Below are 108,888 nucleotides of genomic sequence, written 5' to 3'. Positions count from 1 at the left end.
TATGGCCTTGAATCGGTACATTAGCCTCGTTTGCTCTCACACTACATGCATTCGATTAATTTTGTATCCTTATCTGTATGTTCGTCTCTAACTTATGAGTTGGAATAACATCAATTTTGAAGGTTCTGAAGAAATTACCGACGGGTTTGCTAAATATTTTCAAACCGTGTATCATGACACTGAGTCACATTCGGATTTTACTTCTAATTATGACGAGATTACGGATGTAACAAGCTGAAGTCCAATTTTTCTTCAGGACCAGATTTTATTCCAAACTACGTTCTGAAAGGATGCGAGGCTGGTATTTTGAACCCTCTTTGGTTTAAATTTAATTTAATTTAAGATCCTCTTGTTTTCTAGAGTTGTCGAAAAGGTCCCTCCGATTCATAAAAAGAGTGAAGTCTCGCATTGATAATTACAGGCCAGTAGCAATTTTTTAACTTTGTTAACTGATTTATAAGTGGACGTTATATACACATATTTTGAAAAAGCGTTCGATAAAGTTAATCACGATTTACTTGTGAAAAAAATATATCTAATTTCGGGTTTTCTAAAGGTCTCATAAATCTATTCTCAAATTACTTGACAAATAGATATCAGTTCGTTAAGCATGAAAACTCATTTTCAGAACGATGTAAGACCTCTACTGGAGTACTGCAAATATACAACTTAGGTCCATTACTGTTTATATTGTTTATTAATGACAGAAATAACAATAAATCGATCAATTTTTTATTATATTCGGATGAATTGAAAATTTTCAAGAGAGTGCAGTCGATTTCGGATTCCCTCGACTTGCAGGATGATCTCAATTCTTTGAGGAAGTTAGCTTGCTATAACCGATTGCCTTTCCGTGTAAAGAAATGTCACACAATTTTATTTTTAAGGTCCTCGATGCTAGCGGAATATTTCTACCATCTCGGGGGATATATAGGTCTTCCTTTCCTAATGATCTAGGCGCGACTTTTGAAAAACACTGGAAATTCAGCTTGCATATTGCAGAGACTCATAGCAGATCTATAAAGATGCTCAGTTTTGTCTCATAAAATGCGCGCTACTTCAGGAATACTTCAGTATTGTGAACTCTTTATGATGCCCTAATCCGCAACATACTAGAAGTTGGCTCTATGATATAGATTTCAGGCGCAATGAGTCAATGTAAAGTATTGCGGCTAGAAAAAATACAATGTAAATTCCTTCAGTATTTATACTTACAGGAATATGGGTACTATCCGTTTCTGTTTTCCAGTGCTTTCATTTTGGGAGCGCTGGGGATACGTTTCGTTGTCGTTGTCAGGAGCGTGCGGGCACTCGCTCTTATCTTTCTCACTCTTATCACTTAACATGAGAGCGAGCGAAAGGAAAAAGATCTTACTGCACGCGCTTGACATGAATATGCATTCTTACGTATATATTACAAAAAAATCTGATCCCCGAGTACACGCTCCCTATCTACCGTGTTATCGGAAGACTACTGCACGTTGAATTTACGTTTCATGATTCTTGCTGAACTAAATGATTAACTATCTTTACTATTGTATTACCATATTTCAGCCTCTTTATAAAAAGCACAAAAATATCAAAAGTTCCAGGTTTTTTCTATTTTTTCAGTCCTGTTCAAAATTCTAAATTTTGTCCATCACTATTCATGATCCCTCTGTGATAAATAACACTGAATAATAATAAAAAAGCTTATTAATTAGTCTTTCAGATACATAACTAACAAACAAATAACAATACATATTTTGCAACTATGATTAGATATGTTTCCTTAATTCGTAAGTCAGCAACATACAGTGCCAGATCATCCATAGAACAATAAAATAAAAATAAGTTAATCATATTTATGCACTAATAGAAAAGTATTGAAAAAAACATTACATTTTACATATAATTTACATTAATGAGATAAATGAAAGCGTTGTTATTTGTTAATATTTTTTTACGCTATAGATAAATATAATAATTAGCAGAAAAAGCCTCTATTAAATCCAGTGGTGGATACTCGCCGCGTTATGACGAGTGACGAGCGAATCACGAAGGCGAATATGTAAACGGTCATTCGCGTTGTGGGGACGAATGTGTGAATGCCAGTTGCGAATATCGGCGTGTGACGAGGCGAAGTACGAGCGCGAATGAGTAAGTGCGTTATTATGTTGACGGCAATTGACGTCCTTAGTATTGAAAGGGTTAAAATCAGGATGCAAGTCGAGGGTTAAAATGAAAAAATTAAATGTAAGTTTTTATCAGTGATCTGAGAGCGATATTTTGATTTGTTATAATTCAATACAGAAAACATATTTTGCGTTGATATGTGAAACACATATTTGTTAAAAAGCTCTAAGCCATGACAGCTAAAAAAGGTCAACCCAGATTTTTTTGTTCTTCTAGGAATGCTACGGGAGCTAAAAAATAAAAAATGTATCTTGGAAATCCTCGCAATGGCCAGAACCAATGTGTGAAACCGGGACCAATGTGAGAAACCGGGACCAATGTGTAAAACTGGGACCAATGTGTGAAACCGGGACCAACGTGTAAAACTGGGACCGATTGTGTGAAATCGGGAACAATGTGCGAAACCGGGACCAAAGTGTAAAACTGGGACCGATTGTGTGAAACCGGGACGTATGGTACGCCTATTCATATGGAAACACTTTTTTCGTTTAACTAAGGTGACCAGGATTTGAAAATATCAAAATAAGACACAAAAAAAAGTCATCTCGGAAATGGGAGCTAATAAAATAATTATTTTCGTGTTTTTTCATATTTAGGGATATAAGAGCAACAAAACAGTAATTTCAGAATATTTTTTTCATTTAGGGATACTAAAAAATCCGCTCTATGAGCAATACATAGTATTGTCTATATCAATAAACGATTTGTAATGGGATACGCAGGTCCGAAATATTTTGTGATAGTGTTTCGTAGTAGTTTGAACTGATTGGTTGTATTTATGTTTCTGTTCTCGGGCCGTAGTACCCAAAGTCCAATATCGTGACGGAAGCGCTGCATGGCAGCAGCATTGGTAGAAAATTTGTACACTTGCGAGGGTAGTATGAATAGTGACATTTATATTTCAATATTGGAATCCACTTTAATGGATTTCTACTGGAAAATATTTGTAAGCCCAGACCACGCTACCATCTGGTTCCAGCAAGAAAACGCTCCATGTTATACTTTGCTAGAAAGCAGGGGTTAGTTTGCGTCAAAGACTTATTGAGAAATTTCATAAAAAAATTATGGGCAAAATAAAAAGATTCAGATAACACAATTGTAAACCCAAAATAAGACAGAGAAAAATTGCAGATGAAATAAAATACGCCTTCTATCGGTAGATTCAGTTAAAAAAAAGTGTAATTGAACGACATGAGAACGTTTATTTGCATAAACTGCAAAAGTCAGCGATAGAATTATTCGTGAAAATTTTTGCCCTCAAAGATCTTCCTACATTTTTTAGGGTAATAAAATTACACGTGTATCGTGTTTTATTTGTAATAGAGCTGTGTGTCAAATGCATAGTTAAGATTTTTTAAATTTATTAATTTTGTATGTTATTAGATGTTGAAAAAATGTAAAAATATATATTGTGTTTTATTAGCCGCAAGATTACTATTGAGAAGCCGCGCGTGCTTGACGTATTGTATTCTCAATTAAAAATCTTTCGGTTTCTCGACACTTAATAAGTGAAACACAGAATTCGCGAACGTGTGTAGGGGGCGAAGAGGGGACTGACGGCGTCCGCTTCGGTGCGCGTCGGGAGTGCGTTCGCGAACGCGCGTTGTTGTTCGCGGGCGTTCGTTCGGCGTTGGCGGTTGTGGGCGGTCGGCGAGCGTCGGGCGGCGGACGGTCGGGCGGGTCGCCCGCGGCATGTACGCCAAGGGCAAGGGCTCCGCCGTGCCGTCGGACGCGCAGGCGCGCGAGAAGCTCGCGCTCTACGTGTACGAATACCTGCTGCACGTGGGCGCGCAGAAGGCGGCGCAGACCTTCCTCTCGGAGATCCGCTGGGAGAAGAATATCACGTTGGGCGAGCCCCCCGGCTTTCTGCACTCGTGGTGGTGCGTGTTCTGGGACCTGTACTGCGCGGCGCCCGAGCGGCGAGACACGTGCGAGCACTCCTCCGAGGCCAAGGCCTTCCACGATTACGGCTTCGTCAACTCTGGCTATGGCGTCAACGGCATCGGTCACGCGGCTGGCCCCGCGCAGCCTAATGACGCGGGCATGGGCGGCGGCGGCATGCCCCCAGGCTTCTTCCCCAACTCGCCGCTGCGGCCGTCGCCTCCGGCGCACGGACCCGCTCCCGGCCAGCCCAGTCCGCAGCTGCTCGGCGGCCCCCAGCCCTTCATGGGCCCCTGGTACCCGCCGGGGCCCGGTCCGCGCCCTTCCGTGCGCATGCCGATGCCCAATGACTTCAACGGCCCTCCGGGTGAGTTTCCGCATCCTCGTCCCCGTCCTCGTATCCACCTCGAAACTACTCTACTAACGTAAACTCTAATGTCGCAGGCCAACCGATGATGGGCAATAGCATGGAGCGCGGTGGACCCCCGGGCATGATGAACCCGCGCATGAATCCTCCCAGGGGACCCGGAATGGGACCCATGAGCCCCGGAGGATACGGCCCCGCCATGAGAGGTCCTCCTCCGCAGGGACCGGGTGAGTTACCCCATTATTTTTATAACTTTAATTGTAACAACTCTCAAAAAACACCCACTTATATTTTTAGAATATCTAGAATAAAATAATAATTTATAAACTAATTTTTGCAAGTGTCAAATGTTAGTTTGCAACGACACATTTATGAAACGGATTGCTTAACTACCGCTCAACATGTTAAAATTGTTCTAATGCTCTACAGAAATATAGTGAAAAAAATTCAATAGCCAGTGCATTATTGTGGCAATCGTTCAGCTGAGAATATTGCTGCCGTAAGTAAAAATGTGGCTAAAGACCCGGAATTATCGATTAGTCGGCGTTCGCAGGCGCATTTTGAAATTTACGCAGATTGGGTGTTAGAGCAGCAGCAAGTTTTGTTTTCAAACAAATTTTCAATGAAAATCTTCTCTAATGAAGCACATATCTGCCTCTCTGGGTGTGTTAACCCTTTGCACGCGAATTTTATCCACCTAATAATTTAATAATTAAGTCTAATAATTTAAATATTTGTAGGTATTTGGAAAAATGTTGCTCAAATTTGTTTTCTTGAACATGTTTCACAAAACCAGACAATTTCTCTTTTTCAAAGTTGTTACAAATAGCACAATCCTTTGAAGAACCTTCCAGCTTCGCTATGAAGTGTGGTCTCCTATCAAGGCCTTCCTCTTTTTCTAAATTGACGACCATCTGTTGCATTTCTAACTAAATCTAAGATTAACTGTTTTTTTTTTTAAGTTTTTGTGTTTTATTCAAATATGTAAAATTAACACAAAAAGCAAAATCACACATTCATTCTATGTCATTAAATCATCTCTAAAAACAATTTGATATCATTTTTTAAATCATACATCGGTTTTAACATTTTACGGTGACTTAACCATCGAACTTCGGTATTTAAAATAACCACCATATTAACTTTGCATATCTATTTAAAATTCTATACATTGATGTTGATTTGCAACAAATTAAATGGTCAATTAAAATCAACTGGATCAGAATTTTATTAACAGTCAGTTTGAGAGCTTATTATTCATAATTGAGAAAGATGGTAAGTATAGGTTTCCTCTCCTACTATTATCTGTAAAGCACACAATATGGATATACGTTCTATATACTTAAAAAATATCTCGCTCGCACCAAAACTGTTTACAGGTTAGGTGCGAGCATAGGTCAGAACGTTGAACACCTCATGAATAACTCAACGAATCTATTTTATGTATGTAGGACGCGAAGGTATTCAGAGCAACGAACAAAGCGAGAATAACGACAGATCGGCAATGTTGCGAGCCCAACCAAACAGTTTAGCCCTATTGTTATTTATTTTCAAGTTAGTGCGCAAAAACATCATTTAATACATAATCATAATGTGCTCCTAAATTTCTGCCTTGTGCTTGGTTGTTCTCAGCGAACGCTCAATCACAGGGCAGAAATTTAAGAGCACATTATGATAATGCATTAAACGATGTTATTGCGCATTGACTCTTGAAAATAAATAGATAATAATAATGAACTGGCAACATACGAATGACAGATCGATCAGTTGTACCAATCTTCAGCGTTACAGCAATAACAATACTATACGATAACACTATTACCAACTGAAAAAAATTATGATGAATCTGACCATCTCAAAATAATTCTTACCATTTAATATAAACTCCGACCTTTTACTAAAATTTCTGACCACAACCGTGTTAAAATTTTGACCTAAAAAATACGAGTATAAAAATTGACAATTTTGATTATCAGTGTGACAACATTTGATGTTTCTAATATTTTTGCATACAAATTTTCCTGATGTAAAATGCTATGAGAAACAATGATTTCTCATACTGAAGCCTGCAACATATCCTTGGTTAAAAGTCCTGACACTCCAAATTTCATACTAGATATGGTTTTTGCTTTGCTGTTGATATACTCACAATCTTTTCTTTTGGGATATTAAATCGGCACAAAACAGTTTTTAATTCTTCATAAATATCTACTCCGGTTGTTTTTCTTTTCACTGGAACCAAAGATGCTAGTTATTCGATTAAATTATAAATGGAATCCTTTCCTCTCAAAAAAATCATTGCGTTGTGTCATTAATGTCAGGACTTTTATTCAAAGTTAGAGATATCCACTCCAGTTTCGAGAATCGCTCCTTCAAATTTAATTCTATTTCATTTGAGAGATCGTCAATTGTTCTTGCAATTGTAAACTGGGATTTTTGAGTTTGTTTATTTTTTGTCTGGGAAAACAACATCTGTTACGGATTCTAAACATTCTTTTTTTAATTCTCCGTCAGAAAATGGTTTCATTATCTTTGCTAAAATTTGACTTTCACAAACTGTCATATCAAGCGATGATGAGGCCACCTTAATAATATTTCGTTGTTGCTTCAGACTTTTTTACAATTCATTTAATGTCTTTCTGCAATTGTATTTCTTTAAATAATAAAGAATCTTTAGTTTTGTATGGACGCTAACATATCAAACAAACAGAATTGTTTTTTATATACATACAAAAAATAGTTGTATGTCCATATTACGAGGATTAAACGATATGAATAGTAAATAACTATAAATAAATGTAAGACGTACGAACTGCGTGAAAGTAATGCATAATGGCTAATTTTTATACTGAACACGTTATGGTATGCCAGCGATTTTGATGTTTATTGTTATTTATACTTTTAAAAAGTCTCAGTTGGCCGCCCGGTTTGCTCATCACTGACCTAGTACATTGCAAATATTTTTAGATGCAGTAGTAGCTATCTTTTTGACTCGAATTGTGAGAATAATTGTTACAACTGCTTGACATTTTTTTTTATTAACGATGGTTGCCAAAATCTGATATATTGGCTTTTGCTACTTTGACGAGAATTGCCAAATCTGATGTCATCTATGAAGAAAAAAATCAGATACATTTTAATGGTCCGTATTTGCTTCAGGGGTAAATAACATTTATGTAGTACATGGGTCAGCAACATTTTTAGTCATGGCCCATAATTAGTTTTTTGTTTTATTTACTGGGGCCGCACATAATAGGGATTTTAACCAGTTGATCACGATCAACTAGTAAATCGCAAGATACAATCTGATCAATTCCATTGGATGATTATTACCATATAAAATGTGGACAAATAAAAATCAGGGCATCGAACAATTATTTTTTTCGTTCCAGTTCAATTAAAAATATATATATCGGTGTGGAATAAATATCGGTATTTGGTTCAGCTCCGAGTGATTATTTTTCAAATGTTTTTATTTGTATTAAAAATTAATTTTCTACCATATTTTAAAACATTTTATTACTGATACAATATTATTAATATAAATAATGAATTAAAGGTATAATAATTAGAACCATAAGTAAATTCGTATATTCATGTATAAAGTATGTAAGATTTTTAGGTATATTTATTTATAATTTACTAATAAGAGTAGAAATTTTTAGGAGTTTCTCATTAAAATCCACTGATTTTGCTCAAGAAAATTAATCACAAAAAAAAATCTTTGATAACAATTAATTTTGTACAAGAAAATTTTAAGGATTTTCCCTTTGAAAAGAGATAATTTTGCTTAATAGCCACTAGCAGTGGAACATCGTTAGATTGTTCTATTTGGGAGTTTTTAGTAAGGCAAACGGGAGAGAATTAAAAGTATAGATTGCAATAGAACTATATATATTTTATTAATTTGACACTAATTATGTTTTTCATGTAGGCATGCCTCCAGGAATGGGTATGGCGCCCAGAGCTGCGTGGCAAGGAGGAGCCGGCGGATCCATCAACTACTCGTCAAGCTCGCCCGGTACCTACGGCGGCCCTCCAGGCTCGAACGGACCGCCCGGACCCGGCACGCCCATCATGCCCAGCCCCCAAGATTCGAGTAATTCCGGTATTTATACTTCTTAGCATCAGCCCGATCGCGCCGCGCGCCCGCTTTGGCACTAGAGAGGCACCGATGCTCGCCCTCCGTCGGGCGAGTCTCGTCCGCGTCCGACTCGCAATCCCACCGAAAGGTTTTTCTCTCTCGCTCCGAAGTCCGCGTCGAAATCACCCTCGTTAGTTTCATAGCGTGTGTACGTACGAATCGCTACGACGCATAATAAACCGACGAAACCTTTTGGTCAGGTGGCGAAGGGATGTACACTCTGATGAAGCCGGTGGGCGGAGCAGGGGGTCTCGGGGCCGAATTTCCGCTGGGAGGGGCCGATCACGCGCCTCCGCCGCCCTCGCAAGAAGGTCAGCAAGATGTTAATGTAAAATATGAATAAAGTGATTTTTTTTACGCTTTTTTTCTATTATTTTTGCAAAAGTGACGTTTTTATATTTTTATTTGCCGTTATCTTTTTTTTTTAATCTATCGGTGTTTCTCGACTGCCCGTGTGTTTGTTTCGATTTTCATTTTCGTTTTGCGACGAATCCGAACGGATGGTTTGTCTTTAAAACACTGAAATGCGGCATAAAAGTTTGTGGACCACGCCTTTAATTCCTAATTTGCCTCTCCTACCTTTTTGCTTTAATATAACCCTTTTACTACCATACTTTTTGCATGTGATGTGTGAAAAAACAGTCGTTTTTGCGAACTACTGCTCCTTATTACCACCTCTAGAAGCTAGTGATGATTACACATTCATAAACAACATATATGATGCATATTTTATTTTTAAAATATATCTAATTTATTTTGCTGCAAGTTTTTTTTATGTATGGTTTAGCTGAAATTCTACTCTTATACCAATGATTGTTTTACAACTAATTATTTAATTATTTTAACCCTTAAATGCATTTTATCTATGCAAAGATAGCTTTATCTAATAAAATTTGCATGATGTGAATTTTTGCTTAGCTTACAATATAGTCGATTGATAATATACCATATGAATCATTATTTCATTCGTTAGCGATGAAAAATTGTGTTTCAATTGCAAAACTAATAATATATTAGTTGAAAGCGTTATATAGACATTTAAAAACAAACCTTTATTTTCATAATAATTTTTAAATACATATTTGATAATTCATGCATTTAAGTGAGTGAGACACAAATATTGTTAAATAATAAAATGTAAATATCGCTTACTGTGGAAAGTTCTAACACATAAATTAATACAATTAATTTAATTTGACTATTTAACACAAGAGTTTGAATTTAGCAACAAATTAAATGGTCAGAATTTAAATCAACTTTGAGTCAGAATAAAAATCAAATTTCGGTCAGAATTTTATTAAAAGCCTGATCATAGTTATATTATTCAGGGTCAGAATAAATGTCAAGTGGTAAATATAAAAATAGCATACAGTCAAAATAAACATTCATGTGAATTAAAAAAAAACTAACATTTATAAAAAATATAAATGAGCAATAAATTATTAATTTTAGAAATATTTTATAAAATATCTCGCTTGCACCAAAACTGTTGGACAGGTTATGTGCGTTGGTTAGAACATTGAACACCCCATGAATAACTCAATGAATCTATTTAATTGTATGTAGGACGTGAAGGTATTGAGAGCGATGAACGAAGCAGGAATAACGACAGCAGCGGCGGAGAGCACTCTTAGCTTGTTGTATTGGCATCTGACAATGTTGCGAGCCCAACCAAACAAGTTGGCCATACTAACAACACAATGATAACACTATTGCCAACTGAAAAAAAATGATTCTGACCATCTGTCAAAATAAGTCTTATCATTTAATATAAATTCTGACCATCTAATATTTATTCTGGTTGATGGATATTTATTCTGACCACAACTGTGTTAAAATTCTGACCCGAAAAATTCAAGCCTTTGAATTTGCTACTGTATGAGTTTCAACTAACAAAACACTCAAATCCGGACTAATATAATCTGTTTAAAAAACATTTTTTGAAACATTGCATCATTCTTAAATTTTATAGCCTCTTGCTTTTATTTATAGGGTTATTGTAAGTAACATGCGTGCTTTCAAATTTAAGCTATACCGCTATCGAAGTAATACAATAGTAATCAATGATATTTTAGTAAGATGCAGTGATTGTTTAATTAACGCTAGATTTACGATACCCATCAGATTGATGGGTGTCTGATTTTATTTATATCAGACAGTATTTTTCTGGATGTTTTATGACTATTTGATCAATGCAAATATATTAACACTATTTTTATTTTTGAAAATCTGGTCACTATATACCCATTTTTTATAACACCCGTCAAATTAACAGGTTTAGTGTTAATAAAACCCATTAAGCAAGTGATATTTATATTCATTTTAGTAGCAACATTTGCTCATTGAGTCATGACATTTTTCTCATTTTTTTTTGAGATATTCTTGATCCTAATTGTTGGCCACCGAATTATTGGTTTCTTAGTCTGCAAACTTTTGTGTCGGATTTTTTATGCTCCGCGACAGTGCTTTTCAATTGGTTCTCGTTTCCAGGTCTGGGAGGAGTGGACGGGATGAAGTCTTCTCCCGGCGGAGTCGGTGGCGGGGGCGGCGTAGGAGGCGGTCCTTCGACGCCTCGAGAAGATTCCGCTTCCGGCATGGCAGATTACAATCTTGGTAATTTCTTGTTATAATCTGATTAATGTAATTATTTTTTTTTACTTTCTTATTGTTTATATACAAGTTATGGAGTCGGCCACGACGGCCGGCCGACGTACAGGCGGGAAGGTTGAATGTGTTGTTGGCGATTTTCTTTTTTAGGCGGCTTCGGGGGACCGAGCGGAGATCAGAACGATCAGACTGAGTCGGCTGCGATTTTGAAAATAAAAGAGAGCATGCAGGAAGAGGCGAAACGCTTCGAGAAAGATTCGGATCACCCCGATTACTTTATGCAGTAGCTCTTCGTCGTCGGCTCGAATCGACGGGGAACATCTCCATTTATATCCGACGTTATCTCTTGACAAAATTTAATTCCGAAACTGGTATCGTAACGTTCTTTATATACCGGACGTGAGGTGTTTTTATATATATCGATATGACGATTGCTTAGTTGACTACTTTTTAGATCGGTAGTAATGAAATTTTTTTTTATTTAAAAAAAAATATTTTTTTAATCTGTTTCAAATAAAATTGTGTTTTATTTATTCCGATACTAATTTATATAAATTATTAATACAGACTTATTTTATTTACACTGATGCAAATTACCGATACATAAGTCCAATCAGTGATTTAATTGTTTATCGTATTTTATTCGGACACCTTAGTCTTATAATTTGAATAATTTGTGTATACTAGATCTCATGGGAATATTGTTATTTAAATGGTTTATAATTTGACAGATCTGAACGTTATCGTTGTGAGTTTTTGTATATGTGGCAAATCAATGCTTAGTTCCTCTCGTTTTTAGATTATCGACTAATTTGTATTTATCGCAGCGGCTCGATCGTTTCGCTCGAATGTACGCATGCGTTTTAACGACGTAGCCCCCGAATCGACGCACCGTTGTATTTTTTCTCTTGTGTAAATTTATCTTATATATTATATTTATTGCGATGTTGCGAATTTTGTGTATCGGTGATTGGCCTGCACTTAAAATATGGGGAATTTTTAATTATTATTATTGTGTCAAATATAATATAATGTTTATTATATACATATGCATATATGATAAATATTTAATAGAGGTATTATTATTAGTTTTTAAACGTAATCTTTGTGTTAGTGATTTATTTCCTACGATACGTTTAGATTATGAAGTATTCTTTTATGTTGTAAATTTTTTGTATAATTGGATTTATTTATGTATACAAAAGTGAGTATACAGAGAGACTTAGTTAATTCTGATTGTTGACCAACTTATTTCAGCGCATTTCTAATACGCATTATTTTTTCGAGTTAACTTTTCTGTATATATATTTATATATTATCGTGTGTACTAGTGTACGTGTGCTAGCGGACGAACGATAGCGAAAATGTAATGTAATCTGTATTTCGAATTCTGTGATTTACTTATTTTCAGTATATATTTTTTTCTTTCTATCGATTGAAAAACAAATTGACTCTAAATTGTTACAAAAAAATAGATAACATTCCTCGTTTTTATGTCGCTAATGTTACATATTACATTTGATTTTGAGCATGAAACTTTCGATTCAAAACCAACGAGCCGATAATACATTTTTTTTGTATAGTGAAAATATATGTAATTATTCTTTCTTTTATTACTTAAGGCTGTTTTAACTTATCGGTGACTGAGTAATATCATTTATTGTTATACTTTTATTATTTATAAGTTTCAATATCAACACTTAGAAACAATGATGATCAAAAAAAATTAATTACTTTTTTATTTATCCAAAATTAAATCGTGCTTTTGTATGTTTTTTTTATTTAAAAAATATTATAACCGTATCTTGCCTGATCAAGAATAATGTTATAGTTAATATATCAATTTTTATAGAAAATTTTGTGAGTGGGAGTTCTAGAATGCCATATTGAATCTTTAATAGATTGTTTGCGAAAGCAAGGTGAGACTATGCAACTGATAAATTTATAATAAAAAAGCAGGAAAATAATTATTATACTTGGATGTTTATTTTATTATTATTATTTTTTTGTAATTTATTAGAGTATGTTTCTGAAATTTAAATCGGATTGTATGTGTAATCAACAATAATAAAATTGTATGTGAGATTTTAAAATCGTTGCAAAGTGCTAAAAAGATTGTCCGTTTTTTTGATTAAATTGTATAAACACTTCTATCTTACTTTTTTATTTTACCCACATAAAAGATTTTGGACATTTTACCCTTATACGTTGCAAGAAACTAATACTGTGTCGTTGCATACCATTGAGCAACAGAATGATGTGAAACTTTTGCCATAAGAATGACGTAAATAGGTAAGTAAATTCATCTGAAAGTTACGTTAAAACTTCTATTTAAATTGTTTGCTTTATTTAAGTGTTGACGCTAAAAGAGCTGTTAAGTTAACAGTTGATTGTACAAAATATATACAGAAAAATGCAGGTGTCGTAGCGCCTCACAGCTGTGAAGATCGGTCTTTGATTTCTCGTCTGGCTGCTGAGTCGAATTGGCGTCTAGTCTACCAGATCAAAGGTCTTTGTCAAACGAGTTCAGTAGTAATCGGTGATTCCTGATGTGTAAGTATTACATCCTCTACGTCGGGCCTTTGAACAAGCTGGACAAAAGGGAATGATGTAGATTTAAAGCCAATCGCATTAGTTTTTCTATCCTTTAGTGAAAATTTCAAGATAGCTGTCTGGTGTGAGGCCATTATTGTTAACCGATTATTTGATGTGAGGCCATTATTGTTTTTTATAGACGTGCTTATGAAGAAAAGGGATTAAAGCGTAATGATAATTGAAGACCTTCGGAGATGTTTTGCTATTGAGGGTTACTGTAAATGGCTAGTAACATTCTTGGAAAAAATCATAGATAACAAATAACGGTCTAAATGCTGCTATTGCAGTTCATTCGTGGATATTTAGAATTGCATATTATTTTTCTGCGCAGTTATTTCTAAATGATATAATTTGATTCTAATAGGGTCACTAGTTATTTAAGACATTTGTGAGGATATGAAGAGGAACATTAATATGAAACGTGTTTCAAATAAAAATTAATTCTAATTAAAAATAATGGGTGTTATTGATTGAAATTAATTAGTAATGTAATCTTGAGTTAACAGAAAAAGGGAATTGATAAAATCAATGCGTCACAGAGGCAGATATTATCCAAGCAAAAGCAGTGGATGTTATTGCACAATGTCGCAAAAGTAGAATATAAAACAACCCGTTATCAAAAGTCAAAATTAATAAAAAGCGAGCTGCTAGAGTCATCGTAGCATAATCATTGAATTATGAATTCAACATAGCTTACCTTACAAATTATAATAATAGGAGTAAAAATGATGTAGTCAGGAAAACGTTTAAAACTTTAATTATTAACATAAAAAAGGGGAAGGCAAAATTTGAAATTCGGTTAATTGAAATTAGCCAACTTTTGTTTCTCTCAGAAAAAGCTGAAATGACGTACTTAATCAAAGAAAATCCAAAAAAACAGTGTATTCTAATATGTAGATATATATTTTTACCAGTGAAAATATAATTTATCTGGCAGGTACTAGTAAAATTATATGATTTAGACTTTTCTATACGTAGTCATAGCTCATAGGTATATATACATTTACATACTTGTCATTATTTATTTAAATGCAAAGTATAAATGTTATAGTGAATGTATATTTTACAGTAAAGTTATATTTCACTAGTGAAGTCTAAATATATTTTCGCTATTTGATTTGATTGCCGCAATGCTGATTGAGAAAATTATTTGAAAATACAATAATTTATTTTGAGCCAAATATTTGAAGTATGTATTATATTAATAAAGTCGATTTAAAAAGAACAATGAGAAGCCATATATTTTTTAGGCTGGCAGCACTGATTGTAATCTGTCAAATGCGCAGCCGCGCCCGTCGCCGGCGTTCTAGCCGTCGTTTGGTTTCCCATGTTTTTCTAAACTCCGCCAGTAAAAAATTGCGCATCGCATAACTTCAAATAGTTGAACCAAGGCTTTTTCCATAGCGTGTGACTATTTATGGTGTCGATCGCCGACTATATTCACTTCCTTCCTGCGCTAATAAAAGTCAATTAAAATGTCGGTGAGCGAGAAGGTGTCCTTAACGGACGCTCTCAGCAACGTCGACGTGCTAGACGAGCTCATGCTTCCAGGTAATTAAGTTAAATTTGTCACAGTAACAAACATCTCATGCTTCAATGACGTTACTGTACATTACCACAGATGAACAACCATGCATCGAAGCTCAGCCCATATCGATCTTGTATCAGGCTAATTTTGATACTAATTTTGAAGACCGCAACGGATTCGTGACGGGTATCGCTAAATACATTGAAGAGGCTACAGTTCATGCTAATTTGGTATGTTAGTTTATGATTCAACGATTGTTTTATGAGTAATATAATTTGATTCGGATTATTTTAGAATCAATTATTAGAGGAGGGTAACTCGATGGCTGTGATGCTCTACACTTGGCGTTGTTGCTCGCGTGCAATACCTCAACCGCGCAGCAACGAACAACCGAATCGCGTCGAAATCTACGAGCGGACCGTAGAAGTGTTAGCTCCGGAAGTTCGTAAACTGTTGGCGTTCATGTATTTTCAGGTGTGTGGTATATGTATAAATTATAATCAATATCAGAAACAAATGTTTCAATTCATTTTTCATTGATTTTTGTAGAGGAAAGCTATTGAACGTTTTTCGGCTGAAGTTCGCCGTCTTTGTCACGCCGAAAAAAGAAGAGATTTCGTATCGGAAGCGTATTTATTGACACTCGGACGCTTCGTTAACATGTTTGCGGTTTTAGATGAACTTAAAAATATGAAATCGTCTGTTAAGAATGACTATTCGACATATCGCAGGTTTGTATTATTAAAATTATAGAGGAGTGGGGGAAGAATTTAACCATGAATCACTTATGTACGACATATATCCCAAAACACATTCTATGATTCGCCACTGCTGTAGGTGAAAAAATACGCTAAAAATTCTTGAACTAAAAGGGTAACAGAAAAATATAATTGACCATGTGCTAAATTAATATATTATATAGATAAAATTTAAGAACCGTGCCATATTTCAAATGCATAGGGATCGAAGAGAATTTAATTCCTGTAATGCTCACTTGTTGGAACGCAATTGGAGTCTGATCGGAATGCAATAAGACGTGAAAAGAAAGGAGGATTATTTTTCAATTAAAATAAACTTTATGGTTCAGTGATTATTTCAGACAGGAAATTTCCTGACATAAAATTTACAGACAAGAAATTTCCGGACACGGAAATTATTCCAAATAACATTTTTGCGGACACTGATTATTCCAGACAATATTCCGGTCAAAAAATATTTTTAAAATTATATTAAAAAAATATGATGTCAATATTTAGATTGTATTCAATGTAAAAAAAATTTAAATTTTTTTTTTCACACTTTGTAAACTATTTTTGTTTTATCATTTTATTGTTTGAACAAATTTCATTTATCGAATTGTTTGTTAAAATCTTAAGTTTTAACCTTTTGCGGTCGGAAAATTTCGCCATACAGTCTGCAAACCAGTCGGAAGCAATTTTGCGCAATTTGAAAATCATTTTTAAAAAAACAAATTTTGTATTTTTTATGTTATTTTAGTCATTAATTTTGTAATATGTAGAACTATACGTAGTATACGTATAAATTCCACAAGGTTTAAAAACATTTTTTTGACAAAAAAATAGATAATAGATAAATAGAAAAAAATAAAACACAAAACATTATATTAAAAAAAAAAATATTTTATTCAACATTATTCACTTAACAATTATCAACAATTAAATGGTTTTATTTATAAAGATTTTTAAAGTTAAAAAAATAAAATTACACCTAACTATATTTTTACACAGTGAATACGTCCCACAAAAAACTGTGTAAAAAAATTCATAGAAAAATTAATAATAAAAAAACAAATAAATTTAAAAAATATTTTTATAAAAATATTATACATAGGTATTTTAATTAAGGAAAAATAATACAATAGTAAATTTTTTAAGCAAAACACTCGAAACCCAGTGTTCCAATTCAAATTAAAAATAAGCAAACCGAAAATGAATGAACCACAGTCATATTTATTATCAGAAAAGAATTGGCATCGTTAAAATAAACATCACTCATTGAAAGATAAACACATCCATTACCACAGTAATTATTAACTTTTTGTTATTGATTAATGCGTATATTATATTTTCTTATACACTATCACATATGAAATGCCGTTACATTTTACATCCGATCGCAAAGGGTTAAATTCCCCTTATGATAATGCAATGTAAAATAAGTGTACACAATATTTAAATAAACAATAACGTGAAACCATATCTTCTTGATAATAAAACGCGTAAAAACAGATTTGATAAATTTGTGAAAAAAACGATGAGTTACAAAGCAACACGTGTGTATAATTTGTATTAAAAATATTACATAATACGCGAAAATAATAATATATAGATAAAAGCAGATCATTTAAAGTTATTGCTAGTTTGAATCGATTATTTTGCTGTAAAGTTTTGGGAGCTCTAATTTTTTAAACATAAAACAGATTGTACTGTCCTTTTATTATCGTTTTTAATCCATAAGTCTGCAAACTATCGTTTTTATTTTTTATCGCAGCATCTGCCGTAGGGCATTATTTGAATAACATAACCCAAGAAGATTAAAATATAGGCGTCCACTCTTAACCTCTCTCTCATTCTATTTTTTAACTCGATAATAAAATGTCAATGTATATTATTTATAGAGCTGCTCAGTTCCTCAAAGTGATGTCAGATAGTCAAACGCTTCAAGAGTCGCAAAACTTGTCTATGTTCTTGGCGACTCAAAATAAAATCAGAGACACTGTGAAAGACGTTCTTGAGAAGATTCCAGGTATTTATTTTAAAATTTATATTAATATTAAGTTTTTATTCAATGTTGTTTTTTTGAAAAAGGATACGAGGAACTGATGTGCGACGTTGTCAATATTTGCGTTCAAATGTACGAGACCAAAATGTATTTGACACCTTCAGAAAAGCATATGTTGGTTAAAGTCATGGGTTTTGGCTTGTTCTTGATGGATTCGGATGGATGCAACATTAACAGACTCGATCAGAAGAAAAGGCTCAAGCTCGAAAAGATCGACAGGATCTTCAAGGTACGATTGAGATATTATATTATATTTATTATATTTGTTATAATCTCATTTGCATTATAGAATTTAGAAGTCGTACCTCTGTTCGGAGACATGCAAATCGCACCGTTTAATTATATCAAACGATCAAAGCACTACGATCCGAGCAAGTAAGTTTTAGTAAAAGTTTCTACAGTCATAAATAAAAATATAGATTTAATCTATCAAGAAATGTATGGATAATATTTTATTGTTATCAATAGGTGGCCTTTATCATCGTCCACGGTTCCGCCTAGCCCTCAAGCTGAATTAATGATTCATTTACCGAGAATACGAGAAGATCATCAGAAATACATTGCTGAATTAGCTCGGTACAGTAATGAAGTAAGTAATACTTGAAAAAATACTTAATTGAATTGTATTTTAATATATCTAAAGTTGGTTGATAAGTGATATTTTAATTCTCAAAACATTTTTTCTAGTAATTGTATGTTATTTCAAAGTTTTAGTATGCAAAATAAGTTATTTTATTTATATGTTCAAATTAAAAAATAAATATTTGTACTTCTATTGTGATTTTACAACACATTTTTATATTTAATAATAACACTGTATTTTAAAACAGGTTACAACGACGTATAAAGAATCTGGATCTGACGAGGAAAATGCAAACACGGCAGATTTGGCTCTCCGCGGATTGCAATTGCTCTCCGATTGGGCTTCTGTATTGACTGAGCATTGCTCTTGGAAGCTTTTACATCCAACTGATCACATTCGTAGTCCTGATTGTCCGGCTGAAGCCGAAGAATACGAAAGGGTGTGTTTCTAAAACGATACTTATTAAAATTATCTTTTAAAAATATGTGTATATTTGTGTTTAGGCAACACGTTACAATTATACATCCGAAGAGAAACTCGCTTTGGTGGAGATCATAGCAACGGTTAAAGGATTGCAAGCTCTATTGGCGAGGATGGAGAGCGTCTTCGCTGATGCGGCTCGTCGAAGTGTCTATGCTTCGTTGCAAAAATTTGTGCAGATAACACTACGAGAACCTTTACGGAAAGCAATCAAGAACAAGCGAGATTTGATCAGAAGGTAATTGTCGAATTATTTAATCGTGCATTTATTCCAATGATATGTAAATTCGATTGTATTGCAGTATATTGGTATCGGTGCGTGAAACGTGTGGAGATTGGGCTCGTGGCATCGACCCAGAAGCAGATCCGGCTCTTCGCGGCAAAAAAGACACTCCCGATCGGGAATACAGCGTAAAAATACCGAAGAGAAACGTGGGACCGTCTTCGACTCAATTGTATATGGTGCGAACTCAGCTGGAAGCACTCATTGCTGAAAAATCAGGCGGAAAGAGAACACTCCGCAGAGATTTGGATACCACTACGCTCGGACAGATTGATAACTTTCATAGATCAAGCTTCTTCTGGAACTATTTACTGTCGTTTTCGGAATCGCTGCAGAAGTGTTGCGATTTGTCTCAATTGTGGTACAGGGAATTCTATTTGGAGATGACTATGGGTCGCAGAATAAATGTATGACTTTTGTCTCTAATATCTTAAGATTTAATATTCTATTCTATATGTAAAGCTGATCATTGTATATATTTTTTAGAAATGCACTGTTCGACATCAACACAACGAAGAATGCAGCGATCTCATCACAATGGAGAAGCGAATCCAATTTCCGATTGAAATGTCCATGCCGTGGATCCTCACTGATCATATTCTAAAGACTAAAGAACCCAGCATGATGGAGTATATATAATATAATAAAATAATCATATCTATTATAATTTTTCTAATGTATTTTTTACGCACACAGATATGTACTGTATCCGCTGGATTTATACAACGACAGTGCGCAATATGCTCTAACTGTATTTAGAAAGCAATTCTTGTACGATGAAGTCGAAGCTGAGGTCAATCTGTGCTTCGATCAGTTCGTCTATAAGCTCTCTGAGCAGATTTACGCACATTATAAATTGTTGGCAGCGAGGTGAGACAACGAACAAGATGATCACTTTATGTTGTATTTTTCTATTATGTATGTACATATTTTAGCATTCTGCTGGATAAGAGATATCGCGCCGAATGCGTATCACGGGGAGCTTGGGCATTAGCTCAACCAGCGGCTTCGAGATATGGTGCATTATTGAGGCAGCGTCACGTCGCACTCCTCGGTCGATGTGTCGATTTAGCTCGGTTATTGGCTCAGCGATTGAACGTCGACATGCACCGCTCCGTAGGATACGCCATATCCAAATTCGAAGCAGGAGATATCACCGGTGTTGTTGTAAGATTTTTGATCTTATCCTCGATAGAAAATTCGATCCTTATCTATAATTTTTTTGTACATTTTACAGGAATTGGAAGGATTACTCGCCGTGAATCGATTGTGTCACAAATTGCTTTCGCGCTGGTTGACCCTGGATCCTTGGGACGCGATTTTGAGAGAAGCCGATCATAGTGTGCTGGCTCCGTATGGTCGTATAGCTCTTCACGTATTCTGGGAGTTGAACTACGATTTCTTGCCCAACTATTGTTACAACGCGGCGACGAACAGATTCGTCAAGTGCCGAGGAATACAGTTTGCGCAAGCCGTTCAGAGGGAACGTTTACAGCAGACGTCTTATGCCCATCTCTGGGGATCTAAGCAGTTGAATCTCGCTTATAACACACAATACGCCCAGTTTTCAGGTAAATATACAGCCAATTAACAATCGGAGCTTGTAAAACCTCTTCATTATTTAAATTTACTGTCTTAATTAAACGGAATGCAGTCTCAGATAACCAAAGTAAATTACTATTAGTTCCCTTATTTATCATAGGATTTGGCCCAAATAACTGGCTGTTCCTAAGTGGAATGACTGTACTTTGATTCGATCCAAATTTGAGTATGTTTTGATTTACTTGCTTGTACTTTTAGGTTTTGTTGGACCGCAACATTTGCATGCATTGGTGAGGCTCTTAGGCTATCAAGGAGTAGCAGTTGTACTTGAAGAATTATTGGGCATAGCACGTGGATTGTTGCAAGGCAGTTTGGCTCAATTCGCGAGAGCTCTTGCAGCAGCAATGCCGCCCATTTGTAAACTTCCACGATACGATTACGGATCTCCGGGTATGTATTCATTTTTATTTTTAATAAACAATCACTTAACACTCATTATGTTTATCTTATTAGGTGTTCTCGGATACTATCAAGCGCAATTGCAAGACATTGTCCAGTACGGAGAGGCAAGAACTGAATTGTTCCACGCTCTTCGCGAACTTGGCAACACAATACTGTTTTGCCTTTTGGTGGAACAAGCTCTCGGTTTGGAGGAAATCACCGATCTACTGCACGCCGCTCCATTCCAGAACATCTTGCCAAAGCTGCATTGCAAAGGTTAATATTTAGACATTGTTAATTACTGTGCTTATATTAAATCGACACGTTATCATGACAGAAGGCGAAAAACCGGAAGCTAAGCAGAAAGCGACCGAAGCAAAGTACGCGGCTCTTCAGATCGTACCGAATATAGAAAAGTTCGGAACTGCCAAAGTATGTTACATGCTTAGTTTTCTATAGATTATATAATCAATATTTTATAATGATTATTTTTTTTATAATATAGCAAGCTCGTATTGCTCGGGAGGGAGATCTATTAACTAAAGAGCGTTTGTGTTGTGGTCTTTCGTTGTTTTGCGTCGTTCTTCAACGATTAAAGGCGCTTCTCGTCGGACCTGTTTGGCAGCCACCGCCTCCTCATCATTATCCACCTAACTTCGATGAATGCACCGAATTTCATAGGTATTTATATAACAAAACATGCTATGTGACAAAGTTATGTAGATTGCATAACGTTATTTTCTTATATATATTATGGACTCGAACACTCTGGGTGTCATTGGCAATAAGTTAATCATTTGTCCATCCAAATAATATAAAAAAACAAATTATGAATCCTTAAAGGGAAAGTCAATTTTTGAGGCAAAAATTGACTTTCGGTACTATCTGTATTACAAAATGAAATACCGATAGTTACTGAAAATATTTTTTTTTTCTAAATTCGTACATTTTATTTGTTGAAATCTCAGTGGCTTTGAACTATGAAAACGACGATGTCCATATTGCTTGAATGCAGAAGCATAGAATAAAATGATGCTTATTGTAGGGGATTAACGAAATTAGTTTTATCGGGGTAGGATATCAAAGTAGAAGAATGTTATCCCTTTTACTCCCAGAAGGTTGAATTATCAGTCCACCCAACCTATGCGAAAAATTTCACCAACCGATATACCAGCGCATATTTAAAAAAATAATTTAACAGATTTGATATTTTTGTACAATATGCACGATGTGTCAACAAATGGAATACATTTGCTTTATCTCAGGGGAATTAACGGTGCTTAGCAGTTCCCAGTAATTCTATTATGTAACAGAGAAATAACTGCGCCGCATGCTCTTTTTTATGATAGGGATGGCTGGTGAAGTGAAAACAATGCAGGTATTACATACATATTCTTTCTACTTTTTGTACATTTTTACTTCCATTCAGACATATTTTTACTCAACTAGTAAGAGGTGCTAAATATTAGCAATAAGTTAGTCTCAATAATTGTATTAAAATAAAAAACGTATTTGAAAAATTTGCGTCATGTGTTTTAAAAAAACTCATTGGAAAATAATGCAATATTTTTGCATAGGTTGTACCAGACAATATAATTAAAATAAGTAATAATTAAAATGTGGGGTATTCGAATGCTTTGGTTTTTGCTAAGCAATAAATATGGTGAATCATGCGATGGTACTTGGATTATTGTTATGGTTAATTAATTAAAATAATAATAATCTTAGTATTGAAAATTCCGGTGCTATGCAATTCCTAACTGTAATATATTTTTTTCTAAAAATATTTAAAAAAAAAACAATAATAAAATAATTTATAAGCAATACATGATAAAATAATATAAATATATACCCGAGTATAATATAGTGAAAGCTAAAAACAAAAATAGACAAGCACTCTATAAAGTTCAAGGGACACAGTGACGTCATTGGAGAGGGGGGGGGGCAGATGGTGGCATTTGCACCCCCTTGAATTTGGCCAGAAAAATGCATGTCATTTAATGAAATCAAAATATTAAAAAAATGACGACTGACTGGCAACATTTTTGCTCCCCCCCTCCCTGGAAAAATCTGAAATGAAGTTCCTGATTCTAAACCAAATATTCTCGGGTTATCCTTTTAAGAAAATCTAAAAATCCCGAAAGTATTTTTAAAAATATGTCATTTCAGTGTAATCATATCGGAATACATTTTCACCGGTAGATATATATTTTTCTCACTTATTATTAGTCATAATATTGTTATAAAAAGTTTTAATATGAATGCTAGATAATCGAGCGTTCCCGCTGAGATGCAAGATTTTATTTCTTTTCACTTGGATTGAATTCTTTTGACTGATTGTACGACTGGCTATATATATTTTTCATCTCTTCATTTTTAATTTTCAGATTATGGTCGGCGTTGCAATTTTTGTATTGTATTCCAGTTGGTGATACACAATTTACAGTAGAGTGAGTATTCTTTAAGTATAAACAAATATTTATTCACGTAAAAAACAAATTCAAATCAGTGCTCTGGTTGTTTTAATAATGTATTACTAGTCTCTTAAATTGTGAGTGGTCAATTTACATTGTTGTGTAAAAAAATTATTTATCATCTATAGAGAACTGTTTGGCGAAGGTCTTCACTGGGCCGGATGTACAATTATCGCCTTGCTTGGACAACAGAGACGTTTTGAAGCCTTAGATTTCTGTTATCATATTCTGCGAGTACAGAGAGTCGACGGAAAAGACGAGACTGTGAAAGGGATTGTGAGATTTATTCCAACATTATCAATTATTTTTTTATAAATAAAAAAATTATTCACGCTTCATATGTTTCAGCATTTGAAAAGAATGGTTGACAGAATTCGCCGCTTCCAAGTGTTGAATTCTCAGATATTCGCCGCACTGAATAGACATTTGGAAGGTGCTGGAGGAAGTAACACGGGTGGATCGGTGGAGCATGTTCGATGCTTTCCGCCCCCGCAGCATCCGGCTGCGACGAGGCAATAAAAATACGTTCCTTATAAGATGCATTTAGATACTAGGATTATTCTATAGACTTTCATTATATTGTATGCTGTCACAGTTTTGACAGTTATTTGAATAAGTTTTGTTATGTAGCGACAAAATTGACAAAAAATAATACACGAGTATAATTATTAAGAAAGTATTTATTATTATATAGTCTTGTTTATATACATATATATGTATAAAAATAATAAACATTATGTTCTTTTTTAATATTGTCATATTTATATTTTTTATTGTATGATGCGTATCGATTTTTTACAATTGTATATGTAAAAAAATATGAATTAAATAGTAATATTGGATTTGATTGTTTTATTTATTCCATCACAGTCAGTGTTCTCTTAATTCATATAAAGAAAAAAAATAATGAGATTTTAATGGACAGGGGAGAGATCCTAGAAAATTAACTAATAATGGATTTGCATTTTTTCTGAAAGTAAGTGTACACAGATTAGTCACATGATCACTGAATTTTAAAGCAAATAAAATAAATTTATAAATTGATAAAATAAAAAAATACAAGGATGAAAGCACCGATTATACACTTATATGTATAATCATAGCAATAGTAATAACAAGATACACATAGCACCCCTCATGGTGAACGACTAATTACAGGGTAGAAATTTAAAAGCATGCGATTATCATGCTTAAAAAATTGTTTTTGTACACACCGTTAAAAATAAATGTATATGCATTTTCATACAAAATTTATCAACAGCATTAAAAATATTTAATGGCAAATATTGCCAATAGAAAAATTTAACGAATTTTATAACATATATTTTATTCTTAAAATACATTAATAAATCAGTGCTTTAAAAAATATTGCTTTGTATTGGCTTCATCTATCAGTAGAATAATCACAACATTTTAATATACAATGTTTCTTAACAAAATGTGTGAAAAACTTATTTCAAAAATTTGTATATAATTTTCTCACATTTTCCAATTGAATAAATTCAATCTATTTTCTTACAGACTAAAATGAAAAAGATTCCAATCAGAACGATACTAAATAATTTTAAAATATCAAAGAAAATTCAACTTATAATATTTTTTCCTACCAAAGAAGTCTTTATATGATTATAGGAAACAACAAGTTCACAAAACCAAGTCTAGTGGATCTTATAAGAACTTTTCAACGATAATATCAGTTAGCACGTTCTTGTCTATGATTTCATGTATTGCGGTATATAATCGTCTTTATTAGAACACGATTCATTTTTGTTCAGCAAATGAAATTAGGCTGCATTGACTGTGCTTCGGCAATATATAAAATAGTAAATTCATTGAGAGACATTTTCTGCTTCAGTTTCAGCTTCCGTCGCTTTTTTATTGCGATTCTTCTTTTCACGTTTCATCTTTAAGTGTATAATTTTAATGTGAGTTTGCATAGCCGACTTTTGAGTGAAGCTACGGTTGCATTTTTCGCATTTGAAAGGCTTTTCTCCAGTGTGTGTTCTAATATGATTTGTCACAAGTGCTTTCGTCTGAAACATTACAGCACAATTAACTATAAATAAAATCTTAATAAAACAATAATAACTAGTTATGATTGTGAAGGTTTACTGTATACATATTCAGATAAATTTAAAACAAATAATAACGTACGGAAAATCCTCGTCCACACGTTTCACATATGTGCGCCAACATCGGCTTAACACCTTCGTGTTTGCGCTTCCGATGGTTTCTCAAACCATTCGCTGAAACAAAGCGTGCGGGGCAAGTATCGCAAGCTATCCGAGCGTGCCTCAAATGAAAGTTGTCTACGTGGGCTTTGAGCTGAGATTCTTTTCCAAACTTCTTTTTACACAAGTCGCAAGGAAACCTTTGTGAAAAAATATTCAATGTCAATATTTTTGATTCGTCGTCGATTAGAAATATTTTCTTACTTTAATATGTTTGGATCGATGTGCTTTGAGTTCCTCTTTAAGTGAGCTAACATTATATCTCTAGTTTTAAAGCTAACGTCGCAAACTTCACAATAATAGTTCCTCGCGTTGCTGTGAACAGTTTTGTGGATTACCAACATAGCGTTCGTTTGAAAGTGTTTGCCACATTCTTCACAAGTAAAAGGCATATCACCAGTGTGCCTCCTATAAATATAAGTATCATAAATAAAAGACAGTCGCATAAAATACAGTACTCGATTTACCTCATATGCTTCTGATAAGCACGCTTGTTATTGATAACTTTCGAACAAATATCACATACGCTTGCTTCAGCACTTGCATGCGTTTTTATATGAAGATGGTAAGATTCTTTACCGCTGAAATGATATAAGAAAACGTTATGAATATATATTTATTTAAAATTTAAAGATTTAATATACGCACTCGGATTGATGGTCACAAATACGACACAAGTATATGTTATCGTGTTTCAACAAGTGATCGGCTAGATTGTTCTTGAAATGAAATTGACGGTTACACAAACGGCAAGTGTATCGATGCGTATGAGTTGCGAAATGATTTTTCAATATGCGCTTATCCGAGAACCTTTGATGACATATGGAGCATTCACATATTCCATAGCTCTGCAAGTTAAATATATTATGTGCATAGTTCTAGTGATCATGAAAAAAGTATTTGTTTAACTAAACTGAACAATCCACGGATATATCAGTATTGTAGTTACTTTCAGAAAAAAAAAAAGATAAATATATAATGGGCTGGGAAAAATCAAGACTGGACACTTGAAGATTAAGTCTTGAGTTTTAAAGTGAGTATTAATTCAGAATAAAAAAAAAGTTAAAAAAATAAACAATGACTATTTTATAAATCACCATCGGCTCTTAACCCTTTGAGTAGTGAGTTAATTCATACACATTTGTTGGTTACCTGGGAGTAAGGTTATTTTACGTATTTTTTCATAATTATTTATTATTATTTAATATTGCATTTATAGTATATTATAGAAAAAAATCATTGACTTTAACATTTTATTGCTTTGATTTATTTTACTTCTTTTTTATATTAGTATGTTTTAATAACACTTTTCTATTATTGAATTTCATTAATTTATTTGACATATTATTCGGCCTTTGTGAATTTTTTATATCAAATCAGAGGCTCTCAATATTTTTTATAAAATACATATGTTTATTTATTTCGTACTCTTAAATTTATTGGTATTATTTTCTATAAAAAAAATTATATTAAATCAAATTTAAAAAATATTGTATAAATATAATGTTTTTTATGTATTATTTTGTCATTTATATATGTAAATATATAACTATCTGGGGTACCACAAAACGGTGAAAGATCGACCACTGTATATGCACTTTTTATCTCAGTTACACAAACTGTTGTATTTCATTTATACATAATTGTATAATTTGGATTTAAATTATATTTTAGTTTTAAAATAATTATACCTTATCATGCCTTGCCATGTGATTTTGAAGACTTTCTTCATATGGAAATACTTTAACGCAGTGCTCGCATTTGTATTTTGCTTGACAAAAATCTTCAGCAGTTCTTTTGATGTCCAACTCTTTCAATTGATCTTTCGGTGGAATTTCTATTACTAAAACTTTACTCATGTCTATTGCACTAATGGATGATTTTTTCATCTTTTTCCTCATGTTCCTTTCATTTTCTTCATTTGCCATCCTTTTTCGTTTTTTATCATTAGCGTTAATTTTTTTTCTCTTTCCTTCATCTTTCATTACATTTTCATTAATTTTAACCATAGGATCGGATGCAATAAAATCAGACTCGTCGTTTTCAAAATATACTTCTACAAAACTAGGATTTTGATCAGGAACTTTATCATCATTATCAGAATTATTGTCACTGATATCTTCTATTTTAATATCTACACGAAAATTTGATATTTTAACACTCGGCGATATCGTGGCATCGTCGCAATCTGTGCATGCGTGTAAAACGGTGACACTATCCAACTGTGGAATAGGGTTAGCAGCTTTATATTTTTCCTCTATTATCTCATATTCTTCAATATTGATCTAAAATGATTAACTTGACATATAATGATATTAATATAAAATATATAAATATATATTTACCCTCAAATCTTCAGTGTGCGTGCGTAAAAGTGTATCAATTAACGACGCTCGTTTTTTAAAAGCTTGCATTTGATGAAACAGCATAGAGCATTTCATACATAACCAACTGGATAAAGTTTCGCTTTCGATTACCTATGTTGATTAATCAAATTTATTTAAACACTCGCAGAATCTTATGGAATGAAATTTCTAAATAAAATTACCTTTACATCTGTAAATTTTAAGAAATCGTCTTTTAGAGGCTTTTTATGCAGAGATTGCATCAATTTGTGTGATGTTAAACATCCTCTGCAAAATGGCTCCAATTGTCGTTGTTCAACTTCCATTTTGTTTAATTGATTTAGTTGCTTATATATATTTATAAATGTTAATTTTATTTTGTATAAATTGGATCTAAACTCGTTAGTTGAAAAATCGCCATTGAATTTTACTTGTCAAAATGGATGCGAATTTTGACATTTATATTGAATGTTGCCACATGCAAAAATATACGTTGACAAGATTTTATATGAGAAATAATTAAATGATTCGCCATTTTAAAACCCTTTATCCGCGGCTGGTATTTTGAACGCTATTTCGCATTTTGCAAATACGTTGGGAGCATCTATTTATGTCATAAGTTATTTAATAAATTAAAGTGTTTTCCTACATTAAATCGTACGAAAAAATATATTACAAGTTCAACACATTTAGCTGCCTAATGCATATTGGCGATTTTTTTGATGACTTCTATAGGTGTCATCCGCTGTCAAAGGGTTAAATTAGGCAGTGTAAAAATATTAAGCTCAATACGTGGTTAGGCGGCTTTCATAAATTGTGTCACATGACAGGGGGGAGGTGGCAGTGGAATTGTGACAGTGTGAAAAAAACATGAGTTTGGCGCAATAAAATTATGTGACATATGGGGGGGGGGGGGAATGACTAAAAACCTATGATATAAATTATGGAAGCTGTCTTAGCAAACAAACTAAATTTATCAGCAAGTAAACTAAGGATTGTCATCATATGTTCTCCTATTGTCCTTCTTTGTCCTCCTTGAATAAATAAAAAAATCAAAAACAGCTTTTTTTATTTTTGCGCTCCCGTAACAATTTCTTCTCCTAAAAAAAATCGGATAAAACCCATGAGAAAATTTTTCAAAATGATTTTTTTAGCTCCCGTGCAATCTGTCCTCTTTAATCATTCTCGAACAAAAATTTCTGAAATGCCCTTTATTTTTCATTTCCATTTACAATTTTACTGACCTGTGACATTATTTATGAAAGTCGCACTAAAGCCAAACAGCAAGATGCGCACAATAAAATAATGAAAAAATATATTTAAATTTACCACATTAAACATTGTTTAGTAACATTAAATGTACATAGAAAAGAGAGAGAAAAAATAATTCACCATTGAACTGTCTAATCTGCAGCACGTGTATTAAATTAAAAAATATATTTAACACTTTTTGGGATTAATATCATATTTAAATATCAATTTATTACATTAAATAATGTTATTTACTTCTGAACTAGATACATTTCTATGATGGCCTCAGATCAGATACTTTTCGCTAAGTAGCAAAAGTCGTTATATCCAATTTCAGCAACCATGAGTTAAACAAATGATTTAAATATTTAAATTATTTAATACTTGAATATATAAGCCTAATCTTTCCAATAGTAATGCACAAACAATTCGTTTTATGGAACAATTATTTTATATATTGCTCATTTAAATAGTCCTCAATTTAATCGTGTCATAAGAGTGCGCGCTGTCTAGTAACTTACATGAATAATTATTATAATATATATTAAATAAAAACAAATAATTGATAATATATCAGTTGTAACGCCTTGGGTTTACACATAATAAACTATGGCATTGAATTCACAATATATGTACAATAAATAAAAATATTATACGAAAAAACAGGTATAACCTTGAGAAACGTGTAAATTTGTTCATTATCGTACATTTGATTATTTGCATGTTTTGTAACGTAGGTGGATTATTCGGAATTCCGTGTATATTAATGTATTTTAATTTTTAGCACTTTTTTTAAGACGCAAAACCGACGTACGATGCGACTATTTTATTTGCACCTCTCTGTGTGTTTGACTTATGCAGTTTGTGCACTCAGATGTGTCAATGTTCATAAATTATGTTCAAGTAAGGTGTCTCGAGCGAATGACTAGAAGTGGTCTTTGGAATACAGCCAAGACATTGGCGCTCTGAGATATATTACTTTGAACAAATATAAAAATTGAATATTACCCCTTAACCGTTTCAAACAGATAAAAATAATAAATTTTTATTATTTATAATATGATTAATAACATTATATTTTGAAGCATGTGAATTATTAATTATATATTCAGATAAATTAACTACACAAAACATACATATATGTAAATAAATTATTAATTCATGGAAGATAATATTGATTTATATAAAATATTTTTATATGTTTAATTTAATTTGTCGAGACGAATAACTTCCCCACAATGGTCTTATGGGAGGCTAAACTCTCAAGGGAAGATCTGAAGACGTCGTTAACCAATCATTTGCAGGCGATCGTTAACCAGGTAGTTCCAATCCGATGCATGGTAGACGACAAATTTACTAATCATAAAAGTAGTGTTTATTATAAGATGCCCAACATAAAGGACAATTAAAAATATTGAATTTTCTATAACGCAAATAATATATAATATGTTTGTCTGTAACATATTATATTAATACTGTTTCAATATCACAAAAACTGACATAAACTTGATATAATGAGACATATTTATAAATTGAACGTTAGCAATTTTTTATATAAGGTCTTTAATTATTGTAATCAAATGATTTGGATTTCAGTAGAGACTTTATAATCATTTCATCAGTATTTAATTGATGTATCAGAATGTATATTTATGAACACATACATTCAATTTAATATATTTATTTACGTGTGATATTAGACGTTCGATATATAAAAATATAGCAAATTTACATTGTATTGAATTTCTTTGGGGGAAAGTAGCTGTTTTGGGTATTTAAAATCCCATTCTAAGTCACCATCTACTTGACTCAAGTAGAAAGCAAACATTCCTGGCTTTCATGTATTTGCGTAAGTATCGGGTTCTAGAGACGTTGTCAGCTTTGCCACGTTTGCATATCGTTTTCTGATTATATCTTTTTAATTTTATTTTTATAATGAAAATACAAATATTTTTATAGTAGACTTTAATATGCATATCTATACTATAATTCTAAAAATATATTGCCAATCTTTCGTTTTTATTTGCAAGACTAGAGTTTCTCCTTAGATTATTGTAAGTCTGAAACATATTTTTATTCTGAATAAATAAATTCATCACTCGTTACATCATCAGTATATGATTTATCTTAAGTATGGGTTTCAATTCAATACAATGATTATTTTTTTTGTTCGTACCATAAAAAGTATTGATCACGTAAAATGTATTCAATTTCCCAATATGTCAACTAGCATTTTTTAAATTTGAAAGCAAATTCAATAGAACAATAGAACTATCGTAATTCGCACACGACAACGTAATAGAAACAGAGCATTGAAGTGATAATGCATAATTGAATTGTTAAACGTTTTAATTTAAACCAATAATCATTGTATTTAGTTAGAAATATACAGGGCCGCCGAGAGTGAGCCCGGGCCCTGGGAAAACAATGATTCCGGACCCCATGACAAAAATGGCATTTTATATATTTTCTTGAATAAATAATAATAGGTACGATAGACATATTTTCTGAAATCATATTTTATGTGAAATATTTTAATTATGCATTAAAATTATTAAAAATATGTACTCATAATATTTACTTGATAATTTGTTGTGTTTTTTTTGCTGCTCAGTGTTGCCATATTCGCCAGATCAAAAGCAACAAAATCGTGTCATCGCGGTGAAAAAGCTCGAATATCAAACATTTATATTAAGACTTTTTATAATAATATTACGAGTGATAATCTAATAAAGTACATCTAAACCGAATTTTGCCCAATAGGAGAGCGCAAAAAACAATTATTATGACCAAAATTCGATTTGAATATACTTTGATTAGCCCTCTTATATTAGAAGTTCATAGTAATATCGGTAAGGATAGCTATCATATTCTTAAAACATAGTGTAATATCAAAATGCAGACAAAATATGGAGCAATATGTGAGATGCGATATTTGTACTTATTCTTCCGCATATTTTTCCCTGAGAGTTGAGTTGGTTTAGTTTGTCTTTTCGACTTGACATAATAAATAGTTTTAGAAATTTCATTAAATTAGGTTTTGCTTTGAATAGCAAATGAACGTATCGCAACTGTCAAATTGAGTTTCATAGATATTTTAAAATAGAGTAGCATATTAGCGTCTATCAGTTAAATTATATTTTAGTAACGGCGAATTCGATCATTGAATTTATATGCAGTATTATATTTTATATGAGTTGTGGTAAAGCAACAAAAAGTTTTAGTGCGAGTATTGTTGAAACGTACTATTTAATAGTAGTTTCAAAAAAGTTGATTTACGACATCTAAAGACACTACAAGTCTAGAGCTTCTACAAAAGTTAGACGATAGTAATTTAAAACAGCTTTTGATCATTCAAAAGAGCTATGAAGCTTGACAAGTGGGTACCGCACGAACTGAATGAAAACTAAAAAATGGCGTTTACGATTATTGTTCTACGCTTAATATACAGAAACTTGATAGTATTGAAACGTGCGACAAAACTATTTTATTTTATTTTTTAAATTTTAATCCATATCTGATTTTTTTTGGTCTGAAGTTTGCGAAAGCAAGCTATCAAATTTTGGTTTTGCGAAATGTTTTGGAGCTGTTTTTCCAATCATTGTGTAGAGTACGCTCGGGATAAGGATTCCGGTTTGTTATTGTGCGCGTGAACTGTGTGACTCAAAACGATTTCGCTCAGAATATTTTTTTTTTTTTATTTTAAAAGAAAATATATGTTTATTTAACATACATACATCTGAGCTAAGTTGGAAAAATCATTGGCGAAACGATAAGAATAATAACTTTTTTAAGCCTTACAGAGAATAGTGTAAAAAAAACCAACAACGTACGGATTAATGGAAAAATAATTAAAATATTTTAATCCACGGGTAAGAGAACGAATAACTTACAGTGTATATTTGATGCCTTGATATCAATTAACCCAGATATGCCCAAGAAATTTTGTTCTCTTAAAATTTCATTTATAAATAAAAAACAGTGGCACGAGTTTAGTGACCTACCCGTGGGACAGTGGGCATATCTGGGTTTTAAGCTAATATCAACACAAAATTATTTAAAATAAATCACTAGAGAATATCGAACTTCTGTGCCACACTGCAATTTAATGACGAATACCAGCGTTGACGAGTCAGCGACTGTCCTTAAAAGAGAAAGCGAGACAACGAAGTACACGCTACATCGCTTCTCCCTCTCATATACACGTACACGCACACAATAACAAACCGGCATCCTTATCCCGAGCGTACTCTAGATCGTTTTCTGTTGTAAAAAATACATTCTGTGTATTACTTACATTTCCTTATACCCTTACGAAACTATCGCATGATTGAACCTTTAAAAGTTGAATGGGTATGCGTATGGCTATAAAATCTCGTTACATTTACTATACTAACTAGACATCTCACCGACAGATTATTACAAAGCATTTGACAATTTCCTCAACAAAAAAACTTATGCGAAAAATGAATTTTAAGTTTTAATGACTTTGAAAAGCATATTTTATATTCTACTCAAAAACTTCTATCAATAAGCATAAATTATCGTTTGCCTTAAAACTTCAAGCACAAGCAACACCCGTTTCATTATTGATATTTCAACTTAGCAAATTACTAAGCATATATAATATTTAGCATATTCGGACATTCCTCGCCGTTTTTCTTACGATGGAATTTTTGAGAGTGAAATGCAGTGTGCACTTTGCATCCTCGAATTCCGGTCGTGTTCCCTGAGGCTTATGGGGATTAAGTCAGATAATGCATCAAGTGCTTATAAACTTATTCGGCTCTAAGTCCCTCGACCCTCGGCCCGTGTGTACAAAGGGCCTCCCCAGAGGGAGCGATAAAACTTTCGCCCCAACGAAGGGTGGCCCAAATCACACACAAGTCGAAAGGCGAAAACGAAACAATTAACCACAGATGTCCTTTCGATAGTAACAAGCATTATTTTATATTTATATAATACATTGATAAAGTTATACATCATAAATATGGGCCACCCAAATAGATGTTTGTTGATTCAACCGGTATGCATACATACCTCTAAAGGCAAATCTTTGAGCTGGTTTAAAGTGGCAAAAAGTATATTGGAACATAAACGTAAGCAAGATATAAAAAAATATAATATGAATATACAATAAATTAAATCGAACTTAGTTGTATGTAATAAATATTGTTTATAGAACCTGCTCAAAAAATTAAAGTTAGATCATACGATTAAGCTAATCTAAAAATACATATAAGGATTTAATTAAATTACTTTGGTTATAAAAGTAGTATTGTAATTAGGTTTTATGGATTTTAGATATTATATGTTTATTTGGTGTCTACTTTAATAAATTGTCAAGCTGTATTCTTTTCATTGTATGTTACAGTGAAATATAAATATAGTTTCACTAACTTAGCCAGTTAAAATGTATTTGTTCACGAACTTAGTTCGAGAAAATTACAATATTAAAAATAAAATTAACCAAGCCCAGACCTAACATAATAAAAGTTTAATAACTAAAGTTAGTTTTAGTCAAGTTAGGTTTGATTTATTCATTTAGGTTAGATTTGGGTTTCAAATGCAAATGGACGTTTCGTAACTGGCAAATTTAGTTTCATATACATTTACATAGAGCAGCACATAATTTTGCTAGTAAAAATATATATCTACTGGTGTAAATGTATTTGGATATGATCTCTGTGAAATGCCAGTGAAAATATAACTTCCCTGTTAATACATGATCAGTGTAAACATCGAACGGTCAGTATTTGTATTATATGCTTTATAATTATTTAAACATTTAGTTTTATTTTTAAAATTGGTTGGTACAAATGATATGGTTATTATTATTGGTTGGTATAATTGATATTGTCAAATGTCTAATAAAAAACGACCTAAAGAAAAAAAAAGTTGAAGTGTCAGTGAATATTTTTGGTCCTAACAACCATATATGTGGTCTGGTCGTAACATCGTAACACGATAATTGATATTGTCAAATGTCTAATAAAAAACGACCTAAAGAAAAATAAGTTATACATAACAACACTTATATATATGTACTATAAAACAGAAAATACACATCTGTCACAAGAACTCCCAAACACTGAACAATTGCGACGAGACATGTTATTCAGGCTGCCATTTTTAAGTCAACTGCGCTATGGTATAGTTTAGATCAAGCCTCGACAACATTTTTTGTCTGCGAGTCAAAATAATTAAAATGTGACTATTAAGAAGACTGCTCGGGTGAATATTTTTGGTCCTAACAACCATATATGTGGTCTGGTCGTAATCAAGTACATGTACATACTATATTAAAAAAATCAAAATGCTATTTACAGAACCCTGCTGATGTTTTAGTAAAAGATATTAAAATAATTGAAATAAGATTTAGTTTAAAAATATATTTTTTTACAATAACAATAATTACTATATATTTAAAATAAATTCTGATTTTTATTTATATTGACTACAAAATTTATTTATTATTAACGGTTAAATGTATCATAATATTTTGATTTCAATCACAGAAGAAAGAATACTTCGAAAAAATATTTCTTATGTGATTTACATATATGATTTTTTAAACAACACATTTCATATTTATTTTACTTGCACTGCTTATTTGTTATAGCAAGATGTATATGTGTTTTTTTTTTAATTTAAATTTAGCTATAACATATTAATTATATAACAATAGGTTGATTTACTTGTAATTAAAAGCAAAAAAAAAACAGTATTATAATTGAGTCGATGTCTGTGTTTTGATGACAGACACGTATGGTTTTATTTATGTTACAACTGATAACAAGATCTCAACGTAGCGAATTCGTCGCTTTGTCTTGTTCTAAAATTACACAGCGAATTGGTTACGATTCCAGTCTGAGCGTCTGTCCTATGCGTTCCGAGATCAAACAAGTTCTCTCGGCCCTCTCTCTCTCTCTCCTCAAGGAGCAAAAAATATAACAATTAAATGTGAAGACTCCAAGCGAATTTCGGGTGGCGTGATCAGGGCCGGTTCGTTGCAACGGTGACTAAATTACACGTGTCGGTTAACCGATACAGGGTGACCGCAATATTTAGTGGGTGATTGATGACTTGAATTATAATCGGAAGTATTCAAGATTTTTCTTAAGGCCTTTGCATAATGTTATTTTGATTTTTTAATAGCTTTTGCTCCAAATGCATATAATTCTGTAGCTCAAAGATACCTACACTATCAAATTGTTAGTCATTAAATATTTATCTTTGATATATATACATATATACAAAACATGCTCTCTTATTTTATAAACACAACAATATTCAAGCATTCATTAAATAATTTTTAATTATATTTTCCAATGGTGAAAAAAGCAGTAATCTTTCCTTTTATTTAAATGAAGGGTCAAAGCAAGTAAAGAACATTTTTTATGTTGTTATTAACTATTAATGGCATAGAAAAAATAAAAACAAAAAATATAGTTTAGACTTTGTACACTTTTTATATTCGCATAGATTGCATATTCCTTTTTTTAAATCTAAGAAGTGTTGTATTGATATAAATAAATAATAGTCGGAAGGAGCAAGGTCTGGAGAATAAGGTGGATGAGATAAAACATTTCAGGCAAGTTCTTTGATTTTTTCGAGAATCAATTGCGCCACATGAAAAAGCGCATTTTCGTATTGTATAACTATTGGATTTCTGTTGACAAGTGCAGGCTTAATTATTTACATCCTTTTGAAAACAATTCAACTGATCAAAATATAAATTTGGCCAGGTTTAAGAGTTTCGCAATGCACAGCAAAATATTTTCCAGGATGGGACAAAAGTTGGCCAGTCAGTGGTAATCTTTTTAATATTTCTATAGCATTAAAATGATTAGTGTTCAATTAAATTACATACATTTCTCTGGCTAAATTCAAGGGGTGATGGCAAATTTCTCCACACGCCCCCTCTTCAAATGACGTCCCTGCTTAGAATCCACGTCAAAAGCAATAAAATCGTGCCGTCGCCGTCGCAGTGGAAACGCTCGGTTATCTAGCGTACATATTAAGACTTTTATAACAATATTACATATAATTATTAAGCACATCTTAACCGAATTTTGACCAATAGAAAAGCGCAAAAAACCATTATCGACTCTCAGAAATTAAAAATTCACGTCAAAATTGAACTACAATTTGATTTATCTATTTACACATTTTCTTCCTTTTTGATGCTGTTATGAAATCTAAATATTGTGATAGTATTTCCAGTGAAATAATAACGTAATATATTATTGAAATTTGTTATTTATAGTGCGTCATTTATGTCATAAAACGGATCTAACTTATTACGCATATAAACATGAAAATATTTGTCTGCATTAAAATATGAATTAAATACATCAGCAAATTTTTCCTTAAAAGAGTAAATCTTTATTTTAAGGAGTAGTCTTTATTGCAATTTATTTATATAAAATCGCGTTGTTTTGCAAAATATTAATATTGATAACCCTTGTTGCTAACAGTTAACGTTTAATTTAATATGTTATCGAATCGTTAATTATGTTTTAGGTTATCATTGGAATTTTAAAGTTTTGATTATTCAATCAAATATTTATACTTTGCATGATTCATATGCTGTTATAACATATTATGTGGCAGATTAGTTCTCAAACGTTTTCTGTAGTGATTTATGTATTTTAATAAATAAAATTAATACTGCTATTATATATTGACTGGTAACACTGAAAACTTTTGTGAAACTATGCTCTCTTCTACTTCTGATTTCTCTAACTATCTTTATTGAAAAGCAATGTGACTACAATTGACTATTGAGTATTGATCATCAAGTCATTTTTTGCGAAGTGAAACCGGTATTCGAAGTCTATGACCCTTTTTATTCGATGACATAAAAAAAACTTTTGTTTGATTATCGGTTAGCGATTTTAGCACCTTTAAAATTGTACTTGATATGTTATATCTAATAATAATACATATATTTTAATATTCAATCTTTTACATAAAATAACACAATTTTATATAAACTCTTTTTATTTCAGTTTTTTACTAACCGGACTTTGATAGTTTCACTGTTTATAAGTTAAAGCACTTGAATTCTTACGTACGTAAGTATATTATGTTAATTTTAGATTTTTTATGTTTGATGTTCTTAGGTTTAGTCATATTTGAGTATCAGTTATCAGTATTATACACATTTAATACCGTATAAAAAATAGAAATACAAGTCCATTCTGTCATATATATGTACATAATTTGCAAAAATATTATTGATTTTCATTCGTGTCTTAATGAATAAATAAACCGATTGGTAATTATTTAGTTGACAACAGAAAGTATAAAATTAACTGGCATAAACATAATATTATAGAGATATTTAAGCATTTGCATATTTAACTGTTGCAGTTAATTAATTGATATCTTAAAAGAAACAATTATATATGTTTTAGAATTAGAACAATATTTTTTTATCGCATTTCAAAACTACAACTGACTCATTTTGTAATGTACTAATTGAAACATTTCTTGAACTAAAAATATTATATACTCAATTTATTTTTCCGAAGGGATTAAGATCATTGGTTTTTTTGTGGTAATTGATAGTAGTTTTGGAATAATTAATGTATTTGATAATTAATGTTATTTGCATAAGCTACTAGATTTCGTCTTTTAAAAGTATTATGTACAAATATTTAATACTATATTTCAATAGAGAGAAAAATACATGTTAATAAAATATATCTCATTTAAAATTATTTCTATTACTGTATAATATATTGAAAAAAAATTTAAACAGAAAGAGCTTTGAATGAGCTTTTAATTTTGTAGTTTTAATATGTAAAATAATGTCGTTTTTGTGCTACTTTTTGTAGCTATTTTGTACCGGTTTCTTTAATGACAATTTCCTATAGCAGTTTAATTAAAGAATTATGTAGGCATTTGACAGAAGTTGGATTTTTAGTTGGTGTTTTTGTTTTTCTATGATATGAACGCAGTGGCGTAGCTATGGTGGGGCGGAGAGGGCGGGCCGCCCCGGGCGGCACTTGCTTGGGGGCGGCATATTCGCGATGGAATCGTCTAGTGTGGTTCTTAACCCTGAATACACTAAAATGTATGTAAATCTACGAATAGTAAGAGCTTAACAATAATCAATTTATTATTCTAAGAAATGCTGATTTTATGACCCTGCAAAAAAATGTATGGGGGGGGGCAGCAATTTTAAGGATTGCCCCGGGCGGCACATATCCTAGCTACGCCACTGTATGAACGGTTTTCTATTAAAGTTTCAGCATTTTCATGTTATATATTTGTATCATCGAACACATTAAAATATCTACGAAAAGCGAGATGTAGTTTAGATGACTAAAAATAAAAAAATAAATAGAAAATTATAGCCCGGTAAAAAGCCAACTCAAAAACGCTGCAAAATTTGAGTGTAACAATTTGTAAACAAACTGCTAATATAATTTAGTAAACTAAACAAATCTGCAAGAATATTTTCGCATTGCATGATTTAAAAGTAGTGCAGTAAAACTTAATATAACTTTGTCAACTATATACTAAACAATATTCCAAGACAAAAATCATATTTTTTTCCTCAAAAACATCTGATTTTTTTACTTATATAAATAAATATTGTTAAAGTAAAATGTAAAAAATTGTAAACATAGCAGAAAGAATATCATTCAGGACTATTTCTATTAATGAATTATTTATTTCAGCCAAAATAAACGTTAAAAGAAAGAGCTTCACATAAGCACTCAATTTTGTAGTTTTAATAGATAAGATAATGTCGTTTTTTTAAATATTTTGTGGTGATATTTTTTACAGAAATTTTCCTACAAAAAATCTCAAAAGTATATATTTTTTTAAGGTCCAATTAAATAGTGATATAAACTTGAAATAATTAACAGTTTATGTTATATCAGCATTTGCATATTATATATTTTTTCTATTGATCGCTATAAAGAAATTAACGAAAAGCGAATTAAATGTACCATATTTTAGATGACAAAAAATTGAACAATATTTAAATTACCAATACCCAGGATCAGACTAGATAGAAAATTAGGTTCATTAAAAGCTTACTTAAAATGAAATTTTAGAACTGCTATTGAGAATTTTTAAATGTAAGAATAAAGTGTAATCAATTTTAAATAAAATGCTGATGAAACCGAGTTAACATTTTCACTTTTTAGTTAATACTTAAAAATGCTAATAGCTAATCTTCAATAAAGAAACTGCTAATAAAATTAAGTCAACTAAACAATATTCTAAAAAAAATTCTAACATATAGTCATTTAAGAACTTTTAAATAATTATTTTTGTCAACTTTTAAGGAAACTGCTAATATAACTTAAGGCAACATTTTTTTATTTTTTTAAATTAAAAATTGTGCGATTTATTTTTAATTTTAATTTAAACTAATTAATAATTAATAATCAATAAACAGATCCAAAGAACTCAAACTTAAAAATATTCAAAGAAAATTTCAGTACTTTAGTAAAATACAATTTTAAAAACACTTTACTTCTAGTCTATTTTTTACTACACTTTACTTCTAGTCTATTTTTTATTCATAAATAGACTAGAAGTAAAGTGTAGGAAATAATAAACAAATAAACTTCAAATTTTAGTCAGAATATTCTAAGAAAAAATTCGTTTCTTTTTAACTAATTGTCACTCGAAAATACCTACTTAAAAACTGTAAAGAATTTTTTACACAAATATGCAGTGACGTGTTAATATTTTTTATAAGCTGCCAATAGAACTTGGGAAATTAAAATATTTTTTTTAGCAAATTTTTAATATAAACTCTACAAAGTAAAAAAATTGGGTCAATTTAAAAAAACATCTATAAGCAAATTTTAGCATTTCATTAATAAATATAGATTTTATATTTAATTGTTAAAGATCGACACAATTTTTTCCTTTATAACGAATACTGTGTTTTAGTTTCAAAAATAGCAACTTTTTGAGTACATTTGAATTTGAAATTAAAGAAATATATAGATGATGATAAAAAAATACTTTTCTATACTATTTAATATATGTAAATTTGTTTACTCACTTTGGAGAATGAAAATAGCATCACTTATTGTCAGATCATAGGTATGTGCCACGCAACCCATAACAGTGAAGTTACTCGTACTCGTTCTCTGCATAATAAGCAGCAATGCGTTATTTTTGAAGACTTGATTTATAAACATATCTGAAAGCAAGAGTTTTTTTTATTATTGTTTAAATATCATTCATTACATTACTTTTCATATTATTTTTGCATAAATAGTATTCCAAAAAGCATATTTATTTAAATTAAATTAAGACCACCGTTACCCCAATGCGTCACGATGGTCTAAAAAATAAACAATACATTGTGTTATTGCAATATACACAAAAATACATAAAAAACATAGTAAAAAAGAATAAAAAACTTTACATGAAACAGATTATTTGGAATGCCAGTGTATTAAGGAGCCAGATGGCGACAGCCATAGGCGAGTTGGCGGACGTCCTACCTCTAACGCTTATTTAGAGGGGGGCATTTGTTCCTCTTAAATATGTATGTCATATAATGATGAAATACTATGAATCTAAATTAAATCAAAATATTAAAAAAAACGACCACTGGAAAAAACTAAAATGACGTCCCTGATTCTAAACCAGAAATTCTCGGGAAATTCGAATAAAAACTGAAAAAAAAAACAGTTTCGCATCTAACCCGAATTTTTTTTTTAAATATGTCATTTCAATGAAATCATATTGAAATACATTTTCACTAGTAGATATATATTTTTACCAGTGAAAATATATCTGGCAAGTGCTGGTAAAATTATATGATTTCAACTTTTTCATACAAAATAATATGTACATGCGATTTAATGTTACAGTGAATATTAATTTTTCAATGAAGATATATTTTCACTAATGAAGTCCAAATGTAGATATATATTTCTACTAGCGAAAATATAATTTAACTGATATGAGCTAGTAAAATTATGTGTTGCTCTAAAATGTCTATGAAACTCAATTTAACGCACTTGCTCTTCAAACCCAATCCTAACCTACACGAATTAACAAAACCCAACTTAACCAAATGAAAGCTTTAAAACTAATTATAGTTTTAGAACTTTCATTAGCTCTAGTCAAAAATACAAACTAAGCCAACTCAACTCTCAGAGAAAAATAAGCGGGAGAAGAAGTACAGACGGATGTTCATCTCGCATATTGCTCTATAGTTTGCCTGTACTTCAATATTACATGTTTTAAAAATATGATAGCTAGCCTTACAGATATTACTACGGACTTTTGATGTGAGAGTATTGGTTAAAGTGTATTCAAACCGAATTTTGGTCAATAGGAGGACGCAAAAACAATTATCACTTCTCAGAAGGCAAAAATTCACGTCAAAAGCAATAAAATCGAGTCGGCGCCGCCGCAGTGGGAACGCTCGGTAACGAGCGTTCCCACTGCGGCGGCGCCGACTCGATTTTATTGCTTTTGGCGTGAATTTTTGACTTCTGAGAAGCGATAATTGTTTTTTGCGTTCTCCTATTGGTCAAAATTCGGTTTAGATGTGCTTAATAATAATATATAATATTGTTATAAAAAGTCATAATATGAACGCTAGATAACCGAGCGTTACTGTGATGGTGCCGACATGATTTTATTGCTTATGGCGTGGATTTTTGACTTCTGAGAAGGGATAATTGTTTTATGCGCTATTTAGATATGCTTCGTTTGATTCTCACTTCGTAATTTTGTTATAAAAAGTATAATATGAACGCTAAATAACCAAAGTTTTTACGTGGATTCTAAACTGGAGGTGGGGGGGGGGGGCAGGTTTGATAATTTGGACAGAAAAATGCATGTAACTTAATGAAATAATATTTAATAAAAACGAGAAGTCTTAATGAAATCGAAATATTAAAAAAACGACCACTGATTTTTGCCCGTTTTGAAAAATCTGAAATGACGTCCCTGTTAATTTAATGGTCAAGACGTTCCGTAACCAAATATTAGAATTCCTTCGACGAGGTTTGTCATGCAAATCTCGTCTAAGGCCTTCTTAACCCTTTGAGTAGGGTATTAGTTTATACACATTTGTTAATTTATTAGTATACACCTAGGAGTGAGTTAATTTTACGTATTATTGATATTTATTTATATTTTTTTGTTATTAAATTTCGTTAATTTATTTTAAATATATTGTATGTATTTTTTATATCAATATTTTTGAATAAAATATTTTTTGTTATGTATAAATTATTTCGTATTCTTTAATTTATTGGTATTATTTTCTATTAAAATATAATGTTTTGTTTTTATTATATATACCTTATAACAGTGAAAGATCGACCACCGTACATGTACGGCAATACTGCTCAAAGGGTTAAGATCCATTCGCAACGTCCATTTAAATTTCCGCATCGAGAAATTGTGTCACTGTTTTGGTGAAAGACACAATGTTAGTATTAGTGGAACAAAATATATACAAAATATTTGTAAACGTCTTTTATCTATATTTATTTCATTTGTTTTTTTATATTTTTGAAATAATCAAATCAAATAATATATTATAAATTAATTATTCCACTCACCCAAATGCATATAAAAAATTGAATGTATTATTAATTCGCCAATAGTATTTGATTATATTTATGTAAGTTTGTATCGATACATGATTTACCCACACATGCCTATCAGTGGGAATGTATGCAGTGTGGAGACGGTGTCTTCTGGCCATAGTCTATGCGAGTTGTCAGTACGTTCCTGACTACAGTTCTGATCGGCCGGTGGCGAATCGCGGTGCAGTGGCGCCAAAATATTTCGATAACTATAAAGTGCAAATATATAATATAAACTCATTAAATAAAAAAAATAATAGTGAAGTGAGTGATAATTGACTTGATTTCTAAAAAAAATATTTTCAAATTTTTATATCGTAATTTCTGAATGAAAGTTGAAGTGGTAACTGTGCGTTTTTATTATGAAATAATATAGCTGGTTTAAAAAATAAGTAACAATGTCCAGGAGCTTTTGTAAGTAATGTATGTGTGTTTCATTGGAGAGAAAAAAGCTCGAAATGAAGAATGTCAGACTAGCAATTATTTTCGCTTGCACGGGTGCATACGTGAACGAAATGGCATTCCTGCACGCGTGTCCTTATAGTCTTTAAATCGAATTTAATTAATTTAAAAATAAGACATAATCTCTGAGATAGGTGTAATGAGAAAGATATAAACTCGCGCGTTGGACTTTCACGCATTGTACCGCGTTATGGCGTGACTTTTGCGGTATTTTTTTTTCAATTTGAGTTGCAAGATTGAAGTCAGAGTTTTTACATAAATAATTATGTAATATTAAATAATAAAAAAAATAATTATAGTAATAAATTATTAATATTACTAACGTATAATGATTATGCATTAGGGGAAAGTAATAAATTGGAGAGCATACACTTGTGCTTTCAAAATGTACGATTTATTTTTATTATTATTTTTTTAATTGACAAATTATCATCAAAAGCTGATGCAATATATTTTTCTATTAATCCATATATTATATATATATATTTATAGTAATCCATATACAATTATAGTTCGATTAAAAACACAGAAAATTGGCATAGTACTATTTTAAAAATGAATAGAATATATTTTTAACATAATAAAGCATTAGGCAAAAAGCTATTTTTTTATATATTTTAAAGTAATTTAAAGCAGGATTGTTTTTATTATTTTCTAATATTAAAATTATTTAATTTTTAGGTAAAATATTTTTATTTCATTTTTTAGTGTTTAACTAAAATAAATATGATAAATTATCTCTGTATTATAATTTTTGTTGTTTAGTAAAAAAATCAAAATTTAGTCAAAACGATGATCATAAATTTTAATTGACTAAACCTTTTGAGTGAATATAAGTAAATATTGCCACTATATAATTTTGATACATATACTAAAATAATCTCACATCTTTAAAACAATTAAATTGTACAACTCTGCTGTCGTTAAAAACTACATTGCATTTTTTATTAATTTATAATGTACATTTTCCTTTTTTTTATCCTTACTGTAAAGTTGCCAATTAACACTTAAGGCCATCAAATTAATAAATCAACGTTAATATTATTAAACGAATCAATCATTTTACGTACGTAAAAAAATAATTTACCATATACTTTGAGCAAATTAGCAAAAAATTATTTTCTTTAATATTTTTTTTACCAACAAACAGTTTAAAAAATCTAGTTTCATAGACGCGTTTAAAATATTGTGAAAATTATGTATGTTTTATTGTCAAGTTCATCAATGAATGCAAATATGTATCTTGTGTCCGCGGTCCAAAACTTAAATACCCCTGTTGTGTATCTTCGCCCAATACCTTTTTATAGCAACACTGTGACGCAAAATCGCGCCACGTTTACCACGTACGCGATTCGCAATACATACAGTTTTTCAATGAGTTAACCAATTTTATGGCTTTTCTGACGATCTCTTATCTTATCACCTTTGCCATTGGCTATTTATATAATAATAAGAAGATAGCGCTTTAATTACACATCAATTTTATAAAATTATACAACACCTCCAATCAAATTTTCAAGTGTTAAACTGCCGTCGAACATAAATCAAATTATTTAAATGATTGAAAACACCTGCATATATTATAAGATGATGTATCAAAAGGGCCGACAGGTGATCTTTTTTGCTGTTGTATCCCGGTGACAATTTGCGTGAATTAAAAAGAATGCGGTCTGACCATATTTTCTAAGAAACGCGCTTCAAATTCTTTAAAATTGAGTCAAACTAACACAAATATAAAATAATTTTCAGGGCCAACTCTCACTATTTTTAAGCGGTCTGTAATTATTTTTAAAGACAGATATAATTTTCTTCAAACCGAGCTTCAAAGCACCTGTTCCAGGTAAACTGTTTCATGATCATTGAACGATTTTTTTTCTTCCGCTTCTTGAAAGATCATTCATGCTTTTTTTGTTACTGTAAACGCCTTGATTTTTTTTTATTTCTCACCTTATTTGTAATGTATCCACTCGTGGGTCAAATTCAATTATGTCTCACTTTTTATGTATAAACAATTAAGAACACGACCTGTTTTAATTACACTGACGTTTGTATGACCACCGAAGTTGATCAGATAATTATAATATCTGTATAATGAATAAATTAATCGTATTATTATTTTTTATAATACAAGTATCAATTACTTTTTCTTTCAACGAAGCTCTCCCAAATCTAATAATGTTTTGATTGACTCACTCTAAAATGCTAATGCGTCAGCTAACTTCAACTAAAGAATAAAAATATAATTATTATATTTCAACTAAATATATCTATATATAAAATATCTGTTTTATTATATAAATTAATTTCACTGAAAATTTATCTTTTTTTATGTATTCTATATAACATTAGTTATACTGTACATACAATGACCGATAAGATTTCATGTTAAACCTTGTTTTAAAATATTTATCAAACTATCGAAAAGATTATTATAACACAATGATCAGCAATTTAAATGCTTAATGAGTTACCACTTCTGATTATATTGAATATTAATATCTAAAAGCTCACAAATAATAATATACATGTTAACATATCCAGTGATTTAATGTAGCTATGCTTAAAAATGTAATAAACTAATATTTGTTTATTAAATTCCAATTTATAGAATCCAAATATTGAAATGTCGCCGAAGACGAGAACTTGTGGTGTGAAATTGTTAACGTTGTTGGCGTTGTGCGTTAGTTTTACGAAATGCCATAGTGCTGAAGAAAATTACTTGGGACGACAATCGATACAAAGGAGAAAAAACTTCGGTGAAGAAACTGATCTGTCGATAAACAGTGTAAATAACTCGAGTGCAACGATGGGACTAAGCAGGAGAGGCTCTAGACATCACAAGAGCGAAATCTGGGAAGACTGGCCGCCGGGTAACTTCATCATGAAGGATAACCTTCCTGACAGGGAGAAGGAGGTCAGGATACACTACGATGGCCTCGTCGCCAAGGAAACAGCAGCAACGCACAACGGGTAATGTCTTATTTTTTTATTTTTATTTTGTTCCCGTAATTATGCTTCTATACCTTGACACGTTTACCCAATTGACATTTAGAAAGCAACGTCACACTTCATCATCTTGGCAATGATCTGTGTGTCGTATATGGCAATGTCGGATTTTTACGGCATCGTCATAAAGTAGCTAGAAGTTTCTCTTTATCAGATTGTTATCTATAGTACGTAGTATAAAGTGTAATGATTAGTCATGATATTCCTGAAATTTATAAAACGGTGTATAAACATCTCACTTTGCGAGCAGTTAATATTAATTACAAAATTGAGCTACTTCTGAGAGTACTGCAGATATTCAATCTGAGTCATATGCTCTTTCTTCTATTTTTTTCAATGAAGAGTATTCGCACAAATACGAATTCGTTGTATGCTTTTTCAGCAGAACTCGAACACAAACGAGTGATCGACTCAAATATGCTAGTTCATAGCGTTTTTGAATATGATTTTATTGTCTGGAATCCTAGCAAAGTAAAGTACTTCTTGTCATTAGAGATGATTCAGTGAAAATTTCTCAGATGGAGATCGGATCGTATCCGTATTTTTATTCTAGTGGTATTTTGTTAGAATCTTTGGAGGAGCGTATATTCAATAAAGCACTGTTTGAAGTTGCTGAAGGGTGGTGTCGACAATCCATCGATGCTCGGAGATTTAATCCGTGAGCTTTTGAGTGCTAGAGTGCTCTTACATGAGCCATAAAGCTTTTTTCGAGGATGTTTTCGGTGATATCTACGAGAAGCTGAAATAATTTCTTAACTTTTGTGGTTACATTAAATATACATCGATAAAAATCCTTGAGTTAAACTTTTTCTAGTGTGATAAAAAATATATATCGCTTTTTTTATGTCATCCTGTATATCAGATTTTTAGTGAAAATTATTGCAATTTAAGATAATCATAAAAACATTGTAAAAAAATACAGTTTTTTAATTAAAAATATATTTGCCAAAAAGAAAAGATATGCAGTGGCGTAGAAAGAAAGGATAGCAATATGCTATGGGGGGGGGGCCGCCCCGGGCGGCACTTGCTTGGGGGCGGCATATTCGCGATGGGATCGTTTAGTGTGATTCTTAACCCTGAATGCACTAAAACATATATAAATCCACGAATAACAAAAGCTTAATAATAAACAATGTATTATTTTAAGAAATGCTGATTTTATGACCCTGCAATATGTATATGTAAACATATTCCTCATTACAGCTTCTTTATTATATTTTATCTAAAGTCTTGTTTTTTAAATATTTTATATATATATATATATATATATATATATATATATATATATATATATATATATATATATATATATATATATATTATAGTATATTTATTTTTGGAGTTACAGTACCCTAAAATATGTGCAGCAGATTTTTAGTGAAAATTGTTACAATTTGAATATATCAAAAAATATATCTTTTTACAGCTGCATCATTAGTTTATATTTAAAATGTTTCGTATTTTAGATATTATTTTTTTGTATTTTATTTAGGGTTAGAGTAAAATAAAATTTGTGCACCAGATTATTAGTGAATATTATTAAAATTAAAAACAACAAAAAATATTTGTAAAATACACTGTTTCTTGTTATACATATTTTTGCCATAAATAAAGAGCCATAAATAAACATATACTTGATTATAACTACATCATTGGTTTTTATCAAAAAAATCTTGTTTTTATATAGCGTATTTTTTTTTATTTTTTGCTGTTTTCTGTCATTCTATATATCTATATTTTTACAGTAATTAAAAGTATGTGCACCAGATTTTTAGTTAAAATTATTACAATTTGTAATAATCAAAAAAATATATATCTCATTATGGCTCATTATTTTTTATCTTAAAAGTCTCATTTTTAGATATTCTTTTTTGTCATTTTGTATATCTGTATTTTTTTTAGGGTTACAGAAAAAATATGTGTATCAGATTTTTAGTGAAAATAAAATAAAATTAATTTAAATATTTGTATTAAATTTTTAGTGAAAATTACTGCAATTTAAAGTAATCATAAAAATATTGATTTTTAAAATTAAATACACTTTTTTTTTTTAATTAAAAATATTTTTGCCCTAAATAAAAGATAGCTATATGTAAACACATACCTCATTATAAAAAATTAATATATCTTATCTAAAAAGTATGTTTCTTTTAGATATCGTATTTATTGATTTTTGATATTTTTTGTCACTTATATTTACATGATTTTCTCTTAAAAGTATATATTAGATTACATAGTTTTGCAAATTTTATTTTTGATAAATTTAAAATCTTATTTCCTCACTTAAAATATGTTGGTTTCAAGTTATAATACAAAGAAAACTTATTGGGTAATGCAAAAAATAACATTTTTTTGTATTACCTAATAAGTCAGCTGCAGTTGCAGTTCATTCGTGCCGCTTCGCGACAGCTAATTCATTATAATTTGCTTTATTTGCTAATGGCTAATGGCACCTGAATATGGCAATCCCATTTCATGGTCGCTAATTTATCGAATTCAACTCGAAGAGTTCAATGGGATAACCGTTCTAAAATAACTTTCCATTCAGTCTCTCCGGCGCGAAGATATATTGCAACGCCTCGTCTTCTTTTTTCTACCATCTTCCATGTTCTATTCAGTAATGTATACGAATACGAACATATGATTGATTTGTTCGTTGTCAAAGATTCGATTCATTAATATTTCTTATATGATGTAACTGTCTACCGGAGCGTGGATCTTTTTATTTTCTTAATTTCGTCCATTGTGTTTCGTTGTCAGTGCCGAACGTAACAATCGCTCGATATCATCCAGATTAACTGAGATTCTTATTATAAAAAATCATATTTTGTGGCGCTAAGATCAAAATTGAGTTCGACGTTATATCGATGGTGACCAAACAGAGCAAGATCATCAACTGTCAATGAAATATATTTATGTTTAAAGATATATATTAACGATGACGCCAACACGTTTATTACTATGTTTTATTTTCTAAAACGATAAATTATGGGTTACGTAGAAGAAAAGAGGAAACATTGACGTGTTTAATATGAACGCAACACTCAATATGCATTATGGTTTGATCGTAAAATAATTCAATGCTAGAATAATAGTTCATGTTTTGCATTGTAACCGTACTACGTAACCAGTCAGCTTATTATAGATCGCGTATTTAAACTCGTTAAAATATGTTAATTACGTCTTGTCTTTGAACATGATTGACAAAGTGAAATAGTTATTTAAAGTGCTATTTACTATCGCACAGATATGCGTTTATATTATCTTAGTAATACGAAAATCAAAGAAAAACCTTGATCCTTGAAAATTTTTGCGTAATAATTTATTTGCTAAAGAAACGATATTGTTTGGTTTAGTGCTTTTTTTACAAAAGAAAAAATGTTATTGTTGATAAAAGTATTGTTAAAGATAAATATTTTTTTGTTCAAATTATTGGTACTGAAAAGATGCGTAAAGATGCATTTAGAATTCAAGAAAATAACTCGTATAAATACATATTTTTATTTATGATGAAAATAATTACAACTATGTATGTAATAATTTAGTACATTAATATTTTAAGACATCTGATTTTTTTCAAAGATGTATTTATATTTGATGCTGTTTGATTTTTTCTAACACCATAAACAAGACTTTCACTTCTAGTTAAATTTTAATTTAACTTCAAAAATGTTTTGATGATATGAATATTTTTTTAAAAAAAATTTAAAATATTTCACATTTTCACACAAGTCGACTTTTTTCTGGAAAATGGCAGCTTGAAGTGAAATAATCATTACAAATTAACCCAGTCTCAAAGGTGTATGTGTTTATATGTAGTAACGATTACATACGTAGATGTTATTTTACATTATTTAATATCCTAATAAAACTATTAAAAAAAGCTTATTTTTTATATAATGCCATTGATTAAAACATAATTGTTTTATGACGCTTTAAATCAAGCGTATCCGATAATGTGATAACGATAGATAGCTGTTAGATAATATAAAAAAAAAATTATAAAAAATCAGAAGACAGGTCCTACAAAGGTCCCGTCAATGAGTCGATTTTCAAAGAATCCTTCGGGCGCGCTTTGAATTCCTTCGCATTAAAAAAAGACAACACTTTCAACAGATAGTATCTATTATTTTGTTCGACTGCTGAACACTTTTAGAATGTACACACACAGTTAATCGACTTTGCTAAATCTTCACGTGTTGAAGTAAAAAAATAATTGGTTTGCGTCCGTCTGGCAGACTTGTGTCTGTGTACTTCCATTGTAGATCCTTCCTTTTGTTCAGATGAAAGTAAATAAAATTATACTTTATCCATCAGGCGACAATTTTCATGTAGTTCAGAAAATTCTGATACTCTTAATAGTATTTAAAAAAATCGCACGTGAACTGTGTCGATGGCTTTATAAATATCCGCGGAGGTGTTGCCAAAGAGTCATTTCAGAAGTGCTCAACATTTTTTTATAGCTGTAAAGTGCAATGTGTGGTTGATGTTAAACTCGAGTTTTAACGATTTCGTGCGGCTGGTCGCACGTGCCAATATCGAGATTTTCTCATCTATTATCAACACGAGTTTGGCGTTTAGCAGCTAATCTAAAAATAGCCTAAGCGATAAAACATTTGTACTAAGATTACATAGTTCAAGTTCATGGCAATGTATATTATATAATACTGATTCATAGTGAAGTATTTTAACATAAATATAATTAACGATACATACTATAACTTTAATTATCTTATTGTTACCGTTACGTTGTATATTTATTATCACAAAACCAAAGAAGATCACGCAGCTCATTAAAAATATGTTGATCATATAATTTGCTGAAAATAAACCGTTACTGAGCCAAGCTTAATTTTAATACATCTTATCACAAATAGCTTTTATACAGAGATAGAGAATATGCTTTTATCTATACAGAACTTTTGTTATATTGTGGAATATGCAAAGCTTTCAAAGGGTCTCAAAGAGAATTGCAATATCGACCGCTAATGGCGATAACGGAACTTCTTTGGAATCTTGCCGCAGATTCTATCAAAGATTAATGCTTATCGGAGTTTCAACCTTGAATCTTCATCAGCGCACCTGAATCGTCACCTCCTCGTTGTGTCTGCCTTTTCATGCGGAAGTAACGCGAGACGCGAGGGTCGGAAAACTAGTAGACGCAGAAGACACGCGTATGCTCTCGGATCCATTCTGCAACAAGACAAAGGGTCGTCGCCCCTTTTCAAGATTTTAAAAAAAATTGAAACAAAACGACTGTGACGGGCCCCTATTTGTGAGAAATAAACGCCCCTCAAAGAGCGGAAAAGAACGCCGACTTTAATGACGAATCTCTTCCTAAACTTGTAGTGACTTTTAATCAAATGATTATTTATTTTTAAGCTGTTTATCAGTCAGTAAATGTCATAATCGATGCATGATAAAAATTTCCGGACTAATGCTGAACTGTTAATTTTTATTTGGTTGTAAAATATATATAATATATTTACAATACAGATTATAATTTTTTTATTCATTAAAAAAATCTTAATTAATTCTCAATTGCTTTTGAGAATCAGTACTATTATATCGTTATATTCGAATCTCCTTTGGTAGATGTAGTATAGTAAAGTTTCAACAGAAGTCAGTACCGTTTTGTGATTATTGTAATTGTTAATATCTTCTTCACTATCACTTCCTTACACTTTTGTTTGAGTGACAATAAAAACCGCATTGAAAATTCTGATCATTTGAATCGCAATCAAACCACTCCCCGATGTTTTGCATATTTCAGATATATCACTTGCCACGCTCTCTTCAGTATCCAATACATATAATTCCATGTTAGGAAGAATATTTCTCCAGGATCTAACAAGTGTTACTAATTTTATTTTTAAACAATTGTTACTAGCTTTATTTTGACCAAGATTGTGCTATTTCATGTGTAGCATCCAATGTTTTTTTCCCCAGAAATTACTAAAGCTATTATTATTAAGAATTAAGCTTGTAACATTAGGCATAAAAGATTCGCATGCGTAACCGTCGTTCGTTTTCAATATGCTTTCATTCGGATGAGTAGGAATGTATTAAAAATACAGTAAATAGCGTTCCCCCATATAGCGAAGTTTCCTATAGCGTGGCAGTCCCTCCTATAGCGTAGTTTTTGTAACTGTTTGTCCCTTGACTTCGCTAGACGTATTCTGTGACGGGCAAAATACAGTAAAAACAAATTTCTTTTTGTATGGTTATAGAAAAATTATGACCAAGCAAATCAATGTGTTCGTTTTTTAATGCATTATGTATACTAAATAACTGAAAAAACTGTTATGCTTAACTCCCTGGCACTCGCAAAATCAAGGACATTCTTCGCGCGCGTGTCGCAATAAAAACATAGGACACGTGCTCTTGTTTACAAACTAAATACAAGGTCATTTAGTACATAAAAAATGGGCAAAAACGATTGATTTGCTGATTTCGTTAAATTCACAAAATACAGTTGAAAGAACCTAACCTCAAATTTTGTATGGGTGTCTAGTCCCCTATAGCGTAGTATTCCTATAACGAAGTCCCAATCTCTACGCTATAGGGGGTCGAATGTCACAACAAATGCGCATTCTCATAAAAAAAATCTAAATTAATTTATTTCAAGCATGGATATTATGTAGTCGGTTAAATTTAATGTGCACTGAATCTATAAAATCGAAACAGAGATAAATTTAATGTTATCAATTTTACATAGTAATTATATTATCATAAAAATAATATAATTATACTATAATTTTGTACAATATAATCTCTATGATATAAGATTCTACTAATTTTTATTTAAAATTATTTAACTCTAATAATTTATGAAGTATAGAATTTTTCCGCATTTTTTATCTATGAATCTTACTATTTCTATAGCAATAAAAATGGGACAGGAAAAGAATACCAATTAAACCACATAAAATATATTCTTACTTAGCTAAAAAGTAGTGGTTTTTAAACCGTAAAAGCTAACCACATTTACCTAAATATCGGAAAGATAAAGAAACTGATAAAAATGTATAATAAAGAACAATTAAATTTATTAAAAATAAAACAATATTTATATTATCTTTTAAAATATTATCCAAAAATATTTATTAAGTAGAAAATTTAGTATAATAATTCTTTGTAATCTGATAAAATTTGCAAAAAACGTACCTGAAAATTATATTTAAATTTAGAATTATACAAATCCTAGTTATTTATTTGTAAATATTATTCTCAAAGCTCGTTTTAGGAACTTAAACACAAAATAACCTTTTTGGAATATGTTCATTCGACTAATCACTGACCTTTATGTTTCATGTTTCGTTTTGTCTTAAAATACTGAATTGGCATGTTTAGTAAAATTATGATAAATATTTACGTACTAGAGCGAACTCAAAGCTCTCTAAAAATATCATACCTAGAAAGCCCACGTTTCATGACGATTCTTTGAATGAAAACATTGACTAACTAAATATGACACATTTGTTGCTCAGACAGTTTCTATACTTTTTAATTAAAGCGTCAATTGCTTTGTATGTGGCATCAGTTACACCCAATCTTTCAAATCAAAAATATAAGTCATTAAATATATTCCTAAAAATGATAGCTAAACTAAGATAATACATGATTTTTTTCATTAAATAGATAAAACATGCTTTTCTCAAATCATGATGAGTTTGACTTATAGTTTTAATTCTATGCATCAATATATTTGTGATTCTTATGATGGTTCAGTTTCATGAAAATAAACTTTTAAATGTTGCGTTTATGCAAACTCACTAAAAGTATTGAAAATGGTATTGATAAAGGTGGGAAAATATTTTCAATCAAAACCTGGTTTTTAGTTCCTATCATAACGACGCTGTCAGATAAGCGTTGCTTACGAATCAATACTTTTACGCAAAATAGGGAAGAACTGTGCTTTCTAAGCTCTTGCGTACGATAGATACACGCTGCCCGAACAGGGGGACAGCTAGACCCCAAATTTTAAAAACTCATATAATAAATAATGAAGATCCTTATGATTTTATGGAAGGGTTCTGTGTATTATAATATTCACAAAAGTGCATAGATTAACAGCTTTCCAAAAATAGCCGCACTTTTTAGTTTAAGAAATTTCATAAATTACTCATATTTCTTAGTTAATATTATGCAGCTGTGGACTATTTTTTAGTAACGTTTAACGGCAGAATTAAAAATGTAGAAGTATTATTTAATTAATTTTTTTAATTTTATTTGCTTTGCAGAGCAAAAATACAAATATTTTCATCACAAAAGATAAATAACAAATGTTAAATTATTCTGAATGTTTCGCTGTTATTTATGATCAAATGTTCCAAATCTGTTTAACAGGTTAAAATAAATCGCTGCCACATATATAGGAATATACTTCGAAAGCGACAATATTGTGACCAAAAAAAATGAATTTGCTATTATTGACCGAGCCATATTTAATTCACAATTTAACCATTATGTGCACTAAAGCAAAAACTCTCGTTATACATAATTGGACTTGAAATCCCACAGGAATTGTGTCACCGTCCATGACAACTGCTTTTGAAAACTCGCGCACACGCTCGCGTTAAGTCCACTAATTGAAACTGAATTTTGGCGTATTTATTTCAGTGTGAACCAAATGGATGTATGTTGTAATCCATTTTGTGGAATAACGTCAACGTTGGCCGCAGGTCGTTCAGTTAAGGCCAACTTGAACTTGCGGACTTAACTCTTCACCTAAGATTCGCTACATATGTGTATATACACTATTGAAAAAATATCAAAGAATTTAAAAATAATTCTTGATGAAATGTTATTTCAACGCCACGTCAATTACCTGTCGCTACAAAAAAAATGCCTTGCAAAAACGTAACAGTTTCTGCAAAAGTAAACAATAAGCTCTTTTGGTGTTCTGTGCCATTAACGGATCAGTACAACATTTTTTGCAATATTGTCTCAAAACGAGAAATAAGAATAGCAATGAAAATAAGTGGCGCCACGCCTTTTAACTCTAAAACGTGTTTTCCGGTTAGCAGCAGTAGGTGAAAGATTACTGCAGTTAAATTTTAGAGGTAAATTAAATGAAATAAAAATTATTCTTTATACTTTTCACGGTTAAATTTTTTTTAAATAAAGTTAATAATTTTTTTAAATTATATATATTTATTTATTTATTATTAGAATTCTACACTTTTATTACGATTTTTTTTATTAATATTAATTTTTTTAATTTAATGTAGTTTATTTGATAACAATTCAAGAAATGTATTAATATCAATCTTATTAGATTATAAAAGTTTATTATTTATAAGAATTGTGCTATTAATTTATTATTTTATTAAATTCTATATAGAGATATTTATATAATAAGTAAAATATGTAAAATATGTTTTATTTATTACATAACATTTACATACTTATCATAATTTATTAACATGCGATGTATAAATTTTACAGTGAATGTGTATTTTTCAGTGAAGTTATATTTTCACTAGTGAAGTCCAAATACATTTTCACTTGTAAATATATACTTACTAGCAAAAATATAATTCAACTGATAGGAACTAATGAAATTATATGCTGCTCTAAAATGTCCATTAAACTCAATTTGACAGTAAACATACATTTGTTGTTCAAACCAAAACCAAATCTAAACAAAAATTCCAAATAGATCAGTAGATATATATTTAGACAAAAATTGATTTTAACTGATTGGCGCTGGTGAAATTATATGCTGTTCTAAAATGTTTATAATACTCAATTTGACAGCTGTTCAAACCCAAACCTAACCTAATGAAAGTTCTAAAAATAATTATAGTTTTAGAATTTTCATTAGTCCAAAATACAAATTAAACCAAATCATCTCTCAGAGGAAAATAAGCAGAAGAAGTACAGACAGACGTCGTATCTCGCATATTGATCCATAGTTTGCACTTGGATATTACACTATGTTTTAAAAACATAAAAGCTATCCTTATGGATATTACTACGAACTTTTGATATGAGAGTATTGATAAAAGTGTATTTAAATTGAATATTGGTCAATAGAAGGGCGCAAAAACAATTATCACTTCTCAGAAGTCAAAAATTCACGTCAAAAGCAATAAAATCGTGTCGGCGCCGTCGCAGTGGGAACGCTCGATAACGAGCGTTCCCACTGCGGTGGCGCCGACTCGATTTTATTGCTTTTGACGTGAATTTTTGACTTCTGAGAAGCGATAATTGTTTTTTGCGTTCTTTTATTGGTCAAAATTTGGTTTAGATATGCTTCATTCGATTCTCACTTATTGTAAGTCGTAATTTTGTTTTAAAAAGTCTTAATATAAACACTAAATAACCGAGCGTTTCCACTACACGATTTTATTGCTCTTGACGTGGATTCTAATCAAGGACCCTCTTGAATTTGGCCAGAAAAATAAAATACTATGAAACTTGATGAAAAACGACCACACATTCTTTTAAATTAGTCCCTGTTAACTCTTACCTATTAATATTCATTCAAAAAATTATATTACGACGGTAAGAAAGACATACAATGCTTTTTTGTCATGGGGCCCAGAATCATTATTTTCCCAGGGCCCAAGCTTACTTTCGGCGGCCCTGGCTGCCAGTAAAAAAACAGATATCCAATACGTTTGAACAAAATACTCCAAAGGGCTAAGGTTGTATTATATAATTACCTACACTGCAATAAAACAGTTTTAAAGTGGATATACTTTTAAGAAACTAATAAAACTTTAATATAATTATTATAATATAATATTCAATTCATCATCAACACCTTTTATCCATCCCTTCTTTGGAATTTCAATCACAAAGCGTCGCTTATTTTAGGGCGCTACTCTGTTCCAAGAATTCATAATATTTTTTTCTTAAGCTTATCAGGCATTAAGCACAAAGTATCATCATTCATTATATTATACTCTAAAAGTGTATTTTAAACATTTATAAACTCCATATTTGAAAAATGTCAATGTAATCGAAACTTTTCAGCTTTAAATTAAACTTTAACCTCGTACGTGTATTGTATGCGTGTTTGTGTGTCAGAATAACGAAAAGTAACCGCGTGTCGTTATCGTGAAACGACTTTACGATCACCTGTTGTAGTGGTGACGCTGTTATCCATCGATCTTGTCAACCATCAATAGATTATTGCTTCGGAGTCCTCTTGATTTTGTACCGAACGTCCAGATAACCAGACGACTAACGTCTTCATTAGCTTGACCTTTATTTTTTATAGTTTTTATTTTATCTTTCATCTCCTACAAAGATCAATTATGTAAAAGGACCTTTTCGGCTAAGTTTGTGGCGTATAAGGGATCGTTCGTTAAATTGCCCTCGTGTGAATTTATAGCTTTCAATTTTTTTTATCCAATCGTAAATTGTTACAAAGTCACTCTTAATTATATAAAACTGCTATATTAACATATTGATAAATTCAATACTAATAATTAATTAATTTGTGTAGGTCATGCTATACAGATAACATATCATAAGACACAGTATTAATTATTTTATTAGTTATAATAATTTTTACAAAATATACACAATCAATTAATTTATTATCAATAGTGATTAATAATAATAGCTTAATTAAAAAGTTGCTCTTTACTATTATATATTTATATTTATTATTCTATATATTATATATATATATCATGTATACTATATTAAGATTTAGAACTGTGAGTCTTATATTTAATAATTATAATAAACAATTAATACAGCACAAGCTTTCTTAACTCTTTAGACGCGTTAATCAAAAATAATATTTAATTGTTTTTTTTTTAAATGCAAATTTTACCTCGATACTGTGTTTTTTAATTTTTTTTTATTTAAAACGATATTTTATGTTTATTCACAAAAAAAAGTTTTTTCTTGAAAAGCATTTTTTTTACTGATTTTTGCATAAAGAGATTAAAAAATCAATTGGGCGACTTTAGTCGATTTCCGCGTTCAAAGGGTTAAGTAAATTATTTATGTAAAAATATGACATTATTTTTATTGTAACTTTTGACATTCACACATGCAAAATATGTTTTTTAAAGCATTCTTCGAGACTCTAGCATAAGAGGGTCGGTACAAAATCGTTTACGATGATCGTAAATTTAATAGTCCGTCGGTGCATCGCATGTCCAAATATTCTTTTCTGTCTCTCTTCGGACGTATTTTATTTCATACACATTATATAGTTATCGTTTTACGATGGAGTCATATGCCAGTGATTGATTTACGTTTAATCGGTCGTTTCGGTTTACGACCGATTTCTCGACCGTGTCTTCTTATTACACCCCTTCGTGCTTTTAACACTCTCACACACACTTGACCGAACGTAACGCAGTTGGGTTTAGAAAAAGTCGCAAATCCGATTGTGAAAGTCCCGGCGGCGACTAAAACACGAAATGTTGATTTAAACTTGCGACTTAAGTCGCTCTGGTTGCTAATCCGCGCTTAGAGAGTGACCTCTTTGTTTTAAAACCCTTGGGAAAAATCTCACTCTCTCCCTCTCTTCATGTCTCTCAGGCCAAGAATTTCGCATATAAATATATACATATATACATACAATTTTTATTTAATTTATTATTTATTACTCAAGCTGTATAGTTTAATTACTTACGGTAGTAGTTAGTAGCTCTCAGTCTAAATTGTTATTTAAAAAAAACACTTGCGGTTAAATATGTATTCTTTAGTTAAAACTTATAGTTTTGCTAACCGCGAGAATGTGGAGGTTGCGGCTCTTGTATTTAAATAAATTTATTTACATTTGCATTTTAAAATACTTGTTTCTTCATCACATTGCGGATTTTAATTGTATATTGATGAGTCACTCCTTATCCCATTTTTTGCTACTTCAATATAGTTTGAAGCATATTTATGAATTATGTTTTTAAATATTTTATTAGGCACTTTTCATATTTTCCTTTAATGTAGTTATTACATAAGTAGCTTAATATTATTATATATCACTTCATAGTTTGAACATACATAGATACCTCGACCACCCTCATTCGTGTGACTTGACTGCAACTTGAGTGGTTTTAATCCACGACCGGTTCCCTAGGGACATTTCCTAATGCTGAATTGTTGATACAAAGTCTTAACTGTTGATCTACAAGAGGGACAACTGTTAAAATGTACACGAGATTTTAGCACAATTTGTTACGCTTCATATACCACATGTACCATTGCTTAAAAATAATCTGATACCCCTCAGTCGTATAAGGAATATTTGTTTGGCGCTCAATGACTTGAAATAAGTGGTATTGATGACACTGTCCTGCGGTAATTTAATTTGTATGCTCTTGAGGGGTGCCACCCTTCTTCTGTTGTGCAATTATAAACGCAAAAAGCATCGTGGACGTACACGAGTGTCTTTATATAAATGTAGTCTAATTAATACGAACTAAATAAACAAACGTATACATCAAAAGGGGGTGTTTCTGAAGAGTAGCATTCTCTAGGGGTTTATACAATATAATAATTATTAAAGTATCGAATAGCATAATACTTCAACACTGATTCGCAATACATTATATTTAATAATAAAAATGACTTGGTTTTGAATTAAACTTGAATGGGTATTGACTGTTTGACATAATGGGATACATTTATAACAATAATAACTAATTGATATATTTCTTTCAAGACTGTTATTTTGAAAATGTCTGTTAAATGAAGACAAAGAAGGATAATCCTCCTCAAAGCAGGACCTCCAGTCACCTAACACTATAAAATTAATAAAGATATTATATTATAATAAATTATAATATAGATACTACCGATTATAATTAACTATAAATGTAGATGGTTCTTTTTATGTCTGATTGACTAACCCTGTTGGTACAGATTTACCCCATTATAACGTATTGGGCTAACTATTTCCCTTTTTACGATATAATTCGCTTGACGATTTTTTTTTATGAATTAATTTATGAAGAAAACTGATCTACAGTAGTTATGCTTGACCTATAACCACATATTAAAAAATATTAGCATTGGTGATTATTAATCAATTGTGTTATATATTTTGATTTAATGTAATTCTTGTAGAAAAATAAATATTCACACAAATACATATTTTTATGTAAATATTTTTTAATGATCATTTGAGGAAGCTTAGACGAATAAGAGACAAGGTGAATTGAGAGGTAATAGCAATAGGGTCTAACTCTACTCTAAAATCATCCATTTTAGTCCTTCATTATTACAAATCATAATTCAAGCAATGCTTATTCGATGCTAGTAGTGCTTTTTCTAGTCGAGTTTCAAATGTTATAAATTAATTAATTTAAGAAATGTTTTTGTTGTAATTTATGACTTTCAAAAGTTTTTGTGGCTATTGTGCAATTCTGTGTGCTCTTCAGATTTATTATGTATATTTTTAAGGCAAACTATTTATTTAATACTTTTTTAGATAACCCTACGAATATATCGCCATTTAAATATTTTGGTTATTAAAAATAATTAGATAAAATTTTCATGCTTCATGGCACATAGTCAAAAAAGATTACCTACCCCTGTGTAAAATTGAGCTGATTTTAACCAATATCTGCATTTAACTGACTATTTCGTTTTAGCTCTTAAGAATAGTGAGATTAAAGTTCTCATATTTTAATTATTTATATTAATTCCCGATCTTTCTTCATCCACGACTAGGGATTATGTGTCGAGACAACCCGGGAATTTATTCCCGAGAATTCAAAGATTTTTTGCTGTCTCGAGTCCCGGGAATTTAAAAATTATTAACCCGGGACTCGAGACTTTCCGAAGTGCAATTTTACAAAAATATGTAAAGAGCAAATTTGATGTCGAGCTTAATTTATGTCTCGATATGAAGACAAGGTGGAATTCCTTATTACCCATGATCTCGAGATTTTGAAAGTTAATAAATTGCATTAGAAAATCATTAATTGATCTTGGCATCGGCCAAATTTAAAATGAATCGAACATTCACGTATTGGAAAATATTTGTGAAGTACTCACTCCTATAAAACTGGCAGTTGAAGCTCTAAGTCGTCGAGATGCCACTTTATTAACTTCCGAAATTATTGTTAATTTCCTTTTAAAAAAAATATTTTAAATCAACACAACTCTGTCGCACGAACCACCAAAATATTTCAACGACTAGAAATAAAAAATTCAACTTTAAAAAGGAGTTTCAGATATTAGACTCAACTATCAAGCGAACTCCGAATCTAGTGCTTTTATTCAAATCATTGCTTACAATTAAGCCAACATCTACAGAAAGCGAGAGAGTTTTTTCTACATCTAGAATATTTGCCACAAAAACCAGGAACAGGCTATGTGATTCATCATTAAACGCCTTGGTGTTTTTAAAAACATATTTTTCCTTACAAAAGTAAAGGTTTTAACTTAATATTGATATAAATATTTCGATTAAAAAAATTGTAATAAATTAAATTTAAATAAATATCGAAGTGTTTTTAAATTGTTTCAATAAATTTTCACCTATCGTACCTATAACACAAATAATATAAGTTAATAATAATAAATTAATTAAAGTTAATAATAATAAGTTAATTAAAGTTAATAATAATAAGTTAATTTTTTAACTTAATTTTTTTTCATGATTATACGAAAAATAATCAAATTCTCGAGTCCCGGGAATTCCCGGGACTCGAGAAAAATTTGGGTCTCGAGTCCCGGGAATCGAAAAAACCCGAGACTTCAGAATCCCTATCCATGACTTTACCACTCAAAAAAATTCTTTTTTAATTTTATTTTTTTATAATTTTATTTTATATGTCCAAACTTTTGTTCTCTTAATGCAAATATTTACTTTTTACCCGAAGTTTCTAAGCATATCAATTGATTAAAAATTCATACGAATGACCATTTTTAGCTTTCAAGTCAGACCATGTACTGTTAAATTTTAGTGGAGCTCATTATTTTAAAAAGTGGGGCATAATATTAATATTTATTTTATGCAATATATCATTTTTATCATAGCATATTTTATATTAAATATTTTCTAAAGATTTTATATAAAATATATTACAGACAAAGAGTAAAGAATAACTATGTAAGTCAATTATTTATTTTTGTGTTAGTGCATATTGCAATTTTATTTATTCCATGACTAAAAATTTGTGTAATGTATTATCTTATTTAATTTTAATTAGCGTACAAAATTATTGAATTAATATTTTATTGTATTTTTTCAGTACGGGTATCATACTGCGGCAGATGACTGACGGAAGGCATTTCATCCAAATGATTTTGTCGGCTCATGGAAAGCTAATGGATTGCGAATACGTCAGAAAAAGATCGGCAGTGAAAAAATTCACTAGTTCATTTCGCGATGAAGTAGAACGAGCAAAATGGAATAAGAAGAATTCGTACAATCGAGAAGATGAAGACATCACGCGGCGGAAAATTGATCGACGTGGAAAATGGCGAAAATACAAATCAAACAACGGGCTGAAGAATGTTACCGTTCATTCGATAGATGATATAACGGACCTCCCCAGTAAAATTATAGATTGGTTAGATTTCCGAAAGATGAAAGGACAGTGCGATACGTTACACAGAAAACTTCAGGAGGATTTCAAAATCGAAAGTGTAACAACGAGAGAGATGATAAGTGAAGAAAGTAATATAAGGTAATTATTTTAAGAATAATTATACGATTGAAATAAAAACGATACACCAGAATTAATAGACAGAAGCTAAAGAGTAAAAATTTATTATAAGAATTGCTTCCTTTAATACTGGAGTATTAATTAGTATACATATTGTTTCCAAAATGCAGAATTAATCTAAAAGGTGAATATATTTGCCACTGTATTTAACACTTTTGGAAGCAACTTGTATTTCAAATGTTGATTATATCAATTTTTTAATTTTCGGGACGTTTAGATTAATATGGTATAATATTAATATAAATTATATTATGTACATAATGAAAGAATGCGTTAAAATAACGCATTAAATAAGCTGTTTTTATACAATCTACACAAGTAGTATTTTTATAATTATTTTTTAATTTATAGCTTAACATTTTATTTTCACTATTTAAAAAATGTTTTAAATTTATTTTTTAATCATCAAAGAAATCGAAGCAATATTACATATTTATTAAGTCTATTTTATCTATGATACTTAATCTAAATATATATTTATAATTCATAATTTAACATTTCTAGCTGTCGGTCCCTCACTAGCGTGAGGTACCGCAGCTAGTTAGTTATACATTAATAGTTGTATTTCTTTGATGATTTTACGTATATTTTTCCATTATTTTTAATTATAATTATAATTTATTTATGTTTAATTTACATATATTTTACTTTAGATACTGCACACTATAATTAAAACAAAAAAACATTCAACTCCTAAACAATTAAAACTGTGAGGGATATTCGAAAACTTAAGATACAAAATCAATAAAATATTTGTAATTGCCATATCACTATCGTTTTTTTCTTCAGTTCTTCAGTGATGATTTCTCACAATCCTTTCTTTATGAATAAAAAAAAGTTCAGTACAGAAGCAATGGATCACTGAAAATGTCTTTTTACACACACTGAAACCACAATGTCGCTTCTACTGATCATTATTTTTCGAATGTCCCTTACAATTATATTTGAACAAATTTATTGTATATTTTTCATTTAAAAATGTAATTTAAGTCTGCAAATTAAACGCAGACAGGAATATTTAATTTTAAATTCTAACCCAATCTTGAGATATGTAACTACCACTAAAAACAATCGTAGAAAAGGCACGGCAATGGGTTTAATTTGTATGTTTCTCAAAATTGAGTTCTGTGAATCTTTCCCTATCCCAGCATCCGTCAATAAAACTCAATCAAGAGGATCGCACGACTTTCACCCATTTCCATGCATGCTTTAAAAACTCAGCTAACCATTTTTACTGGGCTAAAAAAATAGAAGTAAGCGAGCAAAAGGATCTTTGATGGTGCCCGGCACATTGTGGTGCGGTGCTGGCACAATGGCGTCTTCGTACACTGAACTTGGCCCCATGAGCGATATAGACAAGTGCTGTCGACATCATGATTTTTGCACACAGAGACTACCAGCAATGAAGCGCCAAAAGGGACTGCTCAATAGCAGCATCTTTACACTTTCGCACTGCACATGTGACACGAGGTACCACACAGTCGGACGATGCAGTCATAAGTCATTAATCCCTTGTAGAGTTGCCACCTGCTGACATCGTAATATATTATATAATATATGTTTGTCAGTATTATTAATTTCATTCCTCAGAATCTCAGTCAGGCCATCTTCGGTCACTTCCGAGAATAAATATTATTTTTTGTAAAGATTTAAAAAAATAGTTTAATCGCTTAATCTAATCAATTTGGTTTCCATTTCAGGATTCAATTAATGCATCTTGAAACTCAGAATTTTGAGTATTAATAAACTTAATGAGATGCATTTTTATCAAAAAATAAATATTAACATTTTAAAGATTTATATGTAAAATTGCGCGATGATCGTTATTATTAAGTCGATTTTATTTTTATTGAATTTTGCTTGACATGAAAACAATTTTGCCATAAAGATCAAATATTATAAATAAAAAATAAATGTTGATTTTAAGAATGTCACATTTATTTTATATATGACTTAATTTTTAATAATTCATACCAATCAGATAATTTAATATTAAAATAAGGCGCGCACCGCAGTAGCAACAGTACACACGCATAGCGTTGTGATCGTACATATGCTCGCGCCCGTGTCGCGACAAAACGTTCACCGGCACAATACCCGCGACAGAGTGTTCACACGATAGAACGTGTAACTCACAAAACATTCACGCGACAGAATGTTCACCCACAAAACGTTCACACGTACAAAAACGATTTTTTTTACGAAAATAATGTTCAAGAATTTGATAAAATATATGGTGACGAATGTTTGCACATTGATTCTTTTACTGATTGATAAAAAATAAACATTATATAATCCAGTCTAATCGAAATTTATTCATAAAGTACAATTCTTCATACTAATAAGGTAACATAATTAAAATTTTATTTTTTACGATTTATTTATTTTTTCTTTTTCTTCTTTTGGGCAAATTAAATTAAAATTATTGGTTGTTACAATTATTTTTTACAGCGTGTTAAATTTATTAATTATATAATATTTGCGTGGCCAATGTACATATATTCAATTCATCATCTAAGATTATTTTTAATCATTAATATTTTATTTACGTAATATGATGATTGTGAGGTTTTGAAATATGTGAATAAGAAAACGAAATAAATATTTTTAAATTTCATGATTAGACTCAAATACACGAATTTTCATGTTGTTATGTATTATATAATAGTATATTGTCAAGGTAAATTAACTTTGAAGCAAGTAAAAAAAATTGCAACTAATTCAAAACATTTTTATTTAATAAGTGTTCACTTTTTATTTTGTCGCGTGAACGTTCTGTCGTGTACATTGTGTCGGAGAGCGTTTTGACCGTGAACGTTTTGTCGTATAAACGCTTGCACCACACAAAAACATGCAAAGCAAATAAATAACTTGTTTTGCCACCCAATAACCGTAAAAATGTGAAAATTTATCATAAAAAATTCTGCAAATGTTAGCAAAATGTATTGCAACAAATGCTAAGTTCTAATTGGTTAAGAAATATATAGTGGCAAAGCTCTTTTGATTTATATATTATGTTCTTTGACTAAAAAGTAACTATTATAAATTTGCAATCACTATATGCGAAATTGCGAAATATTTCAAAAATAAAATCGACGACATATATAGAACGAAGCCTAATAAAAAAAATATATTGTACAGTATCATACAACTGCAGTAGACAGCTTTTTGAAAGACCGAATTATATATCCCATAATTCACTGAATCTGAGAGAATCTTTTGAAAAAAACATTTTGCTTAACAAAGAATAACTATCCCAATAATGCCTCATTATAGTGGTCGCGGTGTTTCCCCCCCCCCCCCATAATGCAGCATGCGCATTGTCATTACTAATAAAAAATGTCCTAACACGCTTAAGGCTCATATGATCAACATCTGAATGGGCCTTTATACATGTCTTAACAATGCAAAGTAACACTAACAAGATACACATCACACAAGTATAAAAACAGCATTAAATGTATTTTTTTAAATGATTGCTTAAGTGGTGATGGGGTTTAGTTTTAGTATTAGACTACGTTTCCGAAAGGGTAATTTATTTCAATTATGGTCAAAAGTATCAGAATATGCTCTCTTCGGTCTTGCAATGAACCAGCATACTGATGCTTTTGACTATTGTTTGGACATGCCTTAAGCGTATTTGGTTCGTTTGTTGACGCTTGTTGGCGGACCTAGGAGTGGAAGGGTGTCCAGAAGCACAGTGCTGGTGCCAGGGACGCTCTGGTGTGGCAAGGGTAGTAGTGGAAAACGCCACCAGCTGGGTGAATTCGCCGATGCTGACCGATGCTGCCGTATCCACGACAACAACTGCCCATTTTGGATAGACACCATGCAAAACAAGTACGGCATGTTCAACTGGCGGCCGAATACACTAATGCACTGTAGGTGCGACGAGAGGTGAGTACGATTACAATAGTTCGAGTCGATTTTACCAGAATGTGATCATATATGGGCATGATATGTACAATAGAGCTGTGAATCAAACAGCATGTTTATTTTTTTATGCACTCAAATCAAAAGAACAATAAACCAATAGTTTCTTAGAACACCCTCACTTCATGGATGGCAGTTCGTGAGAAAATATCCCTTGTTTAATATATATGATTTTTTTATATATATATATTTTTTTTATATATATATATATATATATATATATATATATATATATATATATATATATATATATATATATATATATATATATATATATATATATATATATATATATATATATATATATATATATATATATATATATATATATATATATATATATATATATATATATATATATATATATATATATATATATATATATATATATATATCCCGAGAATCCTGAGATTCAAAAGATATTAATATTCGCGAACTTTTAAAAATCCATATATAGCGTTCAACCCTGTAGCGAAGTTTCCTATAGCGTATGCGGCAGTCCCTCCTATAGCGTTCCTCCATATAGCGTAGTTTTTATTTTCGATATAATTGATTAAATTGTTTTAAAAACAGCACGAAAAATAAAAGATATTATTTTATTTTTATTGTAATATTTGCTATTTATTTTAATAAGTGAGTACGTAACACTAAAAATTTATAAATTAAATAACTGAAAATTTTATTATATTCTAATTTATTTTATATTATATGAAGATCTCAAATATGTTTTTATAAGTGTTCAACTAAACAAGCTTAAAAAAATACTTTGATAACTATATAATATATAATTTTAACTATAAAATAAGAAATTATATTTATTTTATTTTATTTTGTTTTTTTTAGTAAGGTTATTGTCATTTTATTTTTAGTATATCCAAAAAACTTCATAGTTTTACTACAATTGTGTTCTATGACATTTTTTTATATAATATAATTATCAACCATTTTGTAAGCATCAAAAAAAATACGTAAGGGCGCAAATTATCCTTTTGCCTTAGGTGGCAAAATCTAGTCCTTGTATATAATATATTTATATACATTATATACGATTAAGCTCAATTTTATATTAATAAAACCTAGTAAGTCAAATTTGTATTTCATTGAAATTATAATTTTAAATAATATTTTTTATAGATTTTTAAGAGCAAATTAATATTTTATTCAGATGCTTTTAATCTCATGCGTATTCACTGAAAGTCATCCTATATTAATCAGTCGAGAATTTTATTGCTATTTATCAAATATAATAATATTTACTTATACAACACAAATGTACATATGACTGCCCAATACGCGAATAAGGGGAACAAGGTAGCAGTTAAATAAGGGATATCTACTCACACTTAACTGAGTCTTTTGTAATCCCTTGACTCGGTTGCTGTCTTAGAGGCGAGGAAATTCTGAAACTATGAGACGTGTCTTAAAATAATCGATTGAAATATTATGTATTTAATAATCAATATCCTTGTTTTTATGATACATTTACCACAATTATATTGGAGCACAATAATTAGTTTATTTAAAATGTATTTGATTAGGTTAATATTATTTTAGTTGATTAGCGATTTTATTAATAATACATAGATGTATTTATAATAAAAAAACTTTGAGAAGCTCATAGCTTATCACTGAAGCGTCACTAATGCGAGACCGCAAGACCTCACCTATGAATTGGCAACCAGAAAAAAAGTGGACCACGCGATTATTCCCGGTTTTGTCCCCGGATGATTTATCGCCGACTATCTTTGTATTCGAATAGTGTGTCTTTATCGCGATTAGAGCTTTAAAATATGCGGAAACTCTATAAAAACGATCCAAATCGGAGTTAGCGACAAGGGTCGGTTCTAAGTTTCGACGGTGAAAGGACACTCGGTTTCGCCGAACGTATTTCTTAAGTCCTTTGTACTCTTGGCCCCTTTGATGGGCTTCGTCTAGGCCACTCAAGACGAGAACTTCCTCAGGACTTCCCGCCTTTGTGAGGATCAGCATCCGTTTTCGGAAGCGATTCATTTCGGAGACACGTACATACGTGCCAAAAAAGAAAATCCGTCATTTACTCTATCCGCCGGCGACGTTTCACAATCAATAATTGTATAATATAATAGCAGATGACGAGAAGAGTGGAAACTTAAAAGTAAAAACATACTTTAATCAGCTTGAAAATGAGTTAACAATGCTTATATAGCTTATTATTTATTAAATATATCTACAAAGTTTGAAGCTTATTTGATAGTTTAAAATATCTTGTTCGATACATTTATTTGTGAAGTAAAGGCTATGAAAATCTTAATGTGCATAATTACAGTTTTTTGGTATACTATTAATTAACGTCTTGTGTAGATAATTTTCTGAAATTCAACTTGACATTTGTGTTGAATCAACTCTTTTGATTAAAAAGAACCCTACGATTAAATGGATTTTATTAAATTTCTCTATCTTTCCTGTAAAGCTAAAATTACCATAGAAAGTAGTAGTATATGACCTTCTATATAATATATTTACTATCAATTCATGTTCACATATATGTATATAGTTTTATGTATTGTAAATATGCTAAAATATATAGTACATGTAGGAAGATAATATAGTATATTTAAGACTGTCGGCGTATACGTCGAAGAAGAAAAATGCTCGTCGGCGGTTATAGCCGCGTTTGATACAAACATAACACATAGGCGTTTATTGCCAAATGGAGTGAACTGACTTTGTCATATCTCCGGCCACTGACAACGCTGACTACCACCCCCGACAATAGTGTATTCATGACACGCGGCCCTATTGTCCGCGACAGGTCAGAGGTGCGACAACGCGCGCCACCCCTCCATAGCAAAACTGACAAAATTTACACACCCCGAATCGTCTTATGGCTCTATTTTAGATTTAATATATATATTTCTTAGACTTAAAGGATATTCAATTAAACTTAAAGTTGTCCTTCTTTGAATGAGTTTATTTGGACTTTTCAAATCTCATCTACCACCCCTAATTATTATACAATATTAATTGTTTTTTTATTGTTAATCTACTCTACAATAATTGATGTATATAAATATAAATGTCATATTTACAAATTTACAAGGAATGATTACAAAATATAATATGTTAGTGTAACATATTATTCTACTAAATTATTTATATATTTATAGATAAGAATCATCGTGTTTTGTACACGTAGATGTGTCAGAGGTTTATTTTGTTATTAAATATTTAATATGTTGCGCAACAATTGAAAAATATTTCCGTAGTCTCCGAGCGTCTCCAAAGCGGGTTTAGTCTGGATTTTAAACGTCGAGCGAAGAGAGAAGCGGCGACTTCTTGAAGAGCGCTTGAAAATCTAATGCCTTGAAGCGTGAATGTCAGTAGAGCTCTCATACGAAATGTTTGAAGAGAAGTGATTCTTAATTCTCTATTTATAGTTTCCGTATATCCATGACTTCATATGCGTTTTATTGTCCGCCTCTTTTCGACAGGGCGACTAATTAAGGCAAGGTAGTGAGTTTTTTTTGGAACAAATTGCCGTTGACCGCTAGAGCAGATTAGAAACGGCTGTTTCGAGGGCATACCCGAATGCCCGCGTCATCTTTTCTCAAGGCAACATATATTTTTAATCCTTCCTAGGTAATGGTGCATAATTTGCAAATTAAACTGTTGAATTTTTTCCTACAACGGAGACATCAATGCAGCTTTTCCAGGAAGGGGAGCAAAAGTTGGCCATTCAGTGGTCGTTTATTTAATATTTCCGTTTAATTTGGATTAACTCTTTGACCGCTGATGACACATAGAAGTCATCAAGAAAAATTGCCGGTATACATTGAGCACCTAAAGGTGTCATGAACCTTTGAACCTTGTAATATGTTTTTACATCATTTAAGGTTTTGAAACACATTTATTGAAATATTATTTAAATAAATTATGGCATAAATAGGTGCTCCCTCACATATTAGCGAATTTCGAAATGGTGCGTAAAAATAACAGCCGCGGTGAAAGGGTTAAATGGCACGTATTTTTCTGGCCAAATTCAGAGTGAATCCACGTCAAAAGCAATAAAATGTAATAAGACTTTCAATAGTAATATTAAGAAGCAAATGAAGCATATCTAAACCAATTTTTTACCAATAGGAGAGCGCAAAAAACAGTTATCCCTTCTCAGAAGTCAAAAATTCACGTCAAAAGCAATAAAATGAACGCTCAGTAACGAGCGTTACCGAGCGTACCGAGATTTTTTATTGCTTTTGACGTGAATTTTTGACTTCTGAGAAGTGATAATTATTTATGCGCACTCCTATTGCCAAAAAATCGGTTTCAATATACTTTGATTAGACCTCTTATATTAGAAGTTCATAGTACTATCGGTAAGGATAGCTATCATATTTTAAAAACTGACAAACTATAAAGAAGCGAGGTGCAATATGCGAGAGATAAGTTTGCTTAGTTTGTATTTTATACTTGATCTAATGAAAGCTCTAAAACTATTGGTTTTAGAATTTTCATTAGATTTGGTTTGAGATAGAACAGCAAATGGACGTTTCGCAACTGTCAAATTGTGACATTTTGGTTCAGCATATATTTCACTAACGCCTATCAGTTACTATATATCTACTGGTGAAAATGTATTCCAATTAAATTTAATAAAATTACATGTTTTTATTAAAATATTTATGGGATAGATTCGAGGTTGTTATTTCACATTTTCTTTGAGGTATAAGACCGAGAATTTCTGAATTAAAGTCAGTGATGTCAATTCAAATTTTTCCAGAGGGGGGGGGGAGCTAAAGTTGAAGTTGAGTCAGAGTCGTTTTTTTAATATTTCGATTTTAATAAGATTCATAGTATTTCAAATGTCATGCATTTTTATGATAAAATTTAAGGGAAAAGCTGAACAATATATCATTTCTTGTATTTAACATAAAATAAATATTGTTTTTGATTTTTTTTTATAAAAAAATATTTCCTTAATATATATATATATATATATATATATATATATATATATATATATATATATATATATATATATATATATATATATATATATATATATATATATATATATATATATATATATATATATATATATATATATATATATATATATATATATATATATATATATATATATATGTAAAAAAGCATATAGACATATTAAATGCACAACACTGGTTGTTAACCATTGCCATTGTTTACAACTGTCGAAATTCCGATTAATCGTCCCATCACTAGTTTGAACAGCAAATGGACGTTTCGCAACTGTCAAATAGAGATTTGAAAAAATCTTAGAATGGAACAATGTATACTTAGGCAACGCATATAATCGTTATTTCTTTTAATATACCCGAGTGACTAGTGCCGCTCCAAAATGAAACAGTCCACAGCTGTATAGAAACAAAATAATCTAGCATGTAAATGAACTACATACAATTTTAAAAATAGTACAAATGTCTATACGCTGTTGTTAATTGAGCTTATTTTAGGAATTCATTTACCCAGCTTAGACACCCTAGAAATATTTTGTACATGTCAATAGATGCATTGTTTTACTGTTTTATATATAGTAAAGTTTCATAAACTTTTTTCCCAATTTTCTTGTTTATTCTCGTATTCCTTTATAAAGTAAAAAAGCAAAATTAAAATCGTACCCTTTTAAAAGTAAAAAAACGAAAAGGTTTCGCACCACCTGCATATTCTCTTAGACTCAATATAAACACAACAAAAAAAATTGACGTCGATACAGTAGACACACGCCAAACAGGAGTCTGGGAGACCTGAAATTCGCGCAACATATTTTTTTTATCTTAACAGTTTCTGAGCCATAAAGCTCGCTTATTTCGGTTAAAAATCTCTCGGCGAAGAAAATGCCTCACACACACACACGATCCAAGAAAATTCTTTGTAAGCTTTCGCCTTTTGGTTTTTCAGCTGCACCCGCTAAGTCCCTTCTAATAAGGATCATTAGGGTAGGGTACCTATCGAAAACGTGTCCGAATGGTGGTTAGCCGGAGCTAAATCTTGCCACTTTACCGCTTGTTATTTCCACGTGGTTTATTTCGTTCGCCTTCGCCCTTCGTCTTTGACCGCGTGCCATTTATTGCATTTGTCTGCATCGGCGATAATGCCCAAGCCTAAACCTTTAAGGGCATGACTGTACCCTTGAAGTTTAGGGGTGGGTTGATTAAACACGCCTTTCCTTGTGCGTATCCAAAGTATAGACTCCAAATCTAATTATGATGAAAAATCATATCTTTTGTCCAGTAATTTAGTTCTAAGAAGTTTTTTTTAATTCTTAATTTCACAATCAAGTGATTTTTTAACTATTTGTTCTCCTTCCCTTGGTTGATAAGTACAAGGGGAGAAGTATAACACGTTGGAAGATACTCAGTGCAATCTTCCTTTAATTGTTCTATTATTTTGAATAATAATGTGGTTTAGTTTTGTTAGTAGTGTTAGCTTACATGGTATATCTTAAATATACATATGATTCTGTTAGATCAGGGTTTCCCAAACTTTTTTAGCGACGGAACGCTTGGCAAATCCGAAAATTTTAGCGGAACACTTACCTTATTTTTTAGGTTAGGTAATTCATAATAGTATAAATAAAAACAAAAAAATATTATTAAATAAATATTAATTAATAAACATAAAAATTCAAATAAATAAAACTTCTAATGACTGATGATTTTGGGTTGTTAAATTTTTTTTTTTATATATGAAACTTTTCCCTCCAGAATTTATACACATCAATGTTGAATATTTAACACATATTTTCAAGCTTTTTTATCAGATTTATGAACAATTTTTATGTATTAGCAAGACTAACAATTTTTTTTAATTTACTCCAAATTTCTGTGAAATATCTATTTAGGCTCCGCGGAACACCTATTTTGGATCCGCGCAACACCAGTGTTCCGCGGAACATAGTTTGGGAAACCTTGTGTTAGATAATTAGTAGAGTTTGTTACAAAATATGTATACGTAAAGTGTCAGCAAATTCCCCCACCTCCCCCCCCCCCCAAATGTCTTTTCTGTTTGGGATCTTTAAATATTAAATCAAGTATTTTAATCATTAATATACGTGTATCGTATTAAATATTTAGTATAAATATGGAGCGATTAAAATAAATAATGGTCATTAACCAGTCGTCGTATTATTGCTGGAGCATCTACGTCTCACATATTCCTGGTTTCCACTACCACAGCGCCCCCCTGGAGGGCGGGCGCTAAATATTTAAATACAATATTGTGACTAAATTTGCCCATATTAAATTTCAAATAATAACTCAGAACCATAAGTAATATGTTTATATACATCTGTCGGAATAGCGTAGTATGTAAGGTATAGAAAGGTATTCCAGAGGCCGCAGGCTCGAACCATGGCAGCAGACTTGAATTTTAATTTACAAAAATGCGCTATTATTAAAAACCGGACATAGCTGCAGTGACATCTATTGATTATAAATTATAATACACATAATAATATATAATTAATTATATAGATGTCATCGATTTCCAGACTTTTAGTCTGGTGGTTGATACTTACTTGTAGGTATACATTATGTCTGATTGATATACCCAGTTGATACAAATTTACCCCGTTGTAACGCTATGTATTCACGCATGTCAGGAAGCAACGGAAGATTAAAAAGCAAAATATCAGAAGGCAGTTCTTCAGAAAAAGTATACAATTTAAACCATAATAAACTTAGCATATGATTGTTAATTTTAAAAGCAAACTTATATGTGATACTAAGAGAACGGGACATAACCAAGCGCGTACGGTGTGACACATTCCCTTTCGCTCGCTCGCGTGCTAAGTGACGAGAGTAAGTGAAAGATAAGGGCGTGCGTCACATGCGTTCCGCACGCCCACTTCTTCTCACTCACTCTCGTCACTTAGCACTCGAGCGAGCGAAAGCGAATGTATCTCACCGTACGCACTTGACATATTATAATAATTAAAAAATACCAGCAGAATAGACCAGCAATGTAATCTAATACCCGAAAGACCTGAGTTCGAATCTCATATGTGTTTTATGAACTTTTATATTTACCAATTTTATCACGTCTAAAGGTTCGAAATTAGTGATTATTATAAAATTATAATTCTGATTGAAAAGTTTTCCTAAATTCTCCTAATCTCACTGAAGGATATCGTGACGCTTTACCCAAATCAAGCTACGGTCGTACAAATTAGGTATAAAAAATCTGTAATTATGAATCTACAGCTCATAACAAATATTATATATGTATGATTTAAAAATAAATTTAAAAAATCAAATATTTTGTCCACCGCTTGATATTGGGGGTGGGAGGGGGGTGGAAGAAACTATATTTTATATTGCAAATAAACAAAATTAAAAAAAAATAAAATATGGCATTCAAAATAATTCGTATGTAAATAAATGGGAGTTGTCAATATATTTTACTCGGGTGCCTAATTTGCAACTGAGAAAATTTTAATAAAACAAATGGAATTCTTGATAAAATATTTATATAAGGGAGGCGGTGAGTGGCAAAATTAAGGTGAGAGTGTGCATAGATTTTGAGAAGTGTCCTAAAGAGTAGCTATGCAAAAAAATATTTAGAAGTATTGAAGACATTCAGTTCAATTTTTTATATATTTGTATAGATTATTCAATAAATATATTCTGTTCATAATGCTCATTAAGTACTACGGTAAAAACATTTCATTGCTCAAAAGTAAAATATATTTATTGTTAAATAACTACCATAAAATAAATTGTATCAGGGTTGTTTTTAAAGAACCATAAAACATGTTGATGCTAAATGTGAAACAACAACGCACTTGCTCATTGAGCTTATCGAAAATACAGATAACTATACAATGTATATGAATACATATGTATATATTTTTTCTATATTTTCTTTGTTAGCCACGTTTGATTTAAACGTACAGAGAAACAAAAAGAAGTTGTCGGATTATTGAGGGCAATTAATTCTCCTCCTCCCCCATTAGCTTTGTTGCTTGTGCTAATCTCGCAACTAATTGTAAGTAGCACAATTTGTGGTTCGCAGAAAATCATACGTAGTTCATGTCGTAGAGTAACTATGCTACCGCTTATATAATATTAAATAACAGCTTTTTATGTTATATTGATAGTCTGCTTGTGCTTTATTAATAATATTAATAATAATATACAAAAATGGTGTAATAATTTTGTTGTATATCATATAAAAATGTATTTTAATGTTACAGATTCAGAGCTTGCTTGAAATTAGCAAACACGGATATATCAAACATGGTCGGAAGATTGTTCTTCGACGTCATCCAGACTAAATGCTTTGTGTTAAAGCCGGTGAAAATTTGTCTAGAACGATCTTGGTGGGGCAAGTGTTTGAAAATGGGCTACAAGAAACAAGCACATCTCAGAGACAATCTAACATATTAAAACACGATTTATTGGTGTGATTTGCAACTATTTTACACATTATGAATTCATTTTATATACTTATTACATCAGTGTTTTATTAAGTTATTAAATTTTGTACTTACATTATTTTTTTATGATTTGCATAAACCGTTTTCCGGTCGAAAGTCCAATAAAAAGTATCAATGTCGTATTAACTATCTATTTAGGCTACGTAGCAATTGTGTAATAATGTGATATATCTTATATAATAAAGAATAAGTTCACTAATTAAATAATAATAAATTATGTATATTGTTATTTTACGTCAACGTATCATAAAAGATGTTGTCGAAAAAATGTTAATATTGTGGATATGATCAATTGTAGAATACCTAATTGTATTTACGTTCGTTTTTCGCAAGCGAGCGACACAATAAAATTAATGTGATTTAGAAATTGTGACTAACATGTAAGAATGTGACATATGTACAGTTATAAGTAAGTGGGTTAGCGATGTTTGTAAATTTATTTATTGATTCCGCTTTGAAAATCCTCTAAATAGAATTTAAATCGTAGAGAGGCAAGATATATTTTTACTTGAATAGAAATAAATTTTATACTTCAAACTATAAATGTTGTATCAAAGATTCGTTGCATTTTTTCTCGTAATATTATATATAGATCAGATAGATTTATAAAATTAAAATAACTATGTGTATTTATTGTACATAACTTTAAATTATATATGCAATAATCGTTTTTGAATGAAAACTCGACAATACGAATACTAATTCTTATACATGTAGGAACTATCGTTACAATTTAAAAAATATATTGTAAATTTGCCTATCTTGTTCAGCATTTATATATAAACTTAAATTGAGTACTTATAAATAAAGATTGAATCAATTCACTATATGTTTTTCATCCTTCTCGATTGTACGTAAATTTATCTGTAAGGAAACGTGCCAATATTTGACGATTCTGTTAAATGTTAAATAAAATGTTTAAAAATACGTAATTTGTATTATTTCCTTTAAACTATCTTTGACATTAATTATTATGTGATGTCAAGTGTTATTTGTATAAGTGAGTTTAAATATTACACACATATAATACCGATAGTGTCTAAACTGTCTATTTTCCTAATGAACGACGTACACAAAAATTAAATGTTTTTTAATAATAATTTAAAAGGAAGAACTGTAGTGTAGCTATTTTATTTTATTATCTGTAAAATACCTGTACTTATTTTACACAAAAATAAAATCTAGAACCGATATCCAACTTTTAGTTTAGACATGTCTTCATTTGATGTTTACCTACATATGTAACAAACTAACTAACAAAGGTCATAAAAATAAAAACAATGTACACAAATAATAAAGATAAGAATATGAACCGTTTCCTAACGTCTAAAAACTGCAAATTATAAATTATTATATTTTACTGAATCCACCACTGAGCAAACTATTCATTGTCTTTAGTATATAAAGAACTAGCAATAGTATTGAAATCAGTCTGAAAACTAAAATGCCTCGAATTGGTTCAATGGTCGTTCTAGTTGCATTATTTTTACTAATAGTTTACAGTGTGCATACTAGAGCTGGTAAGCAGTTTATTTATTTTAGATATGTACAATGTTTTTTTAATAGCTTGTGTTTTATTCAGATTTAAACAATAGTGACATAGTAAGTAGTTTACCAAACATGTGCCAACGATTAGAACAAAATAGTTTACCATACAATGATTGCATGACTTTACAAGAAGCAATAAAAAAATTGTACACAATTATGCAATCAATCATGAGCAACAGTGGTAAAAGTGGCAAATATTTTTAATGCACATAACACATTTACTAACATAATTTTTTTTTTAGATTATTTTCAAAGTGATAGAGAAAATGAAATGAATGAAATGATACAGCAAATCATCAAGAAAATTGTTCAAAGCATTGTCAACCAAAAATTGAGCTAATTGTAGAATATAATAAATTTGTTAGAATCTCTTTATATAAAGATTTATTTCACAGTTTATAATGTATTGAATATAGCGATAGTCTATCTATAATATTAATTTAACAAAGTTATTTATTTATATGTTAGAAATCTGAGACTCTGCCTTTCCTTTCCCAATCACCGTAACGAGTCGGTTCAGGTCCTTTGGGTCCACCGATTTCTCCAGTGTGTGGATTAGTATTATTCGGCCAGGGTGGTAAAGGATCTTTCTCTTGCGCTGGATGAACAAAAGGCTGCTCTTCCAATTCTTCAATGGGTGATTTTTCTCTCAACTTCTTTTTAAATTCTTGCATTCTCGGAGTGAGTGGTTTTTCAATTTTCGAAGATAAATTTCTTGAACTTCCTGTAGAAGAAATAAACTATTAAAATTATAGATATTTTCAGAGCAAAATTAGATTTATTACAAATTAATCAATAAATAGAGTTGCATAATATTTTTTTAATTTTATATAATGAATATAAACTTATTTTTATAAATAAATTGTATATAAATGTATGTTATTGCTCACCAATATAAGAATATACAATACGTAGCTTTGACATTTTAAGTTGTACTGTCAAAATGACAATAATATCTTGTGTTGCCAGTTGTGAAAAATATTCACATGAGAACTTAAGGCCAATTATTATTTAACCCTTTAACGCGTAAATCGACTAAAGTCGCCCAATTGATTTTTTTATCTCTTTACGCAAAAATGAGTGAAAAAAAATGCTTTTTAAGAAAAAAAAAATTTTGTGAATAAACATAAAATATCATTTTAAATAAATAAAAATGAAAAAATCAGAAGATTTAAACACATTATCAAGGTAATATATGCATTTTTCAAAAAAAAAAAAAATTAATATTTATTTTTGATTAATGCTTCCAAAGGGTTAAAGTAGCAAATGTATTATTTTAAGAACGAAAAAAATTATAACTCCATTTACAATTATTATATTTTAAATATTAAACGTGCTACTTGTCAATTTATTAGAAACACAATTGTTATGAATGTTTATTCTGCTTTTTTATGCTTGTTTTATGTTATGCTTCATTAATATCTTTTAAAATTTAAAACCTAATTTTTATCGCCGTGCACGTTTTTATTCCTCAAAAATTTGTTAAAAATCGCATTTAACTGCTCATCAGTGTCATTAATTGCAATTTTTAACCGATGTTTGAAAAAAAACTAAGTTTTAAATTTGAAAATGTATTGATGTAGCAAAACGTTGTACTATTTTCACATACCTTAGGGCCGAGGACATAAAAAAGCAGAACAAATGTTCATAGCAATCTGGTTTCTAAACGTGACGCCGATAAAATTGACAAGTTCCATAAATTTATAATTGATGTAGTTTTTAAAATTCCGAGAGTATAAAACTGTACTCCGCAAATTATAAAGAGTATATTTCAAGAAAATCATTTAAAAGGATTAATATTGATTACAATAATAAAAACAATATGTTAAATAATATAAATAAAATTGAACTTTAAAAACAATTTCATAAATGTTCATTTGTTATAACATTTGTGCAAGATTTTTTATTGTCTAAATTAAAAATTTATGCTAATTAAATATATATTATAAAAACATTAAAAAAATCATATCTATGAATTCACTCTGGTCATTTTTAAAATGCATTACTAGCCACACATGTCCCTAATAGCCTCTTTTGTAATGGCAGCATCATATTTACATAAAGGTGCCGGGTGAACGCCACATTATTTTACATTTTCACAAATTATTTTACATTTCCTGATAACTATTAAATTATTTTCAGATTCATTAGGCGGCTTCTATAAATTATGTCATAGTTTTAAGAGGGTGGAAATTGTCTTCAGAATTGTAACAGTTTGAAACGAACAGGAGTCTGGCTTGATGAAATCTTGTGACATATGGGGGAGAGAGAAAATTCACAAAAAACCTGTGATATAATTTATGGAAGCCGCCTTAAATTCATAAATGCGTGAAACCTGTGGTCCTACTGCAGACGAGCATGTGCTAGTGTCACGGATAACGCAGTATAGGTAACAATTGATGGTTTTTGAGCATTGCGCCGCGCTAATTAACAAGTACCAAAATAAGTTTTATCCAACCCGAAGACAGTGCATAATTTTTCGTGATGTTTGACAATATTTTTATTGGCAGGTGTGAGCCTAATGCGTTACAGCGGGATCAATTCAGTACATAATCAATACCTAAAAGTATTAAAACACATATTTAATTAATGTTATACTATTATTATGGATTACAATCAATAGATTCCACTTTACAGCTGGCGCCTATTTAAAATAATCGCGCCTTTTTATAAATAAAAATTGAGTCTTTTGCGAGATTCGAACTGGGCTCTGTAGCTCTGCTTCTACCTAATTAATAAACAAATAATTTAATATTGTTTGAAGATATTTTGACTATGATATTTTTATTGTAGATTTTGATATTGTCTTTAGGCGCTACAAAACTCACAGCTCATACGTCGCCACTGATATTAATATATGAAGCGTTCAGATTTCTATGAGAAGACTATAATAATCTTGAAAAGTAAGGCAATAAGACAATAACGTGTTTTCTAAATGGAATAAAAAAAACACCGTGCATTAAGAAATAAGTTATAATATTCTATAGTTATAATAAGTCTTTTTTTATTTTCTGTTTAAGCCGATCCTAGAATACGTTTATAAATGTAATACCACTACAAAAGCTTACTAATATTATACTATTGTATTATAAATGGCAAACTCGACAATGTGAAATCTTCCATTTTCCTACCACTTGGTGGCCAGATCATTAATTAGTCTCCAGGTTTGAAGTAGCTTATCTCGAAATATGTATTTGTTGAGTTCGCCCTTATATACCCAACAACTGTTAAGTTGAGTACACTTTAGTCAGAACATCATACTTAATCTAACGAAAATAATAGATATATGGAAAATAACTTATTTTATTATAAAAAAATATTGCTCAGCAATCAAAAATCAATACATAGATATTACTATTCCACTTAAAAACATTTTCTATAATTAAATAGCATAATTTAAAAACATTACTAACATTAGAAAAAATAATTCAGAAAAACTTTAACCTCTTACATGTTGATACTTTGTCTGAATTATTTGTAACGCTACTTGATATTAATTTACTAATATTTGATTCACTTTTAATCACAGCTTCATTTTCACTATCTGAAGAATCAACAATAAAAATATTTTCATTAGTTTCAGAGTTTGGCTCAATAAATTCATTATTTTCATTGTCGTGTTGGATTGAATTAAAACTGCAAGGTGTTTTTAAAAATTGTTTACAATAATCATTAATGGAACAATAAAAATCTTCAGGATTATTACCGGGTACAACGCATGGTTCGATTACATGGGGTTTTAAATAGTCAAAGAAACTTTTCAATTCGTTATAACTGCAATGACTAGAGTAACATATATTAAACTTGTTATTTCCATTTTCTTCCTCGAATATTTTTTTATTAAAATATTGCCAACGTAAGGCACTAGGAAAAACTGTGCGTATTTTATAGTTATTTTTGCTGGAATATTTTATTTGTTCCTTACAACAGTATATTTGTGTATTGCTAGCGTTTATTGTAATAGATCCATCCATATCTACCAATCGACTGAAATTATAAATCGAATTATTAATTCATATATATAACTATTAAATATATAATAATATATAATACATACTTGTATGTATGATAAAAATATTTTTTCACATATATCGGCATTTTGAGTCTCTTGTAAATTTCAATAAATAAAAATTCTGAGCCATAATATGCTGGCGTCTTTAAAAATACAATATATTGACTTCCTTTAGATGTCCATTCTTTAATTATACTACAAATAATATCACAGCTATCATCGCGACTAGGAAAATCAGCATATTTTTCACTCCAAAATGTCGAATCAAAATAAGTTTTATGAATTTCTTTAAGAGTACCATCCTGTTTATGTAATGGCTTTAACAACCTTAATTCTTGAGCTGATAATCTAAAATCGCCAGTATATAATATACGTTGATCTTCAGAGTCTTCAAATAAAAACATAACTGATCCCGGACAGTGACCAGCGGAAATCAAAGTTACGTTTACATATTTTTCTGAACTTCCATTCTTTGCGGGTATTTTAATTAAATGTGGTTCTAAAAACAAATAATTACATACCTTTAAAAAATCAATATAAAATATCATTATATTTATACTCACCGTTAATAGAAAGAGGTTTTACGAAGTCAACAGAAAATTTAGATTTAATAATAACACTGCTAACTTTTGACATATAAATGCATTTGGTTGAACTTGTTTTAAGCAAGTTTATAAAATCATAATCCAAACCCTGCATATGGTCAGTGTGACAGTGAGAAAGGAAGAAAACTTCGCTTTTCCAATTATTTTTAGTAAAACGATCGATTGAAATTCCGTTCAATTCATTCACAAAGCCATTGAAAGTAGACATATTTTGTATAGTATTTTTATAATATAAATATTTAATTAAATAATATTTATACAGCTGACGAACTTCGACAACTGCCAAAGCAGCGAGTCTAGACAGCTGTCTCACGCGCACGCGCATAGATGTGACAGGGTTGCCAACAACAATTTTTATAATCTGATGACGTTCAGAAACCCACTTATTTGCAAAATATTTACATATTACAATATAATGATTTATTAAAAATACTACACAGTAATTTGCTAAAATTGTATTTCTCGCGTTGTATTTGGTAACGCAGTAAAATAATTTCAAATAAAATAAATACCGTATCCCATTAAGCTGTGCACTAATATAATATTTTAAATATATTTTTCTTAAAATCGTATGTTAACACCATAAACAATATTTTAGTAATTATTATTATGCAGAATAATTTTAATTAACACTTAAATAATGTATTTTAGATTATATCATATTTTTATACATTGTTTGATATTTTTTGATTTCTTAATACACAGCTACTATTTTGCATATACTTTTGCCCATATTAGGAGTGCCGTCTTATCGGGCTTGTAAATCCAACGAAACACTTGCCTCCTATTTGAATAATATATTTCGTCTTTCTGAAAAATAAATAATAAATATGTTACCCCACGTCCGTGTAGCATGGAATACAACAGAATAAGAAACTCGCGCTTTCTTTGGTCTAAGCGTCTTGACAATAATTGCATGTCCCAAATAATTCAAAATATTTATCTCTAGGGCAGGTGTGTAAGTTTAGATCTTATTTGGGAACTAATTCATGTGAATAATATCAATTGAGCTTTTTGTCTGTGCCATCAAATGAGCTATGATATTTTTAAAGTAAATAGCAATTTATTTTTTCCTAGGGGTTAGCAAAAATACTATGAAATATTTTTTCACATTTAATAAAAATTTCTTAACTTAATTAATATTTATTTTAAATAACAATATTGTTGTATTATATGCTATTTTAATTGGTCATCGCTCTCATATATATTTCTTACTTTAAATCATTAATAGAGAATATCTCTTCAGAAAAAATACAAATAAATACTAATAAGGTGGAGCGTAGAGGTTAACTTAGATTCTAAGCTTTTGATCATGTCTGAGACGCTGAAGAATCTTTGACTTTGATAAAGGTACTTACTAAGAATGTCGGCGCCACGCTCAGATACCAATGGTCATGAACTCTCTGCTGCGTTTGGCTCTAACAGCTACAAAAGCGGCCAGCAACATTTTTATTTCTTCTCTTTCAAGTTCTTCGATCATATCTGATAAAATAATCTTTGAATAATGTTTGAACACATTTCTCAAAACAAGGCGGCGGTTGTCCATTCCGGGTGAATGTAATGCAACTAATATCTTTTCCTAACATCTACGTGTAAACGATTACTTCTCACGTCACTAATGAGAAATACTAAGCTAGTGTAAATATTGTATAAGGCATGTATTTGTGTGTAACAAGTAGCTTTATCTTTCTTCATTAGTATACTATTTAAATTTATAATAATAATCAAAATATAACCTAAAATTAATTTAAAAAAAAATCAAAATATAATTATGCAACAAATATCAATTTATGTTTTCATTACCTGTAGCTTAAAATTTATCGTAGAATGCCGCAAGATGTCACTTTTAATAATATATTATTTATTTTTATAAAATTCTAAGGCTGATTTTACAGTAACGCTGACCGTCTGCGCTGAGCTGTGCGCGGCCGTCAGCGTTGCGCGTCGGCGCCGCTGACCACGCCTCTACTGTCAGTGAGCGTCGCGGTATCGCGCTGATCGTACGTTACGCCGAGTTCTGTCAAAATGAATGGTATTGACACGGCGCGTGTAATCGATGAAGTTCGCCTGAGAGAATGTTTGTGGAATGCTTCCGACCAATCATATAAGAATAAAGATGCACGAATGAAGGCCTGGGATGATATCGTGGTCGCACTCTTTGGAGATATATCAGAAAATGAAAAATGCATTATGGGTAAGTTTGTTAATTTAATAAAAGGGTGATGGGTGGCAATTAGACACAGATTAAGCCGCTGCGATAATATTTTATTGATATAATTACATGTTTGAATATAAAAATGAGTGAACGGTGCATGAGGCCGCACTGGCGTTGCGAACCAGCCAAAGTTTGCAAAGAGAATGTGCTTATGTCACGTCAGTGTTACCAGAGTGCCACCAAGTTTCGATTATAATAAAACCTATATATATATATATATATATAAATATATAAATGGGCCCTCACAAAAGTTTTATAATAGTAATAATTTATACTTAGTAATACTTGATAGAATCTAAAAAATACTACTGCCGGCTAGTGTCAGAAATTATTTAGCAAAAAGATCTCGCTATTTGTTTCCTGGTCTGTTAATAGGCATATTATTTTGTATATCAACCATACCCTCAATTGTAAACTTATATAATTATGCAACACACAGCATGTCTTTAAAATTTTTTTTGCAACGGTAGTAATGGTAAAACACTCATGGGAGTATGAAACACTCTAAACTTATTTGACATTATGCTAAACGTGGATTCAATGTATCTTCTTGCGTGACTTGACCGATAGTTTTTAAATCTTTTTCTTATGGGCCATGTTACACCGCACGTATGGTTTCATTACATGCTTAGATATGCCAAAAGTATCATCGCTAACAATGACATGTCGAACTGGATCATTTGTTCCGGGCAAAGGCTTAGGATTAAGAATATTTAGTATTATTTTCTAGGCTTCTGAAGAGTGTACTATCTTTAAAAATAGCTGCACCTGAGTTTTAGCCCCAATGTTTACATAGGTGAAGCAATAATCTGCATCGCACATTGTTGGGAGGATTATAGATAAAAAGTACTTATAGTTGTAGAATATGGATCCACCTCTGGTAGGATTTATAATTCGTATATGCTTGCCATCAATCGCCTCGATACAATTAGGAAAGTTTTTATTTTGAAGAAACCCTGCAGTAGTTTCTACAAGCATTCATCGCGTAGTATTTCCCACATTGCTGAACCCTCGTTTACGGTGCAGTTGACTGAGGTTATTCCCATCCTGAATGAATACTGCAGATCCGTATAGGTACGACCTGTAGCCAAAAATCTTAAAAAAAAAAAACGTTTTTATTGTTACAGGAAAATTTATCCACCAAAGGTGGAAAACCGCAAGAGACGCTTTCATCAGGTCGAATTCTGCTGGAAATGCTGCAAAGAAAATTAAAAAATATATATTTTACGACGAGTTACGCTTTTTGAATCCTTCTGAAGTTGAAGAGTCATTGGAGGAATCTACAACCGACCCAACTGACATGTCTCCCCAAGAAGAAACAATAAACACATTTGACACTTCTACGGTTTCACCCAAATCACCCCAGTTAGATTCACAGTTTGATAAAGAACTGTTATTATTGTTAAACAAACAAACTCCTAATCTCAACAGTGACGACTTGTCTTTTTTTTCTTCGCTGGGTCCAATTTTGAACAGTTTTGATCTCCATCAAAAGTTGGAGTTTCGTTCCAGAGTGTTAAGTGTGACTATGGATATTAAAAATACGTACACAAGGCCAGGCAGCTCATCAACATCAATAGGAAATGTTACATCTCCAAAAATGATGACTGGATCACCAGAAGATGATTGGGTCACCAGAATCCTACCTACAATAATAATGTTTAGTAATTAAATATATCCTGATATTCCATTATTTTAAAATAAATTTAGTTTTTCTCTTACCTTAACCCATTTTTGCCCAGTGGTTTGAACCTGTCGGAGCGAACACTGGTTTTTTATAAGCATATTCAACAAGAAATGTCATCTGAAAAATAAGTTTAGTCATCTTTATAACACATTTTTTATATATTGATAATATTTATTATAATTCATTATTTAAATTCGTTATGTGTAGTGCTTTATTTCATTTTACCATCTGTATTTTTTTATTAATAAAATTATCCATGTTCCTACATTGGAACACTGGGATAATACTAACATTAATTTTATTTATTTTTTATTATTTTTTTACCCAGAATTTTAACATCAGAAGCGGAAGAAATTGTAGAAGATGAGAATTTTTGGGAAATTGTAAAATGTGTGGTTGTGTATATAACACTTCCCAAAGACGCCGTTGAGACTGAAAAGGATAGCGGTGAAGAAAATGACAATGTTGATATAAATCATCTGAGCGGGTGCTAATTGCAAGCTCGAGCTGTTGCTACAGTTCACTCGTCGACAGGAGCTTATAATTTGGGTGAAATTACTAAAGATGTAGATGTAAAAGTTCCCACATTTTGAGTTACAGAAGAAGCAGAAACATAATAAAATTTAACGTCGTTAAGCAAAATCAAAAGATCTTGTGTGTAGTTTTGATCTTTTATATTACCAATGACACCACTAGTTATATATTCTGGCTTGTTTCAAATTATTTTTGCCACCAAAGTGCACAAACTTGTTGAAAAAATATGGAGTTAGGAGTTGATGGTTTAGTAGTTGTGAATTTAATGACGAATCTACCGAAAAACGTGTCTTTCAAAATCTGTGATGATAGATTTTTTCTTCATTGAAATTTGATAATTATCTGCAAACAATAATGGTTAATAGAATAGATAAATGTCTAATATCAAATACTAAATTCATAGAAAAATAAGAAACGGGGTCATTTGAAGTTTGTACTGACACCAAAACTGGCATTACTATTACAACTTGGAATGACAACCGAGTTGTTCTCATTGTTATCTCCTATGATTCTATAACATCAATAGGACAAGCTCGAAGATGGATATCCTCTGAAAAAAACTACCGGGCATTCAACCAAATGTAATATAAAAATAATGGTGTAGATCAAATGGGTGAAAATATAGATAACTATAGAATATCTATGTCTAATATTCTATCAAATCTATAAAATGGTAGTGAGTACCTTTTACCTTTTGTTTGATACTGCGATTCATAATGCTAGGCAACTTTATAAAAAAAAATACTTAAAATAGTAAATTAGATTTTCTGTTTTTTAAAAGAAAAATAGTACAATTGTACTTGATAATTAATGGAAATCCTACAACAGGAGGAGAAAGGTCAAAATCCTGAAAGGAAAGGAAAATCCTAGAACAGGGGTCCTCAAACTACGGCCCGCGGGCCAAACCCGGCCCTTGACACTTTAAAATAATTTATTTATGAACAATGAATGTCGAGTTTTTAATGAACAGTGGACGATGAAATATTTTTTCATTCAGTGTAGAGACAAGATTTGTGTCTTATTTGCAACGAAACTATGGAAATTTTCAAAGAAAAATATGAAAAGTTCCAAGGAAAATTAAGTGAAAAAACTGAAAAATATCAGAAATAATTTGTCAAGCCAAAAAAATGTTTTTAAAAAAATTACAAACCAGAGTGAAGCCGTGGTTAAAGCCAGTTACAGTATTGCAACAATCATTGCTGATGAAGGTAGACCGCTTACAAATGGCGTATTTGTTAAAAGATGTGTAATAGCAATAGCAGAAGAAGTATGTCCTAGTTCAGTTCGAACATTTGCCGGCGTAAGTTTATCTTCCAGTACAATTACTCGTCGAGTTGAGGATTTGAAGTTGGATATCTGTTCTGAACTTAAAGAAAAAGCTAGTAAATTTACTAATTTTTCCCTGGCACTGGATGAGAGTGAAGATATATAAGTCACACTGCTCAGCTAGTGATATTTATTCGTGGGATAAATTCACAGTTTGAAGTAACTGAAGAATTAGCAGCATTAAAGAGCCTCAACGATACTACAATTAGAGAAAATCTATTTTTAATTGTATCAGAAACAATCGAGGAATTGGAATTAAATTGGGAAAAACTTACTTGTGTAACTACTGACGGTGCGAAAAACATGATCAATTCTAACACTGGTTTAATTGGTCGAATTAACAGTTTATTTAAATCGAAATGTTTTGAGCACCTATAAATTTACATTGTATCATACACAACAGGCTTTATGTGGAAAGGTGCTTAATTTAATATCCGTGATGTCTATCGTCATTTCTACAGTAAATTTTATAAGAAAAGCTGGATTTAATCATAGACAGTTTAAAAGTTTTCTTGAACATATTAAATCTGAGTATAGCGGTTTATTGTACCATACTAAAGTGCGATGGTTAAGCCGCGGAAAAGTGCTAAAACGTTTCTTTGAGTTACGAAACCAAATTGATATATTTATGACTGAAAAATCAAGGCCAGTTCCAAAACTTTCAGATCCCATATGATCGTTGGATCTAGCATTTTTGACTGATATAACTGAACTTCTTAACTCTCTTAATGTAAACTTACAAGGAAAAGGAAAAATTGTTTATGAACTCTTTTTCTATATTAAATCATTTCAAACAAAATTACTTCTCTTCAAGAAACAGTTGGAAAAAAATAATTTTTCACATTATATTTTCACCACAAAATGGCATTGAAAAAAATGTATTGTTAGAAAACAAGCTACATTTGCGATTTAAAGATTTTTGTAAATATGAAAAAATGTTCATTTTACTCCAAAATCCAATCCAAATATGCAATTAGAATTGATAGATTTTCAATCTAACAATACTCTGAATTCTGAAATGAAAATTTAGTTCAGTTTTATTCTTTGTTACTAGAAAATAATTATAGCAATATTGGAAATGATTTCTATTTTTGGAACAACTTACATCTATGAAAAAAAAGCTTTTTCCAGATTGAAATATATAAAATCAAAACTGCCTGATTGTCATATTTGAAAGATTTTTATTTTATACACTGTCCATATTTTATGTATAAAAAATATTCATAAATAAAAAAAACTTGAAAATAACTAATTAATATTCTTCACATTATTTTCAAACGGTTTTACAGGACTCGTGCTTAACATGATCTCTATAAAGTAACTTTTGTTATGAAGTCTTTCGATTCATCATATAACTGCTATCTGTCTTTCTTATTAATAAAAAATTATATATTAACGTTATTATAATAAATAAATCTAAAAATAGAAATATGTACAAGAAAGAAAAAATAAACAAATAAAAGAAAATGATCAGAATCCAGAATTGTTTTATTGGCACCAAAATATAGAACATATTACAATGTTGTTGATGAAATTTGATTCAATTAAATATTTTGCAGTCTCCGCAGCATATTTTAAACATTTCAAAAGTTTTCAATAGTAAAAAATACAATGCATTTTCTTTTTAGTAAAAATTTCAGCAACGGTTACTCTACGTTGAGTAAACGTCGTACATCGTTCACCGCTTAACCTAAGAAAGCTTACAATACTTATAATATATACACAAGATTATATCACAAAGTTCAAATATTAAATGAATATGTTTTGCTCTCTCTCATTTTAGCACTCCATATATAATATCCTCTCACACTTACGACACATAAGCCACGAACGACACTGTCGCCCAGTCGGATCGATAAACGATAACCAACAATCATAATCAGCGAACTTTATTGCATTACGTCAATAAGTAGATCCAACGTAGAATCACCTCTTTTATAACTCGAGATAAATCGCAGACTAGTTTTTCACAATATATTTAACATGAAACTAAAATAACGGCGATAAGTTAACATAATAAAACGTTCGATGAGGACTTTTTCTTTTACTTCATGGACTTTTAAAATTACGCATGGCAATTAATTATACTCTTTTCGATAATTATTTGATCGTCTTAGTATAAAAATATCAATGAATAAATCGATAACAATAGTCGCTATAAATCTAGTAATACATCTACACTTTTACGAAGACGCTAAGCTGTTACACTTTCAGTTTCACAACTCGAGCATTGTTTCGTATCGTTCACGTTAATTAAGGAATATCTTCGTATATAAACATCTCCTTCGTATTATATAATATCGTATAATATATTTATATATTTGGTTCTAACACGCAACAACACTAACGTAGATATTGCTGAGTTTCCTTCTACACGTCTTCGAATATAAATAGTTTGCGTGCCGTCGACATCTCGTTCATATACAAAGAGGAGTGAAATTTAACATCTAAGATTAACGACGAAATGCAGAGCGAGTCAAAAGGTAATCGAGAGCATCTAGCCAAAGCGTATTTGTAAAAAAAATAATAAAAACAAGAGTCTTTTATAGCTCCATGTCGAATTGTTCGTCGAGATGGACGTCGTCGATCACCCGAGCCGGCGGGGCCGCGACTACGGCGACGGCTGCCCGAGGCGGAGACGATGGCACGCCTCGTAGCAACCCGGAAGGAACTGAACACCTTGGTGGCGTTTGTGATATCGGGGAGTTGCGAAGGTTCATCAAGAACGCCCTCTCGTACACGATTCGAGTGCCTGAAATGAATTAAAAAACACATTAGTTATCATCATCTTAATAGACACACCGTTCGGTTTAGATTGCAATCGTCAAAATTGAAATGTTGCGTATTTTTCCACAGATCAGCATATGGCAAAATAAAACAATGATAATTTTGTAAACAAAGATAAGGATAAGATAAATATACTTTTTGTGACAATGTTTACATTTTTTATGTAACATTTATAGATAATGTGTTATCAGCATAAAACAATAAACATATATATAAACAATAAATAGAGGCGAGAATATACTAACAGACATTATTGTCGGAAATGATTTATAATATATACTAGACTAAGTTACTATTTCAAATGAGCACACTCGTACTGCTTAAAAGCAGCTAGAATATGTATTGCAAACGAGCCAGAAAGTAAAGAAACCCTTACAGGTAGCCTAAAATAATATAACTTTTTTATCAACTACTCAATATTTGTAAAACAAAAATAGCATCTTGTATTATCAGTTAGAGATTATGTGCCACACAGCACATAGCAGTCAGCAATGCATGTAGCATTGCTTATTTTTCAACCTCATTTCGATTTCATGGAGTTCAACAAGCATATTTGTTTATATTGAAAATGACTGAATAGTCGCAAGAATCTCTAAAAATATAAAAGTTTGTTTAAAAATATGTCAAAGAATTTTAAAGTCACTTAAAAAGGCAAATTAAAAAAAAAATATGGAAATCTGATTTTAACAAAATTATGACACAAAAAGTGGTTATTGTGTCATATAATTTAGACCAATGGTAGTTTATGGACCTTGAAGAAATTTAAGTCTTAACTTGTTGACGATATGCGCGAGAGAAATTCGTTTACATCAAATCTTATTTTACTGAAAAAAATTATAATAAGTATAATGTTTTAGATGCCGTTCATAAAAATATTGTAAGAAATTTCTATTTCGATCATTAATGTAAATAAATGTAAGTAAATGCTTGAAACTATTATTATGTAATTAAACTAGTATGTAATACAGGGGCGTATATTCAGGGTGTGCTAGGTGTGCGGCGCACACCCGCAAAACCATCTAAAATATAAATTTAGAAATTCAGAAAATTTAGGGCATAAAGCGACATCATTTTGCATACAGTAGTATGCAAAATTATAAAATTTTAATATGCAGTGTATAGTATGCATTGGTATTTATCAGTCGCTCTAAAAGTTTCCGCGCGACCGACACGCTATGTATTACTCATGTGGCGCGCCGACCTTGAGTGCGGCGGCCGACTAAAGTAAATTGTTCCGAGATTTAACGGCTGAAGTCGATCTGTCGGCTGGCAGCGCTCAGTAGTAAAATTGGTCTCGAATTTGGTGCGCGTACTTCAAAAACTCTTGCGTCCGTCGCTGCTTTTTTATTACATTATATCACAATAACAGGTCACTCATTTTTTATATTTTGGCGTAAAATAGTTTATTATCTTATTTACATATGATCAATATTTAATTTTCTATTCTAGATTATATTTTTTTATTTACCCCAAAAATGATGAAGAATACTGTTGAAGATATTTTGAATAATCCATTTTCAAAAAGAAGTTATGAAATTAAATTGAAGATAATCAAAATTGGCAAACCACGTCCACCTCTTCCCAATTTATTTATGAAGCATAAAGACAATAAATGTGAATATACAAGACATTTTTCATTTTCATCATATGAACGAACTGAGTGGTTAACAGGCTGCGAACTTCGATCTAGATTGTTCTGTTGGCCATGTTTATTGTTTTCCAAAGAAAGAAGCGTGTGGAATAAAAGTGGATTTGCTGACCTTAGTCATCTGATAACGGCACTGAAAAAACACAAAAGAGCGCAGTCACACGTTCAATCATTTTTTTCTCTCAAAATGTTTGGAAAACAACGAATTGAAGTCATGATTGACGCTCAACGTAAAGCTAATATAAGTCAACATAATGAACAAGTTCATAAAAATAGAGAAATATTAAAGCGAATGATTGACGCAGTAGTATATCTAGGAAAACAAGAACAACCTTTTCGAGTCCACGATGAGTCCTGTAATTCACTAAACAAAGGCAATTACCTTAAATTTTTAAATGCACTTCGAGAATACGATTCTGTTTTGGATACTCATTTAAATACTGCAACGGTGTTTCGTGGTACTTCCCCATCCATACGGAATGACATAATTGAAGCAATTGGTGATGTTATTAAAGATCATCTTAAGGAAGAAGTAAATTCAGCAAATTTTGTCGCTATTATTCTTGACGAAACTTCAGATATAATGACGAACTCTCAACAGTTTTGCGTTTTGTTTATGAAGGTAAAGTTTACGAGCGGTTTATTGGCTTTACAGACGTTAGCTCTGATAAAACAGCCGATGGCTTATTTTGCCACGTTGTAAATATAATTGAAGAATTTCAAATTCAAGAAAAATTAGTTGGACAGACTTATGATGGGGCGAGTGTAATGAGTGGGCATATTAATGGTTTGCAAGCCAAAGTACTCGATGTTTATCCATTGGCCTTTTTACACACTGCTATGCTCATATGTTGAATTTAACATTACAACAAGGTCTTTCCAATATAAAAGTGTGCAAATCATTCTTTCAAACTTTAAATGGATTGTCTGCATTCTTTTCGAAATCTTCCAAACGAATAAATGCTTTACAAGAGTTTGTAGCTAGAAGACTTCCTTCTGTTACACCTACAAGATGGAATTACACATCACGGTTAAGTAACACAGTGCAAAAATACAGAAATGAATTTACGGACTTTCTTCGAGACGTCGTGAAAAATTGTGAACTATGGAACCCCGACACTGTAATAAAAGCACGAGGTTTTCTTAGCTTTTTGGAAGATTTTAAAACAAGAAAACTTCTCCACATATTTTCAAACCTTTTTGGAAAAACTGATGTGTTATACAACATTTTACAATCCAAATCTTTTGACATATTATATTGCTGTAAGAAAGTTACCGAAATTTTGCAACAACTCAGACATGAACAGGAAAATAATTATGAAACATTATGGGATTCTTATGTAACGGAAGAAAATTATCCAAGACTGAGTAATGATTTGCTTGTTGAAGAAAAGCACGCGTTTAGCCAACTATTTAATACAATAGTTGATAATATATGTAAGCAAATTGAAAACCGTTTTTCTTCAATGTCCAAATTGGAATATTTTCACCTTCTGGAGAAAGAAAAATATGAGCAATATAAGGGAAAATTTCCAAATGAATTACTTACCAAACTGCAACAATTTTATGGAACATTATTTGATTATATAAGTTTAAAAAATGAGCTTGCTGTTCTTTATCATTTGCCTGAATTTGCAAAGAAATCTGTTCATGAGCTTGTACAATTTATGAACACAAATAATTTTGAGTCAGGTTTTCAGGAAATAGATAAATTAGGCAAACTAATATTAACTCTTCCAAGCAGTACTGCTTCAGCAGAACGTTCATTTTCTGCTCTGAAACGAATTAATATTTGTTTTCGAAGTACCCAAGGCCAAGAAAGGCTATGTGGCTTAGCTTGATTTCAATATAAAAAGGGATCCTTATGGATATTAAAAAGAAGAGCACTTTATATGACAGCGTGATAGAAAAATTTTTGATCAAAAAAAGAAGATTAGATTTTATATATAAATAATTATAAGTTTGTGGTTATTTATTTATTTATTTATTTATTTATATATGGGAAAAAGCTCGGCTAATAAAAATGAAAAAATGTACTTTTTTTATTTTTTATAGCACACCCAATATTAACACCCACCGTACGCCACTGATGTAATACATATTTCGATAAAAAACCGCATATTAATACATAATTCAAAATATTAACACAAAAAATCAAATACTGTCGACATTTGTTTTGGGGTTGCCATAATAGATTGTAGATGTAGTAAGAAAATTTTCCACAAAAAATTATTTGCAAAGGTAGTTGACCTTTTTTACATCTGGCAACTAATAAAACAGGGTCCTAAGTGCCGTAATTTACGAGCATCGCATTTTTCTCCCACAAACATGACCAACTCTGTCTCGTTCTAAAAAATAATACGACGTCGCACGCCGGCCGGCAATTACCCGTGCGTCCGCAAGCAGACCTACTCGGCAAAACTTGGCAACGCTGGAATTCGGTGCGCTCGAAAAAAAAGTGATGAAATTTTTCATTGTGGCAACACAACGTTCAGTGCGGAAAATTAAAAATCTGTACTTCGGCACGTAGGCGCTCTCGCGAAGGTAAACAAAATCGATTTATTTTCTGCCGAGCGCCGTATTCGAATCGCCAAGGGAAACTTCAAGCGGCGACCTCGCCATTAGTCACGTTCGCTTCGGAAGGAAAAAGCTTAGGAACCGCTGCCATTTTTAAAAATTAAAAGCCAAATCTAAAGTACGAAAAAGTATAATTGACTGCACGATCCTTAAGAAAGACGCAAGGTACTTCAGGCACGTACGCGCTCGAGGATCGCCCTTGTTCAACTTTGAATCTATTGTTCGGGGTTCTCCAAACTGCGGTCCGCGACTCTTAAAATGCAAGCCACATAAATCAGTTATGAAGGTATCAATGACCTCATGCGGCGGATGAAGCTATGTAAAAGTAAAAAAATATAAAAATGTCCTATGCGTCTTTTTTTTTAAATAAATTTACAAATTATTTATGGTAAATCATAGCAATATTTTTTGCTGTCTCTGCAATTTCTTATGTTTTTAATATTAATAAGTATTTCGTTTGTTTGTTTGTGCAAGCAAAAAATCATAGCTATCAGGTGTACATTTTTTATTAAATATATAAAAGTTTGCATTTCATATACTATAGAGCAGGCCTCGGCAACCTTTTTTGGCTGCAGGTCAAAATAATTAAAATGTGACTATTAAAAAAATATTCGGTTCAGTGAATATTTTTGGTCCTAACAACCATATATGTGGTCTTAATGTGTATACGTTAAAAAAAATATATTTGCAGAACTGAAATGGGTCACTTTAAATCACCAAACGGGTCACTTGGTGAGCCGTGGGTCATAGGTTGCCGAGCCCTGCTATAGAGTATAGAATATGTATTATTTTGTTAAATGCTTTTAAAAAAACTGACACCTAACATAGTAAAAGAAACAAAGTAATTTATTATCGATTTTTCATTTTTCACATAATACTTCACAATAGTAGCATGTTGACAAAATCCGTCATTATTGAATAATGTTTCGGGAATGAATAATATTTTTTAAAACATATGTTTTATTATATAATGGATCAGTATTTAGATTGTGTTTTAACTCGATTAAACATGCTTTGAATGTACATATTGCTTTATTATTATCTATCTAATAATAATATTTTAACATGTACGAAAACCGACGATTTGTATTAGGATCGCACGTCGCGCAAAGAGTGGTCGTCTTTGACAGTCAAAGAGTAAAGATAAGCGTAACGCTGCAGTTACAACTGAAGACATGTTTCTACATAAACATATATTGCAATTTGCTCTTATCAACAAACACAAAGATATCTATAAGAATACTTGTGATAATGAGTATATAAGTGTTAATATAATGAAAAAAATTGAGATATTATACCCATAAACTGACATTTGCTCGAAAGAAAAACCCGCGCAGCGCAAATATTTTGGTCGTTGCTAATAAACTAATGACTTTGGACTTTAAAGTCATAAGTTTAATAGCAACGACCTAAACTCTAAAGTTTAAGGAATCCAGCCTTTCGTTAAATTTGAAAACGATATTTTGTATTTGTTAAAACAGCGAGTTATGTATATCATTACGTTTATATTTATATGAGGCGTTGCGAATATTAACGATGAACTCAAAAAAAAGCATAGTTTGAGATTAAAACAATTGATAATTTAACGTCAAACTAATATTAACTAGTAAATATCTGGTAGCTGAGAACAATATTGGATACTGGACGATTTTATACCGGCCACCACCACGCTTGTACACGTATAATGAATCAATTTGACTGGTCTTTTATTCATTGCGTGATGTGTGAAAACAGCTGTTTCGTGAGAACTTTGCGCAACACAGAGCCAAAACTAAAAAATATGATAACTTTTTAATTGAAATGAAATAAAAAATAATAAATTATCAAATGTTTTGACTTGTATTGGTACATATGTTACATATTTTCTGTTTGTGGGTCGCATAAGAGCAAAAATAATTTTATTTCTAGTAAAAAAAAAAATTATAAAGAAACTCAAAATTAATTAAACCAAAAAATGCTGGTTTTGAGGATTAGTTGACGTTTATTACTTGCTGATTATCACGACACCACGCGCAAAATTATATTCGTTTAGGTTATTAGGTTCGGGTTTGAAAAGAAAATGGACGTTTCGCGACTGTTGAATTTGAGCATGGCGCCATGATAATAAACAAGTAGCAAAGAAAATCAATGCATTTTGTCAACACATACTTACAACCGACATTATTTTATTTATATCGAGTTTTAAAATATTCAGTTTCTTTGTAAATATTTTTTTTAAACTAGAAATAAAATTAATTTCGTGATTTTAAATTTTAATCTTATGTGACCCACAGATTGAAAACTACTGATAAATTAATTTTAACATATTTACTAATACAAGTTTGAGTGAAAATGACTAAACAATGTCATTTTGTTCCTTTAATCGAAAAACACATGCTCAAAAATCTCTAAAATCTCCAATTAAACACCCAAATTTTAAATATTGGTTTATTTTAAGTTGTATATTTAGTTTCATGTTTCTCCTGTAAAGTTGTCAAATACGGAGTTAGCAATTTTTTCACTTTAAGCCATTGATTTGATTATTTTTGTTTTGTAATTCATAAGTTATCATATTTCAAAAAAGACACAAGTCACTCGAGTGCTAACACAACTTTTGCGCGTGCGTCTAATTGCTTCAGTGTATGTAGCTAGCGCGGCGTGGCCGGTATAAAATCGACCAGTACCCAATATTGTTATTTTTGGTAAATTTTTGATATCCATCTGGCTAGTTCAACTACAATGCAAATATTTTTTTAACTGTTTTGATGTTATTCAAAATCCTACCCGGTTGCATAATAATAAAATTAAATATAAAAAATGTTTCATACCACTAACGCAGTAGCAAGTTTCCAAAATTATTTACCTTTTCGACCATATGACGGCAACAAAGATCGTCGTTAGTATTTCTCTGCTGTTATCACGAACAACGATGAACCGTTGTTTAGCATTTAAAGGGTTAATCAATGCTCAAAAACTTAGACGGACCCCACCGGTGGAGTAGGCGAATTTTTGATCGATTTTGATTTTAATGCAGTTTCGTCGACTATCACCAGAAGATCCGAAAATCATCGTCAGGTAAAACTGACCATTCAAAAATTAAAAAAATTCGAATGTATAGATTTAAATTTGGTTGTTTATCAAAAATACCGACATATTATTTAATTAAAACTTCCGCAATGAGAATATTGAGTTGACCGCGATCGATGTATTAGCACCCCTGATATATTCGAATATTATATCATTCAACAAGTTTTGCCGCTGTTTTTCGGCCGCCGCAAAGTTGACATTATTTAAAAAATATTTTTTATTAGGTAATGCAACAAAACAAATGCATTGTAAATAAATCGATTCGAAATTATTTCAATCTAAAGCTACGTGACGATAAACGTCAAGATTGATTGTGCAATCATTGTCGAAGTATCGAACAATAAAAAGGTCCACCGACAGGTATACCTGATACCTGCAGGTTCGCACACATGCACAGTAGTGCGTCGAATGAATCGAAACGATGCCGATGCCGGTGCCGGTTTACGTAATGATTATAACCGGTTTGTTATTGTTTTTGTTATGATGTATCGTCGGTGGAGAATTGGGCGAGGTCGCGAGCGTACGCAACGAAGTTGCATCCCCAAAACAAAGTCGACCTTGAGGTTTATTCGAGAATCTTATTCACCTCCAGGGGTAGTGGAGTAGAGGGTGCCCCCGGGCGTGCTGGAGTACACGTCGGGCATGTGCGCGGGGTCCGTCACCAGCATCCTCCTCGATGGGATAGACTGGCTTTGGGTCGCTTGGCGAGCGATCGGAGACGCCGACATGACTGTGAGGAACGCGCGACTGACTCAAAACGAAAACGAAAACGCAAACACGACGCGTACACACGTCGAAGGCTCAACAGCAACTGCGTAGTGGTCGAGGCCGCTCGATATTAAATACGGACGCGAGGCTCGTCGCCGCGCCGATCAGCTGCGGATCTCAAACTGTGGGAAGCGTGTATAATTTATATAGATTAATATTTTCATTTACTTACTTCAGTTTTATTCAGATTAACCAACTTCACTCAATTCAGTACCAGATTTATCATGACTTTATACGGTGATAATAAGTTTTCGTAATTTTTGAGCGTTGCGCCATGCCAATTAACAAGTACCAAATTTTCTTTCAAATATATTAAAATGTCAAAATGAGATTTTTCATCCGGTACGCGACAATTGGGCGACGGACAAATGGGCGATTCCGGTCAATTGGGCGACGGTCAATTGGGCGATGGTTATTTGGGCGACGGTCATATGAGCGACAGAAATTAAAAACACTTGCACGCTTTGCTTTATTGTAAATATTAATAAAATATACATTAAAACGAAAAAGTATATTAAATGAAAAACAATTTTATTTTAAAATTATTAACTCATATTATAATTATATGCAATACCACGTAAATATTCTATGATATTTTCTCTATTGTACCTTAAAACTTTTATAAAAATTATTTGGTCTATTCTTTTTATAAAGATATCCATTCCAAACATATTTTTTCTTGTCTTTTTAACTTAATATGCCTGAATTATCCATTTATGAAGAATATAAATTGTGTTAACTCAAATTGGTCGTTCTCAACAATGATCTATAAAAAACAATTATCTATAAATAACACATGAAATATAGCCCACATGTGAATAAAAAGATACGTACTTATTTTCTTGCTGTACTGATTTTTTTACCAAAAACACAATGACACTGTGACAAAGTGTTTTAAAATCACGGCAAAAATACTTTTCAAAGACTCAACGAAACTTTTTGCGAACGTTTTCAGTCAAAATTCAAAAGTATACTGGGCGCTAGTTATGGGTTGTTATATTTATATATATGTTATATTTATATATAACAACCCTATCTAGTTTTAAATAGATAACTGTAAAATTTGCGATTTTTGTGAATTCCCAAAGTTTATTCTCACACTAATTTCCAAGGCGCAAAACATAAAAAAAATTCGCGTTAAGGGCAAATTCACGATAAACAATCTATAAAATAATCTATAACTACCCTATCCAGGTAAAAATAGATAACGGTAAAATATGCGATTTTTGGAAATTCCAAAAGATTGTTCTCACAGTAATCTATAAGTCTCAAAACATAAAAAAATCGCGTAAAGGGCAAAATCTACGATAAACACTTATCAGCGCTAGTTCTGTTATTATATTTATATACAACTATCCTATTTAATTTAAAATAGATAAGTGTAAAATATGCGATTTTTGGAAATTCCAAAAGTTTGTTTTCACAGTAGTTTCCAAGGCTCAAAATATAAAAAAAAATCGCGTAAGGACCCACTATAAACATTTATCAAGTAGGTATTTATAATAAAATTACCGACTTTAGCCTAAGTGTTTTATGATATCGGATAACTCTCTTAAATTCTTGAATAAAAAAATCAAACTGTTTAAGTGATATTTTATGATTAAATAAGCACAAATGATAAGTAAATATATACATATATCTTATGTAGGTATATTATATTTTGTTTAGACCGAATAATGTTTTGATCTTTTAATTATTTTCTAAGAAATATTACTTATATTTTCGTATTTACGTATATGTATATATATGACTATCGTGACGCATTAGGTTTGCCTGTCAGGTCACGATGGTTATAATTTTAATAAATAAATAAATAAATATTTCGTATTTACGTATATGTATATATATATTTTAATATGTATTAAATTATGGTAATTATTTAATTAATTATAAGATCATGATTTGCATCACATTTATTTGTAATGCATTATTATTGTATCGCCCAAAAGACCGTCGCCCAAAAGACCATCGCCCATTTGTCCGTCGCCCATTTTGCATCGCCCATTTGACCGTCGCCCAATCGCCGTCGCCCAATTGACCGTGTCCCTTTTCATCTATTATCATTTCAAATCGGCAGCTATGAAAGCGTTCCAGTGGCTAAAATGCGTTGTGGAATCAACGGATTCAATAAAAACTTATCTGGGATGTCGCAAGTGACAGTCGAAACTAGTTTCTGGCATCACTAATAAATGAAAAAAATAAGGGGAGTATAGAGGTCAATCGCGTACACTTTTATGTTAAGAATGGACAGACGCACCTGAAAACAAAAATCAATATACACAGGGGGACACAGGGGGGGGGGGCAGATGCCTCCCCCTCGAATTTAGCTAGAAAAATGCATGTCATTTATTAAAATACTATGAGTTTTAATAAAATCCAAATATTAAAAAACGACCACTGACTGCCGAAGTACCCTCCTCCCCTCCCCTAAAAAAGCTGAAATGCCGTCTTTGATTCTAAACCAGAAAATCTCGGGTTATACCTTAAAGGAAATCTAAAAAACAGTCTCAAATCTATCCTGAAAATACTTTTAAAAATATGACATTCAAATCAAATCATGTCTAAATACATTTTCACATGTAGATATATATTTTTAGCAGTGAAAATATAAGTTATTTGGCAGGTGCTAGTAAAATTATATGATTTCAATTTTTTGTTCATACGTAGTAATATGTATATAGCCTTGACCACAATAATGATGCCCCCCTTAAACTTTATACAAGTGCATTAGCGAAATTGATCGAAATATTTTAACCGTATTTCTGAAAACTATACAAAAGAATTTGTTGTTTTTAATTGCTCACATGAGTTTCAAAAAGGGATTGCATGTCTAATTGTTCAGTCTCGCTTATGTGACCGATATAATCAGTTGCGTTATTTCGGCCTTTATCTTTTGTTATATATTTTTATATTAAATATATTATTTTTATTATTATACAAACATTTGAAAATGCCAAAAAACGCGAATTATAAGTAAAGCTAAAAGAGCGAATATAATTTTATTGCATTCGCAAGGACTGAATATATCGGATATTTGTAAGCACATCAATTGTTCGCGACGCGCTGTTCAAAATGCTTTGAAACGGTTTAGCGAATGTGGTTTTTTATAAATCAAACCCAAGTACTTAAAGAAAACATAAGACAACTCCCCTGGAAGATCGAGTGTTTGTTCGCGAGTCTCTACAAGCGCAGGGCCATCCATTTTTTCGCTGACAGTAAGAAGAAGGCTCAACGATGTGGGACTCAAAGGTTGTAAAGCCCGACACAAACCGTGGCTCTCAGAAATTAATAAAACTGTAAGGTGATATTTGGCTCGAAAACACCGAGATTGGACAAAAGTCATTTGGTCCGATGAATCCAACTTTAAGGTAATTTTAAACTAATTGGTTAATACAAAAAAAAATAAGAACTTAATATATTCAAAAATTTCTGAAGCAATATTTTTTTTAAATTATACTTTTCTTAACATTTTTTAAAGTTTTTGCGACCCTTGGTGTAGTACACGTGCGTCGAAGAGTCAGAGAAGAATATCTAGCTGATTGCATAGTACCCAAAGTCAAATATTATGGCGGAAGCGTTATGGTTTGGAGTTGCATGGCAGCAGAAGAAGTAAGAAACCTGTACATTTGCGAGGGTAGTATGAATAGTGACATTTATATTTCAATGTTAGAATCCACTTTAATCGATACCTACTGGAAAATATTTCTAAGCACAGATCACGCTACCAACCGATTCCAGTAAGAAAACGCTCCATGCCATAATTCGCTAAAGTGCAGGGGATTGTTTGCGTCAAAGGATTTGACGCTTTTAAAATGGCCTATAGTATAGGCTATTCTAATTTCTTTTAATTAGAATGGCCTATATACTTTTAATTTTGCCAATAAATTCTCTATAGGATGTCTGGTGGTGTATAGCGCCTACATCCTATAGAGAATTTATTGGCAAAATTAAAAGGAAAGATTGCCCAACACAATTGCAAATCCAAAATTAAGCTGCGGAAAAAAATGCAGCTGGAATGAAGAAAATTGTCTCCGTCCACCTGCAAGTCATTAGTTGCCAGTATGCCAAAAAGGGTTGCAGCTGTAATTACAGCTAAGGGTAAGCAAATTAAATATTAAAAATAAGAGTCGCAGTGAAAACGTTCGTTACCGAGCATTCCCATTGCCACGGCGCCGAAACGATTTTTTGTCATATTTTAAAAGAAAAGCTTGGATGTGATATTAAAAATGTAAATGCTTTAAAAACGCATTTTTATAGGAATATCAGTGCTTTGTTGCTCTTACATTTTCATTCAAAATATTGGCCTTGGTTCTGCATTATCATGAACAAGGGTTCGTAATGTTACTCCCACGAAGTGGAAAACCACGAATCACACCGTCACACAATAAGCACCTTGATGCGCATATGTGATAAATCATCGACTGCATCCTTTATGCAATGGCATGGTAAATGGTAGACGGATATATCAACATAAATTATTACGTATTATAGTGTATTGAACATTATACATATATTCAATATTAAAATGTTAAATATATTTTTTTAATACGGTAGAAATATTTTTTGAACATACTAAACAAAAAAGTAATTTATAATCTAAAGCTGCTTTCCATAAATTATAATAACCAACTTACAGAACGATCGTTCCACTATTTACCATATCATACATAATTGTCCTAATATTATACAATATTAATAAGTATGTATAATTAGATTTCTCGAAATTCATCTTTTAGATCCGCTAGATTTTTTTGCGATTCTTTGTACTACATACAAACATAAACTTATAATTTTAAACAATGGATATGCACATTGTTTCAAACCACAAGTTTTAATTGCCTACTTATGTTTATTTTAAAAGCATGGTTCTAACCACATTTTTTTCTGTTTTTGTTGGTAAATAGCGAACACATCAATAGTGGGCGTGGTTATAATAACAAGGCAAAAGTTCGATAAGCAGAGCGCAGTCTAGACTTGTGACCCTTTGTCTTTGCGTGTCGCCACTCACCCCATTGCAAATGTTTTATCGATGGGTATTTCATTATTATTTAAAACGCAATACTGAATTCGAAATGTATTTGTTGTTGTAAATTTTATGTGAAATTTTGATTTGCGAATCACAACTTTATTATTTAATGATTTTTTAGATCGTTAAACCATACTTATATCTTGGAACGTGTTGTATGTGGTTTAACTGTATAGCGAAACAACAGATTCGTTATAAAGAAATTGCGCGTAATAATTTTTTTTTTTAATGTTATCAGGAAATTTGAATCAATGTCAGATATGACACATTTACTTATAATTCAATGAGATGCATTTTTTATTATTTAAAACATGTTTTCGTTTATTTATTATACGTATGTACATATAAATATATTATTAATAGGGTTTTTATTTATGTATTATACGCATACACTTTTTATTTGCTTTTTATACAAGTTTGCTTGATAATCTGCCGACGGTAGTAGTGCGCGCAGTACGTGCAATACGTGCAGCGCGTGCAAGGTACACGGGCGACCGAAAATAATTTTACATTAAAATCGCTTATATTCTTTATATACTATATGTTGACGAATTAATTACCTTTTTTACTAAAGTAGCAAAACCAGATGTATTTATGAACTGAAGCAAAATATAGTCGAACCACGTAAGAAGTCTGTTGAAGTAAAGATTTTTTAAAATCATTAAAATCTTTATTATAATATTATAATAATAATGACAGTTAGCATGTTCTTCATGTCATGCTTACTAAGTCGGTTTTAAAACAACCTGTTTTTTATGAATAATTAAACGAATATTATAAATTAAAAAGTAATTTTGCATGTGCGATTTTATTTGAAACTGTTGACCGGCCCTGTTCAGCCGATTGATTTATTTTGATGCGCCGAGCGGCGACGTTGCCGCTCTAATAAAAACATAAATCCCACCGTTTGAGCACCGCTGCCGCGATCGCGGCCCCTCCTTCTCCATCGTACGATCGGCTACGATTTAAACACATAACCTCAAACATTGTTTATATTTACATCTGCAAAAACCGACTTTGGTAGTATATGCATAACGTCAATCCCGAGGGGTTTTGGCCGAAAAATCGCTCGATTTTCGACCATGAAAACTAAACAAAAATTGTTTTATTTTTCTTGAGCCGAAAGAGTACCGGCACCACGTGGCGTCGGTTCGCTTCGATGCCAAATCTATGCCGGCTCGCTCCGTTCCAGCGCGATTTTTTCGCACGTGCTTTGCTTTTTTCGCTTCGTTCGAACTTATAGGTTATGTCGAGGAAATTTGTTTGTTGTTTTGGCACGCGAAAACGTAGCTACAGCCACTCCTTCGTTGGTATCGCGACGCGTCGATTACAAAATCGCGTGGTTTTATTTATACGCGCATTTTTTACATACATTTCTAGCGATATGCGTAAAAAATAACACCGATGGAATGTTTACTTTCGCTCTTTTCCGGATTGACAGTGGTCATGTATTTCGACTATAATTAAATATGTTGAGAAAAACGTAGGTTTTCCTGTTGTGTTTTCTGGATGTATGCTAAAATCTGGGACGTCACCGTTTTGGGTCGCTTTGCACATCCTTTCGACCTTTCGTTTGTTGATCTGAGACCCTGACCTTCCACACGAAACATTTTCGTCGCGGGTCTCAAGTTTAAATATTGATTATTCAGAAATGTATCAGAAAAACGTCACTACAATAGATTTGAATTCGATTAACTCTTTCTACAACCAGGGACGTCATTTAAGCTTTTTTCAGGGGGGAGGGGGGCTAAAGCTGGTCTGTCAGTCATCGTTCTTTTTAATATTTTTATTTCATTAAATAACATGCATTTTTCTAGCCAAATTTAAGGGTGTCTTCTTAATATAATCCACGTCAAAAGCAATAAAATCGTGCCGTCGCAGTGGAAAAGTTTTGGAAATTTTTTTTTTTTGTAGTTCCTATGTCCGTAACAATTAGATTTTTTTTAAGTTACTTAAAATTATATCCCTAAATGTATAATATTATAATTATAAATAAAATAAATAAATCGTATTTTCATTTTTTCGTTCTTTGAGTTTTCTCTTATCAATATATAATACAATGTTTTAAGGAAAATATTCCATAGCAAAGTTATGCATGTGTATGTATATTATGTACAATGAACGTATATAGGTACTTTTCAATTACTACACAACTGCTTTTTAGTATTCTACTTTTTTGCGTTGGCTTCCTTCCTGTTGTTATTCCTCGGCTATTGCGTATCAGTATGTACTGCTACCATTTGGATAATGCCGAAGGCGATAAGACCTTTTAACTCTTTCAAGTCTTTCCAGTCAGGCTGGAACGTTCTGCGGAATAATAAACATCGTTTGCAATTCGTCACCGCATTCGAAGTGTTTGCACAAAAATGGCCTCGAAACGACTACGACTATTCAATATGTTCATATTAATATGATATTTATGTTTAATCGATATACTATTTACAATATATACACACGCAACCAATTGTGCATTAAGTTTTCACTCCCTTTATGAATTCATATTTTCTGAAAATAAATACTTCGATGTATTATTTTGTCTCATGTGTCACATAACCAGCGTTCGCTGAGTAATTTAATAAACAGTGCAAACCAGCTTGTATTCGCAGACGACAGTTTGTAAATTGAACGTTTGAGAACGACGCGACGGCTTAATCAATTATGTTTTAACTGAAGCATGAGAGGGCTACCGCAACTTCGTGTCACGAATACAAAAATAAACGTTGTTATTGTGTATTTTTATTTTACTTCAAAATAACAATAGTTCGAGTGTACAAAAGCTTATTGTATCTGGTATTTTTCCATCAGACTTCTGCCCTTGAACGTTAATTTACCAAAATAAACAGTACGGAGATAACTCATAAAAGATAAGAGTAGTTCCTTTGTAATCGACTAAAGTTATCAGATCTTTAAAATTTGTCATAATGACTATTTATTATACGACATAGTGATTATGAAATTCGAGATCAAATGAACACTGAAACATCAGTCATTAGTCAATTAATTACAAGACCATTAGATTTAATTTATAGAAATTTTATATAAATTTTCCATAATTGTTGAATTTTATAATATATAGGCATAGGGTTTCTCTTATTCACTAAAATGTTCATCTTTAAGCCCTGGATAATTTTTACTTTTTGTATAATATAATGAAAATTAATATTAGGTATAACTAAATAGTGAAAATTAATATTCTCTTAGTACATTTATTATTCCCGTCATTATAAAAAAAATATTTTCAAGTTTTAAA

At 31.1% G+C, this 108,888-nt stretch overlaps 8 protein-coding genes and 1 long non-coding RNA gene across 22 annotated transcripts; 4 read left to right on the top strand and 5 right to left on the bottom strand.

The window, feature by feature from the left end:
• The first annotated feature begins 3,780 nt into the window (after positions 1-3,780).
• Ssdp (Sequence-specific single-stranded DNA-binding protein) lies at positions 3,781-13,327 on the top strand. Of its 8 annotated transcripts, none has more exons than XR_015809489.1 (6): positions 3,781-4,423; positions 4,501-4,650; positions 8,358-8,531; positions 8,768-8,895; positions 11,058-11,180; positions 11,325-13,327. XR_015809489.1 is itself a non-coding variant. In XM_088185371.1 (6 exons), the coding sequence occupies exons 1-6, from the start codon at positions 3,868-3,870 to the stop codon at positions 11,459-11,461; spliced, it is 1,251 nt and encodes a 416-aa protein (XP_088041497.1). In that variant the 5' UTR covers positions 3,781-3,867; the 3' UTR covers positions 11,462-13,327. The 8 variants fall into 8 exon arrangements, 6 of the variants coding, with proteins under 6 accessions (XP_088041497.1, XP_088041516.1, XP_088041526.1 ...); XR_015809493.1 differs by having other exon boundaries at positions 11,058-11,207; positions 11,325-11,542; XM_088185371.1 differs by having other exon boundaries at positions 8,768-8,878.
• Positions 13,328-14,995: 1,668 nt separating this feature from the next.
• Positions 14,996-24,744, top strand: Cyfip (Cytoplasmic FMR1-interacting protein Sra-1). Its single transcript, XM_088186364.1, has 22 exons — positions 14,996-15,320; positions 15,391-15,527; positions 15,592-15,771; positions 15,847-16,028; positions 17,936-18,063; positions 18,126-18,328; positions 18,389-18,474; positions 18,568-18,688; positions 18,930-19,121; positions 19,186-19,400; positions 19,465-19,852; positions 19,932-20,074; positions 20,142-20,315; positions 20,381-20,612; positions 20,683-21,016; positions 21,246-21,437; positions 21,501-21,704; positions 21,766-21,860; positions 21,934-22,109; positions 23,816-23,878; positions 24,031-24,178; positions 24,251-24,744. Exons 1-22 carry the CDS (start codon positions 15,245-15,247, stop codon positions 24,419-24,421), a joined length of 3,840 nt encoding a protein of 1,279 aa, XP_088042490.1. The 5' UTR covers positions 14,996-15,244; the 3' UTR covers positions 24,422-24,744.
• Positions 24,740-28,974, bottom strand: LOC148239352 (uncharacterized). Its single transcript, XM_088186381.1, has 8 exons — positions 28,682-28,974; positions 28,479-28,610; positions 27,825-28,418; positions 26,782-26,981; positions 26,601-26,714; positions 26,338-26,541; positions 26,057-26,273; positions 24,740-25,935 (listed from the first exon to the last, which is right to left on the bottom strand). Exons 1-8 carry the CDS (start codon positions 28,802-28,804, stop codon positions 25,732-25,734), a joined length of 1,788 nt encoding a protein of 595 aa, XP_088042507.1. The 5' UTR covers positions 28,805-28,974; the 3' UTR covers positions 24,740-25,731.
• Positions 28,975-36,343: 7,369 nt separating this feature from the next.
• On the bottom strand, positions 36,344-44,435 carry LOC148239351 (uncharacterized). Its single transcript, XR_015810900.1, has 4 exons — positions 44,303-44,435; positions 44,040-44,147; positions 41,773-41,913; positions 36,344-37,737 (listed from the first exon to the last, which is right to left on the bottom strand). It is a non-coding gene; the product is annotated as an uncharacterized LOC148239351 (long non-coding RNA).
• On the top strand, positions 44,367-78,764 carry LOC148239350 (uncharacterized). Of its 6 annotated transcripts, none has more exons than XM_088193834.1 (5): positions 44,367-44,545; positions 47,400-47,761; positions 63,976-64,413; positions 68,128-68,349; positions 77,597-78,764. In XM_088193834.1, the coding sequence occupies exons 1-5, from the start codon at positions 44,414-44,416 to the stop codon at positions 77,787-77,789; spliced, it is 1,347 nt and encodes a 448-aa protein (XP_088049960.1). In that variant the 5' UTR covers positions 44,367-44,413; the 3' UTR covers positions 77,790-78,764. The 6 variants fall into 6 exon arrangements, with proteins under 6 accessions (XP_088049960.1, XP_088049987.1, XP_088049951.1 ...); XM_088193825.1 differs by lacking the exon at positions 68,128-68,349 and adding an exon at positions 65,704-65,922 and having other exon boundaries at positions 44,376-44,593; XM_088193817.1 differs by having other exon boundaries at positions 44,383-44,593.
• A 190-nt stretch (positions 78,765-78,954) lies between these two features.
• LOC148239349 (succinate dehydrogenase assembly factor 4, mitochondrial-like) lies at positions 78,955-80,397 on the bottom strand. The gene is made up of 2 exons (XM_088193873.1): positions 80,278-80,397; positions 78,955-80,111 (listed from the first exon to the last, which is right to left on the bottom strand). The coding sequence occupies exons 1-2, from the start codon at positions 80,309-80,311 to the stop codon at positions 79,852-79,854; spliced, it is 294 nt and encodes a 97-aa protein (XP_088049999.1). The 5' UTR covers positions 80,312-80,397; the 3' UTR covers positions 78,955-79,851.
• Positions 80,398-82,674: 2,277 nt separating this feature from the next.
• Positions 82,675-84,343, bottom strand: Snm1 (DNA cross-link repair protein snm1). 2 transcript variants are annotated; one of them, XM_088193805.1, is made up of 4 exons: positions 83,963-84,343; positions 83,445-83,898; positions 83,094-83,374; positions 82,675-83,023 (listed from the first exon to the last, which is right to left on the bottom strand). In XM_088193805.1, exons 1-4 carry the CDS (start codon positions 84,327-84,329, stop codon positions 82,911-82,913), a joined length of 1,215 nt encoding a protein of 404 aa, XP_088049931.1. In that variant the 5' UTR covers positions 84,330-84,343; the 3' UTR covers positions 82,675-82,910. The 2 variants fall into 2 exon arrangements, with proteins under 2 accessions (XP_088049931.1, XP_088049924.1); XM_088193798.1 differs by having other exon boundaries at positions 82,675-83,374.
• Positions 84,344-85,909: 1,566 nt separating this feature from the next.
• On the top strand, positions 85,910-87,951 carry LOC148239347 (uncharacterized). The gene is made up of 2 exons (XM_088193784.1): positions 85,910-86,198; positions 87,347-87,951. Exons 1-2 carry the CDS (start codon positions 86,030-86,032, stop codon positions 87,889-87,891), a joined length of 714 nt encoding a protein of 237 aa, XP_088049910.1. The 5' UTR covers positions 85,910-86,029; the 3' UTR covers positions 87,892-87,951.
• Positions 87,952-91,236: 3,285 nt separating this feature from the next.
• Thor (eukaryotic translation initiation factor 4E binding protein thor) lies at positions 91,237-100,659 on the bottom strand. Its single transcript, XM_088193787.1, has 2 exons — positions 100,431-100,659; positions 91,237-92,518 (listed from the first exon to the last, which is right to left on the bottom strand). Exons 1-2 carry the CDS (start codon positions 100,570-100,572, stop codon positions 92,310-92,312), a joined length of 351 nt encoding a protein of 116 aa, XP_088049913.1. The 5' UTR covers positions 100,573-100,659; the 3' UTR covers positions 91,237-92,309.
• Between the last annotated feature and the right edge of the window lie 8,229 nt (positions 100,660-108,888).

The sequence above is a fragment of the Plectrocnemia conspersa genome, unplaced genomic scaffold, assembly GCF_051122295.1.
Source record: "Plectrocnemia conspersa isolate PC_06_02 unplaced genomic scaffold, ASM5112229v1 ptg000001l, whole genome shotgun sequence".
In the NCBI taxonomy this organism is placed as follows: domain Eukaryota; kingdom Metazoa; phylum Arthropoda; class Insecta; order Trichoptera; family Polycentropodidae; genus Plectrocnemia; species Plectrocnemia conspersa.
This window is presented reverse-complemented; position numbering and strand designations above follow the sequence as displayed.

What these genes read in the sequence shown, in the direction of transcription:
- Ssdp (XM_088185371.1), top strand. Translation starts at nt 3,868, where the DNA reads ATGTACGCCAAGGGCAAGGGCTCCGCCGTGCCGTCGGACGCGCAGGCG. An exon ending in TCCTCCTCCGCAGGGACCGG is followed by an intron (nt 4,651 to 8,357) that starts GTGAGTTACCCC and finishes TTTTTCATGTAG; the next exon opens with GCATGCCTCCAGGAATGGGT. An exon ending in CCAAGATTCGAGTAATTCCG is followed by an intron (nt 8,532 to 8,767) that starts GTATTTATACTT and finishes CCTTTTGGTCAG; the next exon opens with GTGGCGAAGGGATGTACACT.
- Cyfip (XM_088186364.1), top strand. Translation starts at nt 15,245, where the DNA reads ATGTCGGTGAGCGAGAAGGTGTCCTTAACGGACGCTCTCAGCAACGTC. An exon ending in TATAAATTGTTGGCAGCGAG is followed by an intron (nt 20,316 to 20,380) that starts GTGAGACAACGA and finishes TACATATTTTAG; the next exon opens with CATTCTGCTGGATAAGAGAT. An exon ending in GATACACAATTTACAGTAGA is followed by an intron (nt 23,879 to 24,030) that starts GTGAGTATTCTT and finishes TATCATCTATAG; the next exon opens with AGAACTGTTTGGCGAAGGTC.
- LOC148239352 (XM_088186381.1), bottom strand. Translation starts at nt 28,804, where the DNA reads ATGGAAGTTGAACAACGACAATTGGAGCCATTTTGCAGAGGATGTTTA. An exon ending in CGCACACTGAAGATTTGAGG is followed by an intron (nt 28,419 to 28,478) that starts GTAAATATATAT and finishes TAATCATTTTAG; the next exon opens with ATCAATATTGAAGAATATGA. An exon ending in ACATGGCAAGGCATGATAAG is followed by an intron (nt 26,982 to 27,824) that starts GTATAATTATTT and finishes TTTAACTTGCAG; the next exon opens with AGCTATGGAATATGTGAATG.
- LOC148239350 (XM_088193817.1), top strand. Translation starts at nt 44,414, where the DNA reads ATGTATGCAGTGTGGAGACGGTGTCTTCTGGCCATAGTCTATGCGAGT. An exon ending in ATAAAAAAAATAATAGTGAA is followed by an intron (nt 44,594 to 47,399) that starts GTGAGTGATAAT and finishes TCCAATTTATAG; the next exon opens with AATCCAAATATTGAAATGTC. An exon ending in ACAGCAGCAACGCACAACGG is followed by an intron (nt 47,762 to 63,975) that starts GTAATGTCTTAT and finishes GTATTTTTTCAG; the next exon opens with TACGGGTATCATACTGCGGC.
- LOC148239349 (XM_088193873.1), bottom strand. Translation starts at nt 80,311, where the DNA reads ATGTCAAAGCTACGTATTGTATATTCTTATATTG. An exon ending in TATTGTATATTCTTATATTG is followed by an intron (nt 80,112 to 80,277) that starts GTGAGCAATAAC and finishes TTTCTTCTACAG; the next exon opens with GAAGTTCAAGAAATTTATCT.
- Snm1 (XM_088193798.1), bottom strand. Translation starts at nt 84,329, where the DNA reads ATGCGCGTGCGCGTGAGACAGCTGTCTAGACTCGCTGCTTTGGCAGTT. An exon ending in AAAACCTCTTTCTATTAACG is followed by an intron (nt 83,899 to 83,962) that starts GTGAGTATAAAT and finishes ATTTGTTTTTAG; the next exon opens with AACCACATTTAATTAAAATA. An exon ending in TATTTTTATCATACATACAA is followed by an intron (nt 83,375 to 83,444) that starts GTATGTATTATA and finishes TTATAATTTCAG; the next exon opens with TCGATTGGTAGATATGGATG.
- LOC148239347 (XM_088193784.1), top strand. Translation starts at nt 86,030, where the DNA reads ATGAATGGTATTGACACGGCGCGTGTAATCGATGAAGTTCGCCTGAGA. An exon ending in AAATGAAAAATGCATTATGG is followed by an intron (nt 86,199 to 87,346) that starts GTAAGTTTGTTA and finishes TTATTGTTACAG; the next exon opens with GAAAATTTATCCACCAAAGG.
- Thor (XM_088193787.1), bottom strand. Translation starts at nt 100,572, where the DNA reads ATGTCGGCGTCTCCGATCGCTCGCCAAGCGACCCAAAGCCAGTCTATC. An exon ending in CTACTCCACTACCCCTGGAG is followed by an intron (nt 92,519 to 100,430) that starts GTGAATAAGATT and finishes AATTCATTTCAG; the next exon opens with GCACTCGAATCGTGTACGAG.